Raw genomic sequence first — 134319 nt, forward strand, 5'->3', positions numbered from 1 at the left:
AACACACACACACACCCCATGGATCCCTGTGTATGACAGCCGCCCTGTCCAGGGATCACATGGTCCTTTTTGGCAGCTCTCTGGCCAAGTCCACAGAGAAGCCAGGTGGGATGACTGGAGTCTCTCAAAATAACCCAAAACATACATTAAAGTCCCGTGAACCCTTCAACTTAACTTCACTGTTTTATTAGGCGCAGTTTAAAGTCACAAAAGTAAATAATGAGGCAAAAAGAAAACGAAAACAAACTGCATTGAGGAGAGTTCTGAAGAAAGCCAAGATAATTAATCATACATTCAGGAAAATAACCGAGAAAAGTCCATGGGAAAAACGCCAGCAAAGATAAATCTCTTTCAAGAAGAACACTAAATTGACTCCTGCAAATTCTAACTGCACAGTTGCAAACTTATATCCATAGCTCCCACCTGCAAGCCAGGAGGAGGGTCATGGTAATCTCCTCTTGAGTAGACCTGGCTTTTCCCTGATCCTCTCCTCCCTGCGTGCCCTAGGATGGAGAGGGGATGGGCCCCGGTCCTCCTCCGATTGCCCAGCCAGCCTCTGCCCTTCCCCAGCCTCCACCACCACCTCCGGAGCCCCACTCCCTCTCCCTGTCGGCTGTTCCTCCTCTTCCTCAGAGAGTCAGTCTCCACCAGGGGCAGGACGCCAGGCTCGCTTAACAGCGGTGTTACTAATTGAACATCTGCAATGATTCACTTAACAGCCGCGGCAAGAAAGGTCTTAAAATGGGGCAAAACTCGCTTAACAAATGGCTCACTTAGCAACATAACTTTGGGGCTCCGTTGCAGTCGTAATTCAAGGAATACATGCAAAGCCAGGAGGCGGTTTCTGCTATTTGTCCTTTACAGCTTCCAAGGTGAACTTTTTAAAGGGAGCGGGGTTTAAAGGGCCGCCTTGGAGGGGAAAGTGAGAGCCGCCTTATTCTGAGGCCTGTTTAGGTATCGGGGGTGGGGGGTGGGGGGGGGCAGACAGCCGAGGGAAATGGGGAAAGAGTGTGCAGTGGGGGGGAGGGAAGAAAGGAGAGGCAAAGAAAAAGGGGGCGTTGGAGAAGAGTTGACAGATTTTTAAATTATTGTTTTAATTTTTCCATCATGAAAGAGACTCTTTAACAGGGTTGGAAGGGACTTTGTAGGGCATCTAGTCCAACCCCCCCACCCTACACCTTCTCTGACTAGCCAGGCCCAGTTCCTGCAACCGTTCTTCTTCGTGTTTTAGCCTCCTGGCCCCCTCATCGTCCTCACTGATGACTTCTGTTGTTCTTGCTGTTGGAAAGGAAGCTAGGAAAGGTGAGGTCTTGAGGACTAGTGTCCTACTAATAACGGAGACTATTGGTAGCTCAGGGTTGAAAGGAGGTGCTCCCTGAGCCTGCTGGTTTTCTTGCAGTCGTTTCAGGACCCAACTAGGAAACCTCATCAGTGCTAGGAAGGGGTGGGGTTTGCTCTCAGTTTATGTCCCGGTGTCGGGTTGCGGGGGGTGTCTTAGGGATTCTTTGGCTGGGCCGTTTGCGGATGGCTCTTTGGCAGTCCCTTGATTGGGGAATTGCTGGGTGCTGGTGGGGGGGCCGGGGGGGTGCTGGAGTCTTCCTTCTTTGGGGCTGGTCGGTGGTCTCTTCGGCATAGTCTGCAGGTGTTGCTGGCGCCTGTCGAGGGCTGATCTGTCCGAGGGCCAGCAGGCTTCTAGAAATTCCCCCGGCATTCGGGCACTTGGCCTGGTCTAGGATGGTCACATTTCCTCAACTGAAACTAGGCCTTAATCTATCTATCTATATATATCACAATAGCACTTAGACTTATAGACCACTTTATAGTGCTTTACAGCCCTCTCTAAGCGGTTTACAGACTCAGCATATGTGCTGTGACCAGCGTCCTAATTTGAATAAATATTTCCCACTGGCTTTTTTTTGTTCTGACGGCTGAGCACCAGGCCCCCCCCAGATGCAGGGAGCCCCCAAGGAACCTGCACAGGGGGGTGGGGAGGGTGGAGACTGCAGAAAGCCCTTGGCTCCCCATCCACAGCAGTGGGGCTGCTCCAGAACGTTGCAAGCTGCGGAAGGCAGGATCCCCTCAAACTCCTGAGATCAGAGCTGGCTCTCTCTCTCTCTCTCTCACACACACACACACACACCCCGGAAGGAGCTTGGTCCCCGCCCCCAGGTCTCCTTCCCCCCAGGAGAGGCTGGGTGGTGGATCCCGCCCTCCGTCAGGTGGACCAAGGGATCCAGGAGGTGTGTGCTGAGTCAAGGTGATCAACAGGCCAGAAGGAAATGCGAGCGAGCGAGCAATTCCCTTCCACGCAAACACTTAGTGATTCCTTCTCCTTAAGACTCATCTCAGCTGTGGTCACTCCTTGGTCTCCTGGCCTCCCTGGCTTGGGGGTGGACCAATCCGAGGAGGAGGTCTTGCCCCCCACGGAAAGGCCCCTGACCCACAAGCCCAGCATGCAGAGACTCCTGTGCCGGAGCGGAGACCCCGGGGTGGGGAGGGGAGGGGAGTGAAGGCAGCTGGCCTGGAGCAGAGCCCTGCTAGGAAGCCAGGAACGGCCGGGGGAAGGGGGTCGTGAAGCCCCTCGGGGAAAGGGCCTTGGTGGCGCAAAGGCCGGTCTGAGGGAAGACCGCTGGCCGTGGAGCTGAGGCGCCCGGGGGGGATGCGCTCTCCTGCCCAAGAGAGAAACGCCAAAGGGGTCTTGCGGTCTTGGACTCCGGCTTAGACTTTATAAAGGAACAGAAGAACCGAGCTAGAGGGGCCTCGGAGGTCTTCTAGTCCAGCCCCCAGCTCAAGCAAAGCTGAGCTGAGTCCCAGCTGAGCGTTCCAGACAAGTGGCTGTCCGGGCTCTCCTTAAAAACTTCCAGTGATGAAGCGCCCACAACTCCTGGTGGCAGGCAGTTCCCCTGGTTAATGGTCCTCCCTATGGGGAAGTTTCTCCTTGATTCCAGGTTGCTTCTCCGCTGGGTTAGTTTCTACCCGTTGCTTCTTCTCCTGCCTTCGGGGCTCTGGATGGACCCCTCTTCTTTGGGGCAGCCCCTCGGATCCTGGAAGGCTCCTCTCCATCTGTCTGGGGGTGCGGGGTCTCCTGCCTGAGCAGGGGTTGGACTAGAAGACCTCCCAGGCCCCACGCAACTCTGTGATTCCCTGCTTGGGGGCCGCTGTGGGGCCCGGGAGGCAGGACGTGGCGAGCCTTCAGCCGGTGCCCACTCTGTGCAGGACCCCCGTCTTGGGGAGAGAGCCGTGGGGGGGGGGAGGGCTCCCTCCTTCCCGGAAAGCCTGTGGACTTCCTGACCCCGGGCTGCCCCTCCCCGAGTCCCTCCCTGCCCTCTTTCTCTTTCCTCCTTCCCGCTGTCCTTGGAGCCTCGCCTTCCTCCCTTTCGGCTTGGGCGCTTGGGGAATGCCCAGCCTGCCTGCCTGCCTCCGCTTCCGCTTCCTGGGGGTCAGGAGGACTCCTGTGGAGGGGCAATGGGGGCCAGGCCTCATGGTCATCCGGGGAGGGGGCTGTCGCCTTCTTAGCAAGATTTGGGTCTTCCGTTCTGCAGCATCCCGGCCGAGGGAGGGGGGCCCTTGGGGGTGTCTCACCCTGCTTCTTGAAGTCCACAGCCCCGAGGGGAGGCCTTGCCGCTTCCGGGGAGCCTGGCCGGCACGCGTGGGGATGGGCTCCCCAGGCCGACGGCCCTTGAAGGCAGAGTCTGACTCCGGCTAATCGTGCCGGGAGCCCCCTCCACCGCACCCTTGCACCCCTGGAGGAAGCAGGGGGTCCCTGTCCACCCTGAGGCCCCCCAGGGGAGGAGACAGGGGCCTGGGCATGGCAGGAGGGGGGGCCTAGGACGCCTCCCCGTGGGACAAGAGTTGCACTGATAAGATCGAAGAAATAGCGGGACAGGAAGGAGGCCAAAGGAGGGGCAAAATGAAATTTGAACGACAAACGTTCAAATATTTTTAAAGCTTCTTTTCAGTAATTAAATTGAATGGAATGGAATTGTCCCGTCTTAAGTCATGCGAGTTGGCCGTGGCCAGTTGGGCAATTCTGGCCAGAAGGGTTTGGGGAAAGAAGGGTCCCAGGGGTGGAGCGCTTGGACTCCCCGGGAAAGGCCCTGGGCGTCCCCAGGGGGCAACTGCCGGGAAGGGGGCTGATGAGGGGGAACCGACCACCTGCAGACCGGATGCCAAGGATGCCCGGGAGGCTCAGGCTGCAGGGAGGGCGGGAGAGAGGCTGAGGCCACACCTGGCTGCCCCCCTGGAAGAAACGGGGCTGGGAAGCCCCCCGGGGAGCTGCAGAACCTCAGGCGGGGAGGCCGAGGGCCCAGGGGTCAATTGCTGGCTGGAGGGAGGGCACCGGGGGCGGGGGGAAGGCTGCCGGGGGGGGGGGAGAGGGGGCTGCCTCCCCCACAACGAAATTAGGGCTTTTGGGATCAGAGGCGGAGGAGGAGCTCCTTCATCGGACAGCTGCGTGCAACAAGTCTCGGACCAAGTTGGGGTTTTTGAAAAGGCAGAAGCAGGAGAGGCAGCAGGCAGAATAAAGGGGGGGGTGTCTCTTGCTTGCCCCCCCCAGGATACAGGGGGATGGTAGGACGTGACTGGCACTCCTGGAAGCCGCTGGGACCCAAGTGGGGATTGGAACACAGCCCTGGAAGGTTGTGGTTTGTTCCCCACAAAAGCCGGGCGGGGGGGCGTTGTGTTGCACGTACACAGTGTCTACATCTCTGTGGAAATTTGTGACCCTGCAGGAAGCACCTGGGGATAAAGAAACATCTCAGGGCTGTCGTTGTGTGCTGCACACCGGCCAACCAAGCAGAAAAACTGCCCGCCTGCCTGCCTTCCTTAAAGGAAGCTACCCGGGCACCGAGGGAGCCCCTGCCCACCAGGCCAGGCCAGGCCAGGACTGCAGGGCCGGCGTCAGGAGGCCGGCCCCTGGGAAGAGAGGCTGGCCCTGGGGTGGTCTGCAGCCCTGGGGGGCCTCCCGAGAGAGAGAGAGCGGGGGGGTCTCCGGTGGGTCCCAGCCAAGCGGCCTTTCCTCTCTTCGGCTTGGAAAGGGGCACCAGGGGCACCTTCTGGGTGAGGCACATGGGCACAGCCTGAACCCTTGCGACAAATGCCAGGAGTAACAGCAGGAATACAATGTCTGTGGAGACTGTCCGCCCTCCAGGCCGGGGCTGTCCCAGTGGGGCTTTTCCCCCCAAGAGGCAACTGGACCGTCCGGGTTTTTCCCTTGAAGGCGTTTCGCTCCTCTGCCCGGGTCAAACCAGGCTCAAGCAAGAAGGGTCCCGTCAAGCCAAGGATGGTGGGCAGCTTCCTTCCTCTCCCAGCCGGGCCAACCTTGAAGCAGCCTCTCGGGGAGGGAGAGCTGAATCCTGGGGCTGGAAGGGACCTCGGAGGTCTTCTAGTCCAACCCCCTGCTCAAGGAGGAGAGCCTATAACGGTACAAGGGGCCGTCCACATTTTTCCTGGAAACCTCCAATGCTGGAGCCCCCAGACCTTCTGGTGGGAAGCAGTTCCACCGGCTCCTCGTTCTCCCTGTCAGAAAACTTCTCCTCAGTCCCAGGGAGCTTCTTTCCTGGAGGAGTTTCCGCCTGGGGTGCCCTCTAACCCACATTTTTCTACCTAAGAGCAGGATGAGGACTACTTAATCAACTGCCGTAAGGGAAATCAAAGTAAATTATGTCCACCGCATTTGGCCGGTTCACTAATTTTGACACCCGGGCAAAGAATGCCGGTAGAATTGTCTGGCGTGATCTGTTCCAGACAAACCCATGTCGGCTTCTGGTTATGACTTGGTTTGCTTCGAGGTGTTAACTGATTGGTTGCTTAGTCATCTTTCCCAGAATCTTCCCAGGTACGGAGGTCAGCCTGATCGGTCTGTAGTTTCCTGGATCTTTTTTTTCCCCCCTTTTTTGGGAAGACGGGAACCGTATCGGCTCTGTTTCCTTCCTCTGGCAGCTCCCGGGATGCTCCAGGATCTTTGAAAGGCAAATTCAGGGGTCCTGAACCCCTGCCTGCCGGTTCCTTCAGTGCCTTGGGGTGTCATGATCCACCCGGTCCTGGTGGTTTGAGCTCAGGGGTTCTCTAAACTATTTGCTTGTTTTCTTTTGACCTGCATTCCTACATGACGGAACATTTTATGGGTTCTTAAAAAAAAATAAACTAGACTGTTTCTTTCTTCTTTTGTGTCAAGGCAGATGCAAAAAACGAGTTAAGCCGTTTTGCTTTCTTCCTGCTGCTTGTCACCTTCTTGCCATTTTCTCCCATTAATGGACCGATCATTTCCTTGAATTTCTTTTCCTTGTTTTTTTTACATGCTGGTATTTCTGATATTTTTTGCCAGCCTTGGTTCATTCTGAGCCTTACCTTTCCTGTAGGTTCAGGCTGTTTGCTGGTATTCTGCCTTAGTTTCGTGCCTCTCTTTCCACTTTTTATACTTGTCCTTTTTGCCTTTCACTTTATCAGAGAGTTCTTCGGGCAGCCATGCTGGTTTCTTTTGAGGGCTGTTACTTTTCTTCTTTGTTGGAGTTGTGCTAGACTGGGCTTTTATAATCTCACTTTTCAAAAGTTTCCCAAGCTTCTTGGATTGTTTTCCCCTGGAGGATTCTCATCCACGGAATCCTCCCAAGTTCGCTCTAAGTGCATTGAAATTAGCTCTCTTAAAGTCCAAGACTGTAGTTTATTCCCCCCCGCCCCGCCCCCCCCCACTATTCCTTGTGCTTCCATTATGTTGAATTCCAATATTGCACGGTGTGTCCCCACGGTGTATGAAGTTTCTGTGACTTCAACACCTGTTAGTGAGAATTAATTAAGTAATTAAGTCTGTTGGTGAGAATTAAGTCCAGTATGACTGACCCTCTAATTCTCCTCTCTACCTTTTGGGAGACAGAATTTGTCTGCTAGGTTGTCAGGAACCTGTTTGATCTTCTACTAGGTGCAAATTTTGTCTCCCAGTTGATGGCAGGGTAGTTAAAATGCCCCATTACTATTGTGGTTGTTTTCCTACATACCTTAGTTAACTGACTAGCAAAAAGTTAATCTATTTCCTCTGGTTGGTTGGGTGGCTTATAATACACCCCATAGCAATGTCATTCTCCACCTTTGATACTGACCCAAATCCATTCAAGGCAGTTTTCGTCATTGTTCTGTCATATTTCTGTAGAAATATGTTTCTTATATAAACTGCAATTCCACCTGCTCTTTTATTAGGTTGGGGTTTTTAAAACAGCCTAAATTTCTCTAGCTGTATATTCCATTCACGGGTTTCATCCCACCAAGTTTCCGTAATGGCAATGATATCATATCATCTCCTTGGATTGCAAACAGACCCAGGAAACTATAGACCCAACAGCCTAACATCAATGCCCGGGAAGATACTGAAAAAGACAATAAAAAAACAGATCTGCCAACATCTAGAAACAAGTAAAGTAATAATTAGCGTGTTTCTCACAAAATAAGGCCAGGCCTTATTTTTTTTTGCCCCCCCGAAAAGACAGCTAGGCCATCTTTTCAGGGGGTGACTTAATTTCCTCCCCCACCTAGAGCGGTCCATGTGCATGTACCTCTCCACGAGGCCGTTTCTGTCAGCCGACAAAAGCTCCCCAAAGGCAGAGTCACCAGCCGCTTCGGGGTGAGGCGTGGCTCCCCGTGTCCCCTCGCCATGAGGCAGGGTCTTTCGGGCGATGGAAGCTCCCCAAGGGCAGTCACCAGCCACCTCGATCGGCCAGTAGAAGCCGTCTCGTGACGAGGGGAGTGTGCGTGGGCGCTCGAAGCGGCTGGTGACTCTGCCTTCAGGGAGCTCCTACCGGCTGATGTTCAATCGGTAGTAGACCGGGGTGTTCTAGCCTAGGCTCCCTGCAGGGCACTCCTAAAGGCCAGTTTTCTCCCCACCCCCCACCCCGCCCTTCCCCCCCATTTCTCTCCACCTCGCGTAGTTCTAACGAACGATGTGAGAATTGGCAGGGGAACGCATGGTTTAAATAGGCCCAAATTTTGGGGGCGGGCCTTAATTTCACCTCATGCCTAGAAATCATGCTGGGCCTTCCTATTGGTGGAGGCCGTATTGTTGGAGAAACACGGTAGCAATCAGCACGGGTTTGTTAAGGACAGATCATGCCAAACCAATCTTATTTCATTCTTCAACACAGTGACTAAGTTAGTAGACCAGCAAAATACTGTGGACAAAATATCTTTAGATGTCAGCAAGGCATTCGACAAAGTAGACCACATCCTACTTCTTAGTAAGCTAGAAAAAAGTGGCATAGATAGCACCACCACTAGATGCACTCACAACTGGCTGGCAAACCGTACTCAAGGAGTAGTCCTTAATGGGTCTAAGTCTACCTGGAGGGAAGTAAGCAGTGGGGTGCCACAAGGTTCCGTCTTAGGCCCAGGACTCTTCAATATCTTCATTAACGACTTAGATGAGGGAATAGAAGGGGAAGTTACCAAATCTGCAGATGATACTAAGCTGGCAGGAAGAGCCGACACCCAAGAAGAAGATGGGCTCAAGGTCCAGATAGATCTTGACAGACGAGAACACTGGGCTGTATCTAATGAAATGAAATTCAATACAGAGAAAAGGAAAGTCCTACACTTAGGCAAGAAAAACCAGTAGTGCACGTATAGACTGGGTGAAACCAGGCTTAATAGCGGTAACTGTGAGAGGGATCTTGGAGTCTTAGTAGACAACCAGCTAAATAACAGCCAGCAGGGTGCAGCAGCCACCCAAAAAGCCAATGCAATCCTAAATTGTATTAACAGAGGGATACAATTAAGATTAAGTGAGGTCCTGATACCACTCTATGAAGCCTTAATAAAGCGACACCTAGAGTCCTGCATCCAGTTTTGGTCACCACATTATAAAAAAGATGTTGAGACTCTAGAAAGAGTACAGAGAAGAGCAACCAGGATGATGAGGGGACTGGAGGCTAAAACATACGACGAAGGGTTGCAGGAACTGGGCCTGGCTGGTCTAGGGAAGAGAAGGACCAGGGGAGACATGATAGCGGTCTTCCAATATTTGAGGGGCTGCCACAGGGAGGAGGAGGGGGGTCAAGCTATTTTCTGACGCGCCTGTAGGCCAGACAAGGAATCATGGATGGAAACTGAAGAAGGAAAGGTTTTTTTCAACCTGGAAATAAGGAGAAACTTTCTGACAGGGAGAACAATCCACCCATGGAACAGAAGTTTCCCTCAGAAGTTGTGGGAGCTTCATCACTGGAGACTTTCAAGAAGAGACTGGACTGCCATTTGCCAGAAATGGTGTAGGGTCTCCCGCTTGGGCAGGGGGTTGGACTAGATGACCTATAAGGTCCCTCCCAACTCTGATTATCTGTTACCTGTTAAGTTCACCTTGTTTGTTCCTCATACTTTGCGTGTTGGTGTACAGGCATCTGAGCCCTTTGTGACTGACCCTGTGTTTGCTCTCTACTTTATCTGTTTTGCGTCTGAGCTCCCCTACTTCCTCACCGCCTGTTTGATTAGGGCACGGGGTGGGCGGATTTTCTTGGAAGGCAGGATTTCCTTGAGAACAAAGTCCAACATCACCCAAGACGAGGCACGCAGGCCCCGAACTACCTCAATTCCAACTACGGCTGGCCTTAAATGCCAGCTACTCAACGCAAGAAGCCTTGTGAATAAAGTACCTGAATTTCTCCTCTTACTAAATATGGCTAAATTCGACATCATATTTGTCTGTGAAACATGGCTCAATGCATCTCTCCCTGACTCCATTACCTCAGTAAGAGACTATCATGTTTACCGATCAGATCGTGAAATCCGTAGAGGAGGTGGTGTTGCTATCGTCTATAAAAAGTCCTTACATCTAAAACACATCCAAGTTACCCAGGAGCTTGCTATTCCTGAGACCATCATCTGTGAACTGTGCTTAAATATCACATTTTGATTCTCACTATGTTACAGAGCCCCTGATTATGACATTGAACATGTAAACGAGCTAAATTCACTACTAACACGGGCAACATCCTGCCCACACGCTTTTATCTTTCTTGGTGACTTCAATCTACCTCATATTGACTGGACCCTTAATGAATGTACAACTGAACCCACACTTGCAACCTTCTACAATGCAGTAACAAATCTGGGACTAGAACAACTAGTAACCAACAATTCTAGACTTAACAACTGCCTCGATCTCATCTTCTGCAATAGTTTGAATTCAATTTACGGAATACAAATTAAAGAACCCTTTTCCAACAGTGACCACAGCATGATTGACTTTTGTCTCAACATACGTCCACACAAAAATCAACACAATGATGTGATTCCCAATTATAACTTCAAAAAAGGCAACTATGATCTTATAGACAACGATCTCTCATCCCTTGATTGGCAATTTCTATTCACTGGATGCAATACTGTAGAAGACCATTACAACGTATTTTTACTTGAAGTCCAAAGAGTCGTCAAACTATATGTACCATTAACAACTCCCAAAACCAGAAAAAGCAAATTACTCATAACAATAAGGAAGCTTCAATCCAAAAAGAAATCACTTTGGCGGAAAAACAAATCTGGTCACGTTGCCAACTTCAAAAGCCGATACAAAAATTTATGCCATCAGATAAAAACTGAATGCACCAAATATCACATTAAACAAGAAGAAAACCTTCTATGCACCAATTCCACCTGCGCTTTCTACAATTTTGTAAACAACAAACTAAAAGACTCAAGGTCCATCCCACCCCTGAAAGGACCTAATGGTAAAGACTGCAACAACGATACCATTAAAGCCTACAGAACTTTTCCCATTCAATCATCTAGAATGAACTTCTGAAAATGTATCAAAACATATCAAAAGGAATCCTTTATTGAGATGAGACAATTCATGTAAGGGTCTAAGGTATGCAGGCATGCAGAGATAGATAAGGGAGTTTAAAACCCCTCCCCTTATCTTGATGTGTATTTAGTAAAACAAAGAACCAACACGTTAATTCCCCCTGCCCCCTTTTTAGAACGATCTTTTCCAGAGTTTCCCAGGACACATCTCACTGTGGAATTTTTATGGTCTCTTCATCTTCTGACTGTGCCTCTCAGAGGTGATAGGTTCTGGCCACCTGGATTTCATCTCTCCATTGTATCATGTGTAGGTTATACAAATTTGATATAAGATTAAATATATTCAGGTTACATCAAGAAGGATTTCTTTATCAGCCTCCCCCCCCCCTTTTCTTCTTCCATTGAAGAAATGACAGATACACGGATCTGACAAACTCATTCTTTGGCTCAGTATTTGTAAACAGCAATGGATCATGCCCAGGATTTCCTAGTTGAACCACAGACAACTACAATGATCTAATACATATCGATTTTACAGAAGATAATGTTGAAAAAGCATTGTGCAATCTAAAACCATCCCTATCTATTGGACCAGACAGAATATGTGCCTACTTCTTAAAAAAGCTACCCACTGCCATACCCAAAAATCTTTCAGGACCAGCTCCTTGCCTCACCTGTGGTCACAAGCCACAGTCATCCCCATCTTCAAAAAGGGAGACCCCAGCCTAGCTGAAAATTACAGACCAATCTACTAAATGCTGCGTCACCTGTAAAGTCATGGAATCAATTATTAACCAATCCATTATCCTCCACTTAGAGACAAACAACCTACTCTCCAATAAACAATTTGGTTTCAGGAAAAAACTATCCTGTAATCTGCAACTCTTACACTGCAAAAACATATGGACTACACAACTCGATCAGGGCAAAGCAATAGATGCAATCTACATAGACTTCTGTAAAGCCTTTGATTCAATGGTACACGACAAACTACTCCTAAAAATAAAATCTTATGGTATCTCTGGATACCTGCATAACTGGATAGACGCATTCCTGTAAAACAGACAACAAATGGTCAAAATTGGGAGCCTGCTATCAAATTCTGTACCTGTCAACAGTGGTGTCCCCCAAGGCAGTTTTCTAGGACCAGCTCTCCTCATACTCTACATAAATGACCTTTGTGATCATATCAAGAGCAACTGCGGGGGAAGAAGGCAGAGCCTCCTCGTAGATCGCGACTCTCTGCAGCTATGGTCCGTGCTCTTTCGTTGGAGAGCCCCGATCATTACGATTAGGGGCTGAAGCTGCCTTGGAGGGGCGGCGGAGTAAGGGGAAGCCACAAGCCAGGTTGAGGGGAGCCGCATCTCCCCCCCCAGGCTTGGTCTTTCCCCCCCCCCCGAAGACAACTGCAGTGGTGGTTTAAAATGGCCACCCCAAAGAGGAGGACTCAGCTGGATTAAGCTTTGCGCAGGAGGGAAGAAAGAAGTGGATAACATCTGAACTGGGACAATTGGGCAATACAACTAAACAAAAGTACCCCAGGATTAAGGTAACATGGAATTTTTAAGAAAAGAAAAGTGAGCGGCGAAATTACAAAGGGACAGGGAAAAAAAAAAAGAAAATATTTTTGACAGGTAAGTGGGACTTTGAACCAGGAAAGGAAGAAGCCGGAACTAAAGATTGAACTAAATTGGACTAAAATATTTTGGCAATAAACAGGCATAAAATAAAGCTGGAGTTAAGATTGTCAAAAAATAATAATAATAAAGTTTACAAATTGGAGACTGGATTGCTTTGGAATATTGAGGTTCGAAAAACCCTAAATAAAAAAATAGGGGAGAAAGGTGAAGACTTTGTATAATGGAGAGTGCCACCTTTTGACAAAAACTTGAGCTCAGACAAGGGAAAGCATCCTGTTTCTGAATGAACTTGTGTGGGTATAACATTAAAGAAATATTGAAACAAAGTAAGAATCTTAGAAAGTGGAAGCAGAACCAGAATAAAGGAAAAAGCAAGGAAAGACTGACTGTGGGATTGATTGATGTTTTTGGTATAGACCCTGGGCTGGAATAACTGAGAACTTTAGAAAATTGAAAGAAGAAAGAAGGAAAGTAAAAGTGGGTGTTTTTTTTGTGGACTTTAACAATCATAAAATACAAGAGTGTGTAATGATGATATCTCTTCGGGAATTAAAAACGGAACTTAAAAATATGAGAGAATTACTACAGGAAAGAGGTGAATCACTTTGCTCTGTTTTAGGAAAAATGGAAATGGCGATTGAAGAACAAGAAGAAAGATTCTCAGAGGAGGAGGAGTCGACTCAAGGAGAAGACATTTTAAATAGACAATTAACACAAAGAACGCCACAAAGAAGTGGGGAAAGAAGGAAGGTTAAAAAGTGGAGATTTAAGAAGGCAATCAAAAGGGGAAATACCTGTGAAATCAGAAGAGGCAGAAAGACCCAGCAGAAAAGGGGAAAGGAAGATATTAAGAAAGAGGGGGATATAAACTGGAATGAAAAAAGATATGGGGAAAAGAGGGGGAGGAGAAGCAGTAAGAAACAGGTGCATGAAATAAAGAAATACAGAAATAGTAAAACGTTGAAAAGAAATTGTTTTTTCAGAGACAACGGTTGATTAATTAAAAAGGGGATTCTGCAGGGTGACAAGGGGTAATAAGAATATTTCACTGATAACTTTTATTAAAAATTAAGGGGGGAAAATATGCTGCGGAATCCAAATGAAAAGATGTAATGATTATTATTGTAACGTCTTAAAAATAATGGTTTATTGGGAATCAAGATAAGGGAATAAAGGTATATTTTAATCATTAAGGTGTCACACTCAAAGCAGTAAAAGTGGGGAAACCTATACTTGTTTTTTTTATTCTTTAGTGTTAAAATTTAGATTCTATCAATCTAGAATTTATAAAAATAATGTGTAATGGAAAGGGAACACGAGAGACTAGAGAACCAACTAAATTAATAAGTTAATATAGACTATAAAAAGCAAGGAGAGATATTGGTAACTTTTTTTATTATTATCATTATTATTATTATTAGGCAAACACATATTGTTTATCTTTATTTTTAAAATAAATATTAAAGGATTATATTTGAAATAATTGAAATGAAACAGAGAGATGTTTCAATTGAGATTAATGAAAGAGGCCAGAATTAATGTGTTTGTTTCTGTCCTTACTGAAAATTTGGAATGGAAAAGGTAATAATAAAATTAAGTATGCATATATGAATGCATAATTGCTGTCATATTTGTATGTAAAGGTCATGACATGGAAATATGTTGTCCACTAAAAAGATATTTTTGTTTTTAATGTGAAAAACTGAATAAAATTTGTTTTTTTTTTTTAAAAAAGAGCAACTGCGTTCTCTTCGCTGATGATGTAAAGCTGTTCAATACCACAGACAATACTGCTACCTTTCAGAAAGACCTCGACTATGTATTAGAATGGTCAAACAAATGGCAACTTTAAATCTCAACAAATAAATGCTCTGTCTTACATATTGGCAAAAAAAAATCAGAAAATAAAATACAAGCTGAATAGTCAAGACCTTGTTGATGATCCAAGCTCTGTAAAGGACCTTGGAATACTCACCTCTAATGATCTAAGTGCTAGAGCCCACTGTAACTACACAGTCAAAAAGGCATTGAGAGTTGTTAACCTAATCCTACATAGCTTTTTCTCTGGTAATATCACCCTACTAACTAGAGCATACAAAACATTTGCTAGACCAATACTCGAATACAGCTCATCAGTCTGGAACCCCTATCATGTATGTGATATTAGCACGGTTGAGAAAGTCCAGAAATATATCACAAGAATAGTTCTCCACTCCTCTACTCGTTGCAGAAGACCTTATGCCACCAGACTTGAAATTCTAGACCTAGAAAACCTAGAACTATGCCACCTTTGGTCCGATCTAAGTATAGTACACTGCTCAAAAAAATAAAGGGAACACAAAAATAAGATATCCTAGATCTGAATGAATGAAATATTCTTATTACTTTGTCCATTACATAGTTGAATGCGCTGACAACAAAATCACACAAAAATTATCAATGGAAATCAAATTTAGCAACCCATGAAGATCTGGATTTGGAGTTACAATCAAAATTAAAGTGGATAAAACCCCAAAGGCTGATCCAGCTTTGATGTAATGTCCTTAAAACAAGTCAAAATGAGGCTCAGTAGTGTGTGTGGCCTCCACGTGCCTGTATGACCTCCCTACAACACCTGGGGATGCTCCTGATGAGGTGGCGGATGGTCTCCTGAGGGATCGCCTCCCACACCTGGACTAAAGCATCCCCCAACTCCTGGACAGTCTGTGGTGCAACGTGGTGTTGGTGGATGGAGCAAGACATGATGTCCCAGATGTGCTCAATTGGATCCAGGTCTGGGAAACCGGCGGGCCAGTCCATAGCATCAATGCCTTTGTCTTGCAGGAGCTGCTGACACACTCCAGCCACATGAGGTCTAGCATTGTCGTGCATTAGGAGGAACCCAGAGCCAACCGCACCAGCATATGGTCTCACAAGGGGTCTGAGGATCTCATCTCGGTACCTAATGGCAGTCAGGCTACCTCTGGCGAGCACATGGAGGGCTGTGCGGCCCCCTAAAGAAATGCCACCCCACACCATTACTGACCCTCTGCCAAACTGGAGGATGTTGCAGGATGTTGCAGGCAGCAGAAGGTTCTCCACGGCATCTCCAGACCCTGTCACATCTGTCACATGTGCTCAGTGTGAACCTGCTTTCATCTGTGAAGAGCGCAGGGTGCCAGTGGCAAATTTGCCAATCTTGGTATTCTCCGGCAAGTGCCAAATGTCTTGCACGGTGTTGAGCTGTAAGCACAACCCCCACCTGTGGACATTGGGCCCTCATACCACCCTCATAGAGTCTGTTTCTGACCGTTTGAGCAGCCACGTGCACATTTGTAGCCCGCTGGAGGTCATTTTGCAGGGCTCTGGCAGTGCTCCTCCTTGCACGAAGGCGGAGGTAGTGGTCCTGATGCTGGGTTGTTGCCCTCCTACAGCCTCCTCCATCTCTCCTGATGTACTGGCCTGTCTCCTAGTAGCGCCTCCATGCTCTGGACACTATGCTTACAGACACAGCAAACCTTCTTGCCACAGCTCATGTTGATGTGCCACCCTGGATGAGCTGCACTTCCCGAGCCACTTGTGTGGGTTGTAGACTCCGTCTCATGCTACCACTAGAGTAAAAGCACCGCCAGCATTCAAAAGTGACCAAACCATCAGCCAGAAAGAATAGGAACTGAGAAGTGGTCTGTGGTCACCACCTGCAGAACCACTCCTTTATTGGGGATGTCTTGCTAACTGCCTCTGCTTTCCATCTGTTGTCTATTCCATTTGCACAACAGCATGTGAAATTGATTGTCAATCAGTGTTGCTACCTAAGTGGACAGTTTGATTTCACAGAAGTGTGATTGACTTGGAGTTCCATTGTGTTGTTTAAGTGTTCCCTTTACTTTGAACAGTGTATATAAAATCATACATTGCAATGTCCTACCTGTCGATGAATACTTCAGCTTCAACCATAACAATACAAGAGCAAACAATAGATACAAACTCAAGGTTAACCGCACCAAACTTGATTGCAGGAAATAAGGACTTCAGCAACAGAGGGGTCAATGCCTGGAACACTCTACCTGACTCTGTGGTTTCTTCCCCAAACCCCCAAAACTTTAACCTTAGACTGTCTACTATTGACCTCACCCCTTTCCTGAGGACTGTAGGGGGCGTGCATAAGCGCACCAACGTGGCTTCCATCCCTGTCCTATTGTTTCTATAATAATTTTTCTTATATGTATCCATGTATTCCTATGTTTTTACTTATACCTATTATCTTGTAAGCAATTGACAAAAATAAATAAAAATAAATAAAATAAAAAGTTTATATTCTTAACCACGCAAACAACTATGGTGAAAGTGATGATAGCCAGATTAGCCTTAGATTGTCGGGGACAGAAACATTCAGAATCAATGAACTCTCAGTCTCTTTTATTCAGTTTAAATGCGTCTCCAGGAAACTCCTGGATTTAATATTCAGGTATCTGGGAATCCTGGCAAACTCACAAGATTTGTTTCTCTCGCCCTGCACATCTGAACCAGACTGTGTTGTTTCTCTGTGTCATAGAATATATGTGGGTATATGCATAATATTGTATTTATTTATTCATTTTGTCATGTCCTGGAATGTGTGTATTGGAGGAATCTTTGAAAGCTGCATGCGACAAAATTTCATGTTAAGGTCAGTTGTACGTTCAAAGTGAGCATAAAGTGACCGTTCTGAGTTCCTTCTGCATCCTTTGGGGAGGGGTCCCGGGGGCAGCAAGGCCAACCGACACGGTCCTTGCCGGCATTCTTGGCTGTCTTAGCAGGGCGCCTCTTGTCTCTGCCGGCGGTGGCACCAGGCAGACACACACACACACACCCCCGCAGCCCCTCTTCCAAACGCTCCGGGGCCTTTCCTGGCCTCTCTTACCAGGGAGTGGCTGCTCTGTCCAGGCTCTCTACTCCCTTGCCTGGCCGGCCAAGGAGGCCTGAATTGAGGACTGAAACTAGAAGGGGCCTGGCTCTATGTTACGCCCTGCGGCTGTGTTGAGCTCCGAGTCTGTCCCCTGAAAATGAAAATGTTTCTCCGGCCTGCTGAACTGAAGGGAAACTGAGCTCCTGAGTTGCTCTTCCGCTCTGAACCCGTAACGTGTCTGCTTCTCTTGGAGTTTGCTCCATGTTGGAGAAATCTGGAACTGGTATTGTAAAATTGACTTGATGTGTTTATAAAGACGTTAAATGAAGCCTCAGCCACCTGCGTTCCCTTTTCGGGCGCTGAATTTCCACTGCAAAACTCTGGACAGATTCATCCCTTCCCTTGTCCCAGGTAACTTCTTCCTCCCACGGTCTCCTGCTCAGGGGAGCACAGGGAGTCCTTGACTTACGACAGTTCATTTAGTGACCGTTCAAAGTCACAATGCATTGAAAAAAGTGGCTTGTGACCCTTTTTCAGACTTATGACCGTTGCAACTCCCTCACGGTCACATGATCCTGCCTGCAGGTGAGAGCTCTCCTCTCCCTCCCTTTTCAGCGGGAGCACCCAAACTCGGCCATTTTAAGACGTGTGGACTTCAACTCCCAGAATTCCCCAGCCAGCATGTCCCCGAGTCTTTACAGCGGCCAAGGTCGGGCAGCCTTGCTTCAGGGTTCAAGAGGGATTCTGAATCTTTAAGAACTCCCCCCCCCCCGCCCCGCCCCCCCCCCATACAGGGAAGATTCCCGGGTCTCCTCTGGGCCTGGGTGGGGGTTACCAACTGGCTTCCTCCTGCTGGGGGGCTTTGGGGGCTCGGGGGGAGGCCGGGAGGGGTGCCAGAGGGTGGAATTGCATCCGTCCTGGGATCTGGGCCATATTTTGGTGATTTACGGCATCCTGCCTTCCACACCGGATCAATAGGCTCCGGGCAGCTTTCCATACGGTGGAGCCACAATAAAACATTGAAGGCTGAGATTAAACGTATCAGCAGCCCCCTTAAAAGGGCCCTCCCTCTGCAGAAGGCCGGCCCAAACACAAGGGGGGCCTGGCGCTCAAAAGCCGTTGGCAAAGGCGGGCGGAGACCTGCTGCTTCTAAGGGCGGCCAGGCGGGCAGAGCCGGCAAGGAGCCAGGTGGGGTCTGGAGAGGCACGGCCTCCGTCTTGCTGGGTATCAGCCGCTGCCTCCCCCCATGCCATCGTCTCTAAGCGGGGAAGGGCAACCGGGCGGCTCCAACAGGGTCCTCAGTCCTAGCCAGGCCATTCCCCCCCCCCCAACTGACTGGGGAGAAGACTGAACCCCGGGGCACCCCTGGAAGAGGAAGAGCCGCCCTAAAACCTCCCCCCTAACCGCTCATTCTTCCAGATAAATGTGGGGGCGCTGGCATCAGATGGCGTGGAGGGGTCAAGGGCAGAGCAGGGCTGCGGTTGCCCCGCCCCCCACCGAGGAAGGTGAAGGGCAGGTGGAATTCCACCCCATAATCCGGTCCATTCACGGATGGCAGAATAACAGAATATCAGAGTTGGAAGGGACCTCGGAGGTCCTCTAGTCCACTCCCCCTGCTCAGGCAGGAGACCCCATGCCAATGCAGACGGGGGGGCGCGGGGGGCTGTGCAGGCTCTTCTTAAAGACCTCCAGGCACGGAGCCCCCACCACTTCGGGGGAGGGGAAGCCGTCCCCCCGCTTCGTTGTCACGAAACGCCCCCTTATTCCTGGCTCGCTTCTCTCCTTGATGAGTTTCCATGCGCTGCAACCCCCGCCCCCTTCTTTGGGGCAGCCCCTCAAATGTTGGGAGGATTGCTCTCAGGGCGGGGCTCAGGAAGTACCCAAAGGCACCAACAGGGGGCTCTAGCCCCCAGCTCCCCTGGACTGGCCCCTCCCCTCCTCCCCCGCAAGGGAGGTCCGGATGAAGGGCTGCTTCCTGCACTGTCCCCCCCGTAAGCCTGGGAGGGGAGGGGGCGACGGCAGGCAAAGGTGGGGCTCCCCCCCCGGATGTCCCGGTGCCCTCAGGGCTCTCGGATGCCGGGGCTCTGGCGGAGGGGAGCTTGCCTGACCCTGGGGGTCCCCAGCCTGGCTCCCCTCCCGGACCCCGGACCTCTGTCCTCCGCGGCCGCCGGGAGAGCCCCCCCCCCACTTCCAGGGACCCCCCCCCCGGCCCCAGGAGTCGCCACCAGATGCGATCGGGGGCCTTGCAAGCAGGGAAGGGCGTCGAACGGCCCACCTTCCTCCCGGGACCCCTTTTGCGTCCCTTCCCTTGAACCCACAGCCGCCGCTCCGGGGCGCCTCCGTTTCGGCTCTCTCGGCGCCGGAAAGGTTAACGACGCCCCCCGCTCCCCGAGCGAGGCCTCGAAGGCTCTTTGTGCCTCGGGAGGCGGCAGCGGTAGACGTGTCCAAAAGGGGGCGCTATTGGCATCGGCAAGGCCCCTGGAGGCGAAGGGAGGCTCCTGTTCCTCGGCCTTTTTCGGGGTGGGAGGGGATTCTGCCCTTTTAGACGGGGCCCCCTCCCGCGTCGCCGTTGCTTTCTTCTCTATTGGAAACATTTATACGGCCCTCCGGCTTCAGGCCACTCTGTGCGCCCCCCCCCGAACCCCCCTCTCCCCGCAAAGGGGGTCTTTGGGGGCCTCTGGCAAGGCTGGAAAAGGAGAGGCCGGCCAAACCTGGGGGCAGAGGGGCTGCAACCCTGGGGGGAGGCACCAGGAGCAGCCCCCCCCAGCTCTCTCTCTTGGGGGGGGAGGACTCCCTGGGAGCCTGGAGGGAGGGGCACTGCCCAGGGCAATGGTCCTCCTCGGAGGAGAAGAGGCTTCTGCCCACAGGGGCCACAGAAAGTGTTTCTCGGGCTGTTAGGGGAGGCGGGGGGAGAATTGGGCTTTCAGGTCCCCCTCAGGTGGAATTTGCTCACCTGCCGACTGCAGAGTCCGGCTCCTGTTGGCCTTTGGCCTGGGAGAAGGGCTGGCGATGGGCCCTGAGGCGTCTCGTGTCCTGGCTAGTTTCAGGTCTCGGGGCTCTTTTTCTCCAAAAGGCAACAGGACTTTCTTGGGTTTTTCCTTGAAAACGTTTCGCTTGTCATCCAAGAAGCTTCCCTGAAATTTTGGTTTAACGAAGCTCCTTGGGTGAGGAGCGAAATGTCTTCGAAGAGGAAGGCTCTCTCGCGCGTTGCCCATCGCTGCTCTTGAGGGAGCGGCTCTTCCGGCCCGGGACAAGGCCGGACATGGCAGCCTTTGGCCTCTGGCAGGTCCCTTCTAAACCTGCCATTCCCATGGGGTCCGAGTGGGGTCCAAGACTGTCCAGGAGGTTAGGGAAGGGGGGAGCATGGGGGGGCTGCCAGGGGCTCTCAGAGGTCAGCAGGGGTGGGAGTCCAATTTTTTTACTCCCGGTTCTGTGGGCGGGGCTTGGTGGGCGTGGCAGGGGAAGGTTACTGCAAAATCTCCACTCCGAGGTGGGATTGGCCGGTTCTCCAAACGACTCCGAATTCCCCGCTACCAGTTCTCCAGACCAGGTCAGAACCTGCTGAAGGCCACCTCCCGAGGTCGGCTTCCACAACGCCCAGCGCCCCCCCAGCACGGGGACTAAAGTGCCCGCAGTCCCGGCGTGTCCACAGTGGCCTCCGAGCCCAGGGGCTGCCCCTCCCCCCCCCACCCTCCAGGATGCAGGCAGCCATCCTCCAGGGCGAGAGAGGCAAACCCGCAGGGGGTTTATTGGCATCTCTGCTGCTCTGCCTCCCGGCTCCTTGGCCCGCTTAACCCACTTCAGTGCCAGAAAGCTCATAAAATAAATAACTGCCTTTTAATGGAAGATTACACAGGGACAAAGTCATAAGAGGCGCAAGGAAAGCAGTGAAAACGTTCCAGGGGGCCGACCTGCCGCTTGGCGCCTGGCTCCCTTAAGCAGGCTCCAGAGGGGGTCCAGGCAGTCGGGCGCACGAGGGGCCCCCCGGCTCCGGCCCTCCGCTTCAGCCGGCACCGTCAAGGGCGGCCAGGAAGCAGCCGGTTCACTTGCACAACGGCTTCAGGGCCCCAGGAACTGGGCAAAGAGAGAGGCAGTGTGTGTGTGTGCGTGTGTGCAAAGCAGGGAAACACCCAGATGTCCCCAGGACTTCCAGAGCAAACCTGTGTCAGTAGCACCGATACTGGACCGGCCTGCTGGGCCACTTGACAGGTGTGTCTTGCACAGCGTGGTTGACCCCAAGGCGGCTGGCTGCTTGGCCGGTTCACCTGCGCCCCGACCTCAGTCTCTGCCGCTGCTTTCAGCCTCTCCTGGCCCCCAGGAAACGCCTGGAAGGACCTGCCGGCCGTTTCGTTCCTTCCTCGGTGCCCCCAAGGGGGGGCATCTCTGCCCCTCCGGAAAAGCGGTTCCTTGGGGGTCAAGAGGCCCCTGCACTGGGGCAGAAATCCAGCCAGGTTGGCCGAGCAAGGCAGCACCGGCCCCGCCTTGTCCCAGGATGGGGGCCACGCGCAGCCCCACCCGGGGAGACCCTGGCCCAGGAGGCCTGCCCCTCCCCCCACCGGCCCTGAGGGCCACAACGCAAAGGCTGCGGGGGGGGGGGATGCACTTCCCTCCGGACCCTGCGGTTGTGGGTCAGCCTGTCTGGCTCCAAAGGCGGTGGGGGTCCAGAAGGACTGGCCCCCACCTCACAGAAGGCAAGCGAGCCAGGGAGGTCGCGTAGAGAGGGGAGAAGCCCTCTGCATCGGGGGGAGGGAGGGGCGGCTGAGCCTGTGCCAGGATGGGACCCCCCCACATCCTCCCACAGCTACCTAAGTGAGGGACTGCCCCCCTCCCCACAGCTCCTCCTGGCCTATCCTGAAAGAGCCTTGGCTTGTTCTCCAAAGGGGAGGGGGGAGCGCGCCTGAGCTGGCCCCCCACCCATCCAAAGGGGCTATCCGGTTGGGAAGTGGGGCTTGGCCCCTCAGCGGCCTCGGGAGGAAACCAGGCTGGAGCTCAGTTCCCTGGAGGAAGAGGGGCGGATGAGGGGCTGCCATCCGTGCACCCCCGACTGGCAGTTGGGCTTCTAGGAGAGGAGTGGTAGCAGAGCCCCCGGGGCCCTCCCCACGAGAATCCCGCCCGTGGCTCCTGGCCCTCCCCCAGAGATCAAGAGGGACCTGCTCACTGCAGGGCGGGTTTGGGCAACGGATCCTGTGGCCAGTGAGTAACGAGGCCGCCCTGCCCAAAAATTCCCTGCCAGGCCCCTGGGTGCCACGCCGGCTTGATGCCAGCGCAGGAGGGGGCAGGCTTTCCAAGCCAACCCCTGGCCAAAACGTCTCGCGGGAGCCCCAGCGGCAGTGGTGGGATTCAGCCGGTTCGCACCACTTTGGGAGAACCGGTGGTTAACTTTCTAAGCAGTTTGGTGAAGTGGTTGGTGGAAGGAATCGTGAGGTGGTCCGGTTATTGGAATCCCGCCACTGCCCTGCAGCCGGAGGGTTCGGGGCCCTTCCAGAGCGAGGCGGCCCCCTCCCTTACGAGGCCTCACAAGCTCTGGCCCACCACCACGTTCTTCCCGCAGACCAAATCCGGCTGGCGGAGGGCCTCCCACATCACCAGCATCTCGTAGGGCACAAACCGGTGTACCAGGAGCAGCTCCTTGTAGTAGCAGGGGTCAAAGGACTCCAGCCGGGAGGAGGGCACCCTCACGCCCACCATCCGGACGCCTATGTGGAAGGCGGGCGCCAGCCCCGCCTTCTCCAGGCACATGCCCAGGTAGACGTCGTCGATGGGGAAGAGCTGGATGCTGAGCGACTGCTGGTAGATGGCGTGGCAGGTGTAGCCGGACATCAGGATCCCACCTCCCCCGCAGTAGGGCGGGTAGTCGTTGGAGGCGATGAGCTGCTCCGGCACGTAGTACTTGCTCCACTTCTCCCGGACGGGCCCCACGTTGGTAATGAGGTGGCCTACGAAAAGGTGCTGGTCCCCCGCGCCGGGCACCCCCAGCAGGTACTGTGCCATGTTGTCGGTGTTGGCGAAGACGTCGTCGTCCCCGTTGAAGACGAAGCGGACGCCCGGGCAGCGGCTCTCCAGCCAGGCGTAGAAGAGCACCTGCTTGAGGGTGAGGTTGAAGAAGCTGTCCACGAAGCGCCACTGCAGGACGTCGCCGTGCTCGGCCTGCTCCAGGCGCAGCAGCTGGTTGAGCTTGCGCGCCTCCCGGGCGTTGGCTGCCACGCCAGACAGGAAGACGCGGCGGATGTGCATGCCAGCAAAGGTGCGCTCCTGGCCCCAGGTCTTGCGGATGATCTCACGGCGCTCGTAGTTCTCTGGGGCGGACTTGATGGCCAACAGCAGGAAGACCTGGTGGGAGGCCTCGGGGGCGCCACACTTCCCGGGCAGGTCGAGCAGCAGCGGGAAGGCCCTGCAGTGGCGGTAGCGCAGGAAGTCCTTGATGTGGTCGGGCAGCTGAGCGAAGCCGGTGAGGTTGGCCACGGAGGCGTTCAGCCGGCACTCGGGAAGAGGCTCGGGGGCTCGGGGGGCGGCGGTCGTGGGGGGCCCCGGGCTCTCGGCCACTTCCAGGAGGGGGCTGCGCTTGGGTGACTGGAAGAGGAAGAGCAGGCAGCTGACCCCGACCAGGCCGAGGACGAGGATCTCCACTTTAAGACACCAGCGCCGGGTCATCCTGACCTTGAAAAGAAGCCGGGAGGAAGGAGAGTGAACCCACCGCCAGGCACCGGGCATCACCCGGCTGCGAGTCGGAGGCTGCGGGACACGGTCGGTCGGAAGAGCAGAGGCACCTGGGGAGTCTCCCAGGAGCGCCTCTCCTTCGCCCAGGGCCTCCCTCGCCCGCCTCACACCCCCCCCCCCAAGGGAACCAGGCGCAGCAGCAGCCCCAGAGTTGGGGGGGAGGGGCACCCCAGTGGGCAGCAGAACCCCAACCCCCAAAAGTTTCACCTGGGACTGTCTGCCAGGGACCCCCCCCCTTTCCCAAGAGGCCTGTAGGGGGCCTGCATAAGCGCACCAACGTCTTTTATTTTTCTTATGTATTTTCCATGTATTCATAGCCACGTTTTTACTTACGCCTGTTATCTTGTAAGCAATTGACAAAAATAAATAAAAATAAATAAAAACCCACGGCCCAAACCGGGGCCCCCTCAGCAGTTCCGCCTTTTGCTCCCCAGACATTTTGTGGCAGGGAGGGAGGGGGGAGGGCAGAATCGGCCATGAGAAGGGAGGCCGTGGGGGGGGGACGGGGAGGGGGGCGGAAGGAGGGCTGCCTGGCGAGGGGAGCAGGGTTTGGGGGGGGGGGAGGCGGCCCAGGAGAGGGGAGCAGATGGGGAGAAGGGGAGAGCCGCTGGCAGCCGGTCCTTAGAAAGGGAAGCTCCAGGTTGGACTAGAAGACCTCTCGGGTGCCTTCTGGTTCTACTCTGATTGGTCCTTTTCGGGCCCTCCAGTCCCCGGGGAAGAAAAGGCCAGATTCGCCTCGTGCTTAAGAGCAAAGGAAACGTCGTTCGGGCTGCCCTCGAGTTACAACCTATTCGTTCAGCAACAGTCCAACCTGACAACAGCATTGGAAAAAGTCACTTCTGACAGGTCCTCGTATTTACGACCATCCGAGCACTCCCCCCACCCGCCAATCACATGATCAAAATCCGGGCGTTGGCCACTGGCCTGTGCTTACAATGGGGGCACACACACACACACCGGGGGGGGGGTGTCGCAGGATTTGTGACCTTCCCAGCTGGCTTCATTTAAGGACCCCGTGATTCACTGAACGACCGACCGATTCACCACGGACATGCCGCTTCCGCATAGGATGACCCGGAGGGTGGGCTTCCCATCGGGGGCATTTCCGGCTCTTTTTTCTGCGTGGGTCTCGGAGCCCCCAGAAGGGAAACGTGCACCGTCCCAGCACCCGTCTCGGAGCGGAGAGAAATCGTGGAGGCTGGGAGGGCCCCCCAGAGGTCTTCTAGTCTACCCCCTTTCACAAGCAGAGGCTCCCTTAGGCACGAAAGAGGCCGGAAGCGGAGGACCCGCCCTGCAAGGTCTCGGGGGTGGGGTGGGGGGTGACTGGAGCCCTTCCTTGCCAGGGAGCGGTGGCCAAAGGGCAAAAGTCGTGGTTGTGCCCAGGTTCCCCTCCGGCTCCTGGCACGGCAGCCCCCGGCCCACCATACCCGCCCCCCCCTCTCCTCCTGCTCTGAAGGGAGCTCTGCCTGGGGGGGGGGGCTCCTCGACTTCCAACCGTCCACTTCTTAGGGACCATTCAAAGTTTCAACGGCATGGAAGAGAGTGACTGCAGCCCCCTTCCCTGGGGGGTCTTGGGGGGAGGCTTGGATTCTCCAAGACCCCCAAATGGGAGGCCTGAAATCGCTGCTGGGGAGGGGGAGTGCAGAGGGGAAAAGTGGAGGGGGCAGGAGGCTGGGGGCTCTGAAGGAAGGAAGAGACCCCCCAACCCAGCTGCCAAAGAGGCCCAGAGCAGCCCAGGGAGGGGGAGGCTGTGAGGTGGAAGGCCAGTCAGTTGGAGACCAGGAGCCCCCCACGCCCCCGGGGCATCTGAGGGGTGCAGGGAGGCTTCCGGAGCCCCCCGTCTCCGGCAGGCGCCCTGAGGCCACCCGGGCAGGAGCCGCGCTTGGCTGGTGTGTCACCAGGTAGCTGGGGGTGCCTCCCTCCCCCCCCCGCTGAAAGCCCCGCCCTGTTTCCACGCCAGGCACAGAAGCTCCTCCTCCAAGCAGCTCTAGAGCCGGTCTGGCCAGGCAGGGAGGGAGGGAGGGGAGGGAGGGAGGGAGGGAGGCGGGCGGCGGCAGCAGCAACAGAAGGAGCTTTTTACCTGCCGGCCAGGTCTCACCCCCTCCACTCTCCAACCCTGCCACACACACACACACACACACACACACACACACACACCGGAGGAGTTTCCAGCCACCCCCCCCTCAACTTAGGAACACAATCCAGCCCCAAATTTATGTTGTGAAGTGAGTTTTGCCCCATTTTCCAACCTTTCTGGCCGCGGTTGTTAAGTGAGTCTGGCTTCCCCGTGGACTTTGCCTGTCCAAAGGGGGTTGCAGGAGTGGAGCCGCCAAGCACCCGAATTCGCTCCCGTGACCAGCTGGGGGGTTCAAAGGCCACAAGGGGCAACAGGAGCCCTAAGTCCCTTTTTTCAGTGCCGTCATAACTTTGAACGGCTGTAAGTCGGGGGGGCTACTGGCGCACGTGGGCCCCCAAACCTGCATCCAGAGAGAGAGAGACAGGAATCAATGCGGAGACAGGCGGTCCTCACGTTATGACCGTAACGGAGGCTGGAGTGATAGCTATGAGTTATGGCGGGCGCTAAGCGAGTCAGGATGTGACGGTGCCCAATTGCATGGCCCTTTTAGTGGTGGCCACTGAGCAGGCGCTGTAGTCATTAAGCAGACTCTGTGGTCCTTAAATGAATCCACTCTACCCATTTGGGGGTTTGTTTGATTCCCTGCTGGAAACCAGGAGGGAATTGCCAGAAACTCGGTTAACCCCCCACGCCCCCCACGACCAGAACGGCAGCCGAGACTGCAGGAGGCGCCCCACGGCTGTGAATTCTGGTTGCCGAGCCCCAAACTACGATCACATGACTGGGGTGGGAAGGGGGTGCAGCCGCTGGATCTCCAGGACAGCCACTAAGCGACCAGCCATTAAGCGAGGACTCTTTCAATGAAACAGCACTGAAAAGAGACGGGCCTCTCGCAGCCCCCCAGGAATGCCCCCTCCCCCCAAAATGAGAGGGCGGAGCTGCAGGAGGGTCTGGATGGGGGGGCAGCTCCTCTGTGAGGAAGGGGGCTCGGGGGGGCATTTTAGCTTAGAGGGAAATTGGGGGAGGGGCATGGAACCTCTCCTACTCCCCGGTCAGAAATACCGGGGGGCACCTGACGAGAGGGGGCACCCCCAGGGGAGAATCCAGAGAGACCCAGAATTCTGGTGGGCGGAAGGGGCCTCGTTCCTCACTGGCAATCCTGGAGGCTGAATGGTGCGCCAGCGGCCTGGGGGGGGCACTTCCTGGCCCTCCCCTGCTTTCCTGCCTCCTTCACCACCTCCAAGGACAAAAGGCTCCAGCTGCCACTCAGCCCCTCCCCGCCCCCCCCCTTGTAAAAGGCTCCTCAACCAGGCAGAGATCCAAGGGAGATCAGGGTTCAGAGGCCCCGCCCAAACGCTCTCCGGCCCTCTGCAGCCGATTCCCAAGGCCCTGGGGGGGGGGTCTCCGAGGGTCATTGGCCCAGGGCAGCCAGATCCAGGAAGGGCAGTGGGGGGGGGATCTTGGAAATCCAAAGATCTGCTTCCTGCTGAAAGATGCGGGGGGGGGATACAACCCAAAGCAGCAGCCCCCGCCTCCCGTGGCGCCAGGGAGAACACCTGTTTCCGCACAGGTCACTCTGGGATCGGGGTTTGGGCTGAGGATCCGAGACTTTCTCTCCCTCCAATAAGTTTGCGGCTGCTTCTCAATCCCTCCAAAGGCACAGAAATCCCCCGAGGGGGGGGATCTGGGACTGCTCCCCCCCCCAGGAAGCAACTTCTAAAGCAGCGGGGTCCAACTGTGGCAAAGTTACGACTGGCGGACTTCAGCTGGCTGTGTCCACAGGCCTTAAAAGTTGCCAGAGTTGGACCAAGCCCGGCCTCTGCAGCACAGGAGCACAGGAGCCCTTCTTGGGATCAATTGGGGGAGAGGGGGGGCTGAGTCTGGGCCCCTTCAGGTGCGAAGGCCGAGGCCCTGGCAGGGCAGCTTCCCACCTGGCTGCGAGGGAGCTTGGCCTGGAGCCGCTTCTGGCCCTGGACGGGCTCGGGGTGCGCAACTCACCCAACCTGCATCGTCCATTAATTTGCTGGCCTTCCTTAATTCTCAGACCAGCTATTTGAATGCAAAGGCTCAAAACTAAAGGCAGCAGCCGCTTCCTGTCAGCAGAAATCACCACCTATCCTTTGAACGCCACTTCTGCATTTGAGGAAAGCTGCAGAAGGGGAAGTTGGCAGGGGGGGGGGGGAGGGGGAGGACAGGCATGGGGGGGAGTTCTCCTTGGGCTGGTCCTTCCTTTAGGCTGCCAGAAGCGGCAATGCCTCCTGGGCAAGCGCTAGTGGCCGCAGGGACCCTCATCCTTGGGGCGGTGGGGAAGGGATGGCGCTGTGAAGGAGGGGAGGGGGCTCTGCCTCGCACACTGGAGACTCAGAAACTGAGAGTGGGGCAGCCCCCCACCCCCTTCACTCTTTTCGCAGGCCCCCCACCGTGCAAAGCAGCTGAAACCCGACAGCCGGAGGAAGTGTTGCAAACTTCCCGTCACTCTTTTCTTAGCAAAACAACCCACAACTTACGCACAATGACTTTTTCCTCTGGAACAAAACTCTGCCCCCACCCCGCCCCACCCCGAGCCTTTCCGCTGCTCTACCTGACTTAAAACAACGCAAACTCACTTTTTCCAAGGTTCAAGGGGGGGGCGGGGGGGGCCGCGAGGCCAGGCTGAATTCCACCTTTGGTCAGATTATTCTGCAGTCCAGCAGGCAGCTGCGACCCCGGCGTGGCCCCAGCGCTGGGAGTGGGAGTGGGGGCTCCTGCCTGGAAGGCCACCAGGCTTCCTCCCCGTCTGGACCACCCCGGACACGGCATTTCAAGCGCCCTCAAGCAGCACGGCGGGGCCGGAGCTGGAGTTAAAGGATCGCGGGGGGTTGCAGCCGCCCGATAAAACCCGCCTCCTGAATTACTGGGGGGCACTTTTCTGTCCCCACGCAGCCGCTCCCACCTCACAGGGGTGTTGCTGGGCGTCTTTGTCGCCCGGAGTTATTTGGAGAGACAATGGAGCCTGGAGACGAAGAACCAAACAAGTCCCTGCCGCTCGACAGCCGCCGCCCCCGCCGCCCGCCCTCCCGGCAGGACCGAGCGCCTTGGGGGCATCGCGGCCCGCCCGCTCCGCTCCCGCCCTCCGGGGGATTCGAGGGGGGGGGGCTCCCGCGGCTGCCCCCACCCCGGGACGAGGGGTCCGCGCTCCTCCCTCCCGCCCCAGGCTCCGCTCCCCCGGCCAGCCCGGCGCAGGGAGCCTTCGGAAGGCGCGCGCCTCTGGTGCCCCGCGGCCCGGCGGGGATGATGGGGGCTGGAGGGGCCGCCTTACCGGGAGGCTCCGCTCTCCGCTGCCGGCCGCCGCGCCCGCCCGCCGGCTCGCTCCCTCCCTCCCTCCGGCGCCGCAGCTGCTCCCACCTGGCAAGCGGGGCGGGGCGGGGCGGGGCTGCGGCGCTCGGAGGCTCCCAGCCGGGATCCCGCTGGCCGGGCGCGGCCGGGGCCCCGCGGGCAGGGAGCCGCCCCTCGCCGGCCCTCCGCGCGGGACCGGCAGCCCGAGGAGGCGCCGAAGCCGCCCGCCCGCCCGCCCTGCGCTCGGCGGGGCCTCGGGACGGGCGGGGCGTCCTGAGCTCGGAGGGCGCCGCGGGGGGCTTTAGCCCCGGCAGGACCCGCGGGGGCCCCGCTCGAGGAGCTCAAGTGGCCCCCGCGGGTGGAGAGGTTCCGCCGCCGCCCTCCCGGCCCTGAGTCGGTCACTGCCGCCCGACCAGCCTTCCCTGCCGGGCCGAAGATCCTCTCCTGCTCCCGGGAGACTTCCTGGCTGTGCCCCCCCAACCCAGAGGGGCCTTTAAGGGGGCAGCCACGGTGCCCAAGCAGGAGCCCCGAAGACCCCGCCTGTGGCCTCCCCCCCTCCTCCTTCAGTGCGAGCCAGTGCAAGGGTGGGGAGGCAGGAGAAAGCAGCCTGCCTCCTAGTAGTGCTCCCCACCCCATGCCCCGGGGGGCAGCAGCCTGTTGCCCCCCACCGGTGGCCATTTTGTCACTTCTGTTGTGTCTCTGGGCTGTGGGTTGCATGATTGTGGTGCAGCCCTTGAAGGTGGCTAAAGTCACCTGCGTTTCGTGCCGGGAGCTCTGGGGGCGTCAGAGCCAGGAAGGGCCAGGTGCCTCCCCAGAACATTCCGGCACCTTCTGGGTCCCCAAAGAATTTGAGGGAAGGAGCTGCTGGAACCTCACCTGGCCCAGAAGGCGGCGGGGGGGGGACTTGGGGCTATTCGGGGGCTACGCTGCAGGCCCACATTTGGGGAGGGGTCCCCTGTGACCGTGAAAAACACAGTTAGGAACGGCTGCGGGCTTTCCCCCTTGCCCTGGACTTTGGATAAAAGGGCTTCTGGATCAGGTCCAGCAGACTCCTAGCACCCTAGGCTGGAAGGGACCAGGGAGGCTATCTAGTCCAACCCCTCCCGGCCGGAGGTTCCTCCTGACCTCAGCAGTGGGTCAACTGACAGGCTTCCTTGACAGGCAGGCAGGCAGGCAGGCAGGCTCCTCCATTCTATGGCTGATCACCCTGAAAGGTTGGCGGGGGGGGTCTGCCCCCCCCCACACTGACAACCCCCCCCCTCTGGATTTAGCCCTTGGCCTTTGCTCTGACACCCAAACTCACCTGCGTGGGAATCCTACCTCAACCAGGAAGAGAGGCCAGACTGATGCCGCCACTGAAAATCCAGGAAGGGGGGAGATTCTGTGAAAGGGGGGAGATGCAGGGGGGCAGCAGGCAGGCAAAGATAGAAGAGAAGCTCCAGAGGGAGGGGCTGCCCCCCCTCAGAAAGGGAGAGGAAACTAGAGAACTACCTGCTTGGCTCCGATCGCATCCATGGCTCCCATTCTGGGCAGGAGAGTCCAGCCCGAAACTGGAGTGGGAGGAAGTGGGGCCAGGCCCACTTCAAGGTGGAAGGACCTGGGATAGAAAGTGGGCGGGGGGGAGGGGAGGAGAGGATCAGGCTCGGCCAATAGGTGAAAAGGTTCAGCCTTTGCCACTCCAAAAGGCAGGGCCAGCACCAGGGGGCCCAGGGCACAAGGAGTTTACGGCATCATAAAGTGGCAGCTGGCAGCCGGGCTGCCACATGACGTGGTTGGAGGGCCACCCATTAGAGGGGCCCCAAGCGGAGCTTGCACTGAGCATGGGCTAGGCTAGGTGACCTCTAAGATTCCCTCCAACTCTAAAGCAGCAACCCAGGAGGAAGGAAGGCAGCTCTCAGCCGTGGCCCAGACGCTGCTCCTGTGGGGGGGGGGAGAACCAAGCTCCCCCCAAGGAGAGAAACGGTCTAGAACCAAGGCTAAAGTTCTTGTCTTGAGACCCATCGACCCTGCTGGCCTTCAGCAGTTGTGGGGGCTTCGTCGCTGGAGGCTTTTAAAGAGATGCTGGACAGCTACTTATCTTCTCCAGGGGGTTGGACTAGATGATCTCCAAGACCCCTCCCAACTCTGCTCTTCTGTTAGAGAACCCAAGGGAAGAAGGAAAGAGCCAGCCTTGCTTTGGGGGCAGGTGGCCTCCCCCAGAGCGCCGGCTTCTTCCCCGGGGGCTGGTCTGGGTGTCGACCGAGCCTCCCGGATCCGTCCCCGCCCTTTGCCTGCGCCTTTGGGTGCCTGGCTGGACGCCAAGCTTCCGGGAATGGTCCTTGATCAGAAGATAAGAATCCGGGGACCCACCCAAATTGGACCCTGCCCTGTTCTCCTGGGACCGGGGCCATTCACCTCCATCCGCCTCCTGGCTCCCGCCTCTCTGCCCCCCACCCCCCCACCCCCACCCTCACCTGTCCTGGCTCTGGCCGTGTCCTTTCGGGCTTGGTTGGGGGGGGCCTCTTGGCCTGTGCAGGAGGAGGGTCTTTTGGGGTGGGCTCATGCAGAACCACAAATCCTTAAGCCTGTTTTGTGGCCCCTTTCCGAGGCTTTGGGGAAGCGAAACTGCCTGGGATTAACAATCCACTCCATAGCTAAAGGCTAAAGGCTAATGCTAAGGCGATATGGATTTCTGAATATTTAAAGAAAAACCTTTTTTGCTGTGAGTGGGAAGGGAGAGGAAAAAAATTGGCAGTAGAATTTGAAAACGAGGAGGAGACTGCCTAGAATTTTAAAGAGCTATTTGGACATTAATAAGACTTCAAAAAGAGATATTTTAATTGGAACTTTGTGATTTAACAGCAACCCCAGAAAAAGAAACGGAAGAAAGAAAAAAAAGTGCTAAAAGAAATAGTTTATTTGGATTGTTTGGTGACTTTGGATCTTTTGGGAATTATTTTTGATCAAAAGCGCTTGGGTGGTTGTTTTGGGAAAATCTTTTTCTCTTTATAATGGCATTATCTGTGGATGAATTAAAAACTGAATATCAAAAATATATAAAAAGGAAGAACAAGAATGGAAAGATACTTTGGGCACTCTTTTTCAATTTCTAGAAGTGGCGGTACGTACTTTATGGAGAATCGATTGCGCAGCAGGACGACTGGGATCAAGAAGAAGCCATCTTTGATGAACAAGCGATTCTATTTGGGGAGGAGGAGAAAGGGGAAAAGGAAGAGGGGGCTTTAAGACCTAAAAAAACAACCCAAAAAGACAAAAATGAGTTGAAAGGGGGATACAAGGTTAGAAAACAACAGAAAGGGGGAAAGCAGAAGAAGAAAAGGGAGGTGGCGAGACAAAGGGGTGAAAAGGGTAAGGAGAAGAATAAGCAAGGGAGAAAGGAAGGGGTGAGAAGCCTTAATGACGGGAAGCAAGATTTGAAGAAACAAAATTCATTTAGAGACAATGGGCAAATTTAATTGAAAAAGGGATTCTGTAAGGTACATAAGATTGTGTTTTTATATGTGTTCTTAGAATAAAATGCTTAAGATATAAATGAGTATTAATATGTATGATTAATTTCTTAATGGTATTGATAGTGGTACTAGCCACATTATATATCTATAAATCTGTTCCTTTGTTGTTGTTTTCTTATATAATACATTGTGTAATTTTAGAATGTACTAAAAAGAATCCCAATACAAGTTGTGTGTGATATTAAGTATTATTAAGCTAGGGGAAAGAGTTAAAGGCGTCATACTCCAATCAGTGCACAGGAGAAGTTTTGTTTAAAGAGAAAAGATGAATTTGGATAGCTGGAAATAGAACAGACAAAGAATGACAAGTATTATGGTTTGAACTGAGATGAGATAAGTAGAATAAAACTAAGAGAGTTAAAAGAGGGAAGAAGCTATATAGAAAATGGAAAACGGTAATAAGATATGGAATGATATATAAAAGGAACATGATTTTTGAAGTTGTGTCTGTATGATGAGTTTTAACCCGGGATCAAGCAACTTTCAGAAAAGATGTTTTATGTTTTTGTTTTATGTTTTGCTTGTTTGTGTATTGTCCTTGAAAAGCAACAAAAAATTTTCTTTTTTTTAGTAAGAAATATAATTTGAATAATAGAATGAAAGGGAGAAACACAGAGAAGCTGGGATAAGATATGAAGTTGAACAAATAATGTAATATATATATATATTAAATTGTGTTTGTACGTGATAATTTGGATTTATTTTGTTTTGAAATAAGATGTTCTATTGGTCTCCCTAGAAAAGATCTCTTATTATATTCTATGCTTTGTTTATTGTTTGGAAAAACTAATAAAATTTGTATTAAAAAAACCCCCAAAACAACCCACACCTTTGTTTCTGAACCCTTTCGCTGGCCTTTTGCCTTTATTTAGACTTCTTGTTTGCTGTCCTTCTCAGAAAAGCGGCAATTCTAGGAAAGAGCGAACCGTCCAGATTCAAGAGCAGATTAGAAAGACCACGTTCCTTTCCCTGACCCCGGCGGGTGGGTGGGATGAGGGGGGGCATTGGAAACGGGGCCCTGTGAGACATGGCGTCCAGAAACGGTTCGTTTTGGTGGGAGGGGGCCCCGCCGAGCCTCCTGCCAGAAAGCCTGAAGAGGAGCCAGCGGGAGCCACAACGGTTTTACTTCTCAAACTCCACGCGGAGGAGCCGGGCGTAGCAAATCTTCCAGATCTGAACGGCTTCCTCCTTCTCTTTTTATCTTCTGCAAGGCACCCGGAGCTGCCTTTGGGGCGGGGTGGGGGACAGGCGCATTGACTCAATAAGAGGCCCTCATTCTGCCCCCCCCATCGAGTCCAGGTCTTCGTGTCTCCAATTGCACCCCAATAAAAAGGTCAGCCAGTGGGGAGACAGGCTGTGCTTCCTTCTCTTGGGACCCTCCCCCGCAGATGGGTTTCCAAGGGAAATTTGCTCCCCGCCCCCACCCAGGAGGCCACTTCCAAGCACAGTAAGAGCTGGAAGGAACCCTGGAGGTCTTCTAGTCCAGCCCCTGCTGGAGCAGGAAACCCTGTAGCATTTCAGGCTGTGCAGCCTCAGAAACCTTGGGGCACCCACAATTCCTGGGGAGAAGCCATTCCCTCCTCCGTTTAATCTGGGCAGCTCCTCGCCTTGGTCAGTTTCCACCCGTTGCTTCTCGTCCTGCCCTGAAAGGCTTTGGAGAAGAGCCGGAGCCCAGACCGGCCATTGCGTCCCCCCTGCTCCCTTCCTCTCAACCAGGCCTACCCAATTCCTTCTCCGTCCCTCTGGGGCCTCCCCGTCTTTTCTCCCCAGGGCGGCCTGACCAAGGCCTCAGGCAGCGGGACTAACCCTCCCCGGGGCCTCAGCTGGGTGCTGGGCCAGGTCTAGGCCCGGTGCCTGCACTGCGCCTCCACTCGGGGCCGGGGCAGCCTGTGGCATTTCCCCGCTTCCTCCGCGGAGCCTCTGCTTTCCACGAAAAAGGACTCCTCAGCGCAGACCGAGGCCAGGCTTTTGAGGAAAACCAAGAGCCACTCAAGGAAGCTCCGTTACCTGCCCCGTTTGAACTTCTGCCCACTTAGGCTCCGTGCCCGCCTGGCACTGCCCTCGCTGGCTCCCTGCGCCCAGGTGCTCCCACTCCCGCCTGTCCAGGGACTGGTTGATCCACCTCTTATCTCCACAGGCCTGTTGACTTTAAGGCTTGTCTGTTGACCAGGAAACACCAAAAGGGCCCCGGTGTTTTCTTCAGCCCGAGGGCAGATTTCCTGGTCAAGCCTGGCAGGAGGCCGGTGGCACCGCTGAAGCCCAACTGCCCGTTTCGGCCCCTTCAATTCTCTTTCGCCAAAGGACCCTCAAAGTCCGTCCCCTGAAGGCTCCCCTTAAAAGCTGCTCTCCCTCCCTCCCTCCCTCCCACTGAGCCCCCCTGTCCCCCCTTCCCCTAAATGACAGGCAGGGCTGCTCCACTTACGACCACAACTGGGAACGGAATCTCCATTGCTAAGCAAGGTGGTCATGAAGTGAATTGTGCCCGATTTTATGACCTCCAGTTGTTCCGTGAATCACAGTCGTTAAGCGGATCCCCATGGACTCTGCTTGTTGGAAGAGGGCCCGGTGTGTGTGTGTGTGTGTGTCACAAGGGGCGGCCCTGAGAAGCGGCCCCTGTCCAAAGGACCGGCCAAGTGGGCTGGGATCGTGTGACCGTCCACCACAAAGGCCTGCCAGGGAGGCCCAGCTGCACATGTGAATCACCGCAAAGGATCCGTGTTCCTTAGAAAAACAAACCTGTTTATTAAAAGACCAGGATTCCCCCCCCTCCCCACGCGCCCTCCTCCCCTTCAGCCGCTTCCCACGTGGGGCAGGGCCCACTGGCCACGTTTCACAAGACGGACGGACGGAGAGTCGCAGCCAAAGCGGAGGGACGGAAGACAGCTGACCGGTGGCGGCTTCCAGGCTGGGCACATCGACTCCTCCTCTGACTTCTCAGGCCTCCAGCAGGGCTGCCCCCACCCCACCCCCACGCGCCCCAGCGTTTAAAATCCAGGCGAAAAATAATTTAAAACACACAAATATATTATTTCTGCCTCCCAGAAGCCTCGGAGGGGGAGGTTCCCAGGGCCACCGACGTTCAGGAGCCGGCTAGGTAAATTCCTGGTGGGGGAGAAAGAAGGGGGGGGGTCACAGTCAAAGCCTCACCCAAGAGGGGGGGCCCCCACCCTCCTGGCGAAGGCTGCTGCCCAGCAGGGAGACCTGAGAGCATCTGGGGGTCTTGCTTGACCGCAAGGAGAGGCCAGGCTAAAGCCCTCCTGGCCCAGCGGGCCGCCTCCTACTCCCCTGGCTGGGGCCTCCTCAGGCCTGGGGGTCCCAGCCCCTCCGAGAGAGGGCAGAAGGGCCTGGGGGGGAGGGGGGGAGAGCAGGCCCTGCAAGGGGCAAACCCCCCCGAGACCATCAGCTCCGCCCTTTCCAGCTTGTGTTTCATTTCCGCTTCCTTCCTGTCCGGTGACGGACAGGTGTTTCTCTCAGGCCTCTTTGAACTCGGTCCCAGGAAGTCCTCGACTTACAACGGCTTAGTGACTCTTCCAAGATACGAGGCCACTGGAAAAAGTGGCTTACAACCGTTTTTCGCACTTACGACCGCTGCAGCCTCCCTGTGGTCACGGGGTCGGAGTTCAGCCGCTCAGCCACTGACTCCTACTTATGATGGTCACAGGGAGGGTCAAGCGATCCCCTTTTGTGACCTTCTGACAAGCAGAGGCCCTGGGGGAGGGAGGCGGGTTCACTTAACGACCGTGCTAACTCAACTGCAGGGATTCATTTAGCAACTGTGGCAAGAAAGGTCATAAAACGGGACAAAATTTGCCCAACAACTGCTTCCGGTTGTAAGTCGAGGACTCCCTGCACTGACCATTGACCCCCCCTCCCCCAGGGCCTCTCTCTCTCTCTCTCTCTCTCTCTCTCTCTCGGTGCAGGGATCCCCGCTGCCTGAAAGGGCTTCTGAGTAGCCGGCCCCACCCTCTGGGCAGAGCTGCAGGGGGGCAGGCAAGATGCCCTCAGGAGGCCCTGGGGACTCAGGGTGTGCATGTGTGTGTGAGCGAGAGAGCGAGAGGCTGTTGTGGATACCGTAGCCCCCCAGGGGAGCCTGCTTCAGCGCCTGCTTCGGGCTCCAGGCTAGAGACACCCCCCCCTGGGGAGGGCACAACGCCAGCCGGGCAGCCTCCGCTTCTCTCACTCTCCCCGGTGCCGGAGGAGGAGGAGGAGCAGGAGGAGGACTCGGGCATCCTGCCAGGGAGCCCGCAGAGACCCGGGCCGGCCGGCAGTCACGGCAGAGAAACGGCTCAAAAGGAGGACAATGAAGCCAATCGAGCCCCCCCATCCCCCATCCCCCTTCTCAGGGGTTTCGCTGCAGCCCGAGCCCCTTGGACCCCCTAATGGCTGGATCCTGCCCAGGTTATAGGGCCTCCTGCTTGAGCAGGGGGCTGGACTAGATGACCTCCAAGGTCCCTTCCAATTCCGTCCTTCTAAATGCCTGCGGAGATTCTCCGTCATCCAGGCCAGGGTTGCCCCCGAGGTGCTTTTTCCTTTGGGAAGACCTTTCGCTTCTCATCCCGGAAGCTTCTTCAGCTCTGACCGGAGGGAGGGGAGGGATTGGAACTCGTGGCAGACAAAGCTGGTCCTCTGCGTCCTTCCAGAGGGTCCGTGAGGCCACTTGCAGAGTCCCTTGGGTGGGGCAAGGGGTGGGGGCGGAGCTGCCCAAAGGACCCTGGTGAAGACTGCAGGCGGAGGAGGCCGGACCCCCCCCCAATTGCGGGGGGCTGTTCCATTTTGGAGGATTTTGGGGCCTTGTGGGGCCCCCCCCTTCGAACCTCCTGACCAAACGGTGTGTCTTCGGGGGCTGAGCCACACCAGCCCATCCTCCGGGCCAGCAGCCAGGGGCGCCCAGGCCACGCCCAGGAGGCCCACCTGGCAGGAGCCTCACCTGTGGCAAACCTCTTCTTCACCAGCGACATCCGGTAGCCGCTGCCCACCAGCTCCACGTCGGCTCCCGAGACGGTGCTGCCCTCACTGGTGAACTGGGCGGCCACTGGGGAGGGCCGGCTGGGTCCGTCCAAGGGCTCCCAGCTGGCCAGGAGGCGGCCGGACCCTGGGGGGAGGGACGGGAAGGAGGTGAAGGGCTGCGTGGGGCCCCCTCCCGCCCTGCCCACGGCTGAGGAAGGACAGCCTGCCCCCCTCCACCCCACCCCCGCTCACCTCCCTGGCCCTGGGTGCTGGGCACGTCCAGGAGCCGCCAGAGCAGGCGCTTCTCCTCCAGGTTCCTGCAGGGGGCGACACAGGGGGCGCTCTGGATGCAGCTGCCAGGGGCGTGTCACCCCCCATATTCTGCAATCCTGGTCCTCTGACCGGGCTGCTGCCCCCACCCGGCCTCAGGGGGCCCAGGCCTCCGTTTTGGAGACTCGCCCGCCCCTGCCCCACCCCCAGTCCCCCCGTTTTGTTCCTGTTGGAGGGCGGCTGGCTAACTGGGCCCCGAAGAGCCGCAGGGGCTCCGGGCACAGCCGGAAAGGAGGGAGCAGAATCGGGGTTTTCCTGCCGCCGAGAGGGAGCCGGCCAAGGCCGCCGCCTCCTCCTCCTCCTCCTGGGTTGCCAGGGGCAACGGCTCTCTGGCAGAGGGCCTGGCCATTAGCCCGGTTGGCCTCGTAGCCCTCGGGGGCCCCTGGAAGCCCTTCCTGCGCCAGCCGCCGAGCCTCACCCAGGTGCCGCCTGGCGCTGGTGCCCCCCCCCCACTCACCAGCAGGCCTTGGGCTGGGGCCGGACGTTGGCCACGGGCTCCTCGATGGGCAGCAGCACCTGCACGTTGGCGAGGGCCACGGGCGAGGCCAGGGCGGAGGCGTTGTAGCGGTAGTCCACGCTCACCCGGGTGGCCTCAGGGCCGCACTCCCAGCTGACCGACAGCTGCAGGGGGGCCCACTGTGGCCCCTGCCGGGAGTACTGCGGGCGGCAAGGGGGGGGCAGGAAAGACGGGTGTGTGTGTGCGTGTTCGTGCATCACACCCCTGCCCCCTCCCACCCAGGGCTGCTGCCCCCCCCAGCCAACTCCAGGAGGGCATGGACTACAAACACCCCCCCCCCAAAGTGCCCAGCAAGCAGGGAACCGCTGGAACTGTGGTCCAAAAGGACAGGAGGCCCCCGTGGGAACCCCAGGTCTCCCCGGGGAGGGGAGGGGCCCCCACGGGCCACAGGGGACCCCCGGCCTTAATGCAGCAGCTAGAAACCCCCCCAGAATCCCCTCCCCATCATCTTAACCAGGGAAGGTTACTAAGAACACACCACCCACAATCACACACACACACTCACACACACTCACACTCACACTACACTTCATGAAAAGCCAAGGTTAATTATCTTTCGGAGGTGGAAGCTGCTGGCTGGGCAAGTCCCAGCTCTGATGCCAAGCAAGGTCAGGCGTGGCCGGCCCTTGGATGGGAGACCACCAGGAGATGTTGGAAGACTGGGAAGTTGAGAAACACCCCAAAGGGCAAAGCCCCCCACAAGGCCTCCCCCCCTTTGCCCCCACCACATGGAGTTGTTTGGGGAGGGGTCCCCCACACCCCTCAACTGGGGTCCAAGCGTCTTGCTCTGGCCTCCCTCCACGGTCAGCCTGGGGTGGTCAGTGGGCAGGGAGCTCCACCCGCGAAGCCTCACCTGGTATCTGAGTAGCGTCACGTTGTAATACGGGGCGGTCCCTGACTGCTCGGCCTGCTTCTGGAGGTGCCCCGTCAGGGCGGCCATGTTGAGCCAGAAGTCCCGCCGGCTGGGGTCGCTCTGAGAGGCGTCACTGGGGGGGCCAGGAGAGACCGGGGGTGGGGTCAGTCTGACCAGCCAGCCTCCAGTTACAGCCCCCCCCGCCTACCAGGGGCTTCCGAGCGCTGCCTCCCCCGTGGCTGCCAGCCCCTCCCCCGCCCCCCCCCACGGGCACCTGAAGAGCAGGCTGGCATTGGGTAGGAACTGCTCGATGGGCGCTGTGTGCAGCAGGCGGAAGCTGAGGACCGGGGGGGCCGGTGCGCTGCTGAAGACCCGGACGATGCCCGCCGGGAAGGACATGGTCAGCTCCCCGGTCACTTTGACGAGGCAGCTGCTGCGGAGAGAGGGAGGGAGGGAGGGAGGGGCCCGTGGGGAGCTGCGCCCTCTTGGCCCCCCAGCCCAGGGAGGCGGCCCGGGGGCCCCCAAGCGAAGGGCTCGGCCCAGGCGCCCAGGGAGCCCTTGGGCGGGGGGGCTGGCTGGGCAAGGCCAGGGAGGGGGCGCCTGCCTGGAGAGCCCCACGGACCCCCCCCCATCCCCCCCAGTACCTGTCCGCCTCCTGGCCCTTGAAGTAAGCGTGGATGTACTCCGTGAAGGCCGTGGCCACGGGAAGGGCGCCCTGGGAGCCCAGCACCACGGGGGAGGGTCCACGGGAGACGCCTGGCAGGCAAGGAAGGAGGGTGGGGTCCCTCAGCGGCTTCGGCCAGCCGCCCGGGCCCCCAACCCAGCAGGAAAGGCCCCAAAGCCACGCCCCCCGCCCCCCCCGGCCGGAGAGGACCTACCCAGGGCTGGCGGCTGGTGCGGCTGCTCGCTGGGCGTGAAGAGGCCGCGCTCCGTCAGGGCCGAGGTGCTTTGGGAGGAGGTCAGGGCAGACAGGGGGGCTGGGCTGAAGGAGCGGGGCTGGGGGGGGGAGAGGGAGGTCAGCCCCCTGCCCTCCCCCGCACCAGGGCTTAGCGGGGGTGGGGGCTCTTCCCAGCCCCATAGCGCTTCTTAGCAACAGAGCCCGGCAGCCAAGAGGCCACCTGCTGGCTCCGGGGGGCACCCAGAGGGAGCCCAGAGGGTCTGCAGGGCTGGGCAGGGGGGCTCAGCGGGCTCCGGGGGGACCTGCCCCTTCTGGCACTCACCGTCTCGCCCCCGAGGCTGCTGGCCGACACGGCCGAGGGCCTCTTGGAGAGGGTTCGCCGGACAGGAGCCGCCATGGGGGGCCAGGCGTGGGGGGCCAAAGGGGGGAAGGCCGCTGCGGGTCAAGAGAAGGGGGTGATGGGAGGGGCACAAACGGCGGGCCGCCCCCTCCCCACCCAAAGTGGAAGCAGCTCCCTCCCAGCCTGGGAAAGGCTCCCACAAGCAGCGCTGCCAAACCCCCCGCCCGGCTGCCCCAGTGGAAGGCAGTTCCGCTGGCCAATCCTGCCCGTGAAAGCCTCTCCTCTTTCCCAAATGCCGGGATTTGCACCCAGAGCACAGAGGGGCCCTGGGGGGACAAATTCTGGTAGAGGGGCCGTTGCTGGGGGAGCCAACATAACTCCTCCCCCTCCGGTCCCCCCCTTCCGGCCCCCGGGAGCCCCTCGGCCCCTACTCACCATGATCGGAGGAGGCATCGGAGGCAGAGGGGCCCCGGCTGTCCAGGTCGCGGCCCCGGGGGGCCCAGGGGGAGGGGCTGGTGGAGTCCCCGCTGCTGAGGGGGGCCGGAGAGGAGGAGGAAGAGGAGGCCGAGTTGGAAGAGAGGCAGCTGTCGCGCTCCCCCGTACGAGGGGCCCCTTCCAAGGCTGCCGGGCTCCGAGGTCGGGAGGCCCAGAGGCGCCGGCCCCCCAGCCCGGCCTCCGAGGAGAAGAGGTCCGGGGAGCCGGTGGAGAAGGCCCGGGCCCCTGCAGGGGGCCAGGAGGCCCCGGACACGGCAAAGTCCGGCTCTGGCCCCGAGCGGGCGTCCTGGGGGGCGGAGGGCTGGGGCAGCCAGGGGTTGGGCCTCTCCTCGTGCAGGAGGGCCCCACGGCCGCCCCGGAACGCCAGGGGCCCCTTGGGGGTCCTCTGGCCCGGGGGGCTCAGGGCGTGGCCGGCCGGGAGCTCCACAGGCGGGGGTCCGGGAGGGCCCGTGGCCAGGTGCGGGGGAGTCCAGGCCAGAGTCTTCCACGTTCTCGGGGAGGAGGAGGAGAAGGGGAGGGGCTGGAGGCCAGCAGGTGCGCTCGGGGGCTGCGGGCAGAGAGAGAGAGAGAGAAGAGGGGAGGGTTAACACGGAGTTGGGGGCTGCAGGGCCTCCCAGCAGCTGAAAGAGCAGCGATGTTGGGGCTGATGGGGCCCCCCAGGTCCCGAGGCCCGACCCTGAAGGGCCCTCCCCGTCCAAGGCACTGACCGGCCTCCCTGGCACCCCTGCAGTGGGCAGCCTGCAGTGAGGACCAGCGGGAGAAAGCCCCCCAACCACTTAGCCCCCTTCCTCCCCCAGGGCGGTTCCCTGCCCAGTGCCAGGGCGGTCCTGCCCCCCGCCCCCCCCGCATGGCAGTCTGGGCACCAGGGTGCCCTGGTCTCTGCCGGCTCTCTCTGGCCCCGCGGCTGCTGTGAAAAGGGGTGAGGGGGGCATCGAGGTCCGTGGGGCAGGAAGCGGAGACTGCGCCAGGGAGGAGCCGCCAGCAGAAGCAACGCCAGGCCCGGCCGACCCCTTTCCCCAAAGAGCCTCACATTCTCCAGCCTCGGGCGCGGGACTCGCTCCCAGGGCCCCTCGCCAGCCTCAGCCTTTCCCACCTGGCCTCCCCCGAAAGGAAGGGGGCAGCGAGGGGGGGCAGCCGTCCCAGGTAAGCAGGGGGCTCGACCAGCCGCTCCGGCCATGGGGCAGGTTCCTCCCGCAGTTCAAGGGCCGAGAGGGCAGCTGGCACCGCACCCGGCCAGTGCCTAATGCCAGGGAGGGCCAGTGGGGGGGGGGCAGGAGACCGTTCCCTGGGCGAAGGCCCCGGCACCCCCGACTTCCGGCCCGGGTCACCTTGCTGCTTTCCTGAGCCCAGGGGCCCCTGGTTGGGGAAGGGCCCTGCTACCATAGGCACTGGCTGCCGTTGGCTCCCAGGCCGCAGTGGGCCCTCCAGGCCCCGGAAGACAGGCGGGCACAAGTCCCCTCGGCTGGCAGAGCCCCCCCCGCCCCCCGCCTGCTTCCATGGCCATCAGCCAGTGACGGAGAACCTCCATGGACCGGAGCAGTTTCCTCGTCCTGGCGAGCAGCAGCCGCGGGGGGGGGGTGGGGGAGGCCGCTCCCTCTGGGTCCCTCCCTGCCCCTCCCTGCTCCCAAGGCCCCTTCCGCCTGCTTCCCAGGGCGCAGCCGGGTCTCCCCCGACAGAAGAGACACGCACGGCACACCTGGGGAACAGCCCCACCTGTCTCAAGGGAACGTTTCCTGCTGATGCACAGGACCTTCCCAAAATGCGTCACCACAGCCCAGAACGGGTTGGTCCTGTTATGTCCCCCCTCTGCCCCCCCCGCCCCCCCCCAGGCCAAACCCTGCTGTAAGGAAGCGGCTGCCCTGCTCCGCCAGGACAGGAAGAGGCCACGGGTGGATCCAGCAGCGGAGGGAGGAGCTGCCCCTGTCCTGGGAAGACCCCCCGGGCCGGCCGGGGGGCTGGGGTGTGGGGGGGGCTGGGTCTCCTCCCCTTCTTCGTCCAAAGGGACCTGGGCAGGCTTGAGCCAGGGGGGCCGTCCAGCCAGGGGAAGGTGGAGGAGAGGCGGGTTTGCACCTGGGCAGGAGAAGCCGAAGGGAGGAGACGCACAGCCGCCAAGAGGGGAGACCGGGGGGCAGCCGCAAAGGCCCTGTGGGGGGGACACACTGCCTGCGAGGCCCCTAAACAGAGGCCTCGAATCGAAGCCCGGAAGCCCCCCAGTCCGGCCTGTGGGGAAGCTGCAGGTGCTGGGCCCGCCCCTCCCCCCCCCCTCCCTGGGGGTCTCACCTGGGAAGGCTTCGTTCTCAAAGGCCGACTCCAGCGGGGGCCCGAACAAGGCGCTGGCCGGAAGGGCCTCTGGCTTCCCTTTGTTCTCACCGCTGGGGGAGAGAAGGCGGGGATGGGGGAGGGGGCAGAGGAAGACCCCCCAGCGGCCCCCAGGGGCTTCAGGCCTTTTCTCCCCAGGCTCCCTGGGAAAGGGGCAGGCGGGGAAGCCCACCTCAAGGCCCGAGTGGAGACCCCTGCCCCATTTGGTTTCTTTAGCACTGAACCCCCCCAGCATTCCCCCGGAAAGTCAGGTTGACTCCAAAGGTCTCTTCTTGCTTGGGTGAGATCTCCCCCGCCCCCCTCTAATCCCCAGAGCAAACAAGGAAGCTGGCGCAGAGCCAGCCCACCTGCAGCCTCCCTCCCGCGTACCTGAGACACACGGGCTCACCTGCTCATCCGGGGCACCAGGTTGGGGGTCCCAGCGCTTCCCGGTTTACCTCCTGCGAGGGAGGGGCAGAAGCACAAAGTTCAGGGGGGCCCCACCCCACGCGTCGTCCCCCACCCCCTCCCGCTCTTGCGGCCTCACCTCTCTCCCCTGCGCCCGGGGCCGGGCCGGAGCCGGTGGGCACCGCAGCAGCCGAAGGGGGGGCTCTCAGGTGCCCTGCAAGGAGAGAGGGGCAACTGGAGGGGCACCCCGAGTCTGGGCTGCAAGTCCAGAGAGGGGTCAGCCCCTCCCCAGGCCACAGAAGCAGCCCCCCAGGGAGGCAGGAGCCTGGCCCAGAGCGGGAGCAGGCGGGCATCCTCCAGCGCTAGTGTCAGCCCCCCCCAAAGTCCCAAGGCTTGAAGCTGCTCACTCGGGGAGCCCCCCCCCAAAAAACCCCTTCGCACCCACATTGGGCTCACACTGCCCGGCCGTGGGGGGCGCTGTGCGGTTTGGGCAGCCTGGCTCAGGCCTCCGTCTGTCCTGCCAGGCTGGCCGACCGGCCCCCCAGAGCAGCCCGAACCCCCCCACTGCAGGGGCCCGGGGGAGGGGCACTCACGGGAGGAGTGTCTCTTCATGGTGCCCTGCAGGAGAGAAGGGGAGGGGTCAGGGGCACGGGGGGCACGGGGGTTCCTCCCCAGATAGGCAGCGAGAGGGCAGCCCCGCCCCCGTATCCCTGGCTGGCCCCCCACCCCGCCCCACTCACCCCCACGCCGGGCGGCAGGATGAGGCTGCCCACGGAGGCCTTGAGCTGCTCCGTGGCGGCCGAGGTGGCAGCGCTGCCCACCCGCTCGGGGGGCTGGACAGGCTTGATCCGGATGTAGAACTTGGGGGGCTCCTCGTCGTCGTAATCTGAGTCACTGGACGAGCAGAAGCGGCTGCTGTGTTCGCGTGGAGCCAAGTCAAGGAAAGGGCCGGGGGAGGCCGGGGGGTCTTTGGGAAAATCCCCCGAGAGAGGGAGGAAATGGGGGCCCTCTGCCTTCCTCCCCCAATCAGCCAAGCCCCACACTCGGACCCCCAGCCCCCCGTTCCCCAGATCTACTCCGGACCCCCAACACCCCCAAAGGATATCATTCTGGTTTGTTTCCGGCCGGAGCGTGAATCCTTCCTCGTCCACCTCGGGGGGCTGCGGAGAGACAACGTGGCTGGGGTGGGGTGGGGGGAGCAACACAGGCCACCCCAAATGCCACGGATGGGGGCAGCCCGAGACAAGCCCTGCAAAGGGGGCTCTGGGCAGTTCGAGGCCCCCACCCAAGCAAAGCCCACCACTCAGCTGCACCGCCTTGGAGGGCGCCTCCTCACCCCCGAATCCGCCTCCGGAGACTCCTGGGGAGAGAGGGGAGAAGGGGTGAGTGGGGCGGGGGGATGGGGGCTGGACAGCCAGGACCGATGGCCGGGGGGTGGGGGGCAGCCATACTCACGCCGAGTCCCGCCCACGCTCCTTGCGCCCGAGTCCGGGAATGCGGAAGGCTTTGCTGCGGCTGCGCTTGGGCCCTGGGGGAGGCGAGGGGGGGCTTTTCAGGGTCAAGAGCACAAGGGGGGGCCCTTGGCTGGGCGGGGGGGCTGCCAGGGCAGAGCTGCTTGGTTGGGGGGCATCTGCTTAGCGAGGGGGAGGGAGGGGCCCCAGGCAGCCCCAGGATCCGGGCCTGAGATTCAGAGGGAGGGGGGCAGAAGGGAAGGGGGGGGAGACGCCTGCCAGGCCCTCCCCCAAGAGAAAGGGGGCAGGAGGGCAGGAAAAGGGAGCTGCAGGGGGCATGTGGGCCACGGGGCTCCCCTCCAGTCCCGCCCCCTGCCCCAGAGCAGACGGACACGCTCACCGCCCGACGCATGGAGGAAGCGCAGGGGGCATTGCTGAGGGGGCCCGACTCACGACCGCACCTCCTGGAGCCCCCTGGACGGCCTGGCGAGGAGCAAACCCTCCATGGGTGGGGCCGGGGGGGGGGCATCTCCGCCTGTGAGCTCTTGTGGCCCAGAGACCCCTCCCCCCCCGCAGCCCCCAGGCCAGCCTGCCAAAGGCCCCCAAAGCCCAGCCAGACGTACTTGCCTTCCTGCCAGGCGGACGCCATGCTCAGCTCCTCCAGGTCCAGGGGCCCTGCGCGGGGGCAGAGAGAAGCCTGAGGTGAGGTGGGGGCCGAGCACCCCCAAGCCCCCACCCCCACCCCAAGGACGTGGCCCGCCAGCCCCTCCTTCCACCTGCACCGCTCCGAGCTAAGAGGGCCCCGAGCCTCCTGGATGGGGTCCTTCGTGGAAATGCCCGCCGGTCCATCGGGGCTGCCCCCCCGGGGGGGGCCCTCACCTGGCGGGGTGCAGCCGGTGCCCTTCCCCTCGGCAAAGTTGCGCAGCAGCGTCTCCACCCCGATGTTCTCCATGTTCTGCTTGAATTCCTCCTGCACCTGAGCAGGGGAGGGAGGGAGGGACCCTCCTGAGGCCCCCAAAGGGACCCCAGGTGCCCCGGAGGGCAGGAGAGCACCTGTCCGCCCTCCCCCTCCCCCGAGACCCCAGCAACGCCCCCAGCCAGCGCCCTTGAGGAGGGGCCCCTCTGCCCGCCTCCTGCCAGCCCTTGGAGGGCGAGAGAGAAAGGGGAGGGGCCCCAGCAGGGGGGGGGGAGGGCTGCAATTGCATAAGCCCCTCCCCGATGGGGCCCTGCAGAGCATCGGCAGGCAGGGGCCCGCCTGGCAGGTCTGCCCAGAAGCCCCTCCCCACGGGACCGGCCACGCCCTCCTCACCTGTCCGATCTGGACGTGGGTGTCCTCCACCGAGTGGATGTAGGAGCCCACCAGGGCCTTCAGGTGCTGCAGGTGCGACTCCTCCACCTCCTGGAACCGCTGGGCGGGGCAGGCAGGAGAGGGGCTGTGGGTCTGGCGGGGGCAGACCTCGTGCCAAGGGGGTGGCAGCCAGGTCTGCGTCACTGGGGGGAGGGGGCAGGCCCAGTCTCACGCTGAGGCCCCGCTCCCCATCCCCCACCTCCCCGTGACCCACAGGGTGGGGGGCAGAGCAACGTCCCCCTCCTCCCAGGGCCCTTCCTGGCCGGCGTAAATGGGAGAGACTTGGGGAGGCCCAACAAAGTGCCCGCTCACCCAACAGCCCCCCCCCCAAAGGGGAGGGCACCGGTCAGCCCCCTGCGCACTGCCCCCCCACTTACCACGGCCGAGTCCAGCATCTTCTGCTCAAAGTCGGCACGGGCCGCGTTGTACTTCTCCACGGTGCGTCGCAGAGCCTCCATGGCCTTTCGGGACTTCAGCTCCGCCTTGGTGGGGGAAATGCATGGGGGGCAAAGTCAGGGCAAGTCCCCGCCCCCGAGCGGCCCCCTTCCCCCCTCCAGCCAGAGACCCCAAGCAGGGCTGCTGACCTTGTCCAGCTCCTTCTGGCCGGCGCCCTCCCGGCGGAGCCTCTCCAGCTCCTGGCAGCGGCTGTGGAAGGCCTCCTTGGCTTTGGGCAGGTGCTGGGCCGCCCCCTGGAGCTGCTGGACGGCCTCCAGGGTCCCGGCCACCTCGTCCTTCGACTGACCGGGGAGGAAGAGGAGCGGGAGAAGACCTCGTGGCCCTTCTTCTGGCATGGGGGGAGGGGAGGGGGGCCCCACCCACTGTCCCCCACCGGGGCCCCCGAGGGCGTTGGGCAGCATTGGGCCAGAGGGCCCGGGACCCCTTGGCCAGTCTCGGGGGGGGTGGGGGTGTCAAAGGGATATTCCCCCCCCCTCGGGGTCCCTGGAGAACTGGGGCCGGCGGGGGGTCACCTTTCTGTGGGCTCGCAGCTGCTCCTCCCCGTAGCGGCCGATCTCTTTGAGGAGATCCTGCAGCTTCTTCACCAGCTCCGCGTGGCACAGCGCCAGCTTGTCCGAGGAGATGCGGAAGACCTCCCAGAGGGGGGCAAAGGTCCTGGGGGGGGCACACACGGGCAGCGCCTCAACCTCCAGGACCCCCCTCGCTCCTCCAGAGGAGCTCAAAGGCCAGGACCCTCGTCCCGCAGGCAGGGAACGGGCAGCCTCTCCCCACAGGGCGTGGCAGAGGAAGAGGGTGCGGCCCCCCAGGCCCCCTCCCCCAGAATGCCCCCAGGCCCCCTCCTCACCCCAGCTGGGTGCTGTTGCCGGCCATCTTGGACATCTTGACCATGGACTTGGCGTAGGCTTCCTCCACAGCCGCCCTGGCCGGGTGGGGGGAAAGAGAGAGACCCCCGTCACCCCAAGCAGGCTTCGGGGAGGGACAGGCCCCTGCTCCCGCGCACTCTCTGGCGGACGGGGGAGGGCCTTCCTTGGACCCGCCTCTCAGGGAATCCCTGCCGAGCACACACACACCCCCTTAGCACAGACAGGGCGGCCGGCCAGAGTCTATGGTCGCGGGACTCAAAACCGCCTCGGTCTATTCTGCCTGCCCAGCCCCATGGGCTCCGTTACCCCTGCAGGTTTCTACTCGAGCAATGCCCGAGCTCGGCCTTTGGGGCCAGGCCCCCTCTGGCTTAGCCTGGCCACGCCTGCCGCTTCCGCCGCAGGGCCTAAAACAGGGCTATTATTTGGGGAGGCCTGAACTCTGGCACCGAGGAAGGAAAGGCGCATTAAAATAAAAGACGCATTCGCACCCCTCCGCTTTCGAAGGAGAACCACCGGCTGGGGAACTGGGGGAGTTGAGGTCCACAAGTCTTAAAAGTTGCCACGGAGACTCCTGCCGTTTTGAAGCAGCGTACAAGCAGATTTGCACTCTGCACATGCTCTGGCCAGCTTCCACATCCCAAGGGAAAGTTACTCTGTTCGGATTTCAGCAGAGAAACCTCCAGGACAGCCTTCCTCCAGTTGTTGTCCGCCCCCGCACAGGGCAGGAATTCCCAGGAGGGAGGGGCTTGAACCCAGTCCGGCCCTTCCCAGTTGCCACCTTCTGCACAGGTGCCGAGCTACCTCTGATGGGGTCAGCAAAGAGCCACAGCTCCCTCTGGTGGGCAGGAGGAGGAAGTTGGCACCCAGTAAGGGTCTGGCTGGGGGGGAGAACTGGGCGGAGTTAAGGGGCGGGGGTCTTCTCAGCCAGGCCCCTTCAAGGCCCTCAACCCCACAGGCCACCCGGCCCACCAATCGCTGGGGGGCTAGGGGGCACATCCTGGGGCGCTGCCTTGGGCAGGGGTCCCGCTCCAGAGGGGCCCTGGGCAAGGCAGCTTGGGCGGCCCCAGAGCCCGCCGTGCCCAGCAGGTTTCTTTAGGGCCCGGACGTGAATTCTGCCCTCCTCCTTGGGCTGCCGCCAGCTGGGCCGGGGTCTGTTTTTCCTTTCGCAGGTGCCCCCGGAGCCTCTGGCAAAGGGGCCAGAAGCACGTGAGGCGGGGCTGCCTAGGACCCCCGGGCTCTGGGTTCGGATGCTCGGTTTTTACTTCCAGAAACAAGCCCCAAAGGCGTCCAGCTAATTCTTGGCTTAAAGCCGTTTGTTTAAGTGTCGCCTGAAGACACAAAAGCATCGAAAGGCGACTACTTCCAGCTGGTCCTCGCACTTACGACCGTTGCTGCCCCCGAGGGCCACGTGGTCAAATGTGAGCGCTAGGCGTGTATTCACAATGCTTGCAGCTCCAGCCAAGTCAGTGGGGGCAGCTGGACTCACTTAATGACCGTGCGGCTCCCTTAACAACTGCGGTCTCTCAACAACCAAAGTTGTGAAACCAGGCGATAGAACGGCCTCCGCCTCCTCCTCCTCCTCATTTAGCGGTGGATAATCTGGTTCCCAGCTGTGCCGGCAAGTGGAGTCATCAGCCCCGCCAGGTTAGGAAAAACCCAACTTCCCGTTAAGCAAAGGACCCTCCCCCAAGAGGGAAGGCCCTGTCGGAAGCCCCCCTTGCAGCCCCTGGGGTTCTCGGCCACCCAGCTGCCTTTTGAAAAAGCCCCTTTGGGATCTCCAAAGCTTTAGAGTAGAGTAGAGCTGGAAGGGTCCCTGGAGGTCATCTAGTCCAGCCCGCTGCTCAAGCAGGAGACCCTCGACCATTTTAGACAAGCGGCTCTCCAGGCTCTTCTTAAAAGCCTCCAGGGATGGAGCAGCCACCATTTCTGGTAAGTGGCAAGCAGTTCCCCTGGCCGATGGTTCCCACTGGCAGGAAATGTCTCCCTGACACCAGGCGGCTTCTCTCCTTGGTTAGTTTCCATCCGTTCTCCTGCCTTCTGGTGCTTTGAAGAATGATTTGACCCCCATTCTTTTTTGGGGGGGCAGCCCCTCAAATGCTGGAAGGCTGCTATCCTGTCACCCCTAATTCTTCTTTTCTTTAGACTAGCCAGACCCCAAATCTGCAGCTCTTCCTCGTATGGTTTAGTCTCCGGGCCTTTGATCATCTGAGTTGCTCTTCTCTGAACTTTTTCCAAAGTCTCAAACGTCTTTTTTGTAACGAGGCGACCAAAATTGGTTGCCGGATTCCAGGTACGGCCTCCCTTGAGCCCCGGTGGCCCAGTGGCTGGTGGAGCGCTACAGGATCCTTCTGGTGCCTGCGCTTGGGCCGTTCCAATCCCACCAGGCTCAGGGTGGGCTCAGCCGAGGTGGGTCAAAGGAGGAGCCAGAGGGTTGGGGGCAAATAGGCTGCCTCTGTAAGGAGAGGGCTGGACTCCTGCTCAGGGAGGGCTGGGAAGCCCTGGGAAGCAGCCTCGAAGGGCTCTTATATCGCTGCTACCACGACCCGTTTGTGAAGCATTATAGAGCTTGGAAACTCCGTGGGGCCACCGGGGGGGCAGCAGAGAGCAGAGCCCGGCCTTTCCGGAGGGGCTCTTAAGAATGAACTGTACAGAAATTGCCCCCCCCCCCCGCCCGTAGGTTTTCTATGGTCTGGGAAGGGGCGGAAACCAGGCAAGGGGCAGTTTTCTGGGAGTACCCCCTGCCCCCCCGGTCCCTTGTGACAGTCAGCCCCCACCCCAGCAGCCCTCCAGGTCTGCCGAGTATGCAGCCAGCATTCGGGGGGGCAGGCCTCCCGGGTGGGAAAGGGCGGGGCAAAGGGGCGTACCTCTCCCGCACGAAGTCCGCCAGCTCCTTGGCCGAGATTTGCCCATGTTTCATGTTGTGATACAGGACGTCGAAGCCCTGGTTCTTCTCTCCCTGGGTTGGGGGCAACCGAGACAGGAAAGTCAGGGGCCGCACTGGGATCAGGGGGGTCTTCCCAACCTGTCCTGGTGCCCCCACCCCCAGGCCCCTCCCCAGGTGGAGCTCTCCCCAACTTGCGGAGGAGCAAGAGGGGCAGCTGCCCAGGGATTCGGGGTGCGCAAAGGAACCCCCGCCCACTGAGGGGAGCAGGGCTGGCTGGGGAATTCTGGGAGTTGAAGTCTCTTCGAGCTGCCAAGGCTAAGCAGGCTGTGTTGGACTACCAGTCCCAGCTTCCCCAGCTGTTAGCCAAGATGGGAGGAGTTCAGAGGTGGGCTGCCAAATGGGGGGGGGCTCTCCCTCTCCAGAGACTTCCAGAGGGAGCCCCGAGGGGGGGTTCTGCTGTTCTTCAGGAATTTGGGGGGTGGATGGATGCCCCCCAAGGCTGCCACAACTGCAAGCCCACCGCTCACAGCCACTTCCCAGGGCGCCCCGACCGAAGGAGCCTGGGCTGGGGGTGGGGGGGTCTTCTGCCCCAGAGAGCTGGCCCAGGGCAGCGTCCCCCAATCACCCAGGGAGGCCTGCCCACAGCTCTGCCCCCCCAGCCCCAGAGCCAAGGGCCCCTCCCAGCAGCCGGACTGGGGCTTCCCATGCCAGGCAGCGCCAGCCACTCAGCTAACAAGCGCCATCCCAGTCTCTGCCTGCAGGAGGCAAGGGCAGGGAGGGGGCGGCTGGGCTGGGCACAGGAGGTGGGCACAGGAGACCCCCAAGGAAGCTTCAGGGCCAGCAAATGAACCTGAGCACTTTGGGGCCATTAGAGAGGAATCCAGCCCCCCCATCAGCCTCCACAGCTGCAGAAGCCGGGGGGGGGGAGGGAACAAGGAAGCCCCCTGCCGCCTTCTCTGCCTGCCGCCCTGCAGCTGAGGGTGGCCAAAGGCAATGCCCACCCCCCCCGGCTTACCTGCCCCCCCTCCCTTTCAGCCACTTTTGGGGGCAGGGGCTCCAGGGACGAGCCTCCGGGTGCAAATCAGCCCACGTGGAGTCAATTCCGCCCCCTCCCCAGTCCGCATCCCATCGGGCTTCCTGGGACGCTGTCCAGCTGACCAGCGTCCTTCCTCAACCGGGGCCTCCGGCCAGCGCAGAGAAGGAGGGGGAGCATTGGCTGCTGACCATCCAGCCCCCCATCCCCCACCGGCCCTTGCTCCTTCCTGCCCCCCAAAGGGAGAACGGGAAGACCTGCTCCTGCTCCCCCTGCTCTGCCCCCCGTTCTCCGGGCCCCCGTGCCGTTTCCTCTCTGGCCACAGACGGTGGTTCTTTTGAGCTGGCATTCTTCCCATCGCTGAGGACTAGAAACCTGCTGGGGGTCCTGTGCAAGGCTCAGTGGAACGGAGGATGTGGGGAGAGTTTCCGGCCCTCGGGCACCACTTTCGCTTTGAAGAGGGTAGCGTGGCATCCCACGTGGCAGAGGAGGGCACCTCCCTCGCTGGGGATGGGGGCTGCCCACGGCTGCCTTCCTGGGCCTGCAGGCGGCCCCGACCAGCTTGGACTGCAGCTGCCACGGGGCAAGTGGCACCAAGGGTGGGCTCCCCTTTCCCCTCTGGGGGTGGGGGGGCTTTCTGGGCAGCCATGAGCAGGTCCCGAGAGAACCCCCAGCCCCGCCAAAGGCCCCGGGGGGGGAACGGGGGCAGCTGCAGTCCAGTCCCTCCTGGCAGCCGTCGGGCTCCCTGCCAGCCCCCCCTCGCTGAAACGCAGCAGGGGGGCCTTGGGGGTCTGCTGGGGGCCCCAGCTCAGTCCCAGCGGCCTCCTCAGCCCCTCTTGCCACCCCCCCTTTCTTGGAGGGGCCCCTAAGGCCTTGGCCCCACAGGAGACGAGGGGCGCTCCTTACCCAGAAGTGCTCCGCAAAGACAGACATGGCGGCCGGGGGCTGGGCAGTCGGGCCTCTTTCAGCTCCTGGAAACCTGGGGAGGAAGACTGGGGTGAGGCGGGGGTGGGGGGTCTTCAAGGAGAGCCCAGAAGTGCTCCAGGCCCCTCCTGGGTCCCCCCAGCAAAGCGGCCAGGCGAGGGGGTTCACCCCGAGAGCTGTTGCCCCCCCGCTTGCCCAGAGAGCGAGCCCCCTCCTGCAGGAGAGCTCCAGGAGGCCCCTCCACATCAAGGGGGCTGCTCTGCCCCTCCCCCTCCTCCTGCACCCCTCCTCGCTCTTCCGGGGGCCCCCTTCTCCCAGGGCAGCCCGGGGCCTCCAAGGAGCCCCGCTCTCTGCAATTGGGGGCCAGGGTGAAGCAGCGAGAGGGGCCGGGGGGGTGGGGGATCCTTGGCTTAAAGACAGGGGCTCCACTGCCCACTTCCTGCCACAGGAAAGGTGGCAGAGGCCGGGCATCGGAGCCTGATCCTCCCCCCCCCCCACATCCAAGCAGGCTGCTACCTGCAGCTGGGGGGACCGTTACTGGGGTTGCACCTCCACCCAGCAATGCAGGCGGGAGCAAAAACAGGAAGTCGCCTCAGAGGACGCCATCTTGTTCTTTCCACTTCACATTGGGGGCATCTTTGTGCCCCCCTACTGCCCCTCCCTCATCCCATGTCTTCCAAGAATGCCTGGCAGTGGCCTCCTGGCTCGGCCCCCTCTGCCGCCCCCAGCCTCGAGGGAGGGGGCTTTGGCTACTCACCTGTGTCTGGGTCATGCTCTCACTGGCAGCTAGCAGGAACTGACCGGATCGTCTCCCTGCGTGGGGGGGGGAGGGGGGGAGGAAAGGTTTGAGAGGGAGGGCAGCCAGGCAGGGCCTGAAAAGCCACTTCCTGAGAGCGGTGTTTCCTCCTTTGGCTTGGCAGCTGCCTCAGCTGGCTCCCATCCTACAGTAAAAGCCCCCCCCCATCTGCATCTGAGCCCCTGGATGGGGAAACTGCAATTAGCGCAAAGTGGCCCCATCCGCTTGGGCCCCTGGCGGTTTCCGTCTCCGTTTGGGTGCTCGAGGCTTCTCGGTCTTCCCCACCTGGGAGGGGGAGGGGGAGGGGCAGCCACATCAATGCTCCAATCCATCCATCCATCCGACCGGATGCTGGGCCGGAAGCCGTGCCTGCACTTCAGTCGGGCTGCATTCGCACAACCGCCGGGCCCGAGTGGCCCCGGCTGCGTTCAGGTCACAGGCAGCACCCGGTGGCCAGAGACTGAGCAGCTCTTAGGCCTCTCTGGGGAGGGGGAGAGGCTGACTGTTGGGTCGGGGGCAGAGGCCTCCCTCCCCCGTGTCTCCCGCGGGGAGGGGCTTGTTCTCCCTTGCCAGCTGGGCGGGGGTGGGACACCCTGGCTTGTTCTCCCTTGCCATCTGGGGGTGCGTGGGACCCCCTGGCTCAGGGAGGGCCGGTTGCCGGCTGTCTCCCCAGGAAGGCCGCGAAGTGCAGCCGAGCAATTTTTTCATCCTCCCTGGTGTTTAACCCTCCCCTCCCCCCCTCCCTCCTCTGAGCAGCCTTTCAGCTACCAACCTGCACCCAGGTGGGGGCCCCTGCCCCCTCCCCCAGAAAAGCAGGTCCATCCGTCCCTCCCCCAAGGGAGAAGCAAACGCCCCCACTGGCTGTGTGGGGCAGAGGGGGGAGATCCCAGCCTCCACAGCCCCCACCCTGGCAAAGCAGCTGAAGCGATGCCCACGTAGACCTGGGAGTTGTGCCCAGAAGCCCCCTGGGGGAACGCAGGACCCGCCCCGTCAGGCAGGCAGGCAGGCAGGCGGTGGCATTCAGCCCTACCTCAGTGCCCTGCGGGGAGGACGGAGGCCAAGCTGAGGACACCCAACTGCTGGCCACACAGCACCACACGGCCCAACACTGGAGCATGAAAGTGGAACAACAGAGTGGGAAGGGGCCCTGGAGGTCTCCTAGTCCAACCCCCTGCTCAAGACCCCCTATGCCATTCTGGACAAACGGCAGCCTCTTCTTTAAAGCCTCCAGGGAGGGAGAAGCCACAACCTCTGGGGGAAGCCATTCCACGGGTTGATGGTCAGAAAATTCCTCCTTAATTTTAGGCCGATTCTCTCCTCGTTGCTTCTTGTCCTGCCTTCAGAGTTAGGGTTAGGACAACCTGGGGGGGGGGAAAGGGGGGGCAGAAAGGGCACCGGGTGGGTTCTGCCAAGCCACAAGGCCCCCAAAGAGGAATTCAATGAGACGGGCACTGGGTGGGGGTGGGCGAAATGATCTCCAGGGCACCCTCCAGGTCTTCATCCCAGCAGCTCAGAGGCCGGGACAGGCAGCGGGGGCAGAGGGGGTGCGAAGGGAGGCTCTGGGTGCAGCTGGGCCTCCCCTTACCCCCGCTTGCCCCGGATGCGCCGCCCTGCCCAAAGGCCCCCTAAGCAGCGGCTTCTTCCAGGGAGGCATCAGACTGGCTACTGGGAGGGCACAGCTGCTGGGGGGGGGGGGCAAAAGCCAGGCCCAGCACAACACAGCCTCCCCCCAGACTGGAGAGTGGGGAAGGGCACAGAAGAGTAAAGCAATGCCCCAAAACAGAAGCTCCCCCCCCTCCAGGGGGCTCATCAAGCATTCCCCTCGCCGCCCCCAACTCTGAGGCAGGACCAGGAGACGGTTTGGGGGGTGCACTGCTCCTCCAGTTTCCGATGGGGGGGGCTCTCCCCACCTGTCTAATCCGAAGCTGGGGGGGGGGGCGGAGGGCTCCAGGAGGAGAAAGCAGGGCCCAGAGGGGCTTTGGGCAGGGGCGCTGCTCAGAACAGACTGCTCCTGCACAGAGAGGCTCTGCTATCGGCCCGAAGCGTTCTTGAGGGTCCGAAGGGCGCTGGCTGGCAGGGCCCGGCCCGACCGCACAGGCCTCCCGCCCGCCGGCCTGTTTCCAACATGTGGCCCGTTCCGCACCCACAACACGCAACTCGGGTTGCAGCACAAAAGGCCTCCGCTCCCCCCCATTAAACAGCTCCGAGGCGGCGGCAGCGGGACAAGGCTTCCCACCGGCCTCTTGCAGGCAGCCCCCGCGGTCCGATCCGCCGGCCGGAAGCCCTGAGACCCTCAGCGGGGCCCGATCCCCAGGCCGGGAATGGGGGCTGGGCGGGAAGCCAGAAGGCCCGAGGCTGAGGGTGCCCGTTGCCGTCCCAGCCTCTCCGAGTCCCCCCAATCCCGGCTCCCAGGCGCCTCCGCGGGCCGACCCGGCGTCTCAAGTCCCCTCTGATCCCTCCGGCCGGACCTTGGGCTGGACACGCGGCGAGACGCCCCCGCCCCCCGTCCTTCCGCACAGAGGCCGCCGGGGCTTCTCCCCCGGGGGCCGGACGGGCCACGCTCTGCGCGGGACCCCCGCCCCGATCCCCGCCGAGGCACCTGCAGCCGAAGGCCTCCCGGGACGCCCGAACCGAGCCCGCAGAGGCCCCGCTCGGGCCCACCGCGCCCTCCTCCCACCCCCAGCCCAGCCAGGGAATGGGGGCCGCGATGCCGCCGGCCCCCCCCCCCGCAGGGCGAGTCGGGCTGGCGGCAGGTCCGCCCGGGGGTCTGCAGCGCCCCCGGCAGAAAAGCGGCGCCAGAACCAGCGCAGCGCAGGCGGGGAAGCCTCTGCTGGGGATCCAAGAGCCGAGCCCCCCACCCCGGACCAGCGGCCCCTCCCGCCTCTCCCCGCATTGGCGCCGCAATAAACAGGCGGCCCGCAGCGGCCGCGCGGGGACCCCCTCCTCCCCTCTGGGGGCTCAGGATCCCCTCCCCCGTCCAGCCGCGGGGGGGCGAGGGGCCGCACTGACCTTCCGCGCTCCTTCGCATCGCGCACCTGCCTCGCCCGCCTCCGCCGCCCAAGGACCCCCGCGGAGGAGGGGCGGGCGCGGGGCGGGGCTTGCGCGGGCCTGGGCGGGGGCAGGACGGAAGGGAGCCTCGGCCCGGATTGGCTGCCGCGTGCTCCTCTCACCCCCCACTCCGCGGGGCTCATTTGCATGTTTAAAGGGGCCGCGGCCGCGTTTCCCCGGACAGCGGCGGCGCAGAGCGATCCTGGCGGGCGCGGAGCCGACACGGACAAGGCGCCGCTCGTTCGGCTCCTCCCCAAGAGCCCGCCTGGCCCGGCCCTTTCCCTGAAGACGCGGCTCCGGAAAGTCCCGCGGCTGTCCGGGCGAGGCGGCTCTCCGGCGGGTCTGTCCGGAGCGGCCCGCGCGACCCCTCGGGAGCATCGCCCCCGCTGTCCCGAGACGGGGCTGCCCCCTCGGTGGGGGTCGGGCAACGCTGGCCGGACGCCGTGCCTGCCCCTGCCCGGGAGGCTCCTCCGCGGGGCCCCGCAGGCAAAGGGCTGCCTGCCCCCAGCCCCGGTCCCGGCTGGCCCCGCCCGCGGGATGCCGGGGGTCCCTCCGCCCGCCCCTCCCGGCCTGGAGAAAAGGAGGCCCGGTCCCTCACCCGGGGCCCCGGTCCTCTTGCCCCCTCCTCCTCTTAGGGGACACCCGAGTCCTGCCCAACCCGCCTCCCCTCCCTCCCGCCCGGGGATCCCATAGGCGCCGGTTTAGCGCACCAGATGCTTCCCAAACGGTATCTTTTCCCAGGCAGTTGCCATGACAACAGGTCTACTCCATCCTCCCCGCCGTGCAACCAATGGCAACGGAGCCAGCTGATTTGGGGAGGGAGCTGCTGGCGGGAACAAGGCGGCGGCGGCGTCTCTAGCAGGGATTTGCCCTCCAGTCAGGATCCCGGGCAGGAAGGCGCCCTCTAGCGCTGGGCAAAGGATGCCAGCCTCCGGTTCCCCACCCTCCATCTCTGGGTGCTCCGCGGGGCCCCCCTCCCCGCAGTGGCCTGTGACCCTGGTGTGGGTGTGGGTGAGACCGGCCACACCTGGCCAGGCAGGACCCCAAGTGCCCGCAGCGTCACCTGGCCGGCCAGCCCTGCCTCCTTCGCACTCAAAGCCCTTTATTTGACACAGTCCCTGCCGAGGAGCCGTGGGGCCCAGCAGCGCCTGAAGGGCCACAGAGACGCACCAGACACCGGTTGAGCTACGTCCTTCTTTTAATGGTTTAATAAGAGTTCCACACAGGTGTGCATTTGTGTGTGTGCGCGCACACGTAACATTTGTGTATCACGGGGTTAACTGTGTAAGGGTACAACAACATCCTCCCCCCCCCCCCCCCACGGCTGGCTGGGAGAGGGGGGAGCAGGTCGGCTGAGGCCGGGCAGAGGGGGCCCCCAGGTGGCCAGCCAGCCGGCCCCCTTCCCCCGCCCTCACCTGCCAGGCTTCCATACAAAAGTGGTGAAACCCCCCGCCAACACTTCTAGACACACATCATGCGGGTACAAGAGCCAGGAGGAAATACGGGGAGGGGGACGGACCCCTCCTCCCGCTCAGGAGGGGAACCTATAAATTATAAACCTTCCATGTGGTTACAGTTTGGGGGTGGGGGGTTACAAAAATATATAAAACACATTAAAAAAACCGCATTTCCTTCCTTAGAAAACGAAAGACTTAGTGTCACATTGCAGGGGGCTCCCCACTTTCCTTCACATGTTAGGAGGAGGAGGAGGAGGAGGAGGAGGAGGAGGAGGGGTCTTCCCGGAGGAGGGACCCCCACGGGCTGGATTTGGGCCTTGGTGGCTGAAGCCCCCAGAAAAACTGCCCCACCCTCCAAGGTTCTGAACATAAAAGAGGTAGAACACACCTGGGGAGTGGGAGGCTGGAGGGGGGACCCCTCCCCAGGAAAGAGCCAGACCCAAAGCCGCTCCTCTGCCAGCTTCAGGAAGGCCGGAGCCCCCCAAAATCACAGCCACTTCTCCCCTGGGGAGGCCCCAAAGGATGTCCGCCCCCCCCCCACCACAGCTCTCTGCAATCCCTCAGTGGGGGGGGGAAGACACAAGGGGGGCCAGTACAGGAGGGCCCGGCTGGACCCTCTGCCTCCCCAGAGACAGAGAGACACCTGGCCCCACATCAAAGGCGGGGGGAGGGGGGAGAAGCACCTGCCCAAATGTGCCCTGTGGGGGGCAGCCACGGTGGGCCCCTCCTGGACCCTCCCCCTCCCTCCCTCCCTGGGTGGGCTGGGGTGAAGCTGTGTGGTGAACATGCAAACAAACCGGACAAATTGGGAGTGGGGGGGGAGGGGTGCGACTCCCCCTGGGTCAGGCCAAGTGCTGCTGGTGCCCCCCCTCCGCACCCCCCCCAAAGCCCAGGGGCTCTTTTGGCATGAAGCACAGCTTTGGAAGGAGGCGCCGCTCCTTCCGGGACCCGCCGGCCCTTGGAGGGGGGAGGGGAGCAGCCCCCCCGCCCCCCCCCGCTCAGAACTCCACTTTGCAGGCCGGGAAGGTCTCGTCCTGCATGGCGACGGTGCTGTTGCTGCCCAGGACGGTCACGCCCAGCTCCTGCTGCCGCTCCAGCGTCTCCGTGTACCACTCGTGCATGACCAGCGAGTCGAAGGTGGGGATGAGGGTGACCTGAGCGGGGCGGAGACGGAAGAGGCCTCACTCTCCCGCCCTCCCTCCCTCCCGCCCGGCCCCCCTTTGGGGACGCTCGGACGGGGAGGGGGCCCGTCCTGGAGACGGAGGGGAGGCGGGGCCCCCCCCCCGCAGGGCAGCCCCCTAATTTGACCCCAGGTGTCTTGGAAGCCTTGGGACGGCCGGTGCCCCCCCTCCCCTCCCCCCCTTTGTCACCAGAGCCCCCCCAACTGGGCCGCCTGGGGGCTCCCACCGGGAGGAGGGAGGTGACTCTGTTCTATGAGGTCGCAGTCTTCTAAATCCCATTGATCCAACATTGGACTGTCTCTCCCCCCTCCTCCCCCTGCAGGCAGGAGTTCAACAGGCAGCTCTGACTTTGGGTAGGAAAAGCGGAAAGGGGCGGCTGTGGCCCCCAGCTGCACCCCAAAGGTCCCCTGAGAAGGGGGCCCAGTCCGGGCTGTGGGCTGCCTCCTCCCCTTCCGAGAACCCCACTCAGAGGGACCCCCCCCCTCCAGGGGGAGAAAGACTTGGGGTCACTCGGCCGGCAGAAGAGGGAAGGGCAGCCCCACAGGGGAGCGCGAGGGCAGCGGGCTTCTCCCTCTTGCCCAGAGGCAGAACCAGGGCCAGGGGCTACGAGGAGGAGGAGGAGGAGGAGGAGGAAGGGGCTCAGGCCGGGCCCAAGGCCCCTGTGTCTGGGCAGCCGCCCCCGGCCTGCGCCCCTCACGGTCCCCTGGCAGCCGGAGGGCCAGCCGAGGCCCCGCCCCGCCCCGCCCGAGGGTCCTACCTGGGTGTCGTGGGCCCAGTGCTGCTTGCCCGAGAGCAGGGCGTCCAGGATGCCCCGCAGGACACTCTCCTTCAGGTGGTCCTCCCCGCTGATGACGTAGCACTGGGAGCGGACGCAGCGGAAGAAGTCCTCGTCCACCTTCTGGGCGCTGGCCGAGCCGGGCAGGTAGGCCAGCTCCAGGTACACCGGGCCTCGCGGCAGGCCGGGCCGGGCCCCTGCGGAGGAAGCAGAGCAGAGGTGGCCAGGGAGCGCGGGCCCAGGCGCCGGGGAAGCCCCCAGCTGACCCTCAGGACAGAGTCCGTCCCGACCCCCGGACCTTGGGCCACGGACTTCCTTAGCCCACCCTCCCCTCTGAGCGACGGGAGAACCCCCAAACCGGCCTTCGCATCAGGCAAGCAAGCAATGCCCGCCCCCAGCTGACCGGCCGTGAAGACCAACGGAAAAGCCGATGTCTAGCGAAACGGTCCCGGCCGAGGCTGCTGACCGGGTCCAAGGGGAGGGGGGGAGGGGAGCCCAAGGCTAGGGCCTGCTCAGGGGCCTCCTCCTTTGTGGAGGGCAGGGCACCCGGCTCTCAGTGGAAAAGCAGCCTGAGCTGCCCCGAGCCCAGCTGCCTGGCAGGGCCGGCGTCGGGCACCTGCTCCGAGATGGGAAGGGCAACGCGGCTCCCTTACCTGCCGAGGCGGCTCTTCCTCCCCCCGGGAGAGGCCGGGCGCTGGCGTTCCGCTGGGCGAAGGCCAAGCGGTTGTCCCCGCTGGCACGAGAGGCCGGGGGGTCGCTTCGGCCGGGGACCGGCAGCCGGGCTCTCTCCCCCACGCCGGCCGAGGAAGGCTTCGCCCGGGCACTGGGAGCGGCGGCCTTGAGGGCGTCTGCTTTGGGAGGGGCCGAAGACCCCCGCAATGAGGCCCGCTTGGCTTTGGCGGCCCCCTCTCTCTCAGGGTCCACCATGCAGATGCCCGGCTGGGCAGGGAGGGGGCAGGGGTCTTTCAGGAGGGCCGGGAGTGGGTCGCGGGCCTGGGCGAGGCTCTCCGGGTCGTCGTCGTCCGAGTCCAGGGCTCCATCGGCCGTGAGAGAAGGACACTCTTCCATGGCAGGCGGGGCGTCCGAGTCGGAGAGGGTGGGGAGCGATTCGCTGAATGATGTGGGTGGGGTCTCGTCCAGCAGAGGGTGGGACCGGCGGGCTCGGGGCCCCTTCCTGTGCGACAGGGGCTTGGTCATTTCCTGGGAGAAGTCACTGCTGTTGGACACGTCCCGGGGGCTGAGGTTGGCCGAGGGGGACCTGTCTGACTTGGGGTGCTCAAACTCACAGGGGGACACCAGGCAGAGGTCCACGTCATGAGGGGAATCCGACCGCTGGCCGGACCTGGGCAGGACACGGCCCTCCAGGCGCTGGGGGTGGCAGGAGAGGATGGGCAGGGACATCCCGCTCTTCCCTAGCGCCGGCTCGGGGTCTGGGGTGAGCCCCCCGCCCTGCAGGCCCTCTCCTTCCTCCTGGGGGAACTCGCTGACGGGCGGCAGGAGCAGCTCGAAGGAGATGGAGAGCGACTCGTCCACCTCCGTGGAGTGCGGGGACCCCACTTCGGCCGGCAGCGACGGGGTGGTGAGCGTGGGGGAGACGTCATGGAGGTCGTCCCGAAGAGGCCGGGGAGAGGCAGCCGGGGGCTTCTCCTGGGAAGAGCTGGAGTTGTCGCGGGAGGCTTGGGGGCCGGCGCCATCGGGCCTCCAGGGCTGGGGGAGGGCCACGGGCTCCTCCTCCATGGGGGAGGGGTGGGAGGGCGTGCGCCCCGCACTGGCCGGGGACATCATCTCCAGGGTCTTCTCTTCAGAGCTGCCCCCGGCCTCCTCCGCGTCCGGGCAGGGCTGGAGCCGGGCCGGAAGGCCGGTGGGGGAGAGCTCCAGGTCGAGGCTCTGGTTGCTCTTGGCCAGCGGGGAGGGGGGCCCAATCCCCTTCAAAGGCGAGCCGGCTTCCAGGTGCCGGAAAGGCTGGGGGCTCTCTGGGCCCCGCCCTGGGCCCAAGCCGTTCTGGGGGGCCTCCGGGCCCTTCCCCTGGCACTCCAGGCTGCCCAGGGGGGAGGGCCTCCGCTGCCTCTCGGCCAGGGCGTCGGGCTCCCCAGGCGCCTGCCCTGCCCTCCCCAGCTGGCGGAGCCCCCCGGGCAGCTTCTCCTGCGCGTCCTTCTCCGAGGGGGAGGAGGGGAGGCCGCCTCTGGTGCCGCCGGGGGGCTTCCCGGGGGCCTCCTTCAAGGGCCCCTTGCTCTTGGGCCTCTCCGGCTCCTTCTTCGGGGCAGGGGCGGCCTTTTTGAAGGAGCCCGTCTTGGCGGGAGGCCTTTTCACCTCGGCGCTGGGCATCCTCCGCAGCTCCCTTGGGGGCAGCTTGGCTGCCTTCTCTGGCTTCCCCTCCTTCTTGGCCGGCTCCCTCCTGCTCAGCCTCCCCTCCTTCCTGGCCGCCTCCTTCTCCTGAGGCGCCTCTTCCTTCGGCAGCGGCTTCCTCGCCTCTTTCCGGGCCAGCGACGGCTTCTCCTTCGGCTGCTTGGGCCTCGCGTCCGGCCTGCTCTTCTCCGCCGGGGGCTCCGTCTTCAGCTGGGCGCCCCTGGCCCTCTCCTCCTCCACGCTGCCCTTGGAGGCCACGCTGGGCGCCCTGGGCCGGTCCCGGGCCCCGGCCGGCTTCGGCTCCTTCTTCTCCTTGGACTCCGTCAGGCTGAGCCAAGAGCCGGACTTGAGGCTCTCCTGGCTCTCGGCCCTCCGGTGCCCGGCCCGGGGCGCAGAGGAGCCAGCGTCCAGGTCCTTCTGAGTGACCACGGGGTGCCTGAGGAACTCCAGGTGCCGGACCTTCTCCAGCCCTTCCAGGATCCTGGCCTGGGGAGTGCAGCCCGGGAAGAGGACCCGGACGATCTTGTCGCTGGGGCTCACCGGATGCCAGACGAGGAGGGCGCAGATGGAGGTGAGGCACTGCAGGGGCAGCTCCAGCCCTTTGGGGTGCCCGTTCCCGCACCACTGCTGCATGAGGAAGTCCAGCTCCCGGCTGCCCTTCACCGGGTGCAGCACGTACATCTCCAGGCGCCCCACGCCCATCTTCTGAAAGAGGATGGCGGGCTCCGTCCTGGGAGCGGCTTCCGGGAAAGCGGCTGGGGCCGGATGCCCAGCCGGTGCAGGTACTGCAGGGTCAGGCGGGCCTCGTCGCAGCTCTTCAGGACGCCGGAATCCCCCTCGATGTCCCTCAGCTTCTCCGAGGCGTTGAGGAAGACCACGCCCAGCTCTGGGGAGATGAGGTTCCTCCCCCAGTCCTCCCCCTGGGGGCCCTGGGAGCAGGAAGGGTCCTCCTCCAGCTCGGCCAGCTTCCGCTGCAGCAGGCTGTTCACGCCGGGCAGGCTGTCCGTCCCCACGTGGGTCACCAGGATGGAGTCGATGCGGTCCAGGTGGCGCACCAGTTTCCAGAAGGAGGAGCGCGGGTTGGAGCCCCCGTTGACCAGGAGGTTGAAGCCGTTGACCGCGAAGAAGGCCGAGTCGCCCCGCCCGCCGGGGAAGACGTAGCAGCAGGGCCTGGAGAGCTTCAGGAAGCCGACGGTGCTGGGGGGCTCCAGGAGGTCGAAGGGGGAAGGGGGCTCCAGGGACTCCGCGAGGTACTCCGTGAACTCCTGCAGGCCCTCCATCGGGGGCAAGAGGCAGCCGGGGTTGAAGCGCAGGTCGATGAAGTCCAGGAGGTTGTGCTGGCTGAGGAGGCGGGGGTCCTTCCACTCCCCAAAGTCTGGGCTGACCACGGTCAAGCTGGCCTTGGCCGAGGGGTCTGCCGAGCTGAGCAGCTCCCCGACCTGGAAAAGAGGAAGAGGAGGGAGAATTGGAAGACCCCTCCCCAAAGGGCCCCCCCCCCTCTCTCAGAGCAGCGCCTGGTCCCCGGGGTGCCTCTTCCTCACACGAGGCCGGGAGGGAGGGAAGCCACAGGGAGCCCGGCTCTCCCCCTCTGACCCTACGTTCACTCGGGGGGGCTCTGCTCGGCTTTGGGGGACCCGGGGCGGGGGTCCAGGGGAGGCACTCGGGACCCTCCTGGCACCGGGGCGCCTGGGGAGAGAAGAGGGCGGAGGCCATTTCCTCCCCATCGGTCTTCAGGGGGCTTCCCCTCAATGTCCCCCATCCTCCTCCTTTCTAACGGCTTCCCCGCTTGGGCGCAACGTCCTGAGAACGTGGGGCTGAGCGACACTGAAAGGCTGCCAGCCGGAAGCCCCCCGTCCCCCGTGGAAGCTGCGAGGGAGCCTGCAGGCGGCAGAGGGCCCCCCCCCCAGCCTTCCCACAGCTGGTCCCGTGGCCCGGCCAGGCCCTCGGAGGCCCCCCCCCGCGCACTTGCCAAGGGCCGCGCCTGCCCTCATCGCTTTGGCGAGTTCCAGTTCCTCCAGCCCGGCCCATTCGCCAGGCGCCTGCTCCCCCGCCGCCCCCGCTGGGGAGACAGCCAGCCACCCCCTCCCTGCCCTGCCCCGCCCAGCGCCCAGGAGCGGCGGCAGTCGCACCTCTTTGTCCGCGAAGACCTGGATGAAGTCTCGCCAGGAGAAGGAGCCTGTCTGCAGCACCAGCTCCCCCGTCTCCTCAATGCAGGGCCCGGCCAAGATCAGCAGCTTGTGGCGCGAAGGGTCCGTGATCAGGTTGCGGAGCTGCCCAGGAGAGGAAGGAAGGAAGGAAGGGAGGGAAATGGGGCAAGCCGAGGAGCCCCCTCCCTCCGCGGCCCCAGGACTCAGCCAGAGCAGCCCAGCTCTCCCCCAAAGGAGGCCCCGGGGAGACCTTGGCAGGATTCGGCTTTTGCCAACTAACTTACGGGCCCAAATTGCAGCCTGGGCTGAATCGAGGGGTGTGTGTGTGTGTGTGTGTGTGTGCGTCCGTGTGTGCGTATGTGTGTCCGGGTCCCCCAGCAATCACTCCCTCCAGACTGGTGGGGGACGCCAACCTTGCCAGGAGGGGGGTGGAGTTGCGAGGCTTCTCCTCAGGCCTAGAGGGGCCAGGCTGGGGGTCCCAGCCCCCCCGGCCCCCCCTCTGCCTGGGCAGGGAGAGGGAGCGCGGCCTCCGTCCCAAGGGAGGCCAGGTGGGGGGCCCTGCCCAAAGCCCCTCCTGAGGAGCTTCTCTGCTTCCCTCCTGAGGGGCTCAGTGCTCCCTTCACGCCCCCTCAAACCCTGAGGGCAGCTCGGGGCCCGGGGCCCTCTGGCCTGAGCTCTGCCCCAGGGAGGCCTTGGCCTCCTGCCGCTGCTGCCGCCGCTGCCGCTCACCTCGTCACAGATGGACTTGTCTGAAGGGTTCAGCAACACCAAGGTTTCCAGCACATCGCCACGGTGGTGGAGGGCACGCTGGCCTGCGGAGGAGGGGGGGAGAGGCGGGCGCTTGGAAGGCGGGCAAGATGCGAGGCAGGACCCCGGCCTTCCCCGGCCCAGCAGAGCCGCCCCCCCCAGCACAAAGCCCCCCCCCCAGCACCCGAAAGCAAGCAGGTCGGCAGCCACCTGAGGGGGAGACTGACCCTGGGGCCCTGACCCCAAAGGAGACCCACACTTGGGCCACCTGGAGCCTGGAAGGAACCTGGGAGGCCTCGGAGAGCAAAGCGCCGTCCCGACCAAGCGCCGAGAGCCTCTCTCCCCAGGTGTGTGTGCGTGTGCGTGTGCGTGTGTGTGTGAGAGGGGCTGTCTCCACCAGGCAGGCCGGCCCGCCCTGCAGAAGGGGAGCCCCAGGACTGGCCAAGGCTTCCGAGGCTGCCAGAGACAAAGGGTCCCGGGGGCAGCCTGGGGTCCTGCCCCATCTGGGCCCTTCAGCCCAGGAGCCTGCTTCTGCCCCCTCCCCAGATCAAGCGCCAAGGGGAAGGGAGGGCAAAACGTTTCAGTCCCTCTGCGAGTCTGTCGAGCTCAAAACAGCCATTCCGGGACTGAGCTCACCAGCCTTCTGAACGGCCAAGCCGGCCTGTTTCAAACCCAGATGGGAAGTTTAATTTCGGCCGCTTGGCTCATCACACAACGTTTGGTCTCTTGCAGGCACTCAGAGCCTGTTACTAGGACAGAAAGTCAGACAAAAAAACGGTCCGGCTAACTAGAAGAACGTTCCTAAGAGAGACGGACGTCTTATTGCCGTCCAGGGAACTGATCAGCAGGAGACCCAGAGTATGGGGGGAGGGGAGAGGGAGGGAGGTGGGGGCTCAAAGAACAGCCGGCTGCTCTAGGGAAGCGGCTGGCCAGGGAGGGGCCGAAAGCTCCCAGCCGTTTTGTTTCTCCCCAGTTTGCTTTCTGGGGCAAGAAAGACCCAGCCATGCCCTGGGGGGGGGCTGGGCTCAGTTGCCCTTCTGAGCAGGTGGCCACGGCCAGGCCAGAGCCAGACAACGGCACCATTTCAGGACCGTGAACGGCACGGCAGCCACCCAGCCAACTCGGCCTGCACCAGAGCCGCGCGTCCTGCAGGCGAAAGGCAGCCTGAGGTCTGCCCAGGTTAGTCCGGGCCGCGGAGAAGGGCTGCTGGCACCGGAGGGGGGAAACGGGTCGGAGCCCCGGGCGCTATTCGGAGGCAGCCGAGGCCGCCAGCCCCACAGCCAAGGACAGGAGCCACCGGGGCGGGCCCTCTGCTCTTGCCCGGGCTTCCCCCCTTCCAGGCGGGCAGCAGATCCGGGGCAGGAGAGGGTGGGTGGGGGGCGTCTCCAGGAAGGCCTTCGAGAGGCCGGCCCCAGGAGGGCCCAAATGTGACCCGACCCTTCGGAGGGCCAAGCCATGGGGCTGACCCAGGGGCCAGTGGCAGGGACAAAAAGCCAGGGAGACAGCCCACGACCCCCCCCTCCCAGGTGCCCCCACCCCAGTCGGCCCTGGTCCACAGAACAAATGTTCCCTTCCTGCTGATCAGGGACCCCCACAGGAAGGAGCTCCTGGTGGGGGCACAAGGGGGCCCAGCGCAGACAGCCAGGGCCCTCCCCAGGTAAGGCGGGGGGCTGAATGAAGCCGGCTCTCCTGGAAAGCCCCCGCACCCGGAGGTCAGCTGATGGGAAGGGAAGGGAGGGGCACCCCAGGCAGAATATGAACTGGGGGTGGGGGGGAGGTACGGAGCAACGATGCAAAAGGCCCCCTGGGGAACAAGGACCAAAGCAGCCCAAGCCCACCAAAAGGCCCAGCGTGGGAGGTGGGCAGGCCACACCCTTCAAGCCGCAGCTGCACAGCAGGCTCAGCACCCTCCCAATGCTCTTCTTCCTTTGGCCCCTGGGACCCCCACCAGACCCCCACCCCCACCCACCCTGGGCCAGTTGTCCGGAAGAGGAGGAGGGGGGGAAGGGAGCCCTTCCTTTGCCCCCTCCCTCTCCCCCTCCTGCCTCTCCGCAGGCCCCTCAAGAGGCAGGCTGGGCCAAGACAGAACCGGACCCTTCACTGGGAGGGAGGGGGGGAAGAGGCAGCCCCAGAGAGAGAGAGAGAAAGAGAGAGAGAGGCGAAGGGAGCCCGTCCCGGGGCCTTTGGGAGAGATTTCACAAGCACAGACAGACCCCAGGCCTGGGCTCCTGCCACAGGGATACAAAACCCCCGCCTGCTTCCAGGTGCAGGACGGCCGACTGAGCCGCCCTCCCTCCCTCCGGCCGGACCCTCTGGGTGAAGCGAGGGCAGGAGATGGGCCACTCGCCCGCCCAAAGGCAGCTCCTCCTGCGGGGGCGGCAGGACGGTGGTTCCCCACGGATCTGAACACAGAGGAGCGAAGGGAATCGTCCTGGTCTCTGGCCACGCTTTCGTATCCCTCCTGCAATTCCCCTATTTAAGTAGGCGAAGGATCTTGAGTCCTTCAAAACGGGAAGTTTGGAAAGCCCCCTGGTGAGTTTCCCTCTCGTCTGGAACAAAAGTCAAATTAACTGTTCAGTTTAAGAAACAAAAAGAAAGAGAGAGAGAAAACTGAGAAAGTATTTAAGACAGAAAGAAAAAAAGGACTCAGGGGTCAGAAAAACTTGGAACCTTAAAGGCTTCTGCTAAAAGCTTTGGGGAGAAATTAAACTAACCAACGGTACCTCCGTGCAAATACCGTTTAGCTTAAGAACTGATAGTCAAACCTTTTGAACAAAGCCGCTCGGAGTCACCTGGCGGGGGAGACAACGGCATAAAAACGTCATTAACCAATAATACACTTCAGAAATTAGACCCCACTCTGGGCAAGAGAAGTCAGGTCTGCCGCTCATTCTTCAACTGCAGAGTAAGGATTCTTCATGTGGGACAAAATGATGGGTAACGGTGTGAAACTCGTTCAAGGCACTTTTGAAAAGCGGGGACGGGAAAGCGTAGCCACAATAGCAGAAATAACATTTCCGTATACGAATAGGTCTTATTTACAGAAGAAGCAAGGACGGTCGTCACAGCAAATGTTTGAAAAACCTTCAACCAAGAGGTGAAAGAAGCTTACGCAGGCTCACAAAAACCCACTTCCAATTTCTGGACTACGGAATAAAGTGGAAGTACAAAAGGCAAGTCAAGATTTACGAAAGAGGGTTGCAAAAGCCTCGAAACAAGCTCAGAGGTGGAAGGAAGGACGGACGGACGGAAGGAAGATCCAAACAGCCTCTGAATGGGTCCAAGGCTCAGACTGAGAGAAGGAAAAACAAGGAATCTTAAGGCTTGGCCAGGGTTAAGGCGAAACTCCGGGGCGGGGGTCTGGCCCTTACGGGTGTTTTGCCGGCAACCGGGTGCTATTGATGTGTGGCTTTGCAGACGGTTTGGGGGCTACAAGACAAAGAAGTAGGTGAGGCAACCTTATAAGGGGGGAGGAGGAATATTACGTTTGCCTCGGATAAATTGTTGTGATGAAATCAGGAAGTCACCTCCTTAACGATTATTCTTTACTTTAAACTTTTTTCTTTCTTTCTTTCCTTTTTTCATTTGTTTCCTCTGAATTTTCTTCTGAATTTCAAGCTTAGAATCTTTGATTATTTTTAAATTTTTCAGTATTTCTTTTTTAAAAAGAGAGTTGAAAACCTAGGCAAAGCCACTCTAGGGCAGGGCGGTCAAACTCAGGGCCCGTAGGCCGGATGTGGCCGGCTGGGGGCTCCTCTCTGGCCTGGAAATAGCCGAGGACCGGCCCACGGTGCCTCTGCCGGCCCAAGTGGGGGCGGGGGAGCCAGCAGGGGGCTGCGGGAGGCTATCCAGGCCGAAAAGGGGGCATGGGGGGGGCTCACGGGGTACCCCATACCATTTTCAGCCTGGGCAGCCTCCTGCCGGCCAAATGGGGCATGGTGGGGGGGCTCCCCTCCTCTGTGCTCACCCCAGATGGACACACCTGAACTCCAGGGGACCCCTACGCTTCCAGAGGAGCCGTCACTGAGGGGGCCGTGGCGGGGGGAATGCCAGGGTGGGAAGGACAAGGCCCCAGGCGTGGTCCAGAGGGAGGTTCCCAAGCCCGGCCCCAGTGCCAGCCCCAAGGCAGAAGGGGGCAGGGCAAGAGACAGAGGATGGGAATCGGTCAAGCCCCCGGGACTAAGGAGGAACGAGCGGACAGGGAGGACACGGAGCGGGCGGGCGGGCGGGTGTGGCTGCTCCACCACGGGAGGCTTTCGAGAAGAGGCTGGACAGCCGCTGGTCTGAAACGGTTGAGCAGGGGCTGGACTAGAAGACCTCCAAGGCCCCTTCCAACTCTGCGGTGCTGAATTCCCGGCCAGGGGCGACCCCCGGGGGCTGCTTGGCAGGAAGCCCCGAGGAGCAGCAGCCGCTCAGCCCTTTCCTTACCTTTCACTATGTCCGAAAAGGTCGCAGAGTGGCGGGAGACGAAGAGCTTGAGCTGCTGGTCAAGGTTGCAGGCGGTCAGGTCGATATCCCAAGAACGGATCCCTGCCAGGGAGAGGTGCGTGAGAATCCCCCGGCGGCACACCAAGCGCCCCCCGCCGGAAGCGCCAACCTGGGGGCCAAGGGGCCGTCTGGGGAGGGGGCTGCAGCCCCTCCCCCCCGGGGCCCCTGCCGGTGGGGCTGCACTCTCCTTCCCCACAAGCTCCCCCCAAAATGATGGAGGGGGCAGCAGAGGCCAATGGGGCCTTGGTGGGTCGGGTGTTTCAAAACCCCGTTGGGCAGGTGGCTTTGTGTGTCCATCTGTCCCCACCCCCAAACGGAAGGGGTCCACGGAGGCCCAAAGGCCGGCAGGCAGGCCGGGGAGCTCCTTCAGCCCAGCCCCAAGGGCAAGGCTTGTGTCTCTGGCTGTTCCTGGCCCACGCCCCCTTGCCCCCAAGCTTCCCTGCTGGGCCTTCTGGGCACAAGGACTCCTGTGAGCTCAGGGAGCCCCTGGGCCCTTCGTGGCCTGGAAGGACCAAGGACCGGCTGGGTCCTCCCCCCAAGAAGTCCAGACCACTCAGAGGCCCTCGCTCTGCCCCCAGGGAGCCCAGCTGCTTTCCCCCAGGCCCAGCCTTCCACCCCGGCCCCACCTGGGTGTGACTCGGGCCCCCAGACCAGGCGGCAAACGCTCCAGCTGAAGGCCAGGACGGCGGCTCTTGGCGGCAGCCGGGCTTGACTGCTCCCGGCTCCCGAGATTCAGAGGCCGGAGGCAGGCAGGCAGCCCTCCAGGCAGCCACACACACACACACACACACACACAGACACACACACACGGGCATCTCCCTCCCCACCCCGGCGGGCGAGCTCCACCTCCAACCTCCGCACGGAGTGAGCCACGCAGAGCTGGGCAGAGGGGGAAGCGAGACCCGGCGTCCACGGCACGTTTGGACTCTCGGGAGGAACCACATGGGAAAGGGATCCCTACCCGCCACCGGAGTTTGGCAAGAAGGGAGAAGAGCGCCAAACCCAGGGCAACGCCCTTGCACCGGCCGAGGCCCCAGGGCTGCTCTGAGACGGAGCTCCGGCCACATTGACGGGCGGCTCCCACTTGGCAGCGGCCTCTACGGCCAGGACCTGCCCTTCGGAGGCGCCTGGGACCCTGGAGCAGGGAAGGGGGCACAGGCAGTCCTCGGCTTTCGACCCCAGGACGCCACCTCCATCATAAGTACGTGCCGGCTGCCAAGCGCCCAAACTTGGACCACACGGCTGCAACCGGGTGGCTGTGTGAAAAGCAGCCGCAAGTCCTTTTCTACCGGGCCGAAGTAACTTAGAACAGTCACTGGGCGAACGGCTGTAAGTCAAGGACTTTTCCCCATGTGTTGGAATCCCAGGGGATCCAGTGGTCCTCCTCTCCTCTCCTCTCCTCTGATTGGTCCACGGCCCAGCCTGCCCCCCCCCTTTCACCCGAGTACCACATTAACACAGAGAAAGGGCGGAGGGGTTGAAGGGTCAGAAGAGAACCCGGAAGGCGACGCAGGAATTCGGCCCCGATCAGGATCTTGATGGGTGGGAGGATTCTTCTGGAGTGAAGGGAAGGAGATCGGGGGGCTGGGGATCAACTCTGCTTTACGCCCTGGGATTGGGAGAGCAACGGGGCCGACTGAGGCCGGATGAAATGGTTAGTTTCAGGACTGGCATCTCACGAGGACACGACTCTTTATTCTGTATTCTTCGTTCTCTTCAACCACCGCGACTTAGGCAGGTTTTTTTGCCGCATCGTCACTCGTGTATCTTTTTTGCTGTTTCATTAAAAAAAAAAATACCCTGAAAAATAAGGGGATCTGCAATTCTTTTAAACAATCGAAGACGGCGGCCGTGATTACTTCCAATCTAGCGCAACTTGGAAGACCCAAGTCAGCCAAACGTTTAAAGGTGAACAAACCAATTCCGATCTCCAGAATTAGCACCCGGGCATCCGTGGGGCTCCTCCTCCTCCTCCATCCTCCGGGCTTCCCTAGAGCCACATTTGGGGGGCAAATTTGGGCTTCTGCTCTGGAACAAAGTCCCCAAACTCGAGAGCTGAGCCCCCCGTTGAACCGAAAGGGGCCCGGGTCGCCCGGAGGTTTCCCAAAACAGACCGGACAACCAATGACCTTAACCTAGTTTGGGTAATGAGGCACCTGCAAGAAAGCTCAGAGGGCACCAAGGACCCCCCCCAGACCGGAGGAGCTTTTGACCGGGAGGGCGTAAGGCTCCTGCCTGGAGATTTTATTTGGGGGGGTGGGGTCAGGGGGGGGTTGGACTAGAGGCTCCTTCCAGATGAAACCATCCCAATATTGCTCCATGCTGCTTGCAATGGCAAAGCAGAGGACCTCTAAGACGAGCAGAGCTTTAGCCCTCCGGTGCCCAGCCAAGGGCCTTCTCACCTCCGGATGGGGGGGGGGCATAAAAGCTCTGTGGGGGGGGCAGGCTGCCTGTGGCCTGCAGTATTGCTGAGACGGCCGCTTGGATCAGGCCTTTGGCTGGAGCTTTTGGCCTCTTTTGAAGGGAAGAAGCGCAGAGGCGAAGAAACTCCAGGCCGGATGCGTGCGTGTGTGCGCATGCGTGTGTGCGTGTGTGTGTGTGTGCGTGTGTCCGTCCAACCTCTGTTCCCAGAGCAGCATGAACCGCCCCGGGGAGGACAGGAAAGGCTCTGGAAAGAGAAGGCGCTTGTGTCCGAGGGTGGCTTCCTGTTGGGAGTCAGGACGGAGGGAGAAAGCCTGGGGAGTGGCAGAGAGGCCGGGAAGGGAGGCTGCAGCCCAGCGGAGGAAGAATCGCCTCTCGGGAGTGGAAAAGAGCAGCGAGGAAGAAGAAAAGCCAGGCGCGTTTTCCCTTTCCACTTCTCCATCTCTTCTCTTGAGAGCCTTTCCCACTGTCACACTCCACCCTGTGTCGGGGAGCTTTGAGGAAGGCCAGCCCCCTCCAAAGCCCACGTGGGGTGACAGAAGTTCCACGGAACAGCAACAGTGGCTGGTCTGCCCACGGGGAGCCAGGCTGCCCGGCATCCGGAGCCCCCCGGAAGGCAGAGCCCTGCATACAGAGAGCAGGCGGGGGGGGGGGCTGGTCGGGGTGAGAGGAACGAACCTTCGTGCTGCAGAAGCCAGGAGCCAATTCTGCGCCGCAGTCCTGTGGGTGGAAAGCCGGACGGGGCTGCCCAAAGGGCCCATCAGAGAAGGAGCCCCCAACTTCAGCCACAGAGGGGTGGATCCCATCTCGGGGGCAAGCCAAGCCCTGAGGTTGCCGGGATGACCACTGGCCGCCCTCTTCCCTGCATCTAGAGCCCTGCTTCGGGGACGGAATAAAACGATGGCTGTGGACCTAACTGGATCGAAAATAAAAAAAGTGGCCCCAGGTGTGCCTGACCTTGCTTGACCAACCGAAGCCTTGGGGGTGAGGAGCAGCGGATCCCCCTCCCAGCATGGGCCCAGGAACCAGCTCCTCTGGCCGCCCCAACCCCGAGACCTGGGCTGGTCAAGCAAGATCAGGCACAGCCGGAGCCACTTTTTCATTTTTTTATCTAATTGATTCACACCCCATCGTTTTATTCAGGCAAGTCCCTGGGGCAGCCGGCCTTTAAATATGTTAGCCATGTCGAGGCCGCTTCTGGACACGAGGTGGGACGAAACCCCTGCAAGTGGCACCGCCAGGGCCAAGCTGGGCAAAGGAAGAGCCCCCTTGATACCCATGGCCGCCAGGACCAGCGCCTGGCTGGAAGCCCAAACAAACGGAGCCCAGGAAAACACGTGTGATCACTCAAGCTCAGCCTGGAGGGGCAAGGTGGCACTTTCGGGGTCCCCCAAGTGGGATGTTTGAGAAGGGCCTGTAATTCTGCCAAGCTCCACTGAGCAGCAGCCTGCCCAGAGAGCAGGGCCTGCCAAGGATCCGGGACCTGCCTACGGAGCAAAGAAAGGAAAAAAAAGAGAGAACAAAAAGGATCCAGGGGAGATTTGGCTTCAGATCAGTTTACTGCGTTATTAGAAACTGGACCTAGGAGAGGCTAGGAGAGGCTAGGGGTCTGTTTCAGGGCTAACATAACCATCTGTAAACCCAGCCAGGCTCCCAGCCCACGAAGCAAAGGAGACGACGATTGCACGGAGGTCAGAGAATAGTTGAAAAGCGGCAGGTTGACAACGCGACAGGAAGATGTTGCTGCAACAGCCCACGGCCTCTGGCCTCTCAACGAGGCTGTCCGGGGACACTGCACAAAGAAGCCCGTTTCCCGCTGAGCTTCTCCTCCTGTACTCTGCCCTTAACCCAAAGCAAATGCCACCTGGAACCATGGTAGCGTATATAAAGCAGCTCTGTTGCTAGAGAGCTACTGCCTCTCCAGCAGGTGTAGCAGCCAGGCACTTTGAACACTTGTTTACCAATCTGAGGTGAAGGGAAGTGTCTCTTTTTGCACCTCTAAGAACCCGGCTCATTGTGAACCGGGGCTTCTCGATTATCTTCTTTTCTGCTTGCTTGCTTGCTTGCTTGGTCTGGTGGAAAGCCCTGCTCCTCTGGGTGGGGGAAAGGACAGGTTCTGGCCCTTTTGCATCGTCCTGAGCTTTTTCAGCGTCTCTTGTCAAAGGGCTGTAAACATGATTTACCTCTGTGTGTCTGTCAATAGCTAATCTGTCTGAATGCCAAGGTTCCAGGAATTCCCGGGCGTCTTTCCATTTAGCTCGTCTAGGATGCTCAGTCTGTCCACGTGTTGTGAGGTTAAGCTGGCCTTGACCTCTCTAGCCTTCCGTTTGGCCTACATAGTGACCGTTACAGTCCTGACACTGACACTGGGTGTGACTCCTGGTTTCTCTCCTGGGGCTTTCTGCTGGATCTTTGAAGTAACTGTAGTGGCTTGGTGTGTTGTAGGGACGCCACGTCGTCGTAACCGTCTGCTGGCCGTTTCTGACGCAGGGCTGGGTTATCCTTCTCATAACTGGTGCTGTGGTGGGTTGAGTGGCCAGGCGCTTTTTGATAAAGTTGCGTAGGTACCCAGTGTGTCGAAAGACAGGCAGAGTCTGTTTCCCTTTTCTGGTGTTCTGGGTTGCTGGGTTGCATTTGTGCTCTGGGAAGCTTGGCTGGCCAGGGAGCACCGGTGGGGGGCTATTTAACCCAACAAACGTGGGTCCTGGTTCGCCCTCTTCCCTCTCCGGGGGAGGCTATCCAGGAAGGCAGCGTCTCACTTTCTTCTTCCCCTGTGAATGTTATTCAAGTTGTTGCTGACTGTCTCCTGGGCCTTCCCTAGCCGTCGCTGTCGCTGTTGTGACAAAGGTGTGCTCCACACACCGGATCCGTGCTTCTAGTGGTGCGCCAGGGAGGGCTGTAGTTTCCAGAAGGCGCACGGCAGGCGCTGCGGAGAGTCCCGAGGGTGGTGACCCCAGGGGCGTCGCTCCGATTTGTGGGCGCCTTTGTCCAGGAAATGTAAAGGGGGCCAGGAGGCCGACGGGGCCCCTGATTTCGGCCTTAACGCCCTACTCACCTCGGGGGTGTCGTGTGGGTGGTGCGGCTGTGGAGTCTTTCGCTACTTCTGGATCCAGGGAAATGAAGAGTGCTGTGACATCAAATGAAGGCACCATTTCACCGTCTTCTGGAGGGAAGGCAGCGGGGGGGGAGTTGAGAGAGCATTCACGTGTCTCCCCCCCCTCCGTGAGAAGTCCAAGCTCTTTTGCAACCTCCTTCTCCCTGTTGTATGTTGGAGTCCCTGCTAACCTTTCCACTGAACGAGGAGGCATGCTGGCCTTGTGCATTTGGGGGCACCCACAGGAGGGGCCCCCTGCTTTTCCCCCGCCTTTCCTGGCTGGGGTGCCGAGGCTTCTCTTCATCGGATTATACATTAACGTAGAGGAAACAGGCAGAACGAAGGCTTGAAAATAGGATACCCTGAAGAGACCGGGGACAGAGGGGGCTTCTCTCTTCCTTTAAGGAAACGGTGAGAGCCCGGAGTAAAATGGCTAAAAGTAGCTTGAGAAGAAGGACCAGAGCAGCTTAGCTCTGTGTCTCCCAATGACACCCTGCCCACTCCAGGGGGTCTGCCGGGCCACCCACGGCCACTGGGGCTTGCCAAGGCTCCTTCCCCCGGCTGAAAGCACCTGCCAGGACCTCCAGAAATGGGGAGAGGGAAGCACCTGAGGAGCGGAAGGAGGCCTCCCTGCAGCCCTGGGGGACACGGACCGTCCCCTGCTCGGGCCCTGGACCCTCCCCTTCCCTGGGACTCTCTCGTCTCTTGTGCGTTCTGCCCTTTCCGCTCCGTCTTGTCTCCTGGCAGCTGCCTGGATTGGCCCCGGCAGGGCTCTGCCATGGCTTCCTTCCTGGGGCCGAGAGAGATTTGTGCCTCAGGTGGGGCTAGAACCCACCGTCTCCCGGTTCCTAGCCTGAGTTTCAAGGCGTTCCCCTCTTCCTCTTTTCCTCTGGCAAGAGCTGGCTATACTCCCCGCTTCCCTGCAGAAGCCTCCCCTGGCTGAGCTCCCGGGGACAAGCGCCCGCAAACCACGAGGGCCTTTCCGGAGGGCATCCCTTCCCTTCTGCCTGAGGCCCAGCGGCAGCCACCCTCGTGGGCTTCTTCAGGAGCGACCAGAACCGCCCGGAAAGCAATGGACCTCTGGGATCGGGAGCAGAGCGAGAGGCCCAGCCAAGGCAGCCTGAGCAGGTGGCCCTGCAGCCGCCGCCCAGGAGGGGGATCCAAAAGCCGCCGTTGCCTTGAAGATCAGAGCCCAAAGGCGGCTCCAGAGGCCTTTCAAGGGAGGAGGGGAACGCCGGACTCCTCAGTCAGACTCTTCCCTTTCGCCGGCCCACCCCCCCCCACCTTCACCCCCCGCTGCCTGCTCGCCCGCGGGAGCCCTGCTCTACGGGAGAGGGGGTTCTATCCATGCTGTAGGGACTTGCCCAAAGCCAACCCTGTGCAAAGCAAGCAGGCCACACCTCGTCCCCCTTCCTTCCATCGCCGTGAGAAGTCTTCCCGCTTCTTCAGCCTACGGGAAGCCAGGAGCCCCTTCCAAATCCAAAGGAGAATCCGAAGGCACAAGCGGGGGCCTCTCCCTGGCAAGAGGCTCTGAGAGCAAGGCTCCCATCACCTCGGCAGAGGAGGCGCATCCCAACGGGTCCACACCCACCCAGCCTGCTCGCACCTTGCCAAGGTGACTCAGGTGCACAGGGAAAACGAAAGCAGCAGCAGCAGCAGCAGCCAGCCAGCCTTCCAGCTTTGGGGAACCACCTTCTCCTCGGGGCCAGAAGGCAGCAATTTGCTGCCTTGAAAACAGCCCCAGGAGGAGAAGGTGTTGCCAGGCCGCTAATTTGGGCTTTGCTTGGCTGGGATTCCCCACCACCACACACACACATACACACACAGACACATACAGAGTTTCTGCTGCCGGGCTGGGACACCGGGAGGGAAGGACGTCTTTACGCAGCCTCAGCCACAAGTCTCCAGGAGACCAGGACGAGGTCCGAGCAGACCCCTCCCCCAGACCCAACGCTTCAAGGACAAGTAACCATCCGAACACCTGCCAAGGCCCCTGTGCTGCCCTCTCCCCAACCGCTATTGCAGCGAAGCGGCCAGCAATGGGGAAAGTCAACAAAGGGCAAGGCCAGCCCCGAGAGCTGAAGCAGCCTCCCCCAACACACAGAGGAGCCGGGAATTGGGGGGGGGGAGACCTGTATTTCCCAGAGGACCTGGGGGTCACGAGCACCCCACAATCTCTCCTTATCCCAGCCAAATGTACCAATTGCAAACATTTGCTCTTTAAAAATAAATAAAAATAGAGCAACTGCTTTTCCAGCACCCCAAATGGCGGAGAAAGGCAGCCCCTGCGGCCTCCCCGTAGGAGGCACGGGGTGCTTGAGGCCCCCGAGGGACTTCCGGCCTTCTCCTTCTGCCCCTCCAGCGCTTGGGGGTCTTGTGACATCCACAGACGGCGCGGAGATGAGATCACGCGGCAGGGCCAGGAATGGCAAAGGCAGTTCTGACCTCAACTTCCTCCGGCACCAACCGCCCTCCGTTCTCTGGGTCCAGCTGGCTTCTTCCTGGCAGGAAGGCCGCCGCAGCCGGGCCTCTCCAGCATCCTCTGCACCCTCTGGGGCTCTTTCCCAGGCACACCGGCCACCCAAAGGCACCCAATTCTAACGGGGCAACAGAACCAAAAGGCTTCCAGGAAGAGGCCTGGAACACGAATCCAGGCCAGCCCAGCAAGAAGCAGCCAGGAAAGCAGCACAAAAGGCAACCCTGGGAAATTTCCCCGCCTCGGTTGCCCCCGAAGACGCCGCGGCTTCTCCTCCATCGCTCCTGGGGGGCGGGGGAGTAGGGCCGGGGGGTGCAGAAGGAAGGCCCCCCACCCCCTCATCTCAAACGACCCCGGCGGCTCCGCCAGAGCCCCCAAGGGGAGGATGCAGCCCCCGCCCCCCTTTCCCAGCCACCGCAAAGTCCCTCTTGGACCTCCGCAAACAGCAGCCTCGGGGGGAGAGAGGCGGGGGGCTTTTCTCGCCTCCCGCCGCCCCCCGGGATATCTGCCCCCTCCACGGCACGCTCTGCCCTTTGTCCGCCAGGCCTCGGGGGGAGGATGCCCATCTGCCTCCCCGGGAAGCCCCACCCCTCGCCGCCCTGGAAGGAAGGCCGCCGCCGCCCCCACCCATAAGCCCCGGGACTCCTCCTGGCCGCGGGACCCCCTCCAACCCCAACCCCCAGCGGGGCAGCCCCGCCAGCCGCCGCCGCCGCCGCTTCTCCGGCCTCCCGGGCGGGGCGTCAGTCCGGGGGCGGCGGCGGCGACGGAAGGGCCCACCGCCCGCGCCCCTCCCCCACTTCCGGCACCCCCCTCACCGGCTCTGACGGCCGCCAGCACCGCCCTGCGCAGCCCCGGCCGGCCGCCCCCGGCGCCGAAGACCACCACCAGCGAGAAGCGCTCCTGGGGCGGCGCCGGCGTGGCGGGGGCAGCAGCCGCGAGGGGGGCCATGGAGAGGCTGCCCCGGACGCCGCCGCCGCCGCCGCCGCCTCCGGCCACCACAGCCGCCGCCATCTTGCTTGGCGCCTCCGAGGCGTCCGTTGGCCCCGCCCACCCGGCGGGCCCCGCCAGCACCCTCGCCTGGCCCCGCCCCCTGCGCTGCCGCCCGCCAATGAGCGAGCGAGAGCGGCGGCTGGGCGTGGTCACGGGGAGGGCGCCGCTGGGAGCGCCCGCGGAAGGGGAAAGGGCGCCTCTGAGCATGGGCAGAGGGCGCCGCTGATGCCGGCCAGCCCCAGCGGCATGGGAGGAAGCGCACAGAACCCTTGATGTGCTGAGGGTTTACTGCGGAGTCTGAAAGAAGGCGCGCCTCTGCGGTGCTTTTTTCCGCCTGGAGCAACAACGGCCTCCCTAGGAGTGATCCGAACCCGAGAGCGCCCTCTGTGCACGTGCAGAGTTCCCCTGTCTGAGGCTGAGCGAATAAACCTCCCTCGGGGAGAGACCCTCCTCTCGATCGCAAAGCCTCCCCCCCCCACCGCCCCAGAACAACGACGGGATTTTTAAAGGAAAGCGCCCTTTGGACAGGCCGCTCGCGGAAAGGCTGTTCCTGGCCACGTGCAGAGCATCCTTCCCGAGCAAAGTGAAGGCGGCTCAGTTGGGGAGGGGGGAGAGCTTTTTCCTCCCGGACTTATGGGAAAAAAGAGAGTGGTGGGCCGAGCGCTTCTCGGTGGCTAAAGGAATCCCGCCCACCAGGGAGCAAAACATAAAGCCAAGGCCTGCAAGGGGGGAAGGCTGGGCCCTCCTGCCTCCTCCTGGGTGGAAGGGAGGCGGCACCTGCCCCCCACCCACCGTCTGCCTGCAAGGGGGCTGCAGCCCACCCGCCCAGGTGCTTGTGACTTCCATCCCACTCCCGGGGCTATAAAGCCTCGCTGAGGACTAACCACTTGCCAGCACCTGGAAACCTCGCTGGGTAGGAAGGGCCCCCTTTTGACTCAGGGTGGTTCTTGCAACGTTCGGCCTCCTCTCCCGGCCCCTTCCGGGGAAGGCTGCATGCGGATGGTCGCCTGGGACTGGGGCCCTAGGAATAAGGGGAGGGGGCTGAGGGGGGCAGCCTTCCGAGTCCTCCCAGCTGCAGGCAGGGCGGGTGGCCTTTCTCCAAGGGTTGGGCGGGAGAGGCGGACTTCCTCTGCCAAGTAGCTGCGCTCAGCCTGGTCACTTCTGGGGGTGAGGCTGCCCCCCCCTTTGCTCCCTTAAAGTGCTTGAGCAAGTGGGGTGCCATGCAGCCTTATATGCAGTGGTTTTAAATATTTGAATTATTGTAGGCATCTCTGGCTTAAAGGTTGTTCTTAACTGCCAGCTTTTGCACATTCTGAAACTTTCCTGGTGATATTTTTAAAAGTCCGGTTTTGCATGAAGACTGCCCTGGAGGGGGGCGAAGGGGAGGCAGAAAGTACTGCTGGGGGGTGTCCTTGGGGATCTCTGAGCATGGAGTTTTCATTACTCAAAGTGGATAACCTCAGTGTTGGTTAAGAATGGGGTTACGTAAACCAGCCCCCTCCTCCCTCCCGGCACGGATGGCGTTACCTAGTTTGGGTCATGAAACGTCCGCAGGAAAACCACCACGCGGAGAGACCCCCACAGACCCCTCAGTTCAACCCTGAGCTGCAGAGATTCTCCTCTAGGGGAAGCGGGGCGCGTGTGTATGTGCAGATCTGCATCTCGTGCCTCTGGTGGCCCTGGTGCATTTTCACAAGTGCCGTGCGCTGCCTTCCCTTCACGTAAAGCTGCTGCCTTGGGGAGCCCCATGCGAGGCAGGATGGGGGCGTGGCAGCTCCTGCGGGCACAGGCTTAGCTAGGTTTTCCCAGGGCAGCCAGCCTGAGGAGGCCTGGGGTCCCCTCCCCACTCCTGAGCAAAGGGGGGTTTCCCCCCCCCCCAGGGTTGGGAAAAGCACTTTAAGAGGCTGGCAGGGGAAATGGGCTTTCCAGACCCTGCTGCCCCTGTTGCCTGGGTCCCTAGAGCATGCCTGCTCCTGACCTGGCCCACCTTGCAGGGCTGATGGGAGGGGCCCGGGCTGCTGCCTCTTCGCACACACACATACACCCCAGATCCCGCAGGGCCCCCCGTCTGCTGAAGAATGGACTCCGCCTGTGGGACCTTGGTGTCCTCTCAGCCAGACGGCTTTGTGGCTGTCAGGACGGCCTTTGATGGACGCTACACTCGGGCTCAGGTAAGAGGGCGGCTCGTGGCACAGGGTGGGGGCGGCCCTTCTCCCCACCTACCTGCACCCCGCCCTGCCCAGCAGTGGATGCAGCCGGGGAGCCGCTGGGGATGGACAGAAATCTTGGCAGGGCTGTTGTGCCTGAGTCTCCAGGCTTGCTAGGGTGGCCCTTCTAGATTGTCTCAAGGAGCCCCGATGGCCCCTGCCTTCCCCGCAGCCTTTCTTAGCCAGGATTCCCGGGCATTCCGTCCAAACAGCCCAGGGTCCTGGCCGTTGGAGGGGCGACTGAAGTGGATGCAGGGAAGGTGGACGGAGCTACGGGCTGCGTTATTAATTGCGAGGGGGACCTTGGAGTCCTCTTGGACCTTCACGTAAATAGGAGCCAGCCCTGTGCTGCACCCGCCCCAAAAGCCAACACAATCCTAGGCTGCCTTAACAACTGGACAGAATCGGGTCACGTGAAAGGGAATGCCACTTTATAAGGCCTTGCTAAGGCCACACCTGGATTACTCCATCCAGATTTGGTCCCCACACCACAAAAAGGTTGTTGAGAGTCTAGAAAAAGTGCAGAGAAGAGAAACCAGGATGATGAGGGGACTGGAGGCTGAAACAGACAAAGAACGGTTGCAGGAACTGGGCCTGGCTGGTCTCGGGAAGAGAAGGACCAGGGGAGACAGGAGAGCAGCCTTCCAGTATTTGAGGAGGGGCTGCCACAGGGAGGAGGAAGGGGGTCAACCTATTTTCTAAAGCGCCTGTAGGCCAGACAAGGAACAATGGATGGGAACTGACCAAGCAATAGAACAGAATAGAATTCTTTATTGGCCAAGTGTGACTGGACACACAAGGAATTTGTCTTGGTGCAAATGCTCTCAGTGTCCATAAAAGAAGAGACGTTCGTCAAGAGTCGAGATTCATCAGGTACAACACTTAATAATAGTCATTGGGTACAATAAGCGGTCAAATCATACTAGGAAACGGTCAATATACATGTGGGAGAGGATGGATGATGAGTAATGAGAAGATTAACAGTAGTAATAGCGCAGACGTTGTAAATAGTTGGACAGTGCTGAGGGAATTATTTCTTTAGCGGAGTGATGGTGTTGGGGGAAAAAACTCTCCTCGTGTCTAGTTGTTCTGGTGTGCAGGGCTCTCTAGACTCGTTTTGAGGGAAGGAGTTGAAACAGTTTCTGTCCAGGATGTGAGGGGTCTGTGGATATTTTCACAGCCCCCTTTTTGACTCGGGGTGCAGGATGAAGGTCCTCCATGGAAAGTAGTTTGGTAGCAACTGGGTTTTTCTTCTGCAGTCCTAATTCTCCTCTCTGGAGTCCGTGTCCGTCCTGTTGGGTTGCCGAGCCAAAGCAGGCAGTTCTAGACGACAGGCGACAGACTCCATCCTTCCTCTGTAGAACCGGATCAGCCGCTCCTTTGGGGCAGTTTGAGCTTCCTGAGTTGGCGCGGGAAGAACCTTCTCTGGAGAGATCCAACCTACCATGTTTTCCCCAAAATAAGACCACCCTGACTCTTAGCTGTATGGCCCCAGGAAGCAGCCATGGCTCCCCAAAGCCAGCCCTGTGACCCCAAAGGCCGGGGGCTGGGAGGGCTTGCGGGCCGGACTGGAGGGACCGCCGGCTCTTCCTCCCCCACCAGGACAGGAGCTATCAGATCAACAGGCAGATCGAAGGCATCAGGCCAGGGGGGCGGAAGGCCGCCTCCAAGGAGGAGCTGAGGCGCCCAGAGGCCCGTCTGGGTAGGCAGCAGGCTTTTCTCGGGGGTCTGCAGGGGCCCCGGGCTCCCGACCTTCGGGTCCACGTGCTGCTCCAGTGCATCAGCCGCCTGTTGAAATGGCAACGTGGGGTGGGGGCCCCCCTGGGGTCCTTGTGCTCCTGGCGGTGCTGTGGAGCTTCCAGGCCGGGTCCCATTACGGCACTTCTGAAAACGGGGTGGCCTGTCGGTCCCTCCAAGCACAAACCAAAGCAGGAAGACCCCCCTCTGCCCAGCCCTCCCCCTCCTGGGGAGAGAGGAGCGGAGGGGCTGCTCATGAGGCCAGGCCCCCCCACCCCCACGCGTGCCAGAGGCTGCCTGCTGCAGCCAGGGAGGGGGCGGCCACCCGGCCTGGTCTCTAAGAGCCCCCGTTCCCCCAGTGCCAGGGGGCTTCCTGTCCAGCTGCCTTTGTGCCCAAAGCTGCTGCAGGCCAGGAGGGGGCGGTGAGGTCACAAAGGGGGGCTGTTGATGCGGGAGAAGCCCACCCTGGCCCCAGCAACTGGAGGAGGCCCAGACCCCTGCCCGCCTCCTGCCGGGCAGGTGCCAATTGGCATGGCTTCCCTCGCCCTCCTGGCGCTTCTGATGGCCCCTGCTGGGATGGGGTGGGAGCCGCAGGCTGCGGTGGTGCTACCGGGGGGTAGGTGTGAGTCAGGCGAGAGGGGGGACCGCAGGGGAGCCCCCCAAATTCACCCCCGCCATGGGAAATGAGGTGCTGGCTCAGGGGGCCTCCAGAGGGCCAGTGGCACCAACGGGGCAGCTCCCAAGAGGTTGACCCCCCCACCCCCGGAGCTCCTCTGCCCTGGGGCCCCTGGAGCAAGCGCTGGAGGTCCTCGCTGCCCCCACCTTCCGTCCTCCGTTCAACCAGGGGCCCTTGGGGGCCTTGAGCAAGGAAGGCCGGGGGCCTGGGGGAGCCCCCGCGGGAGCGCTTCTCAATGCAGCTGCCCAGGGAAGTTGGGAGGGGGCCCCCAAGCAGCACAGACTCCCCAAGCGGGCTCTGCTGGAGAAGGGGGGGGGGCTTTGGGCTCAGCCAGCCAAACCGGGTTGGGGATCCCCAGGGAGCCATTCTGAGCTTGGCCTCTGCAGGGAGAAGGCCCCAGCCCCCCAAGTGAGAGCTTCCTGAAGCTACTGCAGGATAAGCGGGGGTGCCCGGGAGGTCTGCTGTGGATGCCCCACGGCTACCCTCTCCCACCCCAGTCCTGGACCCCCCCAGCCCCAGCCGGTGCTCAGCGGTGCAGCTGGCGGAGCGACTCCCCTGCGGCTCCCCTGGGGTCAGCCACGGCCGGTGCTCCCACCTGGGCTGCTGCTTCAACCCCCAGGACAGGGTGACCCCCTGCTACTACGGCAAGACAGGTGAGACCGGAGACCGGGGGCAGCACCGGGGCTCCTGGCCAGAGACAGGCTCCTGGGAGACCCTGGGACAGCCCCCACCCCCCGGAGGGGTAGCAGCAGCTGCAGCAGACCCACAGAGGCAGCCAGTCCCCTCCTTCCGGTGCCCCCAAGTCCCTTCTGGGGCCACTTGGGGCGAGTCACGGCCTTCTGCTCAGCCGTTTCTGCTGGTTCTTCCATCTGGTGCCTTTAGACCCGCCCGGTGGGCTGGGCTGCCCCAGACGGCTGAACCAAGACAAGGCGACTCTGCCTGGGGCTTGGCAGCCCCAGTTTTCTGGGGTTACAGGGGCCCTAAGTCATTCTGTGGGCCCCCACAGCGCAGAGATGAAGGGGCCATCCCTGTGAAGGGAGAGGGGGCAGGGGGGATGCTGCTATCCTCCGGGAGGTCATCTTCTGCCCCTCCCCCACAAGGCCTGGGACATGGGGGAAGGGTTCTGTGAACTTAGAAGCCCGGAGACCCAGAAGGGATGGGGGGAGAGGGTATCAGGACCACGAAGGGAACTGAAGAAAGGGACCCTCCGGCCGGCTGGCTGGGCTGGACAACAGTGATGGTCAGTTGGCTAGCTGTCCCCCTGTCTCTCGGAGGGGGCCCACCTGAGGAAGGGGACCTTGGAGCCCGATCTCTGTCCCTCCCAAGGCCTTTCTGGGCCGGGGTGGGAGGAAAGGGGGCACCTGACCTTTGACCCAACAGACCCCCCCCCACCCCCCTCTCTCCCTTCCTGCACAGTGACGGCTCGCTGCGCCCCAGACGGCTCCTTCTCCCTGGCCGTCTCCAGAGACGCCGCTGTGCCGCCCCTCCGCTTGGGCTCCCTGCACCTGCTGAGCGGCCGGGGGGGGCCCTGTGGCCCCCTCTCCAGGAGCGAAGCCTTTGTGGTCTTCCACTTCCCACGCTCTGCCTGTGGGACCATCGTCAAGGTCAGCGGGGAGGCTGTGGCCCCGGAACCGCCCTGCGAGGGGGGCCAGGGAGGGGCTGGCTGGCGGAGGCCCCCCAAGTCTCTCCCGGGGCCTTGCAGCTTCTCGTGGGGGGCGCAGGGGGGGCTGGGCTGCAGCTTGGAGCCTTGAAATGGTCGCAGAGAGAATTGCTGGAATTTAAGCCTGCCAAGAGGGTCCCTGGAGCCCCCTTGCCCCCCTCACCCCAAGAAAGGCCCTGCTGGAAAGGGAGGGGGGACCGGGAGAGGGATCCCCTCAGCCAGCCCTTTCCGCGCCAGGAGGCCGGAGGCCACCGGATCTACGAGAACGAGCTCTCAGTAGAGGGAGGGACCCCCCGGGTGCCTTCAGGCTCCGACAGCCGGGCCAGCGGCTTCTTCAGGTGACGGCTGGGGGGTCCCTGGGCAGCAGGAGGGTGGGGGAGGGTGGGAGGGGCAGAGCCAGGGCCCCAGGCCTGGGGTGAGGTGGGGAAGGTCCCCACAAGAGGGGGGGTCAAGCCCCTGCCTGCGCCCCCTCCAGCCCTCGGCCCCCTCCCAGGGAAGCAGGGCGGGGCTCCAGCCAGCTCCGGGCCTCCTGCTGCTTCTGGCTGCGTCCTCCCGGGCCCCTTCTTGCCTTGAGCAGGGGTGGGCCTGGATGACCTCAAGGGTGCCTTCTGCCTCCCTGACTTCACTGCCACCCTCAAGGGGACCCGGCTGCCGAAGGCCTGGCCGGAAGAGCTGAGAAAAGCACACCCCCCCGGCTCCCTTGCAGGCTGACCATCCGCTGCAGCTACTCGGCCGGGGAGCCCCTCCCGGTGAGCGTCCTGCTGGCCACCCCTCCTCCCCCGGCCCCCGTTGCCCAGCAGGGGCCCCTCGCCCTGGACATGCGGATGGCTGGAGGTAGGTGCCCTTTGGGGTCAGCAGGAGGGCCCCCACCGCCCCCCCCCCGGGGCAGCCCCACCTCAGAGGCCTCCTTCCTCCGCAGACGAGAGCTACTCCTCCTTCTATGGGCCTCGGGACTACCCGGTGGCGAAGCTTCTGCACCAGCCGGTCCCCATGGACGTCTCCCTCCTCGGGAGTCGGGACCCGGCGCTCCGCCTGCTCCTCCGCGAGTGCTGGGCCACCCCGAGCGCCGACCCCCTCCGGGCACCTCAGTGGCCCCTCCTGCAGGACGGGTCTGTGACGTGGGTCTGCGGGGGGGCACATGCCTTGACCAAGACTAGTCAAGCCTCCGCAGCCTCTGGCCAGAGCTTGACCGGGGGGGGGGATTGCGGTGCAGGCCGGCTCCCTGTGGGGCTCAGCACTCTTTGTTCCTGGGGGGGCCCCCCCGGGTCCCATGATCAGAGCGGTTTTCCCAGCGGGGTGGAGGTCCCAGTTTCCCTGGTCCAGAAGCCCAGCCGTCCACAGGGCCAGGAGGGGCTGGTTGGCCGCGGCCCTCCCCTCCCCCCGGTCCCTCCCCCCATTTTCTCTCTGCAGCTGGCGCCGCCTGAAGCAAAGCGTGGTCCTCTCCCGGAGGCCGGTGGTGCGTGAGCTGCCGGTGACACAGGGCCACTGCCCCCTCTGCCCTCCAGGTGCCCCTACCAAGGAGACGGCTACCGGGCCCAGCTGGTGCCCCTCCAGTGGGATTCGGGGCTGCCCTTCCCCTCCCACCACCGGCGCTTTGTGGTCAGGACCTTCCCCCTCGTGGACACAGACGCTCGACAGATGCTCAGCGGCCCGGTAGGGTCGGTGGGGGGGACTGTCCAGAGCGGGGGAGGGCTGCCCATGAGGGCCCTGGTCTCTGCTTGTGGGAGGCCAGAGCACAGCAGGGCGAACTCTCTTCCTGCCCTGAGTTCGGATTCTGAGCAGCCCATCCTGGGCACCGTGCTGCTGAGCCAAGGGGAGAGGTTTTCTGTGTGTTCTCAGAGGCACTGCCTCCCTCCCGGAACCATAAGCCCCTCTGCCTGAAGGGAGGGAGACTTGGGGGGCCCATTTCCCCCCAGCAGTTGACCAGGGGGCCGTGCGCGTGGGGGGGGGCGATCCTCCCAGGGTCACGACCTCTGCGCCCATTCCCCCAGATCTACTTCCACTGCAGCGCCTCTGCCTGCCTGCCCTCCTCCCAGGAGCCCTGCGGCACCCGCTGTGAGGCCAGCCTGCAGGGCAGACGTGAGTTGGTCCTCTGCTGCGGAGGGTCCCTCTCGGGTGGGGGGGGCTACGGGGATCACACTGTGGTGCTCACACCCAGGCACACATACCCACCCCCCTTCCTCTCCGCTCCAGGCCAGAGAGATGCCCCGGGAGGGGCTCCGGGGGAGGCAGGGCAGGTGCTGCTGATGGCTTCTGCTGGGCCCGTGGACTTCTTCAGCCAGCCCGTGCAGGCCTCCCGTCCCGAAGGTATTAAAGAGGGGCCTTGGGGGCGGGTCGCCTTCGCCCCAGCAGCCCCTTTGGAGGGAAAACAACGTGGCGGGAAGTCCGCGTGTTTGGCTGCGTCGCCTGGTCTTGACCCCTGGGCGTCTCTGTCATGCACGCATCCCCACGCAGGGCACCAGAGTGGATGGGGGGGGCGATGCCTTCCCCCCTCGACCATGGGGGCTGCTGGCCCCGAGTTTTGCCTGCAGCCGCTTTTGGAGGACTGGCTGCAGCTGGCGCCCAGGAGGGGAGGCTGCCCCCCCATCGCACCTGGGGCCATCCGGGACCCCCTGCCCAGCCCTCTTTCCCCCGCAGGGTCCGGAGCGCCTGCCTCGGAGGGCTTCCTGCGATGGGAGGACAGGCTGTGCCTGGCGGCAGGGCTGGCTGCGGCCCTGGGCCTCGGATCGCTCCTGCTCCTGCTGCTGCTGCTCCGAGGGCGGAGGAGGGAGAGGCGGCCGCAGCCAGGACCCTCCCGCGCCTGAGAGAGAAAATAAACCGGCTCCTATCAACCCTGCTGGCTGGCGTTGTGGTGTGGCCAGTCTCAAGGCTCTCAGTCTGGGGGAGGGGCTGGGGGGCAGCAGGGGCCGTGCCCCTCCCCCGCAACGGAGCCTTTGCTTGCATGGAAAGCCTGGTGGTTCTTCCCCAGGAATCTTCACGCCCCTCCTCCCCTGCCCCGAAGGTGCCCCTGAAGGGGGCTCTGCCGTCGCTGGCCCTCTGCCCAGGCAAGGCCTGCCGCCTCGCGCAAGCGAAGCTGGGTGGGGCAGAAAGCGGCTCCCTCCGCCTGCAAAGGTGGCGATGCAGGGACGGGGGGCGGGGCGAGCCAGCACAGTTGCACGTGTGAGCCCGTGGTTTCAGAACAGAGAGCTCCCTGGCACACCAGGACGAGGGCAGAGGAGCTGCCCAGGACAGCCTGACACCTGAACCAGCCCTCCGTCTCCCTCTGGGCCTGTGGAGCTTCTCTTGGGGGGCCTCCTGCATTTCGCTCCCCGTGGCCTTCTTTTCGCTCCCATCTCCTGCCAAATGGCCCCATTGGGGCCAACCGTTTGGACCTCAGGGACCACCAAACTCATTATTTTAAATCCCGCGGACCAGAGACCCTGGGAAAATCCCCCCAAAAGTCTGCAGGAAAATTCCCCACCCCATTTTCCTACCGATCGATTGTTCTTTATTTGGGATCGCAGGATACCGTCTCCAGCTCCGTTCTCAGGGGGAGAGAAAGAGAGAGACTTTTGGCTTCATGCAAGGAAAGCAGCAGAAGCTGCAGAAGTCTTTCTTTCTCTCCCCCAAACGCCACCAGAACGGTGCAGCCTCTTGGAGCAGGAGGCCTTGCAGGGTCCCAAAGACTCATTTCTGGCAGAGTTTGGGGGAGAGAAAGAAAGACTTCGGCTGCTTTCCCTGCATGCAGCCAAAAGCAGAAGAAAGAAGCAGCCGGGTGGCCAGGCCAGGCGCGTGGGGCAAGTTCCTTCTCTCCGCCCTTTCCCCCCTCCCCCCACTACATGTTGTTCGCAATGCAAGCGATGCAAGCCTTGTGTTCCCACAGGCCGTGTGGGCAGTGCAGCCTTATGTTCCCGCGCAGCCTGGATTAATTGCTTTGTGGATGACATTTCTCTGCAGACCACCAAAATTTGCTCACAGACCACCAGTGGTCCCTGGCCCACTGGTTGGTGGCCACTGGCGTAGAGGGCCCGTATAAAGGCTGGGGGGGACACCGCTTGCCAGGGGGCTTTGTGGTGGCAGCCTGAGACGCTGTCCTTCTTCCCCAGAGCAGAGGTAACCCAGAGGACTGTGCTTACACCACGCATGCACAAATGACACACAGACAACCGTGTTACAAGCGTGCAGAGACCTTCCTGCCTGGCCGCCTGTGCAGGCAGCTGAGAGCAACGGCTGTTCTTGCTCAGGGCAGCCTTGAGAACCCCGCTGGGCTGCACAGGGGGCCCTTCAGCTGCAGAGATGGGGCCGGGAGAGACCCTCCCTGGGCAGTGAAGCCCCTTGCTGGGTGGGAGGGGGGCTCGGGTTTCTTGACCCAGATATAAAAGGCTTGTCAGTCTCTCATCTCAAGCCCTGGGGTCCCAAAGGAGCTCCCCAACCAGGGAGGGGGGCCTTTTGGGGAACAGCCATCGCTGATGAAGGGCGGGGCCACCCTGGGGCTTCGCAGGGCTGGGACCCCCCTGGATGGGTGCCGAGAGCAGCCAGGCAGGGCAGCTGAAGGCCTGGAAGGAGAATCTTGCAGACAAAAGGAAGTCTTGGAGGGGCTGGTTCTGTTTGAAAGAGCGGGGAGGGGAGGGACCGGTTCTCCAGCAAGTGGCGTGTTTATTCCAAACTCGTCCCAGGACCCAGACGAGCCGTCTAAATCCGGGAAATATTTTACTGAAAGATGCCAGGAGAACCAGCTTCCTTGGGTGGCTGCAGGCTCCCTCACCAGGTCGAGGGGAGGCGGCTTTTGTTCTGGCACTAAGGACCTCGCCATTCACGGGTGGAAGTGGCCGTGGGTATCCAACTGAAGCGATGAGAGAAGAATGACCGAGAAAAGGGGAACCAAGGTGGGGACGCACAGCGACTGCAGCGATCCAATGGCGACCCGAAGCAACAGGCGGGGGAGCCGTCCTGGGTCTCGCTTCGCCCCACCCCCACCCCCGCCCGCCCCCTAAGAGAGCCGGCTTTGCGACGGCCTGCAGCCTCGGGGCTCCTGCCCGCTGGGGGAGCAGGAGGGGCCGGGGCCGCACCCACCTTTCACGGTCCCCAAGAGCCCGAGCGCCCCCCCGGCACCCCCGAGAGCAGAACTGCGCCGACTCGCTCGGTCCCTTCGAGGCTGCCCGGGAAGGTTGGCCGTCCGCAGGAGAGGCGGCCCAGGGCGGGCGGGCGCTGGCCGGGGTGCTGAAGGCGCCTTTCCCCTCCCCGCGGCCTCCAGGGCGAGCCCCGCCTCTCCGGAGCGGCCAGGCAGGGCGCGGGGGCCAAGCCGCCCTCAAGGCCCACCCCGCACCCAAGGGGGGGGGAGGCTTCCCTCCCATTGCAGCTTCCTTAGGCTTACAAAACCCTCAGGGCCGCCTGGAGGAAGAAAGGGAGGCGCGCGGGGGGGGGGCTATGAGGTCCGCCCCCCTTCGCGTCCCCCTGGGCTGCGGCTGCGGCTTTAGGAGAAACCAGGCGGGGCTTCGCTGCAGAGCGGACGGGCGCCTCCCCCGTTCGCCCGCAGCCCGGCTCAGCTCAGGCCTCAGCAAGAGAGGGAGGAGGGGAGGGGATGGGGGAGGGACGAGAAGGGGCCAGGGCGGCGCACGCGCCCTCGACTTCAGCCAGGCTGGCCAAGGAAAGCAAGCGAGTTGGGGCGGGAAGGAAGCGCCCTTGTGACTGTCCCATGGACGCCTGGGAAACGTAGTTTGCCTCCTTCCGCCCCTCAAGCCTCGGGAAATTAAGCACCCGCTCCCCAGAATGATAAAGTAGCGGGCAGAAGAGCTACCGCTGGCTTTTGACAGACCCCTCGCATCCCGGACAGAAACTGTTTCAACATCTTCTCTCAAAACGAGGCTAGAGAGCCCTGCACACCAGAACAACTAGACACAAGGGGAGTTTTTTCCCCAACGCCATCACTCTGCTAAAGAAATAATTCCCTCAGCACTGTCCAACTATTTACAACGTCTGCGCTACTATTACTGTTAATCTTCTCGTTACTCATCATCCATCCTCTCTCACATGTATATTAACTGTTTCCTAGTATGATTTGATCTTATTGTACCCGATGACTATTATTGTTATACCTGATGATTCTTGACTCTTGACAAATGTCTCTTTTCCTTTACGTACACTGAGAGGATTTGCACCAAGACAAATTCCTTGTGTGTCCAACCACACTTGGCCAATAAAGAATTCTATTCTATTGGCACTGCCGCCCAGAGTCCGGGAGTGGCGTTATAGCAATTGGACAACTGGGCATTGCACAGCCGCTGACTCCCAGGTTGGCAGGCTTCGCTCCCCTCCCTGGGGAGGCTTTGCTGCTGGGCTGGGGGTGGTCATGGCAACCGTCCCTTTGGCTCCCCCCCCTCCCCTTGTGGCAGCCACCTGGGCGGGAGCGAAAGAATCGCCTGCCTGCCTGCCTGCCTGGAAGGGATGCCCGGAGGCTGCAGGTGGGAGTCAGTCACTGTGGCCAAAGTGGGGCGTTGAAAGAGGGGCTCCAGCAACGACGAACGGACCCCCCCCCAGGCCCTGCAAAAGATTGCCACAGGTTGCCCACCTGACTTAGCTGCACTTCCTCCTGAGGAATTCTCTTCAAATGAGGAACAGTTTTAGGTCTTTTAGATTAGATTTATAATTTAGATTTAGTTTATAATGTGTTCGTGATCATGATTGTAGATAGTTTTATTGCCCAGAGTCATCTGCTTGTGGGATGAGCAGCTATAAATTAGATAGAGGCCCCCCGATTGTCTCCAATGAGGCTGGGGGGCTTTGGGGCACGGTGCCCATCTCCCCTGGGGCAATGGTGCAGGCAACAGCCAAGACGTCCCTTCTGGACTGGCTCCGGACACAGCCTGGCCCCGGGGCACCCTCGTCCTCCATTGGGAGGGCTCTCATGCCAGCAGAGACCAGCGGGGTGGGGGGGTGTTCAGGCCATGGGAAATCCTACCTGTGAATCAGAGCTGGAGACAAAAGGGGCCCCTTCCTTCCTGGGATGTACCTGTCTGAATGGAGGGCCACAGAGAGGAAGGGCCGCACTCCCTGGCCTGCAGGAGATCTGAGGGGCCCCAGGGCCGCTTCAGAAGAAGGGAGCATGCCAGGTGCCTGGCCGGGTGCCCCCACCGCCTTCCACGCCCTGGGCTCCTCCTCAGCCGTGGAGGTGAAGAGCCAGGAAACCTGGATGGCCCGGCTGGCTGGATGCCCACGGCTACGCTCCTCATTTCAGGAGAGTTCAAAGTCCTCACACAGGACCGGAGATAAAGATAAACTGGTCCTTCTGCCTTTAAAAAATGACACCCGTGCATTTTTAAGACATTTCAGCAGAAAACTCCTTAATGAACCCCAAAGGATGCTCTGTTTTCGGTCAGGATCTGGAAAGGGATAGTTTGAGCCAGGAAGACCCCACACAGACACCCCTCTTCCTCCACAGCCAGCCCGTTCAGGAGCTGCTACTAGGGGTGGCCCAAAGAGCGAGGGAGAGCAAGAGGAGGAACTGTAGCCTTTTCTCTGGTAGTATCACACTACTAACTAGAGCATACAAAACATTTGCTAGACCAATACTCGAATACAGCTCATCAGTCTGGAACCCACATTACGTATCTGATATTAGCATGGTTGAGAAAGTCCAGAAATATATCACAAGAAGAGTTCTCCACTACTCTACTTGTTGCAGAATACCTTATGACACCAGACTCGAAATTCTAGACCTAGAAAACCTAGAACTACGCCGCCTTCAGTCCGATCTTAGTATATAAAATCATACATTGCAATGTCCTACCTGTCAATGAATACTTCAGCTTCAACCATAACAACACAAGAGCAAACAACAGATACAAACCCAAGGTTAACCGCACCAAACTTGATTGCAGGAAATACGACTTCAGCCACAGAGCGGTCAATGTCTGGAATCCTCTACCTGACTCTGTGGTTTCTTCCCCAAACCCCAAAAACTTTAACCTTAGCCTGTCGACTATTGACCTTGCCCCTTTCCCAGGAGGTCTGGGGGGGGGGGTGTGCATAAACTCACCAACGCGTCCCTGTCCTATTGTTTCTTTTTATTTGTACCCATTTCATGTACGTATAACTATGTTTATATTTATACCTATTATCTTATAAGCGATTGACAAATCAAATAAATAAAATAAGCTGCCCCCTGGTGGCTCATCACTCCAGCCCTCAGCCAGAGGTCCAGCGGAGGGGCCATTTTCTCCTCCCCCCCTCCCCATCTTGCTCTCCAGAGGAAGGGGCTGCAGGCAGAATCAGGAGAGCCAGTGGGTTTGTTCTGCTGGAGAGGACCCCTCCCCCCCCCCAAAACGCTCCAGGCAGTGGGGGAGAGATCCCGCTGTTGCTCCTTTTCGGTTTCTCCAGGGGCAGCTGGACAGCTGGAACGGGGCAGGGCCCCCTGGGGGGGAGGCCGGAGGGGTCACAACACCCGGTGGGGGTGGGGGAGAGATCTGGCAGCAGCGGGGGGGGACAAACCCAGTTTTCCTAGGAGTAAGGCAAATATCCAGGAAGGTTGTGTCATTTCGTTTCCCAACAGAATGCTAGACTCCCAGTTGTGCTCTATGGTGGTCGAGCTGTGTGGGTCTCAGCTCCAAGTGCCGGGGGGGGGGGGCTCAGCTGGGCTTGCGGGAAGCACAAGAGCATCATGTGACACAGAGTTTCCTTTGGCATTTCATAGAAGTCTTCCTGGGAAATCCCCCGCGCTCTGGTGCCGGCTGGATGTGGGCTGCAGGCGGCAGCAGCCAGCTGCTCTCTGCCTGCTTCTCCAGCTGTGAGCGTAAACAACCTTTCAGAATCTGGCTGGCCTGCTTCCTCCCCTGCCAGCTCCGGTGGAATTGGGGCAGCTGCCTCCAACACACGCATGCACATGCACACACACGCACACACACGGGCCCCAGGCCAACAGTGCAGCAGTCTCGAAAGAGAGGTGCCAAGGAGCGACCAGAAGACAAAGGCAACAGTCTCCCCACCCCCACCCCTGTATCTCAGCTGATAGGAAGGGGGAGCAGAACAAGGGGCTCCCCAAGACTCAGCGCAAGGCCTCGGTGGGCACTGCCACCTGGTTGACCCGGTCTGTGCAAAAGCAAAGGGGGGGCACTGAAATGCCAGGGTTGTGGCTCACTGACCACCCAGGACAGCGATGGGGGCAAGCCACCCCAGGTGGGTTTCCTCTCCCTGCCCCTCCCCCTGCCCCTCCCTCTCTCTGGGGCGCCAATGAAAGGGGGCCAAGGGCTGTGCCAGCTGGGGCAGAGGTTCTGGCAGCAGGGAGGAGCTGCTCTTGCCCACCCCCACCCCCCATGCTGGGAAAGTCAGAAGAGGCACGACCTCCACGGCTGTTTCTGGTGACCTTGTGCCCTTTTCTCACCCCCAAAAAACCACCCCCAGGAGCCCGGGGATTCCGGCCTGGCCCTCGAATTCCAGGTGGGGCTGAAGGAGGCCCGGGTGTTTTTCCAATTCCCCGGGCACTTCCTCGGGGTCTCCCGGCACTCCGGTTGCAGCGGCGGCCTCTCCACACCGAGTTTCCCAGCACAAGCTGCGGCCGACCCTCCGGCTGCCAACGCTGGCGGGGTCTCCCGGGCTTCTCGCCGGGGCCTCCCCTGGGAAACGGCGCGGTGACTCAGTGGGAATCCTCGCACCCGACGCGCCAGCCGGAGTCTCCCAGCGGGGCTCGGCCGGGAGGCCGGGACGTCGAGGCCCGCAGGCGATGCGCCTCGGGAGCCCGGCGCCGGGCAGAGGCGGCTCTCCCTTCCGGTCGGGCGGCCCGAGTCACCCGACCCGAGAGAGCGGGGATGCAACGCGCGTCGTGTGACCGGCCGCCCTGCCCCGGGGTCGCCCGGCCGCCGCCACCTCTCCCCGGCCCCCCACCCCGAGGCCGTTTCTGCCGACGGGAGGGGCGGGGCGGGGCCCGGGCCAAAGGGGACAAAGGCCGAGGAACCTGTTGCCTTTGCCCCGCTGGCCCGAGGCTGCCCGGGTATCTCCCTGGACCGCCCCTCCCGCCCCGCGGAGGCTTTTCCCGCCTGCCGAGAACGGGAGCCGGGGGCCTTCCTGGAGGATTGTCACGCAGATCCTCCGCCCCCCGCCGCCCCCCGCTGACTCGCCGCCTGGAGACTCGGGGGAGGGTGAGCTGCGCTCCTGCCTCCCCCTCCCTTCCCAGGAACTCCACGAGTTCCACAGAAACAGCCCCGCCCCCCGCCCCCGCGCTCCCCGGACAGGAAACGCCGCTGCCGGGAAGACGCCGCCGAAACTCCGCCGCTTCTCTTCCCCAAAGGCAAACGCTCGCCTTTCCCCGTGGGACTCCTTAGCCGACCAATGGGGAAGGGCGCGGGCCGGCCTGGTTTGCTGGCGGGCCAATCGCCGGTGGGAACGGACGGAGTGAGCCCGCCCTCGGGTCAGGTATATAAGGCGCTGTCAACCGCGGGGCGCCGCAGAGTTTCGGTCGCCGCCGCCGCCCCCGTTGTCTCGGCCGCGCTTGCTTTCCTTCCCCGCCTGTGGACTATTTGCCGGGTTCCGCTTCGCTCCGTCGGCCTGTTTTGCGGGAAGGCCGGGGCCGTGTTCCCGCACTGGGCCGCGCGCGTGGATCGGAGCCCGCCCTCGCCATGACGCTGGAGGAGCTGCTGCCTGCTGACAACGCGGCCGAAAGGTGAGTCCGGCCGTCCGGCCGCGGGGGCCGGGTACGCGGAGGGCCGGCGAGGGCTCCCGGGGCCCCTCTGACCCCCGCCCGCCCGCGCTTGCTTTCCAGGATGAGGTCAGTCGGCGAGGCGCTGGAGCGGCTCTTGGTGGCGGCGCAGCGGCAGGGCTGCCTGACGGTGGGCGTCTACGAGGCCGCCAAGCTCATGAACGCGTGAGTGCCCGTCCCCGTCCCCCGTCCCCCGAGAGCGCAGGGAGGGAGGGAGGGAGCGGGTGGGCGAGCCCGGGTGCAGCCGGCCCCGCAGCTGCCCGCCGCCGGGAGATTGGGCTGTCCGGGGCCGCTGACCCCGCCCGCCCCTCCCCGCAGCGACCCGGACAGCGTGGTGCTTTGCCTGCTGGCGGCGGACGAGGCGGATATCGCGCTGCAGATCCACTTCACGCTCATCCAGGCCTTCTGCTGCGCCAACGACATCCACATCCTGCGCGCCTCCGGCCTGGAGCGCCTGGCGGCCGTGCTGGGCGAGAGCCCCCCCGACGGCGGCGGCGGCGGCGCGGAGCCGCGGGACCTGCACTGCCTGCTGGTGACGGTGAGCTGGGCGGCGGGGGAGGAGGAGGAGGCGGCGGCGGCGGCGGCTCTCGCGGGGGCGGGGGCGACACTGGGGGGCTGCTGTCCCCGGCCTGGGACTGAGCGCCGGCTCTGCCTTCCTCCCCGCAGACGCCGCACGCGGACTCGTGGGGCAGCCAGGGCTTGGCGGAGGTGGCCACGTTCTGCCAGGAGAGCCGCGGCAACGACCAGTGGGTGCCGAACGTGGCTCTGCAGGCGCGCTGAGGCCCCGGCCGGTGTCTGGTGTGGAGCGTCGTGTGTGCAACGGTTGAGTCCGAAGGAAAGAATGTTGTTTCTGTGCCAATTGCTACCCAGCGCCTGACCGTCGGCAGGCGAGCAGTGGGTGAGTCACGCGAGAGAGAGAGAGAGAGCGAGCGAGCGCGGAGCGGAACCAGCAGAAGGTCTGACTTGGTCCGGAGGAGGAGGAGGAGGAGGAGGAGGGCTGCGCGGCTGCTGCTCCATCGGCTGACTTGCTCTGGCGGAGGCGGCGGGACGGCGGCTGTGGGGCCGTGTGGGCGCCAGGCTCCCCGTGGGCGGAGGCGCTGTTCGTGACTGCCCTGCCACGAGTGCCAAGGGGGCTGCCTGCCCAGGAGAGACGCCCGGAAGGAGGTCCGGCTTGGGGGAGGGAAGGGGGCCTGCGCGCTCCTCTCCCAGGACTCTCCCCGAGTTGGAACAGCGAAGCGGCCCCAAACCCTCCCACTTGCAAGCTCTGGCGAAAAGGAGGAGGGCCGTCAGCTGCGAAGGATTTTTCTATCTAAATAAAAACCCTCCCTATGAGGAAGTTTTTTTCTATCTTGGAAGATTTGCAGGTTTGTTTTCGACTTTTCTCGGAAGATAAAAGGAGATGCAGGGGTCAAATGCAAATTTATTCTCAGATTCAAAGGATAATAAACTCGTGTTAACAGTTATGTCCTAGAAAGTAACACAGGCGCAAATCTCGCCTTCAAGAGCCCCTTGCTCCCTGCAGGGGCATGGGGGGTCAAGGTGCACCTTTTGTGCAGGGCTGGGCCCAGCTGTTGTGCCAATTCTTGCAGCTGGAGTTGCCTTTGTTGAATTTCGGGGGTTCCATGTTCTACTTGGGTGCACCTAATTCTGCTCCCCTTGGAGCATCTTGGCACAAAGGAGGCACCAAACGCCTTGGGGGAGGGGTGTCCAGGGTGAGTGTGTGAACACACATGTTGCACAGTTGGAGCAGGTTCCAGATTGCAACAGACACCCGGCCCTTTCACCTGGTCCACAATCTCCCTAGACGTGTTCCTTCCCTTGGGTCCAAGGCCGAGGAGCCAACGGCAAGTCCAGCCAAGCGCGGCAGTGCCAGGCGGCTGCCCTTGCCGCAGAGCAAAGTTGGCATGGTCCCCCCAGCCTTTCCCTGCCAAGCCCCAAAGGCCTGAGGACGGCCTCCCCGGGGGGACACGGCTGCCACGGCCTTCTGTGAGGTTTGCGGTGGGGGGGGCAGCTTTCTTCCCACGCCTCCCCCTCCCCTCCAGCCTGCCCTGCCCTGCGCTAATTGGCAGCTCCCATTTCCCGGAACCGCCAGGGGGGCCTCTGAGCAAGCTGAGGAATGGGATCCCGCCACAAAGCGCTTTCCCAGAAAACTCTGTGTGCCGGGCAGATGGCCAGATGCAGAGCCCGGCCCCTCCCGAAAGATCCCCCCCCCCCAGGCGAAGGGTTTACCCGAAGGGGAGGGAGGGTTCAGTGGGCACATGGAGGGCTCCTCAGAGTCGGAGCTCCCCCTCCAGAGGTTCAGGGGGCCAAAGGCTCACAGAAATGGTGGGCCAGGCTGGCCCTTCTCCAGCTGAGCTCTCCACAGGCGGGACTTGGACCAAGCAGCCGCCTTGGGCACATGAGAGGGAGTTTCTTAAATGCCTTGCCCCCCCCCTGCCCTCTTGCAAGCAGAGGACGCCTCCGTGAAAAGCCTCGTCAGATGTGGGGCACAGCGGGGGAGACGGGGTGGCGGCACTTGAGGAGCCGCCCCAAGAAAGGGAGGCTCACCGTTTCTTCCCAGGAGGCAGGACAAGGAGCAGCAATAAGGACGGGAACTAAGCAAGGAGAGAAGCAACCTGGAATTTCCTGACCAGGAGACCCCCGAACCCCGTGGGACAGAAGTTGCCGCCGCGGGAAGTCAGGTGGCTGCTCCATCCCTGGAGGCTTTCAAGAAGAGCCTGGACAGCCACCTCTTTGAAACGGCCTCGGGTCTCCTGCCTGAGGAGGGGGCTGGACGAGAAGACCTCCAACCCACCCCACCCACCCCCGAGAGCGAGGGGGTCCGTGGCCCTTCCCCTTCCGCACCCGGCTCTGCCTCCGAGGACGCCCGGCCCTTCCCTGGAGAGGCTCCGCATCCTCACGCCCACCCCAGCTGGCCTGTCCCCCCAGCAGAGACCCTCCTGGGGCCACCTGCAACCCTCACGCTCCTCCAGGGGTGGGCAATCGCCCCCCACTCCCTCAGGGAGTTGAGGGGAGAGGCGGCCAGGAGGAGCCAAGCCACAGGGGTCTGGCAGAGGCTGCAGCCTACCCAAAGCCCCTCCCACTGGAGCGTAAAATGGTACCTCCACAACCAGGTCCAGTCTATCCTGATTTGCACTGGCTGGAAGCCAAGCCCCAGGATCCAGCCAGGGGATTCTCCCCCAGGTGCTGCTCTGCTTGGCCAATGGATTCGCGTTTCTCTGTTGTTGCGGGAGGAGGAGGGGGGGTCTTTTAAAAGGGGCTTTTCACCTAAACGGAGCAACTTGGAGCAGTGGGATTTTTTTTTAAAATCCTTTTTCTTTAATCCTGTCTCAGCCGGAGGATTTGATACCCGGAGCAGTTCCTCTTTTGCAAAGCAGGCTATGGGCTGCCCCCGCCCGCCCCACCCACTCCACACCACGAGGGCCCCTGCCAACTCTTCCCCTCCCAGCCCCCCCACCCTCCAGGATTGCAGCTTTGGGACCTGGCTGTGCCCCTTGGGTTTCCTGCCCCCTTCCTGCCCCTCGCTCCTCCCTGAGCCTCAGCCCTCCTGGGTGCCATTTTGCCAAGACTGGCCCTGGCCCCGGCCCCAGGGCTGCAGGCAGTTGCCCTGAGTTGTTCCTGTTGCCTTTCCTGGAACCGAGCAGGGGGCCTCCCCCCACCCACGCACACCCACGCACACCGGTGGGCTTTGCAGGCCTTGAGGCCCCAGGCCACTGTGGCTCGTGGGGCCTGGGCAGGAATTCAGCGGCCTCCCATTGCCTGCTCTGGGGGGCCCAGGATGGCCTTGGGGGCTGCGGGGGTCCTTCTGAGTGGGAGAGTGCACAGCGCCGCCCCCTCCCCCGTTGCCCAACCTGATGCATTCTGGCTGCTGCTGCTGCTGCTGCTGCTGCTCTCTCCGGAAAAGACCCCCACCCCAGTCTTGCAAGGTGTGGCTGCCTGGGAGCGGTTGATGGCCAAACCTGCCTGCCGGTTTGGGCGAGGGTTTTCGGAGGCAGTTCGCCATTGCCTCCTACCCCGGGCGGAGAGAGGGGAAGTGGCCCAAGGTGACCCGGCTGCCTTCCTGCCTCGGGCAGGACCAGAAAGCACCGTCTCCCCTTTCCAGCCTGGAGGCTTCCCCTGGCCAGCTCTCAGCTGCCGCTGCAGCGCTGCTTCATTCACAGGTATACATTCCTTTGTAGTTGCCCGCTCGTCTGAATTCGTCTGAATTCCTTGCGAAACAAGCGGAGCCGCAAGAGCAGCGCTTGGCTCGAACGGGGCTAGGAAAGGGTCCGGCGCTGCCCGTCCCGGGGCTGCCGTCCAGCCTAGGGAAGGCGAGGGGCGCTGGGGGAAGAAGCCCCTGGCCTGGTCCGTGGAGGCTCGGCCGCCGGAAACGTTGGCGGGCCCTCTCTACCTTTGGGCTGGTTCACCTGAGCAAACGACCGGCAGGGCTGAGTCGCCCCGGGGCTCCGACAGCTCCTTCCGGGGATTCTCCTCCCCCGCCTGACTCGGAAGCTCCCGCTCCGTGTGCGGAGCCCAACCCGGGAGCCGAGACTCTGCACCCGGAGGGAAACCGGGGGGCAATCTGGACCTGGGAACCCGGGCCGAGAGCGAGCTGGTCAGCCAAGCGCTCCAGTAATGGAGGAAGCCGCCTCGCTGGCATTTCCTTTGCCAGCCTGGCTTCCCCACTTCCCGCAGGTGGCCTTTTCCCAAGGGAGGCTGCCTGTCCTGCACGGGCCCTCCTCCTTCCCAGCCGGCGGGGGGAGGGGGGCGGGGGGGGGCTTCACCCCTGGTGGTTCCCTGCAGGTCTTGCAGAGTAAAGCGGAGGGTCTCCCTCCCTCTCGGCTGAAGAGGGCCATTGGGGTGCAGCCCCCAGAAAGGGCCTGCCGTTCTCACCGGGTCTTCCACCAGGCAGGCCTCTGAGACCCCCTCCCCTTGGCTATGCCACCTCCAACACAGGGGCCCCAGAGACCCGGCCAGGCTGGAGGCGGGCAGAGGAGGAGGAACGATGCCGGCATGGCCTTGGGCAGCCCTCAGCCCGTTCAGGAGCCTCCAGGGGGAACACGAACGGCCAAAGTTCAGCGCTTGTTTTATTTGAAGGGCACCAAAGAGGCCCGTTGTGTGTGTGTGTGTGTGTGTGTGAGAGAGAGAGAGAGAGAGAGAGAGACAGAGAGAGACAGAGAGAGACAGAGAGACCCAAAGCGCCAGAAGCTGGGAGGCTGGCTGGATAAGATCCTCCTTGTGATGCGGAGGCAGGAGTGACTTACCCAGAAAGGATGGGGCCTGTTCGGACTTGGTTGCTGGGCACAGCTTGCCAAATTATTTTACATTTCCACATGCCTCTTTGTCATTAACCGAAGGAAAGAAGCCATGCCCGGGCAGCACCATTGTGTTTGTTGTGTGGAAAAGGAGAAAAATCACCAACCGAGTTCATGCTATCGAACGCCAAGGCCAGCGGCGGGCTATAAATAACCTCTGTTTTGCAACTCATTTCTTTGGGTGTGACCTTCGTCCGGCTTGCTTGCCGCTTGCTCATTAGGGCAAGAGAGCTGCATGCAAGTATGTTTACGCCTTTCAACCCTGAGCCTCCTAGCTGGGCGCTGCTCACCTTCCCTTTTTTCTTTGGGCCCTCATTCCTAAGCAACCAGACCCTCCCCTTATTGCCTGCAAGGAAGTCCCAGCCCCCCCACCCCCGGTGCGGCCAAAGGGGGCGCAGCACCTCTCAGGCTCTGCCAGAAACAGAGAGGTGGCCACAGGTGGCACCGGAGCTGGTCCGGGGGGAGCAGAAGCTGCCCAAACACTCCTTCCTGGGAGGGCAGGGGGGCCATCTGGAGACCTGGGGTCCCTCTGTGTCATGGGCAGCCAGCGCCAGCTCCTCTGGCAGAGCTGGTGCTCTGGGGCAAAAAAAGCGGATAGCAAAGGCAACCCATGGCAGCCAGGGGCTGTGGCAACCCCCCCCCCTGGGCTTCTGGCTGGGTGGGGCGAATGGGGGCTCTGGAAAAACAAGCCAGGGAGGCCCTGAAGGCGGGGGATTCTCTGGCAGGGGCTGCCTCCACACCTGCGCAACTCCAGGAACTGCAGAGGCCCTGGGGGCGTCCCATGGAGTCTCTGGCACACCCCAAGGGGCTGAGGGGCTGGGACTGACCCCCCGGCAGCCCCTTCCCCAAGGTGGATCCTTCTGGGCACAGGCCCCTCCCTCCCCAGCCTCCTGGCCCCTCTTCTCATCTGCAGAAGAGTCCGGGGGGGCGCTGTTCCAGCCTCTGCCCCAGAGGCTTCTGGGAGAGGATGTCCGCTGGGTGTCCCTTGCGCCCCTTGCCAAACTGGGGGGAGGCTTTGGGAGCCCTCCGGGGCCTGCCAGGCAGTCCTTGGCAGCCCCCCGACATCTGCTTACTACTTGTGGGGAGGGGGGTTCAAAGGGAGCAGCCAGGGAGGATCTCAGCCTGCAGAAAGTCTGCCCGCCCCCAATCTCTCTTGCCCCCGCTCCCCTTTCCCTTTCCCTCCTTTCTTGCCTTCCTGAAGCTTCGTGGAGACCTTCGCTCCCCCGCCCCCCAAGAAGTCTCTCTCTGTCCCTCTTTCTGGCAGGCTGCTTGTTCAAACCCCGGCGGCTCCTCTGGGTTTCCTTCCTTCCCTTAAGGTCCTGTGTTCGGGGCCTCCCATTCGACGTCCAGCCCTGGGCAGCTGCTCCCAATTGAGGGTCAGGGATAAACCAACAGCCCCTTCAATCCACCACGGGGGGGTGGGGGCTCCTTCCTTCCGGGCCTGCCTCGATTCCCCTTCCCCGGTTTCTTCCCTCGCTGTCTGCAGGGGGTCCTCAACTTACAACCACCATCGAGCCCCAAATGTATGTTGCTAAGCAAGACCTTTGTTAATTTTGCCCCGTTTTATGACTTTTTTTGCCACGGTTGTTCAGTGAATCCCCGCGGCTGTTAACTCAGGATCACAGCTGTTAAGGGAATCTGGCTCCCCCACTGACCCCTTGGCTGGCCAGGGGGGTCTCCAAAGGGGGCGATGGGACCCACGGGGCCCTGCGGCCGTCATAAGGGTGAGACCGTGGCCAAGCACCCGACCGTCACTCCGGGGACCCCGGGGACTCTGCAGCAGCCACCAGGAGTGCGAGGAGGGGTCCTAGGCCGCTTTCTTCAGGGCCCTTGTAACGTTGAGCGGTCACTAAGCAAACTGTTGTAAACTGGGGACTGCCCTGTCAGCCTCTCCGAACGTCCCTTTGCCTCAGAGGCATCCTGCCCGGCTCCGTTCACTCCTGGGGCGCAAGGTCTCCCCCGCTTGCACGCCCGTCCGAGTGGGGGTGGGGGGCTTTTCCCCTTAATCTGCACAGTCTGGAATGGACAAAAGGACCCCGGGGCTTTAGCTCCGGAAGGAGATCACTAAGCGGCGCCCAAACCGTCCGGAGGCTGTGGCCCCAACCTCAGCTGGGCCAGCCTGGGGTGGGGGGTGGGGGGCCTGCCTAAGCGCACCAACGCGCCTCCCGTCCCTGTCCTATGGTTCCTTTTATTCTTCTTCTCTGGATCCGTGTATTCATCACTATGTTTTTACTTATACCTGTTATCTTGCAAGCGATTGACAAACCAAATAAAATAAACCAATAAATAAATCGAACTTAATCCACGAGGCAGCTGGGAAGGGGGAGCAAATCTTACAGCCCTTTCTCTCACTGCTCCCCCTCGTCCCAGTTTTGGAGCAATTAGCAAGGGGATTTAATGTTTGCATTTACATTCTTGGGGGGGGGGGGGAGAGGGATTAAGAGAGAGTGAGGGAGCACTCTTTGGGGGGAATGCCCGGGAAGGCCGTAGCCCCTGCTCCCAGCTGCGTGGGATGCAAAAGGAGGACTCGGAGGTGAAATTAATTAGAATCCTGCCGCTTCAGACAGCAGTGCAAGCCAGCCCTGGGTGCTAATTAACTAATCAAGGTTGCAGAGCTGAGCTAAAACTTGCAATTAGTCCCTTTCAGGGAAGCACAGCCTGAAAATACAAAGACAAGCCCTTTAGGAAGAGGCGGGTTGTGCAGACCCTCCTGCAAGGGAGGAAACTGCGTGAAGAGGAAAAGGAGAAGAAAAAAGAAGAATAAGAAACACAAGACCAAGGGAAGCCAGGATAGAGAGCCAGGTTCAGGCTGGAAGGCAGCTCCAGGAAGACGGCCGAGAGACACTCTGGTCCAGGTGTTGGGTTGGGTTGGCTGGCGCTGATGAGGCCCCCTAGGTTGTCAGCAGCCTCAGAGGGCGCCAGGGAGCCCCCCCAGTCATCACTGTTCCCCTCCCTCTCCGCTAGCCCCACCCCTTCCAGCACAGACGAGGAGGAGGTTTCCTGGTTGGGGGAGGAGAAGTCTGCCGGGGAGCGTCCGGAGGCTCTTCTGCTGCCTCTCCTGCAAGCCGCCCACTCCGATGATCCCCCTCCCCCCCCCAGAGGGCACAGGAGAGCTGACGGGGCAGCCCCCGGGTTTCAGGGGCACACCTGGGGCCCAGCCTGTGCCCGGCTCCTGGCGCCCGCGCGTCTGCTGTTGCTTCCTGCCAGGGTGGCTGCAGCAGCTGCAACAGGAGGCAGCTTCTCTCTGGCGCACGCAGCCCGCTCTGCCCACAGGGGCTGACTCAGCAGCTGCCGGTTTCGGCCAAGCTGGATTGGCAGCATTTTCACCGCCTCCCCATGACTGCTTGGTGCCCGGGTTGTGCCTAGCCCAGTCCACACCGCCTGGCACACACACACAAACACACACACACACTCTCTCTCTCTCCTGCAGGAGGGGGAAATTGAGGCGAGCTTTGGCAGCCCCACTGCAGAGGCATAAAGGCTGGAGAGGGCTTCCTTTTGGAGGTTGCCAGGGGCACCCCTCGGGTCTGCCCTGCACCACCCCCAGAGCCCTGTGCTCGTGGCCACTCTGGCTGTGGATGATGCTCTTGGAGGGAGTGCCCAGGTCGCACCCAGGCCCAGCCGGCTCAGCCTTGGGCGCCTGCCAGCTCAGCCTCACGCGACCGGTGCCTCCCTTAGCATCCAGCCCTTGTCCCCGGCTGACCTGGCGGGCGAGGCCACCTCCTCCCTCTGCAGAGAGGCCTCCGGCTGGCTTGGGTGAGATGGAGCCCGCCGGCCCGGCAAGTGGAAGCAGCTGTGTTGGTCCCAATGATTGCAGGTCACCACCAGCTGGACAGAGCCTCATGACCGCCTTTTCACCCCTCACTGCCCCCACCCCCAGAAACCCCCTGCGGAGCTGAGGACCCTTGGAATGGAACTTATTTGCTCCATCAACACAACAGTCCTGCTTGCACAAAACACAACTGGCGGTTTTGCAACAGAAACGAGGTTTCTGGTTCGTTTTAAGACGAAGCTTCCTCTCTGATTCTCCCTGGCTGCAGGGGGCGCCCTCGCTCTAAGTGGACCTCTTAACCTCCCGCTTACACACAAACGCCACGCAGGCCATCTATGATACACCCTCGGGGTGGCACAGGTGTTCTCCGGAGGCCCCCTGCCCTGCAGCAGAACCCAGCAGGCAGCTTGGCCTCCCGCAGCCCAGCCAGCCCCAAAGAGGAGGAGGAGGCAGAAGGGGGGCAGCGCAGTCCCTGCGAGAGACCCGCTTGGTCTCGGCTCTTGCGCGAGGCTCCCAGCCACCTGCAGCTGGCCCTGGGCATCCCCTTGCGGGACCAGCTGGGCCAAGAAGCGGCCGCTCCCCAGAAAGCAGTCCGGAGGCCCAGGGCATTGGGCGCCTTGAGCCTCCACCTCGGTCGGGCTGCCCCTCCTTGGGGGTCCCCGGGACAGCCTGCCCCGGAGTCCACCCGGCTCTGGCCCCGCCCCCTTTACCGTAAAGCAACTGCTCGGCATCTGGGCAGGGGTGGGATTCAAATTTTTTAACAACCGGTTCTGTGAGCATGGCTTAGTTGGTGGGCTGGCTTGGTGGTCATGTGACTGGCTGGGCGTGGCCAACTCAATATCACTCAGAACGAGGCACGCATTTCCTCACCTGGCCTCTCATGACAACAGTCGTAAGTGTGAAAAATGGTCATAAGTCACTTTTTTCAGTGCCATTGTAACTTCGAATGGTCACTCCACACAAGCAAAGTACCAGCAAAGGAGGGAAAAATAACTCCAGAGGAGCTCCGGAGACAGGAAGTCCAGTCCTGCCAAGAATGTAATAAGGGTCAAAGGAGAGGCAGTTTCCGTAAGCAACACCAGAATGTTTCCTTCCTGCCTTCCTTACAGGATTAGCCCAGTCATTTCTTCTAACAACCGGTTCTCCGAACTGCTTAGAAGGATAACAACTGGTTCTAGCGAATAGGTGCGAACCGGTAGAATCCCACCCCTGCATCTGGGGCAGAAAGGCGGAACTCAGGGGAGGCCGTGGCCAGGGCCTGTGGGCATCCCCGCCCAGCCAGTCCACGGTAGTTTGGGGCAGGGGCGGAGGGCAAGGTGTAGACCCGGGCCGGCAGGGGGGCTGCGAGGCTGAGCACTGCTACGCAAAAAACCAGAGGGGGTCGTAAGCAATTGGCCGGCTGTTATTTCTGTAAGGGGCCCCCGAAACACGTCACTGCTTTCGGTCGTTCTGAGTGGGCGTGTCAGAAACGCGTCCTGGGTGAATTCGTCGCTGTTCTTGCAAATCCGGTTTCTCCGCAGAAGAATTCTACCTGCCCTGCTGGTCTAGGTTAGCTCTTCCCTAATGTTGTTGCTTCGATTCATTTTGCTCCAGCAACGTCTAGAATCCAGGGGTGCTTTTAAGGGCTTCCTCTCTGCTCCCCAGAAATGAGCTCCTTCCAATGGGGTCAGCGGTGGGCTTCCTCTTGGGCCAAGCCGCGTTTGGTCTCTCTGTTTCCTGCAGCAAGCTGGGGAATTCTGGGAGTTGGAAGTCCACAAGTCTTAGTTGCCAACTTTGGGGAGCCCTGCTCCAGCGAGAGGGAGGGAGGGAGAATTCATTTCCCCTGACAGCCAAGACCCAAAGGCCCGAGCACTTTGGGCCTCGCAGGGCCCCAGCTGAGCCCCCCGAAAGTGGCAGGAGCCATCCAAGTCCTCTCAAGGACGCTCTCAGGCCAAAGAGGCTAAAATTGGCCCCTCAGCGGTTTTACACAAAGCTCAGGCCGAATCCCCCAGCAGCCCCCCTTTGTTTCTGGACGGGTGGGGGGAGGGGCGGTTTGCCCCTCTGGGCAAGCGACTCCTTCAGTGGCCAAGGCTTCAGAAGAGGCCTCCCTGGCAAGGCCCCCCTCTGCGTGCCCAAGCTGGCCGAGGCAGGCGCCAAGGCATTTGGGCACCTCCGCGCTTCCCTTCCTCTGCCAGGGAAGCCGGCGCCTCTTTGCTGCCCGCTCCGCTCCGGGCAAAGTTGTGGGATGCCTCTGGGACAAAGTTCAGAGACGCCGCTATAAATAGCCCGTGTTCCTCTGCAGTTATTTTTAGCTCCCCAAGAGCTATAATTGCCTTCTGCTACTGCCGCTTGCCCAGGGTGGGGCCAGGAACGGCAGCCGGCGACCTGCGGCATCCAGCCGGGGGAAGACTGCAGGCAGGCTGTGGAGGGCACCGCCGGTGGGCAGTTGGCCGCAGAGGCTGCAAGCGTGCTGGAGACCAGCGCCCAGGATTGGGCTCCTCCGGGGCTCTTTGGAGGGTGGGGGGGCTATGTGCTCCCTCTGTCCTTGCTGCCCCTGGCCCGGAGACCCTCCCCAGAATGAGAGCCAGCCTGGGCGGGGAGGAAACGAGGCGGCATCAGGTGGTCGTTCTGCCCCCACCCTGGCTTTGGAGAGGAAGCCTTGGGCCTGTGGATGCCCCAGGAGCCCCCCGTGACCAGCGCCAAGCTGCCCTGAGCTTGCTCTGTGTGTGTGTATAAGGGCTTTCCTCCTCTTCCCCCCACAGATGGCAACCAGGTGGATGCCACGCTACCCCCAAGCGCTCCATCTCTGCAGGGTAGCCCCCAGGGCAGACCGATGCCATCCTGGGGGCTCTCCCTCCCCAGTTGAATTCAAAATGGCTGTATGCCCATCCCAGCCCTGCCCCGCCCGTTGGCTGATTCCAGGAATTGTACCCTCCCCCTTTTCCTCCTCAGGGCTGGGATGGAGGCTCACCTGAGGGTCCAAGGGTCATCCCTGCTCTGGATCACGCACCTTCTGCCAGCAGAGGCGCTTGGTGGTGGGCAGGGTCTCCTCCCGCCTCCAGGGAGCTGCTGTGAGCAGAGCCCCCCAGGAAAAGCACCTGGCGGCCCTTCCTAGAAGCCCAGCAGGGGTCGCTGGAGGGAAATCCGCCCCCGCCCCCCATCCTTCTTGGCATTGCAGAGGCAGAATCCTCCCGGGCGGAGGCTGGGCCCCCAAGGCCCCCAAGGCCCCCCCCTCAAGAGAAGAGATTGCAGAGGCAGGGCCTACGGAGGGAGCTGCCTTCCCAGCCGAGAAAAAACCGCGTTTCCAGGCAAAAGGAGCCTTTATTCTTTGTGTGATCAATGCGCTTTTTAAAAACTGGAACCTCACATGTTCAGCACTAGCAAGGCAGCCAGTCCAGGGCACGAGGGGGGAGGAGCCGGTTACGAAAGAGAAAGGCAGAAATTAGCAAGAAAAGATGACCAGGCACAGCCTCCCCCCCGCCCCCCCTTATAAACCCTCCCCCTTTTTGGCAACAGGAAGAGAGTTTGGCAAATAAGAACCATGTTCAGCACTCTGTTTTTGACAAACTGGATCAATCCGTTTGTCACTTTGGTGAATTAAAAAAACAAACCAACTGAAAGAGTTTGACACAGGGAGGGGTCTGGCCCCCCCCTCTCTAAAAGGCCTGGATTCCCAGAGAGTAGAGGTGGGGAGGGTGGCCCTGGGTTCAAGGGCGGATGGGGGGGCTGCTTGTCCAGGGAAGACCCAGCCAAGCGACTGAGGAAGCGAATGCAAAGGGGGGGGGCAGGTGGAGGCTCCTGGGCTGGGATTCCCGGGGGGGCTGGATTTAGCCATAAACAAGTTTAGGGCCTCACAAAATTTCAGAACGTTGTTGTTGCTCTCTTTTAGAGTTTTTGTGTGGCTTTCTGTGTGTGCTGTACTTTTGAAAACCTTGTGGAGCAATTTTTATGCATAATTTTACAAAGACTTTAAGGCTAAACGTCCTCAGCTTTACGAGGAAGAGACCACCGGAGACCAGAGGCTCGGCCTCCTTTTGCCACGTCCCCGGGGCTGCCTTGGCACGCGCTCTCGGGGGCATCGGGAGAGCAAGGGGGCCCGCTGGGAGCTGACGGAGGCCCTGCTGGCCGGGGGGGGTCCCTGGAGATGCCCCACTGACCGCTTCTGGGCAAGGGGAAGGGGAGCCCAAATCGGCGGGCAGCCCTCCAGCTTGCACTGGGAGAGGCGGGGGGCTGCCCATCCCATTCTCCCCTCGGACCCTCCCACACCAGCTCCTCCAGGCTCAAAATCAAGGCCTCACTCAGCCCAGCCTGGAGAAGAGCCCCCCAGTCCTTGGAGGGAGGAGCCCCCCCGGAACAGCAGATTCTCCACCAAAGAAGCCGGCACAGCCCCCCCGCAGCCCCCCCCCGCAGCCTTATCCCCACACCCAGCCTGCTGGCATCCCCAGGGCTCCCCGGGGAAACTCCGTCCTTTGGGCCACTGGCGCCTCACTCAGAGGGAGAGCAACCAGCCAGGGAAAGCGCCCCCAGCCTTGGCCCTTGGGAGTGGGGGGGGCATCCGTGCGTGACAGTTGGGGAGGCGGGGGGGGAGGGAGGAAGAGACGAAATGGGCCCCTCTCCTTGGGAAGCCCCCTCCTCAACCGTCCTGGAAGGGCAGCCGCCTTTGCCTGCCTGGCCCTTCCCCAGGCCAGCTCTCCACTGGGGGGTGGGGGCATCCAGACCGGCTCCCTGGGGGTCCCCTCCCAGGACGGCCCTCAAGCCCAGCCTGGTGCCCTCCCTGCCCCCAAATCCAGTCATCTGCCGGTGGGACAAACGGGCAACGAGGGCTGCTCCCCCCTCCTTGGCCTGGCCGGAGATCGGGGGGGGGGGCTGGGGGGGTGCCCAGCTATAGGAGGGCGCAGGGCTTCTTGTCCTTGAAGGGGTTCTCCGAGGTGGGGACGCCAACCAGCAGGGGGTCGTTCCTGGCCTGCTCCTCGCAGTAGTTCATCAGCTCCAGGCAGGCTTTGGAGACCTGGGGAGGGAAGCAGACCCGTCAGTCCCCCCGCCCGGCCACCTGGGGTCCAGAGGGAGGGGCCACAAGGCGGCACTGCAGGGCCTGGGCATGGGGGCCCCTGCTCCTTGGGGGGATCCAAATGTCAGCTGAACACTGCCCCCCCCCGAAGGCAGGAGCCACCAGGATCAAGGCCCCCACTAATTCTCAGTTCCAACCTGCAGCCGGGTCCCCCAACACCCCGCTCCCCATATTCTGGAAGGGGGACCTGATGTTCTGACTGGGGGGGGAGAACGACCCTCCTCTCTTGCACGGCTGTCCCCCGTTTCCTTCCTGGCTGCCCCCCCTCCTGCCCTCAAGAGAAGGGGGCCAGGACCGGACTGCCCCCCCCCGGGGGGGGACACACAGCCCCCAGCACTAAATGCAGCTCCACTGAACCTCTTCCAGGAACCAGGATGGGGGTGAGAGAACCCTCCCCGGTGACCCCCCCCCCGGGGCCAGAGGTGGGCTGGCTTCTCAGCACCTCAGGGCCTCTGATCATGTGCAGAGGCATTCTTGGGCCAAGGAGCGGCCGAGGCCTGCAGGCCCGTGTGCTCAAAGAGTCTCTCTCTCCCTCTCCCCTCAAGAGTGGGTTGCACCTTCCCTGCCTCCGCCCGGGGGCCAGAGACCCTCGCCCACTGCAGGGGCCTTGGGGCTCGGTCTGGCAGACTCTCCGTTGCCAGGCTGCCCAGGGCCTGACCTTGAGCCAGAGGGGGTCTTCTGCCTGTCCCCCTCCCCAATTCCCAGGGCACCTGGCGCCTCCCCTCCCCCATCCGAGAGCCCACCTTGATCCTCTCCATTCCGGCCTCGATCCGCAGCTGCTCCACCAGCTTCCGGGCCTGCGCGATGTTGTTAGTGGCCGACATCGTCTGCCATCGAGGGGGGAGGGGCGTCCGCCAGCACCTGGAGGCCTGGAACACCAGAGAAGGAGACGCTTGGCTCCCGGCCCTGCTCTGCCCCTCCCCAGGGTGGCACCGGACAGAGTTGCCCCCTCCTCTCTTTGGAGACAGCCCCCCGCAAAGCACTGCCACGCTCAGGGTGGCAGCGACCGAAGGTGCCCAGAGGAGTGGGGGGTATGACCTGGCTGTGTAACTGGGGGGTCAAAGGCCCCAAGACCCCAGAGCAGCTTTTCAGGGGCTGAGGCGACTCTGCCCACAATCCCCACCCCACCTTCTCTGGGGCTGCAGCCCAGGATGATATCCCTCTTTCCGCAGCTGCATGGGGGCCACAGCTCTGCACCAGGCGAAGACGAGGAACCTCCGCAGGCAGGGGCAGTCTATCTCAAGAACCAACCGGTGACTCGGACGGAAGGTTTTCCGAGGCATCTGGCTGGGCCTTCCCCGCAAAGAGACGCTACGATTGTCTGCAGGATCAGACTCGGGGGAACTGGTCCTCGGCCGGAAACGTCCCGAGGGGCAGCTTCAGGGGCCCCGCTGGGCCTCAGAGTTGAAAAGAAACAAGGAAGCGCGCCCCAAGGCGGACGGACCAACTCTCCGGCTCCCCCGGGGTTCCCTCCCCGGCTGACACCCACTTGCTCCTGGGGCGGCCCGCGCGAAGGTCTTTCCGTCCCCCCTGGGCGGGGCTGCGAGACGAGAAGGGGGATTCCAAGGCGAGGCAGGGGAGGCCCTGGGGAGAAGGGCAGAGAATGGGACCCGCTGGGAAGCCCCCGCAAAGGCGCAGGGCTCGAGGGTCCCCCCCGACGGGCCTGGGTCCCACCGCCGGCGCGTCCCTGCCTGCGCCACTGCCGGGGGGGCGTCGCTCGGCTGCTTCCTTCCTTGCAAGTACCTGGCCCGAATGCCTCGCCCGTTGGAGGGCAGGGAGGCCGGACGCTTATTAGCGGCTCCCGGGCCACCGCCTGCAGCTTTCCGGCCGGCCAATCGCCCACTGGCCGGCAGGGGATCCGCGGCCGCCTTCCTCCTCCTCCTCCTCCTCCCGCATAAAGCGGGTCCAGGTGCGGCCCCTCCCGCGTAGAGCGTCGGCCGACCGGGACGGCGCCGGAGATGGCGAGTAAGAGGCTGCTGGCCGAGCTGGGGGCTCCCTCCCCGCCCAGCCCCACGGGGGCTGGAGTCCGCTCCCCGCCTCCCTCCAGCAGGCTCTCTTTCTCGGCCTCCGCAGAGGCCTCGGGGGCAGCCCGCTTCTCCCAGGGCCGCTACCCGCCCACGCTGACCATGGTCACCGAGGCCGTCGGGGCGCTGAACGAGAGGAAGGGCTCTTCCACCGCCGCCATCAAGCGCTACATCCGCCACAACTACCCCGGCGTGGACCCCATCCGGCTCAAGTACTACCTGCGCAGGGCGCTGCTGAAGGGGCTGGAGAAGGGCTACCTGGTGCGGCCCCTCAACTCCTCCGCCCAGGGCGCCACCGGCAGGTTCAAGGTGAGGGAGCCGCCCCCGCCCCGGACCCGACTTCGGGTCGAAGGGCTGCACTGGCAGGAAGGCTCCGCGGAAGGAGCCGGCCGCCTGCAGGGTCCCACGGTGCCCCTCCCCTTGTTCAGCCTTGGGCCAGGCAGTCGACCCCTGAAGCCCACGGGAGGAGTTGGGGACCGGCTTATTGCTCTCTGGGGTGCCTGATGGCCGCAGCCCCCTGGACCCGAGGGGTTTTCCTGCCCCACGTGGCTCCCTGCCCTTCCTGGCACTCCTCCCCTTTGCCTGGGGGGGACCCCGGAGGGAGCCTTCTGCTGCCCTGCCTGCTCGGCTAATGACCGGTGGGAAATGCCAGCCTTGCCTGGCCGTTGCCAGGCCAACCCGTGTGCTGCTGCCGGGGGCCCTTCGGGTCCTGCCTTGGGCCTGGCAGAGTCTGGCCTGCGACCGCGGAGCCTTTGGAGGAGGGGGGGGCAGGGGAGTGCCTGAGTGTCCCCTTGGCATTACCCCCCCCCGTTGTCCTGGTTTTGCAGTTGGCAGCCATAAAACCCAAGAAGGGGAAGGCGACGAGGGCCCCGCCTGCCCAGGGGGAAGGCCCACCCCCCAAAGCGGAGAAGGTGCTGGCGGGCAAGGCGAGGGCTGAAAACCCCAAAGGCAAAGGGAAGGGTAAGGACTCCCCCCCCTTTTCATGCACCAGCCACCCGGGGGGGGGGCCCTTGGGAGGATGGAGGGCGGGGGTCCCATGGCATCTCTGCCAGAAGCTGCATTGGGGGGGCGGGTAAGGGGGCCGCCGAGGGGCTCCTGGGTGGGCTCTTCGCCCTGTGGGGGCCCAGCTGCAGCTTCTGCCCTGATGGAGGTCAGCTGGGGGAGAAGGCGCTCATCCTGCTTCTCTGCCCCCCCTCCCCAGCAGACGCCAAGGGCAAGGAGAAAGCCGCCAGCAAGGAAGCCAAGATGGAGTCTGACTCGGTAGGCCTCCGTGCAGGCAGAGGGGGCAGCTCGGCCCTCCCCTCATCGCCCAAGTCCTTGGGTGGGCGGCCTGCCGCTGGGCAGGAGAGAGAGAGCCCCCCAAAGTCCAGGGGTGGCAGCCCCCTCCCAGTGGCCCCTTCCGGGGCTCTGGCCCCTGCCGAAGCCCACACAGCGCGGGCTGAGTCAGAGGAGCGTCTCCCTTGCCCATCCCAAAGGCCCCACTGGGGGGGTCTGTATCTGCCCCCAGAGAGCTGAGCTGGGCTGCCTCTGGCCAAGAGGTTCGGGGCTGCCCCCGTCCCCCCCGACTCGTATAAGGCCGAGCGTGTCCGTCTTCCTGCAGGTCCTGGCTGCAGGCCCCACGAAGCCAAAGCCGAAGCCAAAGCCAAAGCCAAAGGAGAAGACGGCAGCCGAAGGAAAGGCTCCCAAGAAGCCAAGGGTCCCCAAGACCGTCCAAGTGAAACTGGCAAAGCCCCCCGCCAAGGTGCCCCCAAGGGAGAAGCCAAGACGGCCGCCAAGGGCAAAGCTCGGCCCAAGGCAGGAGCAGGAGGCAAGGCTGAGCCCCCCGGGGGGAGCCAGTCACGGCAGCAAAGGGGAGCCAAGCCAAGAGCCAGGCCGGGCCCCCAAGACCGGGCCCCCAAGACCGGGCCCCCAAGACCGGGCCCCCAAGACCGGCGCTCCCAAGGCGGGAAAGAGGGCAGCGGCCAAAGGCAAGGAGAAGGAAGCCAAGGGGGCGGCAGGCCCAGAGGACACCTGAGGGCCACAGGGGCCCTTGTCCCCAGCTGGGTGGGTTTTAACAGCATTATAAGCAGCCGGAGGTGTTGTTGAATAAAGGTGTCACATTTGGCAAGATGGCAAACTCCCCGCCCCCCCCGGGCTGCTCCTGATTCTAAAAAGCAGCAGAGAGAAGCTGCGCTGAGGGAGATCCGGCGTCCCCTGCGCCTGACCGGAGGAAGAAGGACACACACATGCACACACACACCCCAGCTTAGCAGGTAACCTTGCACCTGCTCCGCCCCAGGTGGGCCATGCGCACCAGTCACTTCCACCGGAGCCTTTCAAGGCACAGCTGGCTGCTCCACACGGGCATTTTTGAGCAATGCTTTGGCTTGCAAGCTACATTGTCCTAAATTATACTTTGGCACAGCGGTTCCCAAACTTTTTCAGTCCGCCCCCCCTTGGTGCTACAAACTTATCCTTAATGCCCCCAGCCAGGGGCGGGATTCGAATTTCTGTGGGTGTGGCCTAAGTTGGGGGTGTGGTTTGCTGGTCACGTGACTGGGTGAACATGGTTTGGTGACTGGCAAAGTGGTCCTCACTTAACGGCCGGTTGCTTAGCAAGTGTTCTCATTTATGACTGGCCTCCCCAGAACTACTCGACCTGTTTTGGGAGTTTTGACAGCCACGCACATACGCAGACACACACATTCCCTTCCAACCCTGCTGGAGCCGGTCCTTGGGCTAGAATCGGCAAAGCATCTCTGATTAGATTCTAGTAGTGAATAAAATCTAATCAAAGATGCTTTGACAATTCTTGTTGATTTGTTTTATTTTTATTTCTTTATTTTGTGTTGCTGAATTGCATTGACACGTGTGTGTCCCTTCTTGTGCACAACCCAGAAGCGGTTGTGCTTCTTTGCAGCAAAAATTACCGAATGTGCCGGCACTGCCGCGTTCTAGGTGCCAGCCCCACAGGTCCACCCCATTGAGCCCGCTGCACCGGAGGGGCCTGCCCAAGCAAGTCATGTCAATGGGGTGAGCCGGAGAGAGGGAGGGAGGGAGAAACAGGATCCATTGGGCCAGATCTCCACCCTAAACAATTACTCTTCCCCAATGTAATTACAGCGCCAATTCTGAAGAAGGCAAAACCTGAACGTAGTGTTGGTAAATTACAAGGAGAACATACACACACAGACTCCCTGCTGGAGCAGGTGATTGGACTAGAATAGGTATCTCATTCTCTTTCTCCTCCCTCCTCCTTTATTTCTTTTTCTTTCTGTCCCTTCCTTCCATCCCTCGTTCCTTTGTCCCTTTTTCTTTCTTTCCCTTTTCTCTTTTTCCTTCTCTCTGTCTCTTCCCTCTCTCTTTCCCTCTCTCAGGCTCACCCCATTGACTTCGTGCACCACTCAATTCGGACTGGCTTGGGCAGGTGCCTCTGGTGCCAGGGGCTCAACGGGGTGGAACCCGGCGCTGGCGGTGGGATGTTTGCAAAGGAGCCGCTCTGGCTTTGCCCTCCTTTCCAAGGCTGCGTTCGGGGCGGAGCTCCTGGCACCAGAGCGGGCAACTCAGCGGGATGACCCTGCAGGGCCTTGCCTGGCGGGATTTTTTTTTCACCCCTGAATCGTGCCCTGCCGCTCACCTCCGGCGCCCCCCCCCTTGCCTCTCAGCGCCCCCCAAAGGCATCCCCCAGGGGGCAGTACCGCCCACTTTGGGACCCACTGCTTTAGCATAACTTTTTCACTAATAGGATTCTTGAACATAACTTCGTCCCAAGAACATTCTTGAAAATGTTGAGTCCTGAGAGCATCCAGTTTTGGTCACCACAATATGAAAAAGATGTCGGTACTTTGGAAAGAGCGCAGAGAAGAGCCGGACTGGAGGAATCGGGCCCGGCTAGTCTGGAGAAAAGGATACGGGGAAACACGATGGCGGCCTTGCAGTATTTGACGGGCTGCCACAAAGAAGGGGGGGGGGGGTCAAAGCACCCGAAAGCAGGACAAACCGCAAAGGACGGGAGGATCTAAGAGCACAACCAACCAGTGGAGCTGCTGGACTCCAGAAGTCGGTGCTCCGTCCCTGGCGGTTTTTAAGAAGAGGCTGGACAGACATCTGTCCAGAATAGGACACAGGCCCTCCTGCTTGTGCAGGGGTTGGACTAGAAGACACACACACACACACACACACACACACACACACACACACACACACCCACACACCGGCACAAGGCCCCTTCCAACTCTTATTAGCCACAGATTCAAGCTCATGCTTTGCTTCAGAGAGTGTACATCTAGTCTTCAGTGTTGCAAAATAAAACCCCCCAAAGGTGTCCCTAAAGGGCTTGCAACTGAATGGCAGCGCTGCCCAGATTCAGGGGATAGGCAGCTTTTGGGAACCCCAGCTGGAGAACCCGGGGTGGGGGGTGGGGGGGGGCTGGATGGATCTCTGGGCTTCGTCCAGAGTCCTGCTGAGCAGAGATCTGGGGCTGCTCCCGGATCCCCTCAGAGTTACAGGATTTGGTTTGGGCAGGCGAGCCCCACAGAGGGCACCCACCTCCCACCTCCCCTCCTGAGTGGGTAGGGGGTGCCTGGGATTATTGGCAGCTGGGCAAGGTAGCGCCAGCACCCGGTCGACTTGCAATGGGAGAAAGGCTGGAATTCCCAGGAGGGCTGGGAAAAAAATGGATAGGAGCTTGGAACAAAACAACTCTGTGTGTGTGAGTGAGAGAGCTGGCAGCCCTGAATTACTTCACGTGATCTATGTCTCCCTCAGACCAAAGGTCCCAAGACCGCCAACTCCACCACGGGGGAGGGGGCGGGGGGGGTCTCTCCCCCCAGCTGCCCATGGCCTTGCTTGCTCTCCTCTGCCCGCCCACCCACCGCAGTTTGCCCGGGTCCTTCCTACCGCGCCATGCTCTGAAGGGAGCAAGCTACCCACCCCGGGCCCAGTGAAGACCTGAGGGGACCAAGACCCGGGGGATCTGTCCCGGGTGGCCCTGGCTCAGGGTCAGCGTGGGATTCACCCAGACTCCCCCCTCCGCCCCGGGTTCGGCCTTGCGCAGCCCCTCCCGAGCCTTCAGGCAGGTGATCGCTGCCCGCCCCCGCCCCGCCCCCCGGCCTTGGCGGCCGATCTGCCCCCACCCCCGCCGCCGCCGCCGCCGCTTCCCCACCACCACCCGGCCGCCGCCCGCCGGCAGTTCAAGCGGCTGCTCGCAGCGGGCTGCCTTCCAACCTGCGCCAACCCCCCGGGCACGCGCGCAGACGGGGCGAGACGCAGCGCCGGCAGCTGCTCCCACGGCCGCGGACGCGCGCGGGCCCCGATGCGCCCCCGGCCCCTCTAACCGGTCATCGAGGCTGCCCTCCCCGAACCCCTCCCCACTCCCGGGGCCGCTCGGGTGGTCGGCCCTGCGGCAGACTGAGGCGTCCAGGCGCTGCCGCTGCTGCTGCTGCTGCTGCCTTCCCGGCTCCCCTCTTAATCGCCCCGGGCGCCTGCTGGGAGTCCCTTCCAGGAAGAGACCCGGCTCCGGCCTCGCCGAGGCTGCCCCTCCACGCTGAGCTGGCTGATCCTCTCCACTCGCGGGGAGGGCCCTTCAGCCAGGAGCCCCCCGGTGCCCCCGCTTTCTTGGCAGACCTGCCGCTGGTGTCTCAGGTGCCGCGCCAGCCAAGGGGGGAGGGGAGACCCAGCTGGGGGCCTGTGCAGACCGAGCGGGCTGGGTGACGCAAGCTTCCCGGGAAGCCCCTGCGGAAGGCCCCTTTCGGCCCCAGTGTGCCCCCTTCCCAATCCATTGCCTGACCTCCTTAGCAGCAGAACCCAGGCACGCTGGAGGCTGCCCTCAGGCAGGGGGGAAGGGCGGAGGCCTCTTGGGGGGGTGGCAAGGTGCGAATGTGTGGCGGGACGGGATTCTGCACATGGCCCGAGGCCCCTGCCCACAGTTGCCCCGATGCCCCAGGCCCCTCGTGGCTGAGCCCCCTGGCTCGGCGTGGGGCCTGACCCTTGTCCCATGGACAGCCCAGGAGAGGGGAAGGCCAGGGTCACTTCGGGCACTGGCACCAACCCAAGGAATGGTTAGCACGTGGGGCAAAGGAAGGCCCGGTGCCCTCCGGCTACACAGCAGCCTGGAGCAGCGGGGAGGCAGATCCATGGGGAGGGGGGGGACGGACCCCAGAGGGGTCGCTTGTGCTTAAGGGGGGGCTGGAGGGGGGGGAGGCTGCATTGCTTTGACCAGACAGTCATTCTTGGGAACTTGAGGGAGGCCGTGGCATCCAGCATGGTTCCTTCCCTAGGCCACACACCAGCCCTGCAAGGCAGGACAGCCCAACTCCTGAGGGCAAGGTCCCAGAAGAGCAGCTTCCAGTGGAAGCGAGGGGGCTCCTGCCCCGTGCCCTCTGCCCCCCTTGCTTGGCGCTTCCCTTCGGGGCTCCCCGCCAAAGCAAAGGAAGCGACCGGCAGGGCCAGGTCAACCATGGGGCAGGGGCCGCGGGCGCAGATTCCCTAGACGGTGAGCCTCCAGGGCACAGCAGAGTCTATTTTCACCTTCCCCACCAAATGGCTTTTTGCTGCCAAGGAGCGATCAAGTCAAAACTTGAGGCTTAATCCCAGCTACTGGTGCCAGCTAATTTAATACCTAAATTAATATATTTTTAACAGCTGTTGGAAGACGTATCACGGCTGATTGAAAACATAAAAGAAACCCACCGAGTCAGGCGGCGTTTTCTCACGGGGGTGCGGGGGCAGGGCTTCTTTCCTGCCAGGCTAATTGCAGCCTTGGTGCAACATTGCTGAAAGAGCCGGGCGCCAGGCAGAGCTGGCAGAGGCAGAAACGGGGGGGCCTCCTCAGCTGCTCTTTCCCACAGGGCCCCCAGCCCATTCCAGGGAGGCCTCCCCAGTAGCAGGCTGAAGACCAACCAGCTCGCCCCTTTGGCTGCCGGAGGGAAGCCCCCTGGCCCGGCTCTGTTGGGTGGTCTTCGTCAGGGAGGGGCTGCTCCTCCCCTGGAAGGCTCGGCCCTCGAAGCCCGGGGCCCCTCCTGTGGCAAAGGAGGGCTGAGGGGGCTCCGCTTGGATGCCGCTTCTCAGGGAAGGAGCCCCCCAATTGCCTCCTGGGGCTGCCTCTTGACCCTTGAGGCATGTGGCTACCGCCTGCTCTGGCCTGAGGGGCCTCTGCCACCGGGGGGACCCTTGGCCAGTCGCTTTGCGGAGGAGAGGGCTTCCAAGGGGTGAGGAGCACCGCCTGCTCGGTTTCTGGCCCAACCCAGGAAGGTTACAGGCTCTGGAGCCGAGCCTCTGATGCACCAGCAGCTTCCGGCCGTGACCCTCCCCTGGATCAGTGGGGGAGGGGCGGGAGCCCAGGAATAACAGAGTAACAGAAGGGGCTTCTAGGCCTCCCCCAAGGATGAGGAGAAGGGGGCTGTCGGCCTTCAAGATTTTCTCCCTTCGCTTTGCTTCTTTCGGCTGTCATAAGTAACGGCGGGAGGAGGGGGGACATGGTTACGGGAAGGGAGCTGGAGGGGGTCACAAACCAGAACTGTATAAGCTGCAAGGGGGGGGACACACATTCCTGCTTAGGTTTCTATGCTATGCTATGCGCAGCTGCAACCCTTTATCAGACTATGTCAAGGTCAACGGACAGAAGCCTCGTCGCCACCTGGAGAGGCCCACACGATGATCTACACAACTTGTAATTGGATGAGCCAATTGAACTATTGGGGGTGGGAACGTTGCCATCACTTTGTGTGATGTGATTTACGCGCCCATTTTCTCAGATTCAGAATTCTTTTTTTGCTACCACTTGATTTCCAGTAAAAGATTTTTTTTCTCTGATTAAAAGAGTCCAAGTATTTCTTTCTTGGATTTTGAATGGAGCACCAGCTGACATTATTCTGAATCTCCACTTTACCAGCCCACCTGGATAATTAATAAATTTTCTTCCGAGCGGGTCTGAACACAACGTCAAATCCAGCCAGCGACCAAGAAGACCTGGGAGCGACTGGAGGACAAGATTCTCTGCTGCTAGAGGAAGCAGGGGAAGCCGACTTGTTGGCAGAACCAAATCTTGGGGGGAAAACAACCGGTAAAACCCAAATGGTCCTTGGGAGTCGGCTGGAAGGACCCTGAGGAAAAGCCTCCTCCAGGAGTGACCACTACCCATCGGCGTGGAAGAGAGGAGCCATGGCAAGAGAAGGAAAGAAAGAATTTTCTACTAACTCAAGCCTTGCATCTTCTAAATGAAGCTATCGGAGAACCTCAAACTGATCAAAGGTGTGAGGGAGAGGAGGGGGAGGCAGCCCCAGCCAGAAGAATCAGAGCAGACACCCCCATAAATCAACCCGGGCTAGCGCAACAGGCAGCAGCAGCCCAGGGGCCCCCAGTGGGGGGAGTAATTGCCAGAAGACGTAGAACTCCAAAGGTGCCCCCGTTGGAAGTAAAATATGGGGGGGGGGGATCCCAAGGAGTTAGGATTCTTATGGAGGAATACGGAGGGGATTTTTCCTCAGAAGCAGCCAAAGTGAGATGTGTTACCAGGGCTCTGGAGGGAACAGCTGCAAAGTGGGTGGTGACTTTGCATAATGATAAGGCCCCTCAGCTGATGAATTATGACCTGTTCATGACTGCACTGGGGGCCAGGTTTGAAGACCCACTTGCTGAACGTAAGGCCAGAATTAGGTCGAAGACCATAAATCGGGGGCGGAGATCAGTGGCCGACTACACCCAGGAATTTAGAGAGCTGGCGTATCGTATTCGAGGCTGGTCCCAGGGAGCCCTGATAGAAGCTTTTAAAGATGGGTTGAATGAAGATGTACATCAAAGCTGCGTTGCCAGAAGAGGCCCCAGTGAGCTGCAGCTGTGGTACATGCTGGCAGCAGAGGTGAAAACTGATCTGACCCAAAACAGAGGCACGGGGGGGTTGGTTGGAGCAAATCCTCCCCACCAGCCCTCGAGAAGCCTTAAAACCTCAAAAGGGAGGAATGGCGGCAAAACCTGAGACCACGGCTTGCTTCCGTTGTGGGAAGGAAGGTCACCGGGCTGCAGATTGCCGTGCCAAGCTAGAACCAAAGGGGGCGCCAGGAGGAGGAAGAAAACCTGAGAAAACCCCAGCAAAGCCTCGCAAAGCGGCGCTTAAAGCAGAGGAGGTTGTAGAGGTCGCCCCTCCGAAAGGAGAGGAGCTGGGAACTCCAACCTCTTCTGAAGAGAGTGAATCCGAATTGGAAGACGACTCACTGGTAAGTCCAAACAAGGGTCCTATGACCCTTGAGATTAAGGGTACCCACGTCGGGAGCCGAAGGGGAAATGCTGGCCTTGTTAGGCTCTGGGTGCACAAGGTGCGTAATCAGCTCGGAGGTAGTGGAGAAAATGGGCTTAAGGCTGAAGACTTTAAAAACGCCCATAGCCTTTTGCCAATTGGATGGATTGGTAGCTGGGGGCAGCCCTGCACATTTCATAACGGAACCAGTAGAAATGACGATGGGGAAGCATAGAGAGACTTTGTGTTTTATTGTGGCTCCTGGGATGGAGCGGCCCCTAATACTGGGGTTGTCCTGGCTCCGGAAATGGAGCCCCCACGTTGATTGGAGGAGAGGGTCATTGTGCATACGTATTGACCAGCGCCCAGAAGGGGAGGGGCAATCTCAACCGAAACTCAAGAATCCCACTGAACTGGCCTCCACTGGCACCGAGAACCTGAAGGGGGAGGAGAAAATTCCGGAGGAATATTGGGACTTAAAGGAGGTATTCAGTGAAAAGGCCTTGGATGAGCTCCCCCCCCCCCCCATCGTTCAGCAGATTGCAGTATTGAAATTCTACCTGGGGTGAAACTCCCAAACCCGAAACTGTACTCGATGACACCGCGGCAGCTAGTGAGCTGTGGTCATTTATTGATAAGAATTTGGAACGTAGTTTCATCCAACCCACTAGACCCCGGGTAGCAGCCCCAGTATTGTTCCGTGAAAAGAAAGATGGCTCCCTTCGTTTATGTGTTGACTATAGAAACCTGAATGCTATTTCAGTGGAGAACGTGTACCCTCTCCCCTTCACGAAGGATATGTTGGCCCACTTACCCAAAGGGAAAATTTTACGAAACTCGACCTGAGAGAAGCATACTACCGAGTTCGAATTAAGGAAGGGGATGAATGGAAAACTGCTTTTAACTGCCCAGTGGGCTGTTTCCAATTCAACGTTCTTCCATTTGGCCTACAGGGGGCCCCTGCAGTATTCATGCAAATGATCAATCAGGTGTTGCATGAACATCTATACAAAGGGGTGTTGGTTTATCTTGATGATATTCTTATCTACACGGAGACTCGTGGTGAACATGTGAAACTAGTGCGGTCGGTTCTGGAAAAACTTCGAGCTGCTGAGCTGTATGCAAAGTGGTCCAAGTGTGAATTCCACCAGGAAAAAATGGACTATTTAGGTTATTGCATCTCACATGATGGCATAGAAATGGATCCGGGGAAGGTCCATGACATTTTGGAATGGGCCCCTCCCCGCACCAGGAAACAACTTCAAAGTTTTTTGGGATTCGCTAATTTTTACCATCAATTTATCCCTGCTTTTGCAAAGATTGCAATGCCTATCACAAATCTCCTAAAAACCAAAGGGGAGGTGAAACCAAAGCCTAGTAAACCCCTGGAGTGGTCCATGGGATGTCAAGCCGCTTTTGAGAAGCTGAAATGACTGTTTGCTGCTGAACCAGTACTCAAGGACCCGGACATGGATGCTCCTTTTGTAATCCAAGCTGATGCGAGTGACGTAGCAGTTGGTGCGGTGTTACTACAAGCAAACGAGACGGGGACTCTGCAACCATGTGCATATACTTCCCATCAACTAACGGAAACCGAAAGAAGATGGGCCATCTGGGAAAAAGAAGCTTTTGCAGTTCACTGGGCTGTTAACCTGGAGGCATTTCTTAGAAGGGGCAAAACACCCATTTGAGGTGTGGACGGCTTTGAAAACGCCTCGGAAGCTGTCTCCCAAGCAAGTTCGCTGGGCGCAGCACTTTAAGCGCTTTAATTTTTCATGGAAGTACATTCCAGGGGGGAAGAACTTCATGGCGGATGCTTTATCTAGATTACCTCAATATAACAGTGCTCGCCAAGAAGTGGTACGGCTGATTGTCCCAACCAAACAGTTGGCAGCTCCAGTGGTAACCAGAGCCCAGAAAAAGGAGGTTGATTTATCAAATGATTTGACTGCACAGTTAAGAGATGCTCTAAATCTTGATGATTGGTTCCCTGCTCACTCAAATAACTGTACGGTTAGAGATGGATTGGCATGGGTGGGGGCCAAATTATATGTGCCAGCGAAGCTGAGAAACCAAATATTACAGCAAGTTCATGACTCTAAAGCCGCTGGTCATTTTGGATTCGTGAAAACCTCACACTTAGTTAAAAGGCAATTTTGGTGGCCTACCTTGAAAAAGGACATTGAGACTTATATACTAGTTGTCCTATTGGTGCCTCAGCCAAATGGCCTCCTGGTAAACCATCAGGCTTACTACAAAATGTAGCTAGACCAACGGCTCCATGGAAGGAAATCTCTCTGGATTTTATAGTGGAATTACCTGAAAGTGGGGGGAATACAGTTATTTGGGTAGTAACCGATTTGTTTTCCAAACAAGTACATTTCTTACCTTGTCTGAAAATCCCATCTGCGAAAATGTTGGCTAAACTGTTCATTTTACATATCTACAGGTTACATGGGGTTCCTGAACGCATAATCTCAGGGGTGTCCAGTTTACCTCAAACTTTTGGAAGGAGTTCCTGAAGTTATTGAGCTCCGCCCAGGGCTTAAGCTCCACCCACCACCCACAAACCAATGGGGCTTGTGAGAGAACTAACTCAATATTGGAACAATATCTTTGATGTTATATAAATTATCAGCAAGATAATTGGGCTGGCCTATTGCCATTCGCTGAGGTGGCATAGAATAATTCGGTACATAGTAGTACTGGGTTTACTCCATTTAAAGTAGCTTCGGGACAAGACTTTGTACCCATACCCGAGCTTCCCTGGGAGAAACCTAACATTCAGTCATTAGATGAATGGATAACACAGCTCCAGCTTACCTGGCCGGTTACCTGTAAAGCGTTAGCTTTGCACCCAGGCCCCACTTGGGACTTCGGAAGAGAAACAAGTTTTTGCTGCCAAGTCGCTTCCCTCCCTCGCTTGCCCAACAGATTGTGCCAGGCGTCGCCAGGGCCTCTTGAGCAGCTTCTGGTTTCCGTAGAGGAGCCCCAATTGTGGGTCGTCCCCCCCGCTGCTCCTTGAAAAGCTGTGGGTTGCAGCTGCCCAACAGGGTCGGATGGCAGCTTCCCGGGGGCGAGGCAGGCGCCACGGCAGCACAGAGCAGCGGGGTTCCTGCCTGCCCCATCAGGCTCTGGTTCCGGGGAGGGAGGACCAGCTGGGAGTCCCAGAGAGGCAGGAGTGCCTGCCTCCAGGATGTCCTCATGGCTGACGGTGCCCCGCAGGTGGCCGGGGGCAGCCGGAGGAAAGGGAAGCTGAGCTGGGCAGCTTCCTGCCCAACCTCCATGTGGCCGCCCTGCTTTGGCCCCGCAGCAGCCACCCCCACCCCCGCCAGGCCTGAAGCCAACTTCACGGATCCCCTCATTGGCTGAGGGGGGGGCAGGGCACAGCCTGGGGGAGGGGGGGGAGTCTGAGCTGAGTTTTCTGCTCCCCTCCAAGCGAGCCAGAAGAGCAGGCGGGCAGAGGGGGCTTCAGGGGAGACAGACGCTTTGGGGCCTGGTGGTGTCCAGAGAGCCGGATGGATTCCAGGGCCGGAAGTGACCTGCAGCCGAGCTCGACTTCAGGGCCCGCAGTGGCTCCTTCCCCGACCGCTTGCCTGCCCGGCATGGGCCAGGGTTTGGGACTCCTTGGTCATCTTCAGGTGCTTCCTCTGGATCCCTGCCAGGTGACCAATCGGTGGTGCCTGTAAAGGAGGGGGCGTTCCCCTCTTGAACAGCAAGTGTTCCTCTCGGGAAGCCCACCTGCCTGACCCCGCTAACCTTCCTTTCCCCCAGGAGCCTCTCGGCTCTCAGGCCCCACTCGGTTTGTGCGGCCCCTGGACGCTGCAGGGCAGGCTCCCTCACACCAAGAGCCACACGGTGTTGCACCCTGGGGAGTGGGAATGCCAGCCTGCTGTCTCTCTCTGGGCAAGAAACTCCTCTTCCTCTCCTGGCGTCCTCCCTGCACAGACGGAATGGCCGTGGCTGGTCTCATCTGCGCCCCCAATACACAGGAAGGCCCGTCCTCTCTACATCTGCCCCCAATACACAGGAAGGCCCGTGTGTGAGGCTGAGCTGCTGGCTTTGTCCTGGAACTGGGGCACCACATGACGTGCCACCCGCACACATGTCTTTGCCTTCCCTGGGGAGCTTCTCCCAGGAGCCTGGGCAGCCCCATGCCAGCCGACTCACACGGGCCGGAAGGTGGCACCTCCCCAGGATGCCAGGGCTGACCCCTCGGCCCCGATCCCCTTGCCTGAGGCCCTGTTGGCTGAAGAAACACTTCAAGACAGACCCGGGTTCCGCCCAGTGACACCTGGGCCCCTGCCTAGCACCAGTTTCCCCAAACCCGCCCAGGCCCAGGAGAAGAGCCAAGGGCCAGGGGAGGCCGCTGGGCTGAGGGAGAGGGATGACCGCGGCCTTCGAATGCAGCTTTGCTGGGCAAAGGACCCAACACGTCCAGGGCGAGGGGGGGCTTCTTGCCCCTTGGCCTCCCCCCGCCCCATCAGTTTCCAAGGCCACCAGACCCCTCCCTTGGCCAGAAGGAGTTGGCATCCTGGGGGTGCCTGGCGGGGGGTCCAGACCACCAGTCTGCCTTCCCTGCTCTGCCCCTGACCGCCCGGGGACGCCCAAGAGGGGAGAGGCCCACACTGGGGGATCTAATCCCCTCCCAATCTGCCCCACCCCAGTCCCTGCCAGGGTGGGTGGGGTGTCTCCAGTGGGGGGTGTTGTGCAGGAGGGGGGGCCCCGGCAGAGAGGCCGGCCTTCCACGTGGCTGGCTGTAGTGGTGCCAGCAGCTGCTTCCCAGGAACAGGGGCCAGCCAGCCAGCCAGGCCGCCTCCCTTCCCAGGAAGAGCCGAGGCTGCACCTGCTGCACCTCTGCCTGAGGGGGGACCCAGCCTCTGCCTGGCATCCTGGCAGCCCGTCCGAGACACGGGGGCCGTTTGCATACGCCACCCGCCCTCTTGCTGTCATGGGGGGGAGAGGGCAGAGGATGCCAAGCCCCTGCCTGCCAGCAATCCTGTCTCTGCCCTGCTTTTCCCCCCCTCCCCAATGCTCGTGTGCCTCCCCCTCCCCAGCCAGGCACGGGGGGGGGGGGCACTTGAGGATGACTTTCATCTGCAGAACAGCAGCAGCAGCAGCCGCGAAATCCACAGGGCCGTAAAGCCACCGAGTGGCATCAGCAGAGCCAAAAGCTCCTTTGGGGAAAAGTAGCGGAGCGACTGCAGATGGGGTGAGATGCCCTCTCAAAAGGCCCCCCCTCCCCCGTTTCCCGCATCAGAAGCCCCCCGACCCCCCAAGTGACTGTCCACACGGCCCCTCCCAACCTGTTCATGACATTGCAATAGGCAATTTTTAGCTGATTTCCCTGCGATTCTTTTGTAAGAGACGAGTCTTTGCCCTTTGCTGCAAGGCCCCCATCCCCGCCTGGGGAGCGGGCGGGACTTGGAGGGGATGCTGAGCGGCCAGAAGGTCGCCCACCTTGGGCAGAAGTGGCCCCCCAAGCCCCATTTGGCAAGGCTGCCAGGGGGGGGGCATGACGTCCCCAAAGAGTTGCAGGCTGTGGCCGAGCGGTCAGTAGGCTGGGCGCCTGCTGCCCGCCGGCCCACAGGCTGGAGGGCTCAGCTGCCCTTCCGTTTTCTCTCCCTGGGCTGGTCAGGGAGGCCTGGAGTTGGGAGCCCCCCCTTCTGGCAAACTCCCCGCTTCTCCGAGGTTCCCAGCTTTCGCTTGGCGCAGGCGCACCAAGGGGGGCGCAGGGACTGAAGGAGCCCCGAGAAAAATGAGGAGCTTCAGCCAGAGAGGTCTTTAAAACGCTGCCCGAGGCTGCCCACCCAGAAGAAAGCCACCTGCCCCACAGCGGCTTCACACTGGGCACAGGGGCCAGGACGAGGCTGTGCCCAGCAACAGGACCGAGAGGTGGAGCGCAAGGCCTCCAGCCGCAGCTCCGCCCTTGTTCCTAGCCAGCCACCTGGGCCAGGCGGGGCCTTCCCCCTCTGGGCAGTTTGCACTATGGAAAGGATGAAAACCGCAGCAGCAGCAGCAGCAGCTGAGAAATTCTAAAACCGGGACCAAAAGCCATCCATCCCACCCCTGGCCTGTGCCCATCCCAGGCCAGGAGGCAGCTGGCTGAAGGGGCCAGGCAGGGCCACCCCGGATCGCCAGGCCTGGTTTCTGTGCCTCAGCGCCATCCTGAGCGCCTCCTCTCCCCACCCCTGGAGTCTTCCTGGGGAGCAAAAGGCACCTCCAGGGCCCAGAAGCCAGAAGGGGCCGGCCTGTCTCCAGGGCGAGGGAGGGATTCCCGGGGGGGTGGGGGGCAGGTCTCCATGGGGTTATATCTTGTTAACTTCACCCAATGCCCAGCTGGCTCCTCCTGCCCTGAGGGCCTCTCTGGGGGCATTCGAGAAAGTAGACCACATCCTACTTCTTAGTAGGCGAGAAAAAGGTGGAATAGATAGCACCACCACCAGATGGACTCGCAACTGGCTGGCAATCCGTGCTCAACGAGTAGTCCTTAATGGGTCTAAGTCTACCTGGAGGGAAGTAAGCGGTGGGGTGCCACAAGGTTCCCTCTCAGGCCCAGGACTCTTCAATATCTTCATTAACGATGAGGGGATAGAAGGGGAATTTACCAAATCTGCAGATGATACTAAGCTGGCAGGAATAGCTAACACCCAAGAAGGTAGACTGAAGATCCAGATAGATCTTGACAGACTAGAACACTGGGCAGTATCTAATGAAATGAAATTCAATGTAGAGAAAAGGAAAGTCCTACACTTAGGCAAGAAAAACCCAAAGGACACATATAGACTGGGTGAAACCAAGCTCAAAAGCAGGAACTGTGAGAGGGATCTTGGAGTCTTAGTGGACAACTAGCTAAATAGGAGCCAATAGTGTGCAGCAGCAGCCAAAAAAGCTAATGCAACCCTAACTTACAATCGAGATCAAGGGAGGTACTAATACCACTTTGTAAAGCCTTAGTAAGACCACACCTAGAGTACTGCATCCAGTTTTGGTCACCACATTATAAAAAAGATGTTGAGACTCTAGAAAAAGTACAGAGAAGAGCAACCAGGGTGATGAGGGGACTGGAGGCTAAAACATACAATGAACCGTTGCAGGAACTGGGCCTGGCTAGTCTACTGAAGAGAAGGACCAGGGGAGACAGGAGAGCGGCCTTCCATTATTTGAGGGGCTCCCCCAGAGAGGAGGAAGGGGATCAAGCTATTCTCCAAAGCTCCTATAGGCCAGACAAGGAATAATGGATGGAAACTGAACAAGGAGAGATTCAACCTGGAAATAAGGAGAAACTTTCTGACAGGGAGAACCATCAACCCGTGGAAGAGAAGTTGCCCTCGGAGGTTGTGGGAGCTTCATCACTTGAGACTTTAAAGAAGAGACTGGACTGCCCTCTGTCAGAAATGGTGTAGGGTCTTCCGCTTGGGCAGAGGGGGGTTGGACTAGATGACCTACAAGGCCCCTTCCAACTCGGATTATCTGTAAACAAGGATCCTTGGCCTGCAGCTTCCAGCCCTGGTTGTCTCCAGCCCCTGGTCTTCCCAGCAGCTGCGGCAGAGGTGCCCGTCTGGGCCTCAGCCACAGGCCAGGCTCCAAGATCTCCAGACTGTGCTTGTCGGCCATCCAAGAGGCAGGGAAACCGCCCAGGCTGGCGGTTAGGGAGACCGGAGGAGGAGGAGGAGGAGGAGGAAAGGACGTCCTGAAATAGCTGCTGCTGAACTGACCCGACCTTGGGCTCAGCCGGCGGAAGCAGAGCGGGCGGGGGGCGCTTTGGCCAGCAGCCCCAGAGCCACAAGGCTGCCTAAGCCACAGAGAAGCCCCCCCCAGCCCCCTCCCCCGACCCGAAAGGCATGAAGTAAAGGCTCAGCTGCAGCCTCCAACCACCTGGCTGAATCAGAGGGTATTTTGGGTTCCAGAGTGAGGCTCACACCCAAAAAGCCATGGCAACCGGCAGGCACAATGGGCACACCCACCCGCGCCCCACTTTGGGCCAGGGGGAATGGGCCTGGGGAGAGGGAGGGGCATCCGAGGGAGGCTAAGGGGGGATGTCTGAGCTGTTTCCAGAGTTCACGGCTTCCCTCCAGGCGGTCAGGAAGGCTGCTCTGGAGCCCGGTGAGCCAACCCCTCCCTCCCCCCTCCCCCTCCCTCTGGAGCAGAGGGGGAGCCCCCAGGATAGGCCCCCTCCTGCCTTGCTGAGCTGCTATGCAAACAGGGGGGCGTCCTCCCCCCCATGAGAGCACCAATCCCAGAGGGCCGGCCCAAGTGCCCCCACGGCCTCATCTGGGCCTAGGGCTGGCTTCACCCCCTGTGGAGGGGGGGGCTCCTGCATGGCCCAAGGGCAGGAGGACCCCCTGGGGGCCCCTGCTGGGCCGGCAGGGCAGAAGGGAGCCGTGCCCCGGACTGGCAAGCAAGGGCCGTGGAGGGGCCGCCCTGCCAGCCCCCAGCCTCCCCAGCAGGGCCAGGCCCTCCCCACTGATCTGTTTGGGGAGGAGCCCAGAAAGCCCCCCCCCCAGCTTCCCCCCCCAGTGGAGCAGCAGAAGGAACAGACTCTGCCAAGCGACTTGAGGCTGGGCTGGGCACCACCCCCAGGCCGCCCAGTGGACCCGAGGCGCTGCTGCCACCTAGTGGCCCAAAGCCCCTCCACTGGCGGCGGGGGAAGGAGGCGGCTGGCCCTCTCCCCTTTTCCCACCCTGTGGACCCCCAGAGGGCCACTCACTCTGGCACCCATGGGGGGAAGGGGGGGTTGAAGCCCTGCCCTGTTTTCTGGGGAAATGGGAGGATGGCCGGTTCCCAGCCCCGGACGTTTGTTCTGCAGGGAGGGTCGGAGGCCCCAGGAGGAGCGAGAAAGCCTCACCCACCCACCCACCCCGTGGTTTTGAGCAGGAGGGGCTGCCGGGGCCCCTGCAGCTTGCAAGGGCCAGGCCCCGAGAGCGGGGCTGCTTCTCCCCCTCAAAGCAGAACCGAGAGCGGCTCCGCTGACCTGCCTGCCAGCGTCACTTTTTCCAGCTTCCTCAGAATCTCTCTCCCCCTCCACCCCCCACCCCCAATTCAGAGAAAGGGAGGCTTCCCCCTCAGCAGAGCTCCCAACAGCCCTCGGGTGAGCAGGACGCCAATGGGACGGGGGGCACCTCATGGGGGAATCCTGAGGCGGGGGCCTCTCCTGCAGAGCCAGCTGAGGGAACGTGGGCCCCCCCGCCCAGGAAATGGTCTGCTCTAGCCCTCCCTCTCCCCCCCTCCCTCCCTCAGCTGAATCCCCCGGACAAAGGAGGGCCGGGGGGGGGTTGGGACGGGGACAGACCCTCTCTGGGGGATTCCCAGAGCTCCCACGGAGGGCTCTGCCTAGGGGCGGCCATGGGTCTCCCCAGCCGCAGCGCCCTCTGGGCCTTGGGAGAAGAAGGGGCTCTGCCCCACCCCCCCCAGCCGAAAGGGACAAGGGGAACCGGGGAGCAAAGCCTCCATCGATGCAGCCGAAGCCCAAGAGCCGCAGGAGGCAATCATGGCTGCCCGTTTCTGCAGAGCTGCGAGAGAGAAGCTCCGTCTTCCTGCCTCTTGGTCCGGAGATCCGGCCGGGGGGGGGCGGGTCTTCCTTGACCAGAGTTGCGGGGGAGGGATCCCCTTCCACCTTCCCCAGGCAAACCTGCGCTTCCTTGAAAGGCTCTGGGTGCCAATGAGGCTGCGAGAGACGCCACCGAGGCCGGCGGAAGGCAGGACCGGCTTCCTCAGCCAACTTCCTGGGAAGGGGGCTGTTGGGAGTCCCCTGCCCCCTCATGCATGGAAGGCTGCAGGCAGCAGCTGAGGACAGCCACGGGCACCTCTGAGCCAGGCCAGAGGGAGAGGCCCTGCGCCAAACGCCAGGCGGCAGCCCGCTCACCCTTCCGTTGCTGCTCGGGGACAGGTACATGATAAGAGGAGAGCTGGGGGGGGGGAGGACCAGCCATGACTGACGGCCCCAGCAGCCCCCTGGCACAGCTCAGAGCCCTGGGCATGGCGCCCCCCCCACCTGGCGGAGAGGCCCTGCCGAATGCCGGGCAGGAGGGCGGGCAACCCTCCCGGTGGCATCTCCGGAGCAAAGGAAGCTTCTCCACCAAATCCTCACCTGTGCCCTTCCCCACCTCTCCCCCGGTGCACAGGGAGGGGCTCCATCCTGCACCCTGCTTGTTTTCCTTCTGCTGTGGCCCCGAAGTCTCCAGCCGGGGCCCTGCTCCGTCCGCAGCTGGCAAAGGGAGCAGCCACCCTCAGGCCGGGAGGAAAAGCCCCCAGCAAAACCCACCAACCGGCCGTTTTCTGAGTCAGAGGCAAAGGCTCGACTCGCCTGGGCACTCAGGGCGTCCTGGCAGAGCAGAGGGAAACTGTTTACCCTCCGGCCGGCCGGCCGGCCTTTCCTGCCAGGTGACACGCCAGGCACGGCCAGAGAAGCTACTCTCCACTCTGGCGGCGGCGGCGGCTGCACACAAACACCAGGAAGCGGCTCCTTCCAGGCGCCCCACGGCTGGAATCGCCCCCCACACACACACACACTCACCCCCTGGCAGCTGAGCCTCTCTAGCCAGGAGTTGCAGGACCCGGCCCTGCACAAAACCCTCGGCTACCCAGCTCCTTCTGAAAGTCTCAGTCCGGGCGCCTCGCAGGCAGCCTTCCGCAGGCCTTCAGTCACCAACCGGCCCCCAGCGCCAGCAGCTCCTGGAAGGGGTCTGGCTGCCAAGTGTGCCCAGCCAGAAGCCCAGGAGGGGCATCCCAGTTCAACCAGCAGAGACCCAGGGCGCCTCCTGTGCCCTTTGCCCACGGCCTCTGCCAAGGGCTGCCCCAACCGGCTCGGCCTGGCTAGGATGCGGCAGCACCTCCGCCAGCTCCTCTGCCCAGCCAGGGAAGGACTGTTGGCACCTCCCGCTGGGCAGAGGCCTCCAACGTGGGACTCCCAGCAGCCTGCGGGGGGCACTGTGGCTTGTGGGGACAGGGTCCTCCTGGAATCTGCCTGCGCCCCAGCTGAGGGAAGGGGGCTCTCCTCGCCTGTCCCAAAGGGGAGGGGCTGCCTCTGAAGACGGAGGATCCGTGTCGTTCCCCCCGGAGAGCATCTCCTGGCCAGGGAAACCAAGCCGAGGCCCCCAGCCGCCACTCAGGGCCCCCGGGAATGGCCCTACCGGGCGTCTCTGAGAGCCGGGCTGGGCTGGGCTGGGCTGCCAGGGGCTTTTCCACAGGAACTCCCAGCTTTGGGCGGGAGAAGGGAAACGGGGGCTTCCTGCTCACACCCAGAGCCGCCGAGGGAAATTCCAGCAGAGAAATTAAGGCACGCAGGGCCCCTCTTGCCTAGGCCAGAGACCCCCCCATGCTCTCCCCCCAGGTGGGGGGGTGTAGGCACAGCTGCAGGGGCCCCCCAAGCAGCCAGGCCAGGCTCGGGGGTGGGGGGAGACAGCAGCCGGGCCCCAAGGAAATCTGGCACCCCCCTCGTTGCCCTCACGGTATTTGGGGAGAGGCCTGTAGAGGAAAGGGGAGGAGCCGGGAGGCGCTGCCAGAAGCACCTTTTCCAGGGTGTTGGCCTACAATTCCCATCCTCCACAGCCTTTGCAAGGGAGAAGCGCAGCAACACCGGGCAGGTCCGCTCTGGGAAAGGAGTCCCTGGCCAGACGGACTCTGGCCCTGTAAGTAGACGCCTCCCCTTTCTCCCTCTTCCCCAAAGGAAAGGATGTCGTGACGTCCCGCCCCAGCCGGCCCCTCCCTCTCCCCGGAACCCACGTCTTCTATTTTTAATGGTGGCTTTGCCGCCCAACAGATGCAGCAGCCCCGAGGGCCTCCCCTCCCCCGCCCCCCGCGATGCCCACCTGAGCTCAGACACAGCAGGAGGGCAAGGCGGGGGAGCCGGCTAAGGCGGGGGCCGGGGGCCTCGGGGAAGCGAGTGGGGGCCCGCCAGGCTGCCCTCCACAAGTCATGCCGACCCCAGCACTGTCCCTGCCATGTGCCCACGTGGGGGAGAGCAGCCAGGGCAGGGGGCTTTGGCTGGGGCTCCTCCTCCTCCTCCTCCTCCTCCTCCAGCAGCTGCTGCGTCCCTCCCGTCTCCTTGCAGGCGCAGACATTTTCCTCCGGTGCTGCTGCTGCTGCTGCTCCCAGACTCCGCGGAAGCAAATCTGCCAATTCCCCAAACCAGCCAGTTCTGCCTTTTCCATTTTCTTTTCAAACTTTGGATGCTGTTCCTGAAAACCGACTTTCCCCTGCAGGCGGCTGGGTCCTAAGCAGAGGTGGTCTTCGGCAGGTTCTGACCAGTTCTGGGGAGCCGGGAGTGGAAATTTTGCGTAGTTCGGAGAACCGGCCAAGGGCACCTTTGACTGTAGATTTCATAGTATCCTTCCCCTGCCACGCCCACCAAGCCACGCCCACAGATCCGGTAGTGAAAACAATTCGAATCCCACCACTGGTCCTAAGGCAGCCGCCACCCGGGAACGCTCGTTTGGGCCTTGGGTGGGTGGAACAGGGGCTTCAAAGTGGACTGGAATCGCTCCCTTTTTTCTTGCCGTCCCCGGAGGGGGGACTTCTGTGCAGGAGTTACCACCACTCTTACGGGTTTCTGTGGGAAAAGCCGAAAGGTCTGGCGGGGGGCTCAGAGGTGGCGCATACATGTGGAGAGCCAGCAAACCAACACACACACACACACACATGCGGAGGGCAGAAAAGCCACCTGGCTGGAGAGGCACGGGTGCGCAGAGCCCCCTGGTGCCACAGGTCTTACAGACATGCACGTCTCTCTTGCAGTGCCCCCCCCGCCCATTACAAATTAGCTCCCTCTCAGGCTGAGATGCCCCCCCCCCCTTCCCAATGAGCGCCCAACTAAAGGAAGTCAACTGCTCTCAGCTTCAACAAGACAAGACATGGGCTGCCCCCCACCCCTTCAGCAGCCCTGCTCTGATGGCACCAGTCTGAAGGGGAAACTGGCTCCTTTCCAATGGGGGGGGCTTTTGTAAGAGAAGAAACAAGGGCAGCCTTTACGGGGAAACCGGGGGGAGGTGCTTCTCAAAGGCAGAGCAGAATGTGGCACAAATCGAAGAAGCATTCCAGCCAGTCTATGGGAACTGGATAGTTACTTAGGAATTATGAGCTGTCCCCTTAAGGGAATGCATCATA

The 134319-nt window shown here is 61.2% G+C and overlaps 7 protein-coding genes across 14 annotated transcripts in view; 3 read left to right on the plus strand and 4 right to left on the minus strand.

Annotated features, from left to right (window-relative positions):
• Positions 1–21107: 21107 nt before the first annotated feature.
• Positions 21108–30934, minus strand: B3GNT3 (UDP-GlcNAc:betaGal beta-1,3-N-acetylglucosaminyltransferase 3). 3 transcript variants are annotated; one of them, XM_087922910.1, is made up of 2 exons: positions 30890–30934; positions 21108–23946 (listed from the first exon to the last, which is right to left on the minus strand). In XM_087922910.1, the coding sequence occupies exons 1-2, from the start codon at positions 30920–30922 to the stop codon at positions 22804–22806; spliced, it is 1176 nt and encodes a 391-aa protein (XP_087779036.1). In that variant the 5' UTR covers positions 30923–30934; the 3' UTR covers positions 21108–22803. The 3 variants fall into 3 exon arrangements, with proteins under 3 accessions (XP_087779036.1, XP_087779037.1, XP_026578318.2); XM_087922911.1 differs by lacking the exon at positions 30890–30934 and adding an exon at positions 30702–30867; XM_026722533.2 differs by lacking the exon at positions 30890–30934 and adding an exon at positions 29382–29482.
• A 4694-nt stretch (positions 30935–35628) lies between these two features.
• Positions 35629–56856, minus strand: FCHO1 (FCH and mu domain containing endocytic adaptor 1). The gene is given in 33 exon segments (XM_087922912.1): positions 35629–36012; positions 37838–38002; positions 38110–38174; positions 38645–38844; positions 39558–39690; positions 39832–39987; positions 40202–40313; positions 40436–40553; positions 40778–40890; positions 41231–41692; positions 41695–41732; positions 41734–41751; positions 41753–41810; positions 43390–43423; positions 43575–43662; positions 43998–44049; positions 44136–44210; positions 44590–44614; positions 44737–44921; positions 45102–45156; positions 45333–45353; positions 45448–45524; positions 46075–46122; positions 46327–46423; positions 46757–46855; positions 47173–47277; positions 47380–47532; positions 47764–47905; positions 48096–48170; positions 50979–51070; positions 52938–53010; positions 53713–53768; positions 56761–56856. Coding segments are annotated over 31 exon segments (3111 nt in total). The 5' UTR covers positions 52965–53010; positions 53713–53768; positions 56761–56856; the 3' UTR covers positions 35629–35989.
• Positions 56857–57979: 1123 nt separating this feature from the next.
• MAP1S (microtubule associated protein 1S) lies at positions 57980–78972 on the minus strand. The gene is given in 8 exon segments (XM_026722514.2): positions 57980–59410; positions 60195–60409; positions 60866–63310; positions 63313–63997; positions 64688–64828; positions 65435–65517; positions 69881–69982; positions 78747–78972. Coding segments are annotated over 8 exon segments (4023 nt in total). The 5' UTR covers positions 78943–78972; the 3' UTR covers positions 57980–59254.
• A 2027-nt stretch (positions 78973–80999) lies between these two features.
• On the plus strand, positions 81000–88031 carry LOC113451170 (zona pellucida sperm-binding protein 4-like). Its single transcript, XM_087937413.1, has 12 exons — positions 81000–81092; positions 81341–81454; positions 82731–82927; positions 83998–84194; positions 84958–85145; positions 85439–85539; positions 85908–86035; positions 86121–86310; positions 86707–86854; positions 87193–87280; positions 87395–87508; positions 87839–88031. The coding sequence occupies exons 1-12, from the start codon at positions 81000–81002 to the stop codon at positions 88003–88005; spliced, it is 1725 nt and encodes a 574-aa protein (XP_087793539.1). The 3' UTR covers positions 88006–88031.
• Positions 88032–95613: 7582 nt separating this feature from the next.
• Positions 95614–97345, plus strand: GADD45B (growth arrest and DNA damage inducible beta). The gene is made up of 4 exons (XM_026722512.2): positions 95614–95831; positions 95931–96032; positions 96186–96405; positions 96534–97345. Exons 1-4 carry the CDS (start codon positions 95788–95790, stop codon positions 96645–96647), a joined length of 480 nt encoding a protein of 159 aa, XP_026578297.1. The 5' UTR covers positions 95614–95787; the 3' UTR covers positions 96648–97345.
• A 10868-nt stretch (positions 97346–108213) lies between these two features.
• Positions 108214–134319, minus strand: part of GNG7 (G protein subunit gamma 7) — a 33588-nt gene continuing 7482 nt past the window's right edge. For 2 of the 4 annotated variants that reach the window (XM_087922919.1, XM_087922918.1), the window contains exons 3-4: positions 110724–110841; positions 108214–109920 (exon numbers count right to left, since the gene is read on the minus strand). In XM_087922919.1, the coding sequence (XP_087779045.1) occupies positions 109795–109920; positions 110724–110804 (207 nt within the window). In that variant the 5' untranslated portion in view covers positions 110805–110841 and the 3' untranslated portion in view covers positions 108214–109794. Of the gene's footprint in view, positions 109921–110723; positions 110850–111723; positions 111863–134319 lie in introns of those variants that run through there. The other 2 variants (XM_026722518.2, XM_087922917.1) reach the window with 2 other exon arrangements.
• LOC113451169 (uncharacterized) lies at positions 111939–114120 on the plus strand. 3 transcript variants are annotated; one of them, XM_087922914.1, is made up of 4 exons: positions 111939–112313; positions 112832–112964; positions 113206–113264; positions 113605–114120. In XM_087922914.1, exons 1-4 carry the CDS (start codon positions 111939–111941, stop codon positions 114016–114018), a joined length of 981 nt encoding a protein of 326 aa, XP_087779040.1. In that variant the 3' UTR covers positions 114019–114120. The 3 variants fall into 3 exon arrangements, with proteins under 3 accessions (XP_087779040.1, XP_087779041.1, XP_087779042.1); XM_087922915.1 differs by having other exon boundaries at positions 113209–113264; XM_087922916.1 differs by lacking the exons at positions 112832–112964; positions 113206–113264.

The sequence above is a fragment of the Pseudonaja textilis genome, chromosome 1 (assembly GCF_049901715.1).
Source record: "Pseudonaja textilis isolate UNSWEBS1 chromosome 1, rPseTex1.2, whole genome shotgun sequence".
Lineage (NCBI taxonomy): Eukaryota > Metazoa > Chordata > Lepidosauria > Squamata > Elapidae > Pseudonaja > Pseudonaja textilis.

Bases quoted from the DNA above. Each gene is read 5' to 3' on its own strand.
- B3GNT3 (XM_087922910.1), bottom strand. From the start codon at position 30,922: ATGGGAGCCATGGATGCGATCGGAGCCAAGCAG. The intron at 23,947-30,889 runs GTAGTTCTCTAG...CTTCTTTTCAAG, and splicing joins ATGCGATCGGAGCCAAGCAG to GTCAGGATGACCCGGCGCTG.
- LOC113451170 (XM_087937413.1), top strand. From the start codon at position 81,000: ATGGACTCCGCCTGTGGGACCTTGGTGTCCTCTCAGCCAGACGGCTTT. The intron at 85,146-85,438 runs GTCAGCGGGGAG...TTTCCGCGCCAG, and splicing joins CCTGTGGGACCATCGTCAAG to GAGGCCGGAGGCCACCGGAT. The intron at 86,855-87,192 runs GTAGGGTCGGTG...CCATTCCCCCAG, and splicing joins GACAGATGCTCAGCGGCCCG to ATCTACTTCCACTGCAGCGC.
- GADD45B (XM_026722512.2), top strand. From the start codon at position 95,788: ATGACGCTGGAGGAGCTGCTGCCTGCTGACAACGCGGCCGAAAG. The intron at 95,832-95,930 runs GTGAGTCCGGCC...CTTGCTTTCCAG, and splicing joins GCTGACAACGCGGCCGAAAG to GATGAGGTCAGTCGGCGAGG. The intron at 96,406-96,533 runs GTGAGCTGGGCG...TCCTCCCCGCAG, and splicing joins TGCACTGCCTGCTGGTGACG to ACGCCGCACGCGGACTCGTG.
- LOC113451169 (XM_087922914.1), top strand. From the start codon at position 111,939: ATGGCGAGTAAGAGGCTGCTGGCCGAGCTGGGGGCTCCCTCCCCGCCC. The intron at 112,965-113,205 runs GTAAGGACTCCC...CCCCCTCCCCAG, and splicing joins CCCCAAAGGCAAAGGGAAGG to CAGACGCCAAGGGCAAGGAG. The intron at 113,265-113,604 runs GTAGGCCTCCGT...GTCTTCCTGCAG, and splicing joins CCAAGATGGAGTCTGACTCG to GTCCTGGCTGCAGGCCCCAC.